The sequence below is a fragment of the Sardina pilchardus genome, chromosome 9, assembly GCF_963854185.1.
Source record: "Sardina pilchardus chromosome 9, fSarPil1.1, whole genome shotgun sequence".
NCBI lineage: Eukaryota > Metazoa > Chordata > Actinopteri > Clupeiformes > Clupeidae > Sardina > Sardina pilchardus.
Window position 1 is genome coordinate 7,298,835 of NC_085002.1, and position 144,179 is coordinate 7,443,013.

General features: G+C 40.9%; 10 protein-coding genes, 1 long non-coding RNA gene and 2 other non-coding genes across 14 annotated transcripts in view; 4 read left to right on the forward strand and 9 right to left on the reverse strand.

Moving 5' to 3' along the window:
* Nucleotides 1-2,570, forward strand: part of smug1 (single-strand-selective monofunctional uracil-DNA glycosylase 1) — a 4,242-nt gene extending 1,672 nt beyond the window's left edge. The window contains exon 3 of the mRNA XM_062545544.1: nt 1-2,570. This exon is cut by the window's left edge and continues 780 nt beyond it. The gene's annotated coding sequence lies outside the window, so the exon portion shown is untranslated.
* Nucleotides 2,571-8,344: 5,774 nt separating this feature from the next.
* Nucleotides 8,345-68,838, forward strand: LOC134092575 (uncharacterized). Its single transcript, XR_009940253.1, has 3 exons — nt 8,345-8,735; nt 18,420-18,575; nt 68,273-68,838. It is a non-coding gene; the product is annotated as an uncharacterized LOC134092575 (long non-coding RNA).
* trnar-ucu (transfer RNA arginine (anticodon UCU)) lies at nt 9,421-9,512 on the forward strand. Its single transcript is given in 2 exon segments — nt 9,421-9,457; nt 9,477-9,512. It is a non-coding gene; the product is annotated as a tRNA-Arg (tRNA).
* Nucleotides 14,020-14,108, forward strand: trnar-ucu (transfer RNA arginine (anticodon UCU)). The gene is given in 2 exon segments: nt 14,020-14,056; nt 14,073-14,108. It is a non-coding gene; the product is annotated as a tRNA-Arg (tRNA).
* LOC134092574 (homeobox protein Hox-C4a-like) lies at nt 45,913-47,981 on the reverse strand. Its single transcript, XM_062545546.1, has 2 exons — nt 47,517-47,981; nt 45,913-46,945 (listed from the first exon to the last, which is right to left on the reverse strand). The coding sequence occupies exons 1-2, from the start codon at nt 47,956-47,958 to the stop codon at nt 46,551-46,553; spliced, it is 837 nt and encodes a 278-aa protein (XP_062401530.1). The 5' UTR covers nt 47,959-47,981; the 3' UTR covers nt 45,913-46,550.
* On the reverse strand, nt 56,589-59,899 carry LOC134092573 (homeobox protein Hox-A5-like). The gene is made up of 2 exons (XM_062545545.1): nt 59,262-59,899; nt 56,589-57,921 (listed from the first exon to the last, which is right to left on the reverse strand). The coding sequence occupies exons 1-2, from the start codon at nt 59,767-59,769 to the stop codon at nt 57,707-57,709; spliced, it is 723 nt and encodes a 240-aa protein (XP_062401529.1). The 5' UTR covers nt 59,770-59,899; the 3' UTR covers nt 56,589-57,706.
* Nucleotides 61,942-64,026, reverse strand: LOC134092063 (homeobox protein Hox-C6-like). Its single transcript, XM_062544865.1, has 2 exons — nt 63,441-64,026; nt 61,942-62,966 (listed from the first exon to the last, which is right to left on the reverse strand). The coding sequence occupies exons 1-2, from the start codon at nt 63,838-63,840 to the stop codon at nt 62,674-62,676; spliced, it is 693 nt and encodes a 230-aa protein (XP_062400849.1). The 5' UTR covers nt 63,841-64,026; the 3' UTR covers nt 61,942-62,673.
* Nucleotides 68,839-74,447: 5,609 nt separating the features above from the next.
* Nucleotides 74,448-77,968, reverse strand: LOC134092577 (homeobox protein Hox-C8a-like). Its single transcript, XM_062545549.1, has 2 exons — nt 77,208-77,968; nt 74,448-76,519 (listed from the first exon to the last, which is right to left on the reverse strand). The coding sequence occupies exons 1-2, from the start codon at nt 77,641-77,643 to the stop codon at nt 76,149-76,151; spliced, it is 807 nt and encodes a 268-aa protein (XP_062401533.1). The 5' UTR covers nt 77,644-77,968; the 3' UTR covers nt 74,448-76,148.
* Nucleotides 77,969-81,472: 3,504 nt separating this feature from the next.
* LOC134092576 (homeobox protein Hox-C9a-like) lies at nt 81,473-84,811 on the reverse strand. The gene is made up of 2 exons (XM_062545548.1): nt 84,259-84,811; nt 81,473-82,902 (listed from the first exon to the last, which is right to left on the reverse strand). Exons 1-2 carry the CDS (start codon nt 84,797-84,799, stop codon nt 82,658-82,660), a joined length of 786 nt encoding a protein of 261 aa, XP_062401532.1. The 5' UTR covers nt 84,800-84,811; the 3' UTR covers nt 81,473-82,657.
* Nucleotides 84,812-94,980: 10,169 nt separating this feature from the next.
* LOC134092581 (homeobox protein Hox-C10-like) lies at nt 94,981-99,148 on the reverse strand. Its single transcript, XM_062545557.1, has 2 exons — nt 98,507-99,148; nt 94,981-95,774 (listed from the first exon to the last, which is right to left on the reverse strand). The coding sequence occupies exons 1-2, from the start codon at nt 99,111-99,113 to the stop codon at nt 95,497-95,499; spliced, it is 885 nt and encodes a 294-aa protein (XP_062401541.1). The 5' UTR covers nt 99,114-99,148; the 3' UTR covers nt 94,981-95,496.
* A 7,779-nt stretch (nt 99,149-106,927) lies between these two features.
* LOC134092579 (homeobox protein Hox-C11a-like) lies at nt 106,928-110,219 on the reverse strand. Of its 2 annotated transcripts, none has more exons than XM_062545552.1 (2): nt 109,517-110,219; nt 106,928-108,021 (listed from the first exon to the last, which is right to left on the reverse strand). In XM_062545552.1, the coding sequence occupies exons 1-2, from the start codon at nt 110,217-110,219 to the stop codon at nt 107,789-107,791; spliced, it is 936 nt and encodes a 311-aa protein (XP_062401536.1). In that variant the 3' UTR covers nt 106,928-107,788. The 2 variants fall into 2 exon arrangements, with proteins under 2 accessions (XP_062401536.1, XP_062401537.1); XM_062545553.1 differs by having other exon boundaries at nt 107,824-108,021; nt 109,513-110,219.
* A 12,110-nt stretch (nt 110,220-122,329) lies between these two features.
* On the reverse strand, nt 122,330-126,394 carry LOC134092582 (homeobox protein Hox-C12a-like). The gene is made up of 2 exons (XM_062545558.1): nt 125,761-126,394; nt 122,330-124,771 (listed from the first exon to the last, which is right to left on the reverse strand). Exons 1-2 carry the CDS (start codon nt 126,392-126,394, stop codon nt 124,533-124,535), a joined length of 873 nt encoding a protein of 290 aa, XP_062401542.1. The 3' UTR covers nt 122,330-124,532.
* Nucleotides 126,395-135,638: 9,244 nt separating this feature from the next.
* LOC134092580 (homeobox protein Hox-C13a-like) lies at nt 135,639-140,220 on the reverse strand. Its single transcript, XM_062545554.1, has 2 exons — nt 139,556-140,220; nt 135,639-136,768 (listed from the first exon to the last, which is right to left on the reverse strand). The coding sequence occupies exons 1-2, from the start codon at nt 140,217-140,219 to the stop codon at nt 136,509-136,511; spliced, it is 924 nt and encodes a 307-aa protein (XP_062401538.1). The 5' UTR covers nt 140,220; the 3' UTR covers nt 135,639-136,508.
* Nucleotides 140,221-144,179: the final 3,959 nt, after the last annotated feature.

The window sequence follows — 144,179 nt, forward strand, 5'->3', positions numbered from 1 at the left end:
CCGAAAACTAAGGGCAGCCTGTTTCCCTAAAACAAAATACTTTGTTGAGTTTCTCTGGGAATACTGAATGGAAGGGTGGGTTACGTCTGTGGTGTGTTTAGTTTGGTCCTTGGTTAAAATATAATGTACACTATATTGCCAACAGTATTTGCTCACCTGCCTTGACTCACATATGAACTTCAGTCACATCCCATTCTTAATCCATAGGGTTTAAGATCACGTCGGTCCACCCTTTGCAGCTATAACCGCTTCAACTCTTCTGGGAAGGCTTTCCACTAAGTTTTGACTATTCTTTCAGAAGCACATTTGTGAGGTCAGGTCACACACTGATGTTGGACGAGGCGACTGGCTCTCAGTCTCCGCTCTAAGTAATTCCAAAGGTGTTCTGTTGGGTTGAGGTCAGGACTCTGTGCAGGTCAGTCAAGTTCTTTTACAACAAACTCTGATCAATGTCTTTATGGACCTTGCTTTGTGTACTGGTGCACAATCATGTTGGAACAGGAAGGGGTCATATTAAAACCTATGGATAAAGAATGGGATGTGACTGAAGTTCATATGTGACCCTTCAAAGCGAAATCAGTCACTTTGCACAAACGTTATTTTGAGAAAATCCACAATAAACAAACTTCCGGGTAAAAATGTTGAATTTCACGTTTTCGCATAATTTGACAGTATACAGTCTACAGTTTCATATCGTGATCTCATTTCACGGAAAAACATATGTTTTGACTGTTAAACCCGGCGAAGATTCAACACATTTGCAGTCATTCCCGTTGTCAACGCCACTTAAAAAGGTGATTTCTCCTCTTTTGGCATATCGTGACAGGAGAACCATGTCAACTTTGAATGCGGTTATCTTAGCGATAGTTTGTGTAATACCCTCGATATACAGTACATATCGTTGGAAAGCTTAGTTTACGGCCGTTCATGTGAGCACAATAACTTAATTTTGTAAATTTTACCGAAGCGACCGGTTTCGCTTTGCAGGGTCACATGTGAGTCAAAGCAGGTGAGCAAATACTTTTGGCAATATAGTGTATGTTGTTTTAGACAAAAGCATCTGATGAGAAATTGAAATAATTATGTACATGAACATAAATGTGATGTCATACGCAATAATAGACTGCACCTTCTTTTAATGTTCAATTGTTTGTCTACTTATCCTTTATAATACTTATGTGTGCGACTGTGCGCAAAACTGTTTTTTATTTTTACCATGTACTTTTTTATTTTACCCAAAACCTTTCTATCACGATGACAATGCAATAATTGCCATCCTTTTTTTTTTCTTGTGTTGATTACTAGTTGTTTCAGTAATGCACCTGAAAGTCTGCACTGCCCTCCCAGCTTTCGACTGGCTTTACCTGTTCGCACCCACAGACTCAGGCATGTCTCAGGCCTGACAGGCAGTGATACAGTGACACGCGGCTCCAGACAGGCTCCATGCCTGACACCGTAATGAATCAGACACAATAGGGAGAGGGTCTGCTCAATGCTTCCCCCCGAAAATGGGTGCTCACTCATGGAATAATGACAATGTTTCCATTGACCTGGATAGGTTTGGCCCGTCGTCATTGTGCACTGATGAAATAAAACCTTTTTGGGGCAGCAGGAGTATGGATATTTTGTCATGTGTGATATAAGGGAAGGCTGACCGGGGTCTATAGGGCTTGGTTGTTCATCAATACCCATAAGTACTGTATAGAAATGGACCATAAGCATATTGCAAAGTTCCCTCGCTTTTACATTAATTTCTGAAAAACAATCAAGACTGTATTAGAGAGACAAGAAGTGGGGATGTTGATTGATAGTTATAATAAGATATCACTTGATTTGAAGCTATGGCTCTCATTTGTTTGGGTTATGTTGCAGATTTTCTCAGTGACTTTGGTGCGCTTCTCAAATCGGGGGTAATCCACTGAGGACCATCCTGGTCAAAGTGGGGACATAATTATTATACAGAACAAAAAGTGCCCAACCTGATTGTATTGGAAAGTCTAGTGCATTTAAAGTTTGAATAGCTCTTGGTTGAGTCTGGTGCCTGGAGTAAGTTCCATGTGCTTTCATGATTGCTTTTTACTGGAATAAACATGGAAGCTGCATCAACAGCGAAGAAACATAATTTTTCGTATGAACACCCTTATGTTTTCTCAAACTGCAAAAGCCTGTAGCATGCTGAAAATGCTTTGTTTATGTCTCAAAAGTAAATATGTGTTGCAATCAAAATGTCAGTGTCATCAGAATGACAAGGTCCTGTGTCATTGTTATAAGACAGTCAAAATGCTGTACAAGAATGAAATTGTGCTTATGAAAATGCACAACAATGCAGTTGTTTTCCTGTTTGGATGACATAAATCAATCAGCCTACAACATTAACAAGGTACACAGAGTACTGTATTGGGGAAATTATGAAAGATACCACTACAGTAGACTACTGTTTATACTGCAGTTATGCTGCTTTTATGATGTGCACAAGTGACTAGATACAAAGGTTGAATTGGTAGTTTTGAGGATTTCAACTCTGATCTGAGAAATGCATCAAAGTGACAAAAACAGGACGAACAATATTCAAAATGCTTCACCATGTTGTTGTCCATACCATTGTCTTGTCTTGACAATGTTTCGCTTTGGTGCATTTATTAGATCAGAATTGAAGCTACAAAATTACCAATTCAACCAGTTCAACTGGTGGAAAATGCACAAGACAGCAGATTTTCTGTTTAGCATGTAAAGTTACACAATATTGTATATGAAAGACTCAGACAGGAGTCATATTCACTGTATTCCTTTACAGCACTGTTTGTACTGCAGTTTGTTGCCAGACCATGTAATTCAGTCACACAGAGAAAAAGACCAGACTTTTACAGTGAAGCAGTCCTTTCCAACAGAGTGTAACCTAATAGAAATGGTAAAATTATACTGGAGAGATTAAATATGACAATTGGTTCGACACTTTTGCATGTAATGAATGAACTTTATTACAAAATTACAAATAGAGGAATTAGAAAAAAAACACTATTGCCTCATTTACTGTAGTTTTTATTGACAACTTATTGAACAGTTTTCATTTGAAGACAAACACTTACCTGACCAATTAAATCGTATTGTAATCTTCGTCTGGGCTAACTGGAGTAATAACCTTGATTGAATGATTACTTTTCATTGTTTGCATTTAGGTTCTGATGTAAGGGAATAATCGCGTGGTATGGCAAGAATTATGTAGCGGCCTAACACTTCTGCTCTGGATCCGGTGCTGTTTGAAACCAACATAGGTATGTGACTGCAGCGGTGTCTGCTCCTCTCAGTGCCATTCTTTTGTCTGTGTGTGGAGAGAGGGAGGACGGAGGTGTACTCTGTGGTGCGTGCTTGTTGTTTGCTCTCTTCCTCTGATGATGGATGGATCCCACGCATCCTACCGTGCCCAGCCACTACAGGGTGCAGGTGTGCCGAGTCGGGCCGCCATTTTACCTTGCACCGCACCGCACCACACCGCACCGCACTGCTCCGGCTCCTATGCTTCTGCAGCAGAGAAAGAGGGTGATGAGGCAAGACTGTGCCTCGGTGTCTGCAAACTCCCTTTCCCCCCCCCCCCCCTCTCTCTCTCTCTCTCTCTCTCTCTCTCTCGCTTGCATGCACCCACATCCCACATGCATGTTTTCCAATACATTTACATACGCACATACACACGAGCGCACACACACACACGCACACAAATTCTATCTCTCTTTCACACCTGCTTGAGCACCCCCTCCCAAACACACAATCCCCCAGTCCACACAGTACACACGTCACAATATTGCTGCCTGTTTTTCACCCTCATTTTCTCGACTCACACACACACACACACACACGCACACACCGGGGGCTGAGTGCTCATCCGCAGCTCCCTAATGACTTCCATCTCTCTCTGTTCTGCACCGCGTTATTAATTAGCCCAATGAGCCTTGCCAATGGGACTCGCTCTGCAGCTTACAGCACCCTAACTCCTCTGCTCTAAACACACAAGCAAGAAAACACACACACACACACACACACACACATACACTCATACACTCATACACTCATACACACGCAGAACAGCACTGCCACGCCTCTGTGAACTGATGGGGTTGATGCAGAGTTCAGCATGGTGGCCTGTGGGCTCGCCTGTTTGTTGGCGTCGGCACTGCCCACCATCAGCCGTGTAAAACAGAGTGGGCAGAGGCTCAGCACCGAGCGCCAGCCTCCCTGGTCCCTGCTCATTTAAACTGGGCACAGGGCTGTCGGCGAGAAAACCTGGCAGCGGTCCAGGCTATCACGACCAGCCAGGCAAGATGGCACGTCAAACAACATTGGCAAGCCTCACGCCCCCTCAAACCCTCAAGCCACCCGTAAAAATGCCCCCCCCCCCTTTTCCTAAAGATAAATGTGCACATACAGCCACAAACCAATTTTGGATTCAAAATCGAAAAAAAAAAATCCACACATGCATATACTGTATGTGGTAGTCGTAGGTATGCATACGTGTGTTTTATGCTTTTCTTATGTGTGTTTGTACGCATCTTTACACCCCCCCAAAATTGCAGATGCGGAAGGGAGTGGTGTGGCGGGTTATTGACAGTGTGACCTCCCGATGACCCTGTGGTAGCGCACGGAGAAAGGGCAGGGACTTGGAGTTAGCCGCCACTCGGCTGCTGCTGTTTGTCAGAGACATCAATACAGTGATGAATGGACGCGTCGGTTATTAAAGTAGAATTAGAGAGGGGACGGGAGGGGGTGGGGGTGGGGGGCGCTGATAAATGAAAGGGTGAGAGGTGCTGCAGGAGAGGAGAGGGAGAGATATAGAGGGAGGGGAGGAGAGGAGAGGAGAGGAAAAGAGAGGGAGAGCGAGGGAAGAGAGAGAGATAGCAGAAAGGAAGGAGGGAGGGAAGGAGGGTGCACGCGCGAGTGTGGAGGAGAGATAGAGGGAGGAAGGTGGTGGAAATGAAGGAGATGGACAGACAGAAGGGGAGGGAGAAACAGAGAGAGGGAGGGAGGGAGAGAGAGACAGAGAGAAGGAGAAGAGGAGAGGAGGATGGCACAGCATCAGCATCATCACTCTTTATTATTCTCCCGGGCTGTTTGGGGGTGGGGGTGGGCTTGTGTGGAGGGCAAGAGAGGGGCACGGAGAAACTGATGGAAAAAGAGAGAAGGAGGAAAAAAGAAAGAGAAAGAGTGAAAGAAAGCATTGCTGAAGGCGCACACCTATCTAATTTGCAGGGAGTAGACAGGGAGAGAAACAGAGAGACAGGGGGGTTTGAGAGCTCGCAAACGCATACGTGCTTACAGGCTCTCTCTCTCTCTCACACACACACACACACACACACACACACACACACACACACACACACACGCACGCACACACATACACATACAAACGACTCTTTTCTCATCTGTTTCTCCACTGCCTGTGTATTCAGGCAGACCACATATATATTTCATTCCATTTCACCATGGGTGCATAGGAATTTTGGGTTGTTCAGGAGAGGGAGTGTGTACAGCTGTGTATTAGTCAAAGGGAATTAAACATACATGAATCCTTTCACCCTCTCCCTTTACATATTCATATGATATGTGTGTATGGTTACTACAATATACAGTACAAACTATAATGTGTTAGAAAATACCCATATTTTCCCCCAAGTTAGAAAATCATTAGTAGCGTTTTCTTTCCACAAAAATAATCAACAAGAAGATTATAGCAAAATAATGAATTCAATATGAGGAGTGAGTAATGTTCTCATTAAGGCATGATTTAATTTAAATTACAATGTAAAAGCTTTAATTTTCTTAAGTGTTTTTTTTTTTTTTTTATCAAAAGAATCGCTGCTATAATGACTCTTGTTGGACTCATTTTTCCTCTCACATTTTTTTTTTATCCTTTTTTCCTGTGCACATGAAAGCATCCATCATGAAGTGTTCAAAAGGCATCGGACGTTTAGCTGGGTACCCACCAGTGATAGCCAGACAGATGAGGCATGCTGCTTCAGCCAACAGGGGACCAGCAGCCTGGCCATTAGATCTGGGTCATACATGTGCACATTAATGTCTGCACCCCCACATGTACAGTACTGGCATGCATGGATGTGTGTGTGTGTGTGTGTGTGTGTGTGTGTGTGTGAGTGAGTGTGTGTGCATTCATGTGTGCGCTTGTGTGAGTGTGTCTGTGTGTATCTGCATGCATGTGAATGTGTGTGTGTGTGTGTGTGTGTGTGTGTGTGTGTGTGTGTGCTGTGCATGCATGTGTGCATTCGTGTGTGCGCTTGTGTGAGTGTGAACATGTGTGTGTGTGTGTGTGTGTGTGTGTGTGTGTGTGTGTGTGTGTGTCTGTTTCAGAGCTGATGTTGGTGCATGTGGGATAACTATGGAGAGAGAGAGCATGCCCCTTACAAACACACACACACACACACACACACACACATACACACACACACAGTATGTCACTTTTTGAATAGATATATTTCGGGAGGGTAAAATCCGTTTATACTAACTAGCCCATTTGTGTTTTCACCATGCCGTGACAATGGCAAATTGTGATAGATGAATTATCACTGGAGAGAGACTGTATGCATGAGCATGTGTGCGTGTGTGTGCATGTGTGTGTGAGTGTGTGTACAGACAGCAAATCGCTTTGACATTGTTTATCTCATCTCTCCTCTGTGCCTTACACACACACACACACACACACACACACACACACACACATGCACTCTCCACTGTTTTTATTAGTGGTTTATTTATCGATGTTTTAGTTAATGTCTCTGCTAATTCCAGCAGGCCTCTGTCTTCATTAGCCTGGGTGAATCATTAGCGTTTGCATCTGACTGTACTGCGAGCTGGGCTGTGAGTGCCGAGATCCCATGTAGCTCTCCACAGTGGTGTGCCGCACCGCACCGCACCGTGCCGCCACATCATCCAACATGGCTCCCAGGCTCTCCCCACTTCTCCATCATATGCGGGCACAGAGTACACGCCGCCAGCTGAAGCAAACACACACACACACACACACACGCACACACACACACACAAACACAAAACACGCACACAGATGTAGATTTAATTTCTCCCTCTTACACAGACACACAGGCTTTAGACCGACATTTATTTTTCCAGTTTGGCTGCCAACAATGGAGTGTTTGGAACAATCAGGTTCACCATCCTCACACTATCTGCCATAACTCTATCTTTGCATCCATCATCAATCTCCTTAGCAGTCTCCTTCCCTTGTGTTTTTATGTCAGGCCAATTTAACTCTCAACCGCTTGGAACATTCATCAAATGACTTGTTTTAAATTCTTTCTTCACATGTTTTGCCATGTTAGATTAAAAAAATAAGTTTATGTTACTCATGTAGAATAGGGACAATATACAGTTCCCTCTCCATCTATGTTCCCATGTTTTCCTGTATATGACATCACACACTGAATTTTCTCTTTTTACTTTGTTGGTTCAGAGTGTAGGTATACAGTACGCATGAAGCTCGGATTTTCCATGGCTTGTCAAACCAAGAATTTACTTGCAAAGTTGTTGCCAACAGTTCTATGGACGCTTGGCTGGAACCCTGCAGTATGTCAGACTGCTCCATAATGTATGCTGCACTCTATGGCAATTGTCAGTCTAATTCAGGTAAGATTTGGAAACTCGCATTCCTTAATGTCCCTTCTCATGGTGCTGTACCGATTTGATTTGTTGTTTGGCATTCAATCAGGTCGTGACTGAGACCTGGAAGATTTAATGAGTTTCCTCTCCTACTGATCAATTGCTTTGATTAATCCATCAAGCACTAAGGAGCAGCTAAAATCAGCAGACACTGCAAGCCTTAAGGACTGTAAATAAATGACTTTCAGTTTGTGGGTGTATTTCTCTCAGAGGGAACAAGTTGTTTTCTGTATGTACAGTATGTGATATGAGGTGTGTGTGTGTGTGTGTGTGTGTGTGTGTGTGTGTGTGTGTGTGTGTGTGTGTGTGTGTGTGTGTGTGTGTGTGTGTGTGTGTGTGTGTGTGTGTGTGTGTGTGTGTGTGTGTGTGTGTGTGTGCGTGCGTGCGTGCATGCGTGTGTGTGAGAGAGAGAGAGTATTTGCTGACAAACTTTTATTAAAGCAGTGTATGCTCACGTCAATGCATGCTTGTGTGTGAATACAGTGTAGCCTACAATGGACACTCTGTGCATTGACAGAGTACCTGCTGTCAGTGTGGCCCTTTAAAACAACACGCAGAATTATAAACCACGCCAGTAGTAGGGCTTTATTGGGTAAACATTAAAGTGACACTATCAGGAGATGGGCGTTTATTTATGAGGCTTAGGTAAGGGCTCTGCCGGCCTGAGTTATGTGTGAACCTAGCAAAGGATGATAGCGTGGTAGGCTACGTTAATGTTAACCTTTAGGCTACTTGCACTGTCTTGCGCAGACAAGCAAAAAAACGGAGTTCAATTGTTAAACTAATTTGCCTCAATGAATATTCATGAAGGCCCACTGGTGGTTCAACATTTTAGTCTCGTCAACGTAAACACATTTTTGAAAAACATTAATTTGACTCGAACTCAACCATTCTAACCATGTAGAACCTTCATCGTAGTCCACTGGCGTAGGCCTATACAAAATGTGTAATGCGTAATATAGCCTAACCACCCAGAATAGGTCAACATCAATTATGTCCAAGCATCACTTGACTTCCGCAGTAAGAGAAAACTTTCGACAGACGAGCGACGGGATAAGGTAGGCTACCCAATATATTCAACATCAGCAAATTATCTTTCCCTATACATAAAATTGGCTTTAACAACTTTGGAAACGACTGGTAGCATAATAGATCAAATTCCTTCCGAAATTCATGAGTAGGCCTAGGGCCTTGCCTTGCCTGGCCTAAACTGACTAGGCTAATGTTAACACGGTGTGAATGAAACATGGTGGGACATTCTTGTGTGCAATTCTTCTCTGATTGTCATCCAAATAAATCTAACGTAAGATACAAAGCATGAGATGGGCTGGATACCGTAGCAGATAAAAATTCAATTTAGTGACGCTCAGTCAGAAGTTGTTAGGCTACGTTGAATGTTAAAAACCTAGACTTTTCTAAAAGGCAACTGTCAGCTTTGAGAATATCTTAAGACTGTCGTAGCATAGTCTACTACGAGCATTTGTGAGCAAATTTGTGATTTCGTGTTTTAGTTCAGTGGGTCTGACTGATACGTATCTATAAGCCACTTTATTGTTGCGTTGCACTTTAGTTGAAGGATGGGTTATGAGTGGACTGTTGTGCAAGTAGTTGTAATCGATGTAGAGTCAGATTGAACAAGATTTGCCAGCTGATGTAAATGCAATGCATAACTTTGTAATGTATACGAACTATTTTGGGACAGCGGTCTTTTTAACGGTGACGTCATGTAGGCCGTGTTCAGGCGGCTCTGTGGCGCAATGGATAGCGCATTGGACTTCTATGAAATTACCGAAGGAGTGATTCAAAGGTTGTGGGTTCGAGTCCCACCAGAGTCGTGGTTTTGGCTTGACAGTTAGCAGGATAAGCTGACCAAAGCCACCCAAATCAAAGTGCAGTGGATAGATGTAGCAGTAACTGCCTTCATACAACAGGGGCTTGGTCACTTTCTCCCAATATATGGATGCTAAGGTTTCCTGTTTGTAATACGTGAAGCTTGCTCACAAGGGTGTTCTTAGTTCTATACCTCTAATTGTAACTAGGTTGTGTTTAGTTTTGTAAGTAGGTTGTGTCAGATTTGCTCAGTTACCATACAGCCATTTCAATTTTACTGTCTCTTGCCAACAAAAAATACAGAAATGTCCCTTTGTGATGATCTGAATTTCAATTTAAAATGAAAATGATAGAGCACCCACAGCAATTTCAATCACGTTGGAATGTAGACGAAGACTAACACTACCATTGATAATACAACCTTCATCATTATCCTAAAGAAAAGACACACTCAGTGGTCACACGATCATCAAATGACCCATTATATTTGTAGTAGATGGCACCTGCTGTGTTTGTAGCAAACCGGCTTTTCATTAAGACAAAATGGTCTGGGGGGCTATATCGTGGTAAGATAAAGAGCTGTGGTTACAGTGTAATTTGAGTGGCTGGATGTATTTGCTTAAACTTTTAAGCTTAAACACAATTTGCTATAGTGTTCCATGAACTGCAGTCAGTTCAGAAGTGGAAGGAAAGTGTTCCTGAAGAGAAACAAGAGAAAATGGTAGTGCCCATGCCCACAGACATGCCCATTACTACTTTATCCTTTGACAATAGCCATAGCCGATCATTTCTCTGTGAGCAATTTCTCCGCTGTAAAGTACAGGCAGCGCTTGGGAAGCCACAGGTGACCTCTTAAGACCATCCGTATCAGTCAAAATGGCTGACAGTTGATTTGACTTGTAGCTAAGAGTTAATTGAAAAAGTAGTAGTAACTACAGTGTAGTTTAGTGTGTAATTCTGTTTATGTATATCCACTAACACCTGTTGTGTAGGCCTATAGTGCATATTCCGTAGGCTATTATGTTTGTGAAATGGCGGCAGCAAACAGATGTGGACGCTGCTATACATGACCAGACATCTGTACATGCGAAGACATAAACACAAGCTCACTGACTCCTTGCACTGTACAAGCCTTAGGAACATGCTCAGAAAACATCACACCTTTGCTTCTCCTGCCTAACATGGAGGCAAGTCGATGTTTCTGAGATCTCAACTGGGTCAACAAACAAAAACCAATTAAGTGGGGCAGCCTCCTTCAGGGAGTATGTAATTAGAGAACAGTGTGGACAGCTCTGTTCTAAATAGGCGCTAAAAGCCTCATCCATCATCCCTACGGCTCTCGGATCACGTGACCAGCACATGATGCTCCAGATGAGGCGACCTGGAGGAAGAGGCGGTATAGGCCGGCCTCTCTGGTAAATGGCGGCATACGATTGGTTGCAGGAAGGCATTGTTTCGCGAGTCGGAGCAGAGGTCAGACAGTCGGCGAGAATGACCTCTCTGCGACCTTGTGTTCCCTTTGTATGTTTGAGACAGTTATGCATGCATTTGGTTATTCTGTAGACTGCTTCTGCTGCGGTCATTTGTACTTTTCAGAAATATTATCATTAACATTGCAGACAATGTTAGTGGTCCGTTACAGAAAATGCTGGAAATTAGGAGGAGACGATGATGTTTAAAGTTGATCTCATATAAATGTTAGTTAGGAACGTGTAAGAGTTCTAGGTGAAGGGGTGTTGAATTGTTTTTGAAATGCAAGAGCAAGGGCCTCCTGAAAAAATCTGTTCAGAGTTCACGCATTGGGTGTCCTTTGACGGCCAGGGGTCATTTAGAGGTGACAGGACAAAGCACAAAGATGCACAGCAGCATCCTTGAACTGTGTCACCACATAACCCCCACCACCCCCACCCCCACCCAACCTTCTCCCCAAAATCCCCCATTCCCATTCGACTACCCCCCCTCGCCTTTCAGATAGGCCCCTCACCACCTCGTCCATATGGTTGGGAAACTGTTACTATGGCAATCATGTCAAGGGCAGTGCCAGGCAGGGAATTTGGGGTGACTTTCACTCTGATGGTGTTGGGGGGGGTGCACTGCTACAAGGTTGGGGTTGTGGTGTGGTCGCACCATCACCGACATCCCAACGTGGGGCGTCCCCACTCAAGCAGATATGCGTAGTCGGCAATCACCAGATGTATTTTAATAATGAATAAAAAAAAAAACTTTCTATACTATAGAAACTCATAGCTCATGTTTTTATTTGCTTCAATCACCAAATCCAACCGTTTTCTTTTTTGGACAGGCGTCTATGGGCCAGGGCTTAAATTTGTTTTCGCACAAAACAGTTGCTCAGCAAAGATGGGAAACACTGTAAAATGTATTACAGTATAAATAATCGAAGAATGGTCACATATTCAGGCTTAACCACTGTGGGGAGTCACCATTTCTTTGCCTTTCTACCAAACTGGTAAATCTGAATCAATTTGACCATGGCCTACTTTGATGCTCATGGTTTCTATAGAATGAGCGGAATGATTTAATTGTGGAGAATCTAGCCAATCTATAATGTATTTAGTCCATCACTCAAACGTAAACATTTAGGAACTCTGGCCAACTCTGCCTGCCTCTCATCTGTGTATTCTAAGCTGTGCCATCTACTCTGACTCGTGTCACCTAAAGCCGTACAGACTATAATAGCTCAAGCAGATAGTTCGGTTTCATATAACAAAAAAATGAGTCCTGCTTTTATATGTCCAAACCTGTAGCCACAGCAGGCCATTAAAGGGGATATGTTGAATTGGGACTAGGCTTTTAATTGAGTTTTTACAGTAAAAACTCATCTCATCTTGTGATTATTTAACCCAATTATATGCTCTGAAAGTGTTTGGTGTATTTTTCCATCCAGAGTTTATCAGTATGTGTGCTTTAATCAATTAGTAATCAGATTTGTTTTACAAGTCTTTAAAAATTACAATATGAAACTTTGCAAATTGATTTGCTGATATGAACTCAAGAAAGCATCCGACCCAGTATTACCGGATTCTGTTTGGAAACCGGTGTATATTTTCAAGAGTATAAGCACTGACAAAGACAGCTTGCCACTTGCTGAACATTTTATGTTTGCACTTAGGTTTTATACATACACATTTGCTACATTCAGGAAAGAAATATGTTAGTCTTTTCCTCTGAACTGATGCTGTGAGCATAGCAATGCCGCAGCTGAGCCATCAGCATATCTTGAGGGACATTGCAACTGGATATAATAGCTTGCAATCTTCCACTAATGGCTTCAAAGGTCAAATGTCTCCCCTCTGACACTCTTTTCATATAAAAGACAGGTGTTTTTTCCCCACTATTTGCCAAGAAGAGATAAATCAGATTTACAATGACGGCATACAGTTCAATCACACTCGTAAACAATGTATACATAAGGGGCTCAGTAGTCAGTGTGCTGTTTATTGGTCAGGTGGCAATACATAATTTGTTGTTGGAATTTGCAGGTTAGGATTAGATGAAATGCAGGATAGTTCAAGCAGATGACTATGAAAAATATAGTAAAGCAAGTTTTGACAAGCAGAGGTTCTGCACCCATTTTGCAAAAAAAAAAAAAAAAAAAAAATATATATATATATATAGCAACCTAATTGGTCGTCAGATGCTGGTTTGAATGTCAGTTATTTTGACAAATGTTAATTATTCACCAATGTGAATTATGGAAATTAACCAAATGAACCATTAACCAAATGAACCAGTTCACCAAATAACTTTTTTAAACTGAAATTAGAACATCTCATTGTTATGTAGGCTTTACAATTATTTATCTAATATTATGGGAAATTGTTTCAAAGAAAAATGGAGCTGATAGATTTTTGTGATCCCTGAATGCCTTGAGTATTAGCCGACATTCAAAGTTATGTTACTTTGACTTTGGCTTCAGTAATCATGTTTTTTCATCTGGTGATCACATGCTAGTTAGACATGGCTTGGACTTTTGCAACTAAATATTAGCCTAATCTTCAGCTTGTGTGAAAAGAGGAATTAAATGAGTATCTATGCATTCCCTTCAAGAAGAAATAGATCATGTGTGTTTATATGAAGGGCCACCTCATTATGTAGGCTGATAAGTAAATTTGCATTTCTTTTGTAACATTTTGTAGATTTTCAGTAGACCTACAGTATATAATATCCTCTCCACATCTTTCCCTCCGTCTTTTTGGAATGCTCAGACAGTTATTCTTTCTGTCTGATGTGTAGCTTACCCGTCATAGCCTGAAGTAGCCTACCCGTTATAAAAGTGAGAGATTGCTGCCTGAATCACTAATTTGCTCTGTGTGCAATTTGTTGCCTGACTGACATTGAGAATGCTGTTTAACCTCTTAATAAGTTCAGTGTGTTGTTATATGTATTCTCTTTGGGGGCTGTGGAGAATTATGTTGCACCGAGAACTTCAGCGTAAACTTTCTTCAGTTTAGGAAGACCAATGCTCTCGGGGGCAAGTGCAGTGTTATGGCCGGCTCCGTGGCGCAATGGATAGCGCATTGGACTTCTATGAAATTACAGTAGTGATTCAAAGGTTGTGGGTTCGAGTCCCACCGGAGTCGCTTTTGAGCTTCATCTGAAAAGCAGTTCTTGAAGCGTATGTAATCAAGAAAATGGAAAAGAAAAGTTTCGAGACATGATGACGTGTCCGGTGCATTCCATACATGTTGATCTGTCACTGTAAGTTGCTACTGAACCGTGATAGCGAGTTATAGCCTACAAAGAATAGGCTACTTAACACAGTTACAATTCACGTTGTGAGTCGTTAGTCAGACTCAGAGCACAACAAACAAAACAGTTACACACACTCGTGATTTGCTTCAGATGTTTGCTTGGATAATAGAAAAGCCCATCTTGAACTAGTCTATACTAACGGAAAGTTTCTACCTTCACGGCATTAAACTGATGTGGATTATTGCTTTTCCCAGTTTATTTACAGCTGGTGAACTGGAACGCTTGGTTTATTACAGGATTACGCTATAAGTACACGCCAGTCGACTCCACAAAAGATTAGTGCGCTGTTGCCTCTACTCCTTGCTACTTGCCTGTAGGCTACGTGCTCGCTCCAGTCTCTTTACCTCACTGCGTGACGTGACCGCGCACGGGCTTTTATTTTGGTCAGTGAGAAGGACCTCTGCAAACTGCTGTCGACCGCTCTTAGCCATGATGATGATTTAATGACCAAATATGTCAAATACATCCCCGTTTATGTGAATTAAAATGAGTCTGAGACGATGCACAAAACATAACATTTACAGAACACCTGTCAGTCAATAAATACGTGTTTTTCTGCACCCATACCTAGTTGTCATATTAGGCTATTTATTGTTATTGACCAAGCAGCTGCCAAAGTAAGCCTGAAATATCACAACTTTCCTCGAGAACATTATCCAAAGTTATTTACTGGAATAGAACACAGACAGATACATTGGCACATACAGGTCGCAGAGAGAGAGAGAGAGAGAGAGAGAGAAAGAGGGGGAAAAGTGAAGATGTCTCCAAATAACGTTGTAGGCTACATCGCGAATTGTTGTACAGAATCCAAATTGTCTTGTAAAAAATATCAAATTAGGCCTACTTGTTATTTTATTTTAAATGAGGCTAGCTGAGATGCATATTAACAATAAACAATAGAAACAACAGCAAATGTCTGTAAAGGCCTATTTTTTATCTAAAGTAAAATAAAATGGATTAGATCAAGGTATTCACTTTTTAAATAGCCATTATCATATGGATAGGGAGCATGGGCAATTACAAGCTCTTTTATACACCACGTTAGGTAATCAGCACAAACTCATATTATAGACGTGGTATTTTGTTAAATTAAATTATAGACCCATTACCTGATTATATATTTGAACGATGTTTGTTATCCCATGAAGGTGGCAGCTATTACAGTCACTATGCCTCCATAATAGTGCAATGAGCAGAAACGGCTGCTTGAACCTTATGGCTGAATGAGGAGAGTGGTGGTTGTGCGCGTGTGTGAGGAGGGGAAGGGGGGCAATAATTTTGTCAAGGGCCTTTGTGTACAAACCTATTGAGCTACATTTTGTTTGGTATGGTTCCACCCGATATCTACGGGGACATGAACGGAAAATAATGGAACCACGGGCCTATAGCCTACACGAAATGCTGCTAAAAATTAATCAAAATTCTTCGTTTACCCCTTCTAATTCATTTTAAACTAACATAGGAATAGTATGTATGTCTCTTTATTAGGCTATATTAACGTTTTCTTTGTTGGGAGCAAGCGACCCATCCACAAATGTGCGGTGTACCACACTGACCCTTTGTGCGTCGCATGGTGGTCTAAACTCAAGGGACGTACTGGCGTGGGGTATTTGTCATGTTAGCATGCAATATTTCAACTCGCAGCGGGGTGAAGACTTACAGCATCAGCTTGTGTTCGATTCAGCTGACAAAGGCAGCATGGACGGCATTGTAGTTCATCGGGCAGCAGCTAACCTCTTAAAGATCTCTGTAGTTGGTGGTTACACACAAAACTTACATTCCTGCTAGTTTCTGAATTAGTGTGGAGAGCAGTCTAGATGGCATGACTTTATGATATTAAAATGTGCCTATTTACGTGAAAGCCTAAGACACAAGGGAGTCGTTCGCTCGAAGATGATTGAATTAAAATGACTGATATTCACAAGTTTATTGAGTGTCCTCCTTAAGCGATAAATAAAAAGTGCATAGATGCGATCAATGGTTCTAATGTCGTAGGGTTGTCACAATTCTTCTTCCTCTGGCTTACATCGATTGTGCTTAAGCCAAACCAAGGATGCCTCTGTAAATAGCGAACCGGACTGTTATACAAAAATATTTGTCCATGGCCAGGAGCAGTTGATGGTTACGAACATTATACATGGTTAAGAACATAACACACTAAATGCACACATTATAATAATAATAATAATAATAATAATAATAATAACAATAATAATAATAATAATATTAACAACAACAATGATAATAGCCTATTAATAATAATGTTTTCAGAATGTTTTCATGGTGATTGAAAGATGTAACAATGTTTGCCCAGATAGGCCTACAGCATTTATCTTATAAGCAAAGATAAAAAATAATGTTGACAAGCCGTGTAGCTTATCAAAACTGTAAATCAAAACCCATGGTTCATTATGAAGTTTAGGTTACTCACTTTGTCATAACGTCAGCGATTCTATAGGCTAACATAGGTTATTCTGGCATAGGCCTATTGATGAAGGTAACAGAAACAGAAACATTGCCTATTCCCTTGCTCGCCTGGTCGGTGAAAGTAACCATGAGCAGTGGAACTCCAAAATTGTACGCAAATGAATGACGACCCAGTGCTCAAGCCCTGTGTATGACCCGGTCAGTATTGTCTCGAGGCGAGTCAGGGGTCAAAAGGTTAAAGTTGAACTCGAGAGCACGCAGATACCCACGGCACTGCACTGGATGTCCTCACACTTTCAACAAGAAAACTTCCACTTGCGTGAATTACTCCAAGGACATCACATAATTCTTACGACTAACTATTTCTAAATTAGTTTTTTAATCAAGGTAGAACAATGTTATAGCATAGACTACTTAAACAGAAAATTCTGACATTCTACCGAACTTCGTGAGATTGTAGGAGACTGTACTTATGATCAGATCAAAACTGATAATCTCTAAACGAGCTCAATAATTCTGTTCGGCGTTTTGGCCATCTAAAAATAAATCTGACTTGTCTCAACATGAGTTGTACACAGAGGGACAACGTTTGGCCCCTTTCGTCAGGACGATCTACTTCCAACAGTCTGGTGGAACACTGCACAATAACATTTAATGACACACCGTGGCATCTAGTGTCTCCTAAATACAACGATAGCTTATGTAACTGGTTTGACTAACGTGTGTAGCCTACTGGAGCTAGACAATTTTCGGCAAAATGCTGAGACACCTTGAGCATAAAATAAAATGCTTTGGCACATGCAGAATGTAGCAATCAAAGTAAATGTCAAATGTGGTTGTTGGAACGATAAATGCCTCTAAATTTCAATGTATTGACCCCCCACCCCTCCCCTGTTTTAAACGTTTAAAACAAGTATGCTATCAAGTCCCAAGAATCCAGGGAAGAAAGAAACCTCTCTGCTCACATCAGCATAAACAGCATAATGATATTACTATCGCTGGTAAAGAACTATTACAGCACTGCATTAACATCTGTTTTTCACCAGAGCCCAGTGGTTTGAAGGCAGACGCTGCACTCTTATCACCTGAACCCTTCAAGGGGTGTAAATTATTGGGTTGTGGTGATTTACCGTGTAGTGCCTTAAAAGAGTGCCACCGACCTCGAACATATTTTTGCACATGACAGGCAACACATAGGGCCCTGTTACTACACCAATATGCATTTTTGGAGAGGATAACATATCCCGTCAAAGGCCTGACGGAAAATATCTTAAAGCCAAGATATCAGTTTAGTCATTAACATTATGCTGACGAATCTGAGGGACTGGGTCCATTTCATCCCTCCTAACTGATCTGTTTCAGTGCCACATGTATATTTCTTCACTTTTTAGAGTTCCACTATTGCTCCAAGAATATCAGTGACTCGCTCTTTGAAATCAGATGTTTGCAAGTGGTTATTTCATAATTGACACATATTTAGCCTGCAAATCATCTGATATTTTGTCTTGTATTGGTTGCCACAGAAGTAGTCGGTTTAAAATCATTAAAGAGTAACGAAATAGTTATTTTTAGGTGAGTTAATGGATTCCTTTAGCCTCGATTAGGTTACATTGTTGTGTTCGATGTCATAGAATATTGTCTGATCATGTCATAGTCCATTGTTATCAACTGCGTTTTCTTTATGATGATGACTATGTATTGTTACGTTTTAGAATTCTACCTCCAGCGTTCGGAAATCAGGACTTGTCTTCACATGAGGAATACCGGACAGCATTTGTGATCCACCTGTCCTCCAAATCAGTTTTGAGAGCGCAAAGGGACCCAGAGGGGCAGTAGAAGCCAAACTTTGATGAAGAGGTGAAGGTGAGGTAAGGAGCAGGGGAAGAAATAATCGCCCCTCACATCTCTCAGAAGGCTGAAGGTAGGCCTACATGATCCTGAGCTCTGATTAATGATGGGCGCTGATGTCGTCCTGAGAGTTTGTCTCTCTCGTCCCCTCTTTCCTTCCTTTCACACCCTTTTATGTTTCTTTTACTATTTCACGATTTCTAAACGCTGCTATCTGTTGTGTCTGTTGCTCTTGTTGAAATAGTTCGACACAAAGTCTAAAAAAACGTTGTAGAAGATGGATAATGTGTCAGCGCAGTCGGCCTGACGCTCTGTTTTAAAAGCATATTGCGTCCCAAATAGGCCGAGCGTTTTATTAGTTTATTCCTCCCCTCAAACCCATCCCAAAATGCTGGACATTTATCACGCACTGGTCTATTTTTAAGCTGTTGCAGCTCTGATGCAACAGTAAAGCCAATCCTTAATAGCGCTCTTGAATGATTCCTTTTTCGGAAATAACCGTGAGGGACATGAATTCAGTGGCCTTGTTTCCCAGCATTTGCCTAGTGAGTCGTTCTCGTAAACCTCTCGCCCCACTTCAATGTCAAATAAATAATCTACCTGTACATGACAACGGCTAGAATCATCTACAGTAGCCTACCTGCAACAATCTGTTTGTTGTTTAATTAATGGCCATGACATAAACGACACACTTGTCCACGAACAAAGGGTAGCCTACTGTAGCCACATACAAGTTAGACCTGTAAATTAAGCAGTTAAACATCAAACACATATTTTGGATCAGCCTTGAAGTATATTAAATGTACTGGAGTGTCCCGTTGAAGTGATGCCTGTCCGTAGCCTACAATATGTTCACATTTCGTAAAGGGTGAAACTGTCCCAGGGATTGTAATTGATATCTCGGAATCCTTAACATCCGGAACTTCTCACCTCAACTCTACCATAGATGAACTCATCAAACAAGTTTTCTCATCAGCCACTTCTCCGCAAAGACGCTTGTAATATTAAGATTATATAATAATACGATTTAGAGTGACCACTTCAAGGAAACTGGTCGTTTTTTAAAAAGTTAGGACAACATTCAGAAACCTGATGCTTGATATTGCAATGAGTGAATGATCCTGTCCTGCGAACAGTAGGTGCGCTGTACCGCATCCTTCATTACCACGAACTGAGACTGTCTTTCAACTAGGCTATGTGTATGGCTATGGAGCACATGCAGACTATGCAGACAGTACAGGCGTACTATAAAACCTTTTGGTTGGCTACATCGCATTTAACATTTGAACAAAGTTGTTCTTTCAGAAATAATGGACTATTCCGGTCCTAACGAAGTGTAATTAATGAATCTAAATTCAACCGCATTTAAACCGATGAAATGTTGCTAACCTCTTTCTTCCGTTATACATTTAGGGTGATTCACATATCGTGACGACAAACTACTTATTTCTCGCTCGTGTTGTTTGAACTCCAAACAACTTATGAATAATAACATCGCTTTTCAAATTTGTCAAATTAATCGGCGGTGACAAACTTCTTCAGTGAAATGTAATTGTTTTTTAAAAAAGTATTTGCATAGGCTATTTAATCATTTGTGGTGTAATAAAAGGAAAAGGATCAGATTTAATCCATTTAAAATATCTTCTCTGCTTTTCATAACATGTGTTCAGCCTACTGTATAAATACTGAATAAACTCAAATACAATGTAGATTCAATAAACACAATGTATTTCACTAACATAATATAAAAGCAAGCCTAAGCAAACAGTGCACTCCATTGTAAATATCAGTTTCTCTGGCACTCTCAAGAAAGTTTTCTGAAAACTTTGGAAGCACCCTATTGCAACTACAAATCCAAAAAAAGCTCTATAGATAACATTGTTTAATATTAAATCAATAGAATACGTTTTACATGTATTTGCTTAGATAAGTACATTTCAATCAAAATACTTACCGTATTGCACTTGTGTCTGGACTGTGTTCTCCTCTGATGCCAGAAGATTCTGTGTTAGTAATGATGTGGAAGTGTTGGCTGGAAGAAGTGGGAACAGGGTGCCATTTTAGCATAGTCGTTTGGGGCCCTCTGTCCACCCCCGACTCTCTCTTTCTCTCTCACACACACACACACACACACACACACGCGTATGTACACAATCACACAAAACAGACACCAGTGTCAGTGTTGATTGACCCCTGCATGACACCCAGAAAGTGAGATCACAACAATCATTGAGTTCAAAGGTCATGACCGTCGTCACTGATAGCAGTGTGGGGACAAATGTATCAATAGTTATTTAGATTATTTCTTGTTTTATTAGCTGCTTCCAGTCAGAGTTAGGTGGTGAAATTTCCAGGGAAAGTAATTACACTTAAGCAAAAATAGCAAAAAGTAGGCTAAACAAACAAAAAAATATAATCTGTTATGTCTTTCTTCATTTGGAAACACATAGGCCTAATACATGTTCCTAAATACACGTGAACAATACAGAGAGGCTAGGACAGGTAATTTATGAATATACATCTAAATATTCTGAGAATTAACTTTTCCATAACCAGTTATGAGAGCTGCTTGCAAGCTCGATATGTGACTGATTGTTTTGTCTTTTGTCAGAGTTGCAGTACACGGCTGCATAGAAAGTAACTGACACGGGTCCAATATCCAATTGTACATTGATACCTGTGATTGATGATCATATTTTGTGCAATTCTGAGATATGTTTCCCCAAGGATTGCGAGCCAGAGCAACTACAGAGTTCAGCTCAATTTTTCAAAAGAAGGTGGGTAAAATTGATCTGGTAACCACTATGGTATTGCTTCGCCTCGGCCTCCTCTGACCAAAACCATCAGTTTACTAGCGCATTGTTGGTGGTCATTTGTTCTGTCGTCGTAACGGTACATTCATCGTTATATTCTTACAATTTGCTCTTAACGAGGTGGAAGCCTTACTTCTCAAAATTCAGGCCAGGCAAGTTCAGCAGTTGTTTGCAATTAAAAGAGCAGCATTTAGGACTTCCTTCCTTCACTTAAAGCCTGAAATAATGACTATGAAAACTTAGTACTTGTAATCATGCTCAAATTTGTAAATAGTATTTGTGAATCTACAGTCCTATTATTGTCAGTGTCGTTATGGTTGCATTTATTGGCCTCATCACCGCAACTGTCATCATCATCTTCATCTCCTATCATCATTGGCACCATCATCTGATGTGGTCTGTTTGTATTTCTAGTCTTGAGGCTATTTAGAAGAAAGATTTGATGTACATTTCTAAATGATCTGCGATACTTACCATACCATCGGTCTAAAGATCAGGCAGACACTGAACACGCACACAAACACCCGCGATACACACACCAACCCACCTACACACACACAGATACACTTTCAGGACACACACACACACACACACACACGTCCACGGTCCCAGCTGGGAGTGGTAATGGGACTCTACAGGCTGCGATCAATGGCTCACTCTTCACATTTGCATAATAAGCATATCCGTCTGCGTGACAGCTTCTCGGGGTCGTTCAGGGTTCAGCTGCCTCCCCGCATCTCCCCGCGCCCACTGCTGCACAGATAAATCTCCTCGCGACGCGCCTCTGTTTACGTGCCGAATATTAATTCACTCGCTGCCACCGCCGCCGCCGCCGCCATCGATGCCTGGGTCCGATGGTTTGCCTGAGCACACGAGCGTGCACGCACTCACACACACATACACAAACGTGCATGTATACACAGATACAGACACACACACACACACACTCACACACATACACACCCAATCACAGACATGCATGTATACGTAGATACAGATACAGACACACACACACACACACATACACACACACACTGATAGACAGACAGCAGACAGACACACAGACAATCAATGCTCAGAGACAGTAGTGCACACACATTTGCATTCACACAAACCGATATGTATCCACGCACACAAACTCGAGCACAAGCCCATGCACATGTGCACATGCCCAGGTACAGAGAGTCATGATATTGAATTTGCAATCACTTACATCAGGACTGCAAGGGGAATTGGAGGGGGAGGGGGGGGGGGGTATTGCAGTCTGGCGAAAATGTGTCCTCTCTTGTCCTTCCCTATTCAGTGTGATTACCCTACTGCTGCATCACCCTCCGCAGTGTGTCCTGTCTGTGTTTGTGTTTGTGTGTGTCAGGGAAAGGGACTGCTTGTATCTTTGTGTGTGTGTGTGCATGTGAGTGTATTTCTGTCTGTGAGAGATACAGAAAAATACTGTGTGTGTTTGTGTGTGTGCGCGCGCGCGTGCATGTTTGTGTGCAATGTGTGTGTTTTTCACTGCAGTAATTGATTTATCATGAAATATGCATTTGAATCCAACCGTACACTGAAATGAAGATGACTTTTAATGAGTATTATTGATGTGATGGGTGCCTTCGTTTCCGATTGGCTAGTCTTATCCCATACCAGCATTTCCACGCTGAAGGCTGTTGCCTTTCCTTCTTTGTGGAAATGTCTGATACAAGTCAGGTGTTTCCTCCATCTGATTTAATGATTAATGCACCATTCAGTTGGAGTAACATTTAGAAAAATGTGTGTTCCATTTGTACCCTTTTCACAGTTGATATGCTTGCTCATCCCCTTGTCAGCATGAGCTGAAACTCTTAGATCTCCGAAGGACTTGATATTAGTCACAGTAATGCATCAGTGATATTTATATCCCCTTAAATAAGGACCATATTGCAGCTTACTTCTGGGGAGGCTTTTTTTTTCGCGATGCCAACAGACTGAAGGACTGTTTTCTTTGACAGACAGCTCCTAAAAAATTAGACCTCTCACCTGTGTGTTTTGTCAACATGTTGTCTGTCTAAAAGTAGCCTTGAGTTCAGGTTTCACTTTCAAGGACCTTTCGGAGGGTCAACAAGGGTCAGCCGTCACCAGGGGGGAACCATAACCTGCCCCATGGCAGCCCTCGCTCTCGTTTGCATAATGCTCTACTCATCTGACTGCCTGTTTTAGTATGTCTGTGTGCGTATATATGTATATGTAAATGTGAATGTTTGTGTGCGTGTGTGTGTGTGTGCAGGAAGAGTCTTTTTAATGCACCATGAAGCTCTGACACTAGATTGAGCACTCCGAGCCCCCCACCCTGCTCATGATGTGGAGGGGGTTCAGGGTCGGGTCTTGGTAAGTGCCGCCCGGCGAAGGTGGCCTCTTCTTCGGGTGCGTCGACATCCTCACCTCCCCCTCGGCGCAACCCTGGGGAGACTGTCGGTCGGCCCACGCTGCTGGAGGCACGGCTCGGGCGTGACCCCGGGATGTTGTCAGGCGTCATTATTTCCCCATCCCTTGGCCCGGGGAGCACTGGATGGGGGAGCGGGGCAGGGCTGGGTATGGGGGGGGTGGAGGACGCGTTGGTGGTGATGGATGACAGGCAGCGCTGTGGAAGAAAAGGGTGTTGTACGGGGCGACACGGAGGCAGCAGATGCTGCTGCAGCCGCTGCCGTGCGGGAAAAGGTGGCAGGTCGGAGATGCTGTCGGAGCGCGTGCATCCCGACCCCTCAGCTCTGTAGGATGCACTTGAGGAGGAGGCGTTTGGTGCTCCATGAAGGATGGAGAGGAGAAAGGCTTGTGTTGTGCAAGCACTGGAGGCTACAGATGCTGCTTTGTCTTTTGGTAGTGAGAGCGAGTGGTGGTTGGTGAAATGTGTGTGTGTGTGTGTGTGTGTGTGTGTGTGTGTGTGTGTGTGTGTGTGTGTGTGTGTGTGTGTGTGTGTGTGTGTGTGTGTGTGTGTGGGTGTGTGTGTGTGTGTGGGTGTGTGTGTGTGTGTGTGTGGTGGGGGGGGGGGGGTGTCTAGGGCTAGAAGGATGAAGATGGAAGGAGGAAAACAAATATGTGCTCTTGTAGTAGTTATAAGTAATGGCAGTAGTGATGTGAGTTGTGGAAGTCTTTTTCGTCGCCTGATTTTTCTGTTGTCACCCTGAGCACTGTAAGTCCACAGTCTTTCAACGAGTGACTGTGAAAACACAGTATTTTTGACTGAACATGAATCAACTAATCATCTGATATTCCAATTGATTTTGTAATTCAAATGGGATGCAAGGATTAATTAATAATGTCACTCAAAGTATATTAATTTTAACCACTCAACGGGCCCTAATTTTGTCTAAAATGTATCTAAAGAAAATTAAATAACATAGCAATGCTTATTTTGCTCAATATCAAGGTACATTTTATACCATGAGCAAGATCCTAAGCATCAACATTGGTGAGTTACCTCAATACTCCCCACATGCTACAATACACTTCCATGCTTAAGCCACTGTGCTCATTGAGTGACTTTGAGTGCACTTTTGCCCATCATTTAAATGGGGGGTTACGGTCTTTTAATGCTCTGCTGCTGTACGCCACATTGTCATGGTGGCAGGGCTACTTTGTAGTAATAGCTTAGTGTCTTAATCATTCCAAAACAAACATCAGCCATTGCCTTCAGTTAGCAATGGCATGGCTGCGACCAGCCTTGCGCTACGTGGCTCTTCCTCCACCTGTTCTACCTCTACACTGGCCATCCCATGCCTCTTCCCGTTAACTGGCTCCAGTCACTGCCCTAACTGGCGTGCCGTTAAATTGCCATTGATTTTGATAATGCAGTGCTTTAATATGACAGTAACAGTTGTGAGCTATACAGGAAGTCAAATTTGGCCGGATGGATGGCCAGGCTGAGGTGAGTTACGACCCATCTACCTGAACGATGCGTCGTTCCGCAAGCCATTACAATAAAGCAGACAAATAAATAAGAGTCATGAAGGTGACAACACAGGGGATATTTAGCATTCCCTGGCGGAAAGACATCAGTCACTGGAGACTGAGAGGAACGCATGGGAAGGAAGCATTTCGAGGATTGTGGCATTTTTTGGAGTTTTGTTTTGCGGGTTAAAAGTTGATCAATTGAGGCGTAGTATTTGATTGCAGTTCAGTAAGTTGGAAAGATTTGTGTCGGTGAAAGTTTTGCTATCTTGGTATTGGCTGTTGTGCAGTACGTTTTCAATACAATCTGTGTGTCTCAAAATGATACATTTGTGATGTGCTGTATAGTTCGGCATTTGACAGTTTGTGCGTGAACACCGTTATTTTCGTGCTGCCTATTTGAGGAGCTCAGTGTGCCACTTTGATTCACCAGTCTATGAGGGAGAACACCCTGCAGTGGTAATTTCGGATGCTTTACTGCAGCAATAAAGGAAGCAAGAAGCTGTGCTTTGTAATCATGAACTATCAAAAGCAAGAAATGACGAGAGAAACTCTACCGTAGGTATGCAACACCCCCAGTACTGTATTGGAGTTCATCCACGCAATTAACGCCAGTCTAAAGAATAAATCCAGTAGAAGTGGAAGTAGAAATCCAGTATTAAGTATACAAATGATTGGAGTTTAGAGTGTATTGACAGTCATTGCCTCAATTATTTGGCTAGACAAGCACTGTGGAGTGATTAGCTGAGACGGGGAAAAAACCACGAAGAGAAAACTATGATTAGAAAGACAAAACAGCAGGGTTAGTGAGACCTCCCGGGGTAATAACAAATAAACCCAAATACACATAACTAGCAGCTCAGAGGAGACTCTTGTTTTGGCGTGGGCCATGGCGGCATTTGTTTGTACCATCTGAAAGTCTTTTAAAGCCCGGTCCCTGATGGATGGCCGTGGGACTTTGAGCCATGTGTCCCTAAAGTGGCGCGCGCCCGCTCATCTGCATGCGTTCCCACATTTACATAATTCCAATCTGGGGGTGATTACGCCGCGGAGTCATTATTTTAGCGCCAGCCACTGGCCGACAGCGTGACCCCTCCAGGTAATGTTGCATCTCGCCGCCTCTCTCCGTGTCTTCGGCCTGTTGACTGTGTGAAGTCAAGTGTCTCGTCATCTGTCTCGAGGTTCTGACTGTCTTCTTGTCATATTTGTTAAAAAAAAAAAAAAAAAAAAATGTAAAAAGAGGGAAAAAAGAAACCTGGAGTTTCTACATTTCTGATTGTTTACGCTCAATGCGATATTTTTTTTTTTTTTGGCCTCGCAGACATTTCAGGAAACCTGAGTGCCATTTATTCATATTTGTACCAGCGTGACCTAAAGCATGTTCAGTCACGTTCATGCCTCTTTCCCGTGTCTTGATGGAGGCTGCGTCGGTTGGTGTGTTGCGCTGAGTCTAATTAAGAAAGCTCTCTCTTCTTTGTGTGTGTGTGTGTGTGTGTGTGTGTGTGTGTGTGTGTGTGTCGGCCTTGTTCTCCACTGTGCTTCGTGATTAATCGTGGCGTGACAGTAATAACAGAATTAGAATGGTGCGGCGTGAAGCACGGAGAGCGGACTTGGCATTTGCCTCAGTCACAAACAGGGGCCATCGGCAGGCCAACCTCTCCATTATACCCCCTCCTTCAGCGTGCGCCGTGATGGATGTGGCCTCGGTTGAATTCGTGCAGTAACAGCATTGCTGGCTGCTGCCTATACCCCAGAGAGAGAGGGGGAGAGAGAGAGGGAGAGAGAGACTGAGGAAGAGAGGGGCAGAGAGTGAGAGACGGGGAGAAACTGTGAGAGGAAGAGAGGGGGAGAGGCAGGGAAGGAGGGGAAAAAAGAGAGGGAGAAACTTGTCCTCTCCTGAGCATGTGCGCTAATCTCAAATTCAACATTCTTGCTAGGTTGGCCATAATGGTTTATATATAATTTAGATTATGCCATTTTGTGTTAAATTGCTTCCAGTAAACCAGCCTCTGAAGTGTTTGTCTGTGGCTGGGCCCCTGTCGAAGAGAGAGGGCATAGCTGACTAACCTGAAAAGCAAAGAGGGGGACAATAGATGACCAGAGAGCAATTTGAACTCCAGGGGGATAATGTGGCAAAGTGCGCACTGAGGCAGCAGAAATAGCTGTGCATTTCTGTGGCGTGTCCAATTGGAAGCCATGGTGGCTTCACAAGTAGGACAGGGGAGCGTGAGTATTTTACCTTATAGGAATGCTATGAAGATGTATTGGCCCTCTGGTGACCCGGCCACCAAAACCAGTCAAAAAGCAATTTGGTATGTTAGTGTGTGTGTTAGTGTTTGTGTGTAACTGTTTGTTTCAGTGTGTGTGTGTGTGTGTGTGTAATTGTGTGTGTGTGTGTGTGTGTGTGTGTGTGTGTGTGTGTATGTGTGTGTGTGTGTGTGTGTGTATGTGTGTGTGTGTGTGTGTGTGTGTATGTGTGTGTGTGTGTGGGGGGGGGGGGGGGGTGTATGCCTGATTGTATTTGGATGCATATTTGTGTGAGTCACCAATAACACATTATAGATTAGCACTCAATTATAGTGATTCAATCACGATTGGCCCATACTAAACAGATTACATAACATGAAAGCCATGCCCTTTGTTTTGTGCTAATTTGAATGCACGGAATTGGAGTCTTGTTAACACTGATGAACAGATTGCTGATGCTCTTGATGATGACTTTGTGGCCGGCCTCACCACTGAAAAGGTCACCAGCACGACTCGTAGAGTGATCGTCACTTATGGGGTCTTGCACGTCTGTGTATCTCTTCGTTAGAGGAAGTGCACTACAATAGCACGACGTGCATACTCATGGGAGCTCCCTGTCCTGCCCCCAGGACCCCAGAGTGTAGTGCTGTAGCTGACTGGCTGCATTAGCTGCTGAATGTAGCAACTCGAGCTAGGTAAAAACGATTGCTTTTTTTTTTTTGTACCAACAGTACCTGTAGTCGGGGACCTTGAGAAATGGACATCTATGAGAAAAAATCGGCAGATTTCTCCTTTAACTTCAATTATAACTGGCATGCATTACGTTTTTATTTGATCAGTGGAGGTGTGTCGTGTAGTAGTGTACATGATGCATTTTCTTAGCTGTATTTCTCCTAGCAGGTGCTTTGTTTATTGCCAGGTGAAACACCGTGGTTTAAGCATGGGCAGTAAAAAATGTCATTACATACTGTAGCATGCAGCCGGGGGAAGCTTTAAGAGTGGTGATGCCGGTTTTAAGAGACCATTAGACCGGGTCAATGGCACTTTCCTGCATTTCCCTTGTGTTTTACTGTTGCTGTGCACAGACATCATTGGCGTCACAGGGCACAGATTATGGAGCATCATCACTGGCTAAGTAAACTTGTAATTGCTGTTATTGACCCTATAATGCCCATTAGCTGGGTCTCATTTTAACCTAATTTTTGTTGGTTCTGAGTTGGGTCTCTTTTTCAACCCCTTCATGAAGACTTTAAACTCCGATTTCAAAGCCAGCTTTCCACTCCATTACTCCTTGCCATAACACAATGTCTGCATCACTATGGGAAAGTAATAACGAGCACATACCTCATAATGACAAGTTTTGCCACCACTACTTTTAAACGGCTCACATCTTGCGCTGTCAGCAGACTTCTACACATCGGAGCACATGCTTAATTTGAACAACATTACAAGAAACTTCATAGGCGCCCCATTGATCAAAGACTCACTGAAGCAGAGGTTAGCGCAACCACCACTGCATCCACTTTCAAACACCCTGCATCGGATGTCATGACTTTGGAAGCAGCCTGCTTTAAAACAAAATTGGTTCTTTTTGCAAATTAGAGTATGGATACTTGATATAATAGAGCTTTTTTGCTATTCCTGAAAGCACAGTTTTTTTCTGACAATTTTGGTGTGATAAATCCATGAATTATCACACATTTATTTTAAGTCACTTTTCCTAAGTCTGGGATAAGAAAGTGGACGTTGAAATATTTTTGCACATGCACAACATTGTTCACAGTGTAAAAGATCTCTTAGTGGTTAGTGTGTGTTGCTTTGCATAAACGTATCAGCACCTGCTAATTATTTCCTGACTGCTTTTTCAGATCATCCTTTCAGTCCTCCACCACTCTGTGTTGCATCACATAATGTGTGATTTGACAAGTAGCCGCCCCCTCAGCCATGAAAAACAAAATGCTGTTTTTATATCATTCTTTAATTCCCCTCTCAGGATAAGCTCGCTCTGATGAGGCTGAGGAAGTTGTGTTGCATCACAGGGCGAGATAGTGTCAGTCATCATTCATAATCTGACAGAAGTTTCTGAGATGGTCAGCAGTCAAGATCACTGGTCGACATTTGCAGCTCCAAAAGATAGTGGTAATGGCTGTGCTGGAACATTATCCCCAGACATAAATCTGAATAGGTATGAAGGGAGCTAGCAAAGAACAAAAGGTCATTGCTGAGTATTTGTCTTGTCAATTACCCGTGCTAGTGTCGAAGACTTAGTAGACATGTTCAGGTGTAATGGTGAGAGTATCTCGTTTCCCAGTATTCTTCATGGTATCCATCCTGACTTCTGGATAGAACTCGCCCATTCACAGAGCGAGATGATCTCATTACTTTGTTCTGTGAGGTGCTCTGAGTGTACGGTATTGCATGTTTGACGTGCTCAATTGTGTTAAGATGTGTGGTACCTTTGCTGTTGCATATTTATGCATTATTCAGGCCTTTTTATGGTTTCTGGAGGATAAACACCATGACTCAAATGAAAATATTTGTGTATTTGTTTTTCCACTTTCAAATATAATGTTTTGTGTTTTTTTTTGTGAATGTGTGTGTGTGTGTGTGTGTGTGTGTGTGTGTGTGTGTGTGTGTGTGTGTGTGTAGATTTAGATTTGTGTGATTTGTTTATTTAAACTGACTATAGTCAGGGTGGCATTTTTACCCTCCATATATTCTATTTTCTGCTCTTGTATTCTGTTACAGAGGAACGCCTCTTCAGATATTTTTGATTGTACAGTCATAAGGACGTGTAGGCTTCTTTGACTTGTGCACTTAACCGCAACATGTAGGACTAACATAATTTTGCTATTTATTTTCCTTTATCAGTAACAACTGACACGATCAATAAACTTCCCAATTATTTACAATTAAAATGGTAGGTCTACTTTGCTTTCGGTATAGCTTTAAATACACATATGTTCTTCACTTGAATTAGACTAATTAATGTCAGTGTGCACAATGCTTCAATTTATCCTTAGCAGCATCATATTTTTTTACTGTTATGGAATGTATAAGCAGCCCTTAATACTTATTATCTTTCTTCTAAGAGGATTGCTGTCTTTCTTGCCTGAAAAGAAACTTGTTTTTCAGAGGGATTCCCTCGCAGACACTTGTCTCGCTTAGAAAGAAATAATATTACTTCCTGTTTTTATTCTGTCTGACCTGAGAATTTACTGGCTTAAAGTCTATTTAGGCTACTGCTTCACGCTCATAAAGAACAAAAAAAAGGATGCAAGTGTAACTGAGTGTTTAAGCGTTTTCTACTGAGACACTTCAGGGATCTTCATTCACCACAACTGTGATGTGATGCAGAAATGCATCACTCTCGATCTCGAATATGACCTTGAATGAAATATTAGTGCAATGTACGGCATCTCATAGAAATCATGCTATTTGGTAACTGTAGTAGTTGAATGGCCTCTCAGTGCCTGCAAGTGGCATACAGTCCTTGTAGCAGTCTAGAGTGTAGTGCTTGAGTTAGTCTGGCCTGCTGAGGGCATCGTTGTCCGGTCCTTTATTAACATTTGAATAACACTCATTGTTTCCTGACCTTGAACTATTATGCGCTCCCACTTCAGCAGCATGAGGTCCTGGGTGACCTCCTTTCCTAACTAAAGAGGTCACTACTGAGAATCACTGAGTAGTAACCTACCTTTCAGACATGGATACGAGCCACAACATTCCCACCAGGTGTAAGAATTTAACAGTGACCAGTTATTAACTTTATGTACATAATTGCTCAAATGGCTGGAGGCTTGCCCGTATTAAGTAGTATCCCTCGGCTGGTTTGACGGTCATTGTGTCTCAGCCTGACTCCCCTGCTGAATTAGATCGTCTTCCAGCTCGCCTCTCTTCTGAGGAGGTTATCAGACATTTTCCAAGGTAGTTGCTTGAGTTAGATCTAATGCCCAAGACATTGACTGTCTGTTTAAAACCAGATCGCAGATATTACTTGCTGTGTGCATGCAGGCAGCATTCACCGAGTAGTCATGTTTGCGATGGCTCTGGATGAAATATCATTGTTATCTTAAAAGGCACACCTTTATTAGATTTGACCGGTAAGAGAGAATAGGCTATATGTTATGTGGAGCTCTTTCACTGCATTATAGAAGAAAACATATTAGCAGGGCATCTGTGGGTCTCTACATTTACTAAATATCATTACGTTTGTGAAACCATTGTATTAGCAAATGCAGCCCTACAATACGTTCCCAATTCTAATCATGTGATCATAAAGTGCTTCTCTCTGATGCTGACTATTAAGGAGAACAGAAATAACATGCTATTTGACCGTATATAAGCATTAAGTAGTAAACTCTTATTTCTGTGACATCAGCAGTGATATTGCTAATTATGAGAGTGAGGGGGAGTTGCAAGACAGAGCAGTTAAATGAAATAAAATGTAAACAGATTTCTTGAGGTTAATCATGTAAACTTTATTTCATTAAAAGGAAACCATAGTAACCTTCCAGACATTCTCTCCGTCAGCTGCACTCCGAGCTGCACACTGGTTTCCGAGCTACCAAAATGTTTGTAACCATAGTAACAGGTGCATCCCTCCTCAGCCAATATAGAGACGAGGTGGCAAGAGTAGTGATCACATTGCCACATAAGAGTGCAATTGAGAGGTGTGATATGCAGCAGCAGTTGTGTAGTTTTACTGTCTGCACATTTTTCCCTGTTTAAATAAGTGTCATTTAGATGCCATTGTGCCTGTGCATGTCCACCCTGTGGAAAGTTGAGAGTTAGTCCTGTAATTTGTCACCCCCCTGAGATTCTCACTCACTCAATGTGACGGCAGTGGTCACTGATGAGGGCTAAGACTTCACAGGTTGTGGTTGTTAAAATTTCACTTGCCCTCTTACATAAACTTTTAGCAGGTTCTTCTGAGGTGGAAAATCTAATGTAGGAAAAAGACTGAGATTAATCAGTCAAACCGTAGGTCTGTCCAGTGCTTTTTCAGCCAGGGACTGGGTAAGCCTAATCACGGTCCCAGTGTTATCTGCTGCATAGCATGGCAGCAGATACTCAGTTGAAGAACTTAGTTCCCCGACATGTTGCTAAATTGGTTCTATCAGTTTCCATATTTAGCCTGCAAAGTGCTCTGCTGTTTTTAAATGTCAAAATACTTGCAAGGAGTTCTTAACTCTAAAGAAAACATTTCTGTCGTATTCACGCCCTTCAGACAGAAATGGTTGATTAATAGGCCAGGTTGATTAATAGGTCTGACGTGAAATATCAGTGTCTACCGATATTAAACGCCCAAAGGCTAAGCTGTTAAATGTGTTACTTCATGTGAATTTCAGCCTCTAATACTCCCATAACGTGATGCAACACTCTTGTCGTTCACTTTAAAGGGGCCCTCATAACAAGTTGGAACGAGATGTTGACTAATAGCCTACAAGCTAATAAAGTTTTAAAGGGTGGCCCTTATAGACTACAGGAAGCTATATAACTGTTCAGTATATTGCTCGAGGAAGTTTACAGCTTGTAGCAAGCCAGCGTCCGTGTGTTGAGGGAGCATTCCTGCCTTCTGCCCTGTGAGACGGAGTTCGCATGAGGTTACCGTGAAGCGTGCTGTGGCCAAGTGTGTCCAAATCATGTTGGGATGATGTCATTACTCATATTTGCTTACTATTTGCTTAATTTACCCATATGCATTTACAACTCAAATATATTCAGAGTTGTGTTGCGTGCTCAGAGCAACCGTCGACTAGTTGTGGCGTCTCAACTGTTGAGCTGCATACAAGTTTGACCTCTGAAGCTAGTGTCAATAATATCAATAGTATTGCAATATCAATAATGTCTGAATTGCCCATGTGAGATTTGATTGAATTATTGGCTCTCCAGTATTCTTTTGATGAGGAAACCTCTCACAACATGCTTAGACCATGCTTCTGGGAATATGTTGAATTTCATGTCATATGTTGAATTTCAAAGTCCCATTAAATGCATCTATTTTGAGTCTTTTCCCGTGGTGCCCTTACATGATCTGTGTAGTAAAGCCTACAGATACATACAAACCCTGCACAATCGATCATCGCTACAACTTTAAGACCTCAGTTGTGTTGTTTCATGAAGCGGTTTGGCACAGTATTCATCTAGAGGGAAGACACTGGCACATGGTGGCACATGGTGCCCTCTCTCTTTCTCTCTCCCTGCTTCTTTTGTTGTCCGCGCCCTGCCCGCTCAAGGACGGTGTCATCCGGGGGCGGTGCTCTGAATGGTAACTGGGTCTTCCCATGTCCGTGTTGGCAAGTGTGAGTGCTCCCGATGAAGACCATTCACCTAGAAAGGCAGAGAAAGCCACGGAGAAAGGGAGGAAAGGGGGCAGAAGGAAACAAGACATAAGACACAGGACATGAAGGACCAGAAGGCACACCAAGTCGGAATTTTGCACACCTAAGCTATTTTCAAGGGATATTTTTCATCCGTCATGATAAAGCATCAGCAGATTCAATTTTGCTTTAACAGCATTTAATTGCACATAGCGCTAGAAAAAAAGAAAAAGAAAAACACGCAGTGGCACTCTGGTGTCACGGGAAAAAGTGTAGCACAAGATGTATACCTTCATATACGTATCATTATTGCACCTGATTTTTTTTTGTCTAAATATAGACATCAACTGCAGAGAATAATTCTGTATCAGTTACCATGGTGGGGGCAACAGCAGGCAGTGTTCAGGCTTCTATAGAGAGCAATGTAAATGAAACGCTACTAGAAGAACTAGAATGTAAACAGGATGAGCCGGAGGAGAAACAGGCATCCAAAGCCTCGCGGCATTTTCACCCTCAATAGCAGTGTGTGTGTACATGCATAATGTGGCATGTTACACAAGACATTGTGTAAATCTTTAAACCCACATTTCTGCATATTTGTCCACAATTCACATCACAAAAAGCAAACGTGCCTCCAAAACGCACGAGCACGTTTATTATATTTTACTTTTACTCTCCCGTCATTATTCAATCTTCTGTGGGGACTCCTGTCTAAAGGTTTTCTCATTCCATTTGTGGGAGTTCTGCCTCAAATTTGTAGGGTTCAAGGAGTGTCCTAAGGCAGAGTGTGGCGTAAGTAATCTTAACGGATGACAGCTACCTGTTGTCTGAGCTAAAACAGACTCTCCAGGCACTCGCAGATCACCTAAGTGCTCATGTCAAATTTCATTTTTTGGGGCGCCAAATTGAATTTCTGTGGAGAGATTTGTGTTCTCTTGGGTTAAATATGAACCTCTGAAATTCAATTTACATACACTTCCCATTTAGTGACTTGTGTTTTGACCTTTCTCAAAGGTAAGGCATAAATGAGATGGAAGCAATGCATTTATGGTAAGAGGAACTATTACAAAACCATTTCCTGTCAATAACCTGGGCAGATCTCAAGTTATGGTACATTATCTGATATGGAAATTCACTGTAATCAGTATTGAGCTTTGAATCACAGAGCGCTTAAGCACTAAACTTTAAGTAGACAGAGATATGCAAACATTTCTAAGGGCACATCATTTGCCAGTGTAATGACAGATAACAGTCACACAGAATTTGAATCCATGCATGGTTCATTTGCAATATTAATCTTAGTTTTACATTTACTTTTATACAGTTCAGCACCTACCTAAATGCAATATCAAAGATTTCATGAGGTTTTCAATGCAACATACTGTAGACCATCCGGAAAGGACATATGAGCTAAGATGCGGTAGCTTCATCAAACTTAATGGGTGCACAAAATCACTAATGTGAGTATTTTACAAACCATAGACTATAATGCCATGCATTCTACCACAACATTTGTAACATTTCAAAACAAGCAATTATACAAACAAACGTGACCACTTCATTGTTAAAGAAACTACACACAGATTCGTTGAACACTATAAATATGAGCCATAAACTGACCCTTGAGACAACTTGTGCAGATGGCGTCAATCTCCAATACTGTGCATGAAAAAAGTCATTTCAAGATGTTTGGGATACAAGACATGTGCTTTTTCATCTATCTTATTTCATCTATCTTATTCTTAATCTTATTTATTCCATAAAATCACTCATTATTATTTAGCATAATGTAATTGTATGTTGTCTTTATGAGGTAAATAATTTATTTGAATTTTATTTGAATGTAAAAACAGCAGCTACATTTTTGGATGTAGGATATAGGAGTAGTGATACCTTGTGCATGGATGGAGACCTTTAGTTAAAAAGGTTTCCAACCACAAATGACTATCCACAGGTGTGAATTTGAATAAAAATTTGGTTAAACCAAGGTTAGCCTATAACTTTGAGCACAACAACACATTAATAAAAAATCAATTTCATAAGCACGAGGAAATGTGGGGAAATCATTTGCAAATGTGGTTCAGTGCAAGTTTTTTGTTTTTTGTGATTGATGCCTGGATGAAAAGTTTTGACTAAATTAATTTGTAGGTTGTAGCTACATGTCAGAAGTGTGAGGAAAAAGTATAATGAAATAATCATTTCCTCAGTTATCAATCACTATTTACAAGCACATTAGAAATGTTGACAAGGCATAGGGTGCTTCTGCTTCACTAACCATTCTGAAATATATCTCTTCACCAGTTTCTTTGCCTTCCTACAGATCAATCAAATAATCAAAACTGGATAATTACATGTTGTGCTCACCAGGAAATTGTGTGGCACAGCTATCTTATTATATCCTGAGCAAGTACACAGATCTCCTGGAGTCATGGCTGTAACTGATATGGCTCACAGCCTGTTGCACACAAGGCTTGTAAAAACACTTATTAAGAAGATGCCATAATTGCAGAGGCGTTCCAATTGAAATAAATCTCTTTAGCACTTTTGAAGTGATGCACGTTGTAGTTACTAGTTAGTAGTGTTGTTGGTGGAAGAATTGTATTTGGCATTATTTTTACATTGCAGCGTATGCTCTGAGCATTGATGAGCATGTATGCAACAATCTATATAAAGCATAAATGCATAACACAGTATGCATATAATAATCAAACAGGTTTGAACAAAGATGGAGTTAATTAAGCTGTATGTGGATGCTTGATGCACATAATGGGTTTCAAAGCAACGCCGCTCCTTCGATTCTCTCTACCTGTCTTTCTCTCCTGTTGTTTTTTTCTCTCCTTTTTCTCAGTTTCTGCCTGCCTCTCTCTCTCTTTTCTCTCTCTCTCTCTCTCTCTCCTTCTCTCTCCCTCACACACACACACACACACTCTCAACAGACACACACTCTTTCTCCTACCCTCCCTCCCTTCTCTTTCTCTCTGTCTTTCTTTGTGCTTGCTGGTGTGTCTGTTCCCTGTGATGGATGTTGTGCAGGAGAATGTCAACCCCACGTTGACCCTGCCTTCCACTGCAGATATGATCTCCATTTAATTTACCCTTCAAGCCTTTTCGCCTTCTCCAACACAAAAAAAAAAGGGGGGGGGGGGGGGGGTGTTGAGGGAGAGAGATGCTAACCCCACAGACTGAGCACATGCCACATATGCCCAAGTCTTATAATGAGGTTTAAAGAATCTCATTTAGCTTCACATTATTAAAGAGAAGCTACAGTTTCAATCCATATTAGGTTCACATAAGCTGCAACGGGGTCGGCGGTGACATCCCGTTAACCATCTATCTTGCCCATTTTGGTGTGCTTCCATTTCTGTAACCTAATGATATTTACTCGATATGAATATGAAGCCCATGCAGCGATCTGGCAGCTTCAGTCCCCCATAGCTCCACACAGATCCTAAGTAGAGCCAGAGACTAGATTGGATCGTGCTTGTTGGTGTTGTTTGTTTGTTAAGCATTTTTGTGTGTGTTTGTATCTGTGTTCTTTGCCTGATGTGTTTCTCTCACCTACCTCATTGAGTGTGTTTTTGTATGTCTTTGTGATTGGTGTGAATTGTAATAGCAACAGATTATTTTCCCTTCGGGGATCAATGAAGTACTGTACTGTGTCTCTCTATCTGTCCGTTTGTCCAACTCTCCAATGCTGTGTGTTTCATTTTAGATGGTCAAATGATGAGTTATAGTCCTGTATGTATATGTATATGTATATATATATATTCTTTTATTTTTATTAATTAAAAAAAAAATGTAAATTAATAAGATGAATGGCTCTGATAGTGACTTGTAAATGAGCGCAGCATGTTATTTAATATGATTGGGTAGCAATGGGATAATCAGACCTGATGAACGAGATGAGTATCTCAACATTTCCATTCTTTATTCTACAAGTGTTTGAAATTCAAATAGTAACTACAAGGGGCATCTATACTAAAACCAAAACAAAGTTGGTGAACTGTAGTAGTGAACTGCTGTAGACAGTGGGAGTGGTTGAACTACTCAGTTGGTATGCAACAGGTTTTACTTCTTAATAGATAATGACAGAGCACACTCCCTGGTAAATCAAGCTTATCTGCTGCCCTGGCACACTGCATGGGTCAAGTACTCTAGAACGAACTACCGACGATCATACGCACAACAGTGCATAATGTCTATGATAGGTATTAAGGAACACCAACACAGGTGAATCCCCATATTTTCTAAGGAGTCTGAAAGTCGTACAGTCACTATTTTGTCACATAAGGGCACCTTTTGCAATGAAGCTTGATTTTCAGTCCATTTGTAAGTGACTTTGGATAAGGGTGTCAGTAAAATGAGTGAATTTAAATCTTGTCAAGGTGTTTGCATATGTGCTGTTGTGATTTACAGTTATTGATCAAATTGACTTGTGTTGATTTGGAGAATGATTTTATCCATGTACATATTTTAATCAGTAGCCTATGCCTTCTTCCTGGGTACTAGACCCATGACACTGAAGTTCTACTTAAGCAAAGAACATATTAGCAAGAACACGTTATACTTTATGGTTTAAAAATATGCGCTTGCAAGTTTTGTGAAATATGACAAATGTGTCTTCCATATCAAATGACAACATACATTATGTATAATGTGTGTGTCATTGATGATGAGCATTAGCATACAAATTGGGTGGGCTTGTTATTTTCTATTAACGATATACTTAAAAATGTAGTGGCTGGAAAGGCCAGGGAGTGAGAATGTAGAGCTGAGTTTTCACTTTTCACATTCTTTCATTATCTTTACATCTTTAGCTAATAAACCTCTCCGCATTCAAGTGGAATCTATGGGCCCGTCCCTCTCCGGGATACCCGTCCAAAGCAAAACTTTTATGCATTTTTTTTACCCCTTGATATGTGTTCTCACTAGCATCTCCGATGGTTTGACACGGTAAAATACCTGTCTGAACCCTAGGGTTGTGACAGTCTAATAAAAAGGGTCCAAATAATACAGCCACAAATCAATGAATGCTGTTGGACAAGGTTTCAACAACTACTACTACAGTTGTACTTGTACTACCCCTAGTATTACTAGATAACAGGCTAGACATTAATTAGTGGTGTTGCTGAAATGGATGTGTTAGGGAGATCGCTAAGAGACAAATGTTCACTTCTAGGCTACATAATAATAATAATAATAATTATAATTATAATTATAATTATAATAATAATAATGGTAATATTAATTATACTAGTATTGTGTATTTATTTATTAGTTTATTTATGTGAGTCACTGTTAAATCACAACAAAGTATGCAGAATATTGCATACAGCGTCGTTGATTTCTCTGCCTCCTCTCCTGCACCAAGACTACAGCTCCCGGCTGCTGCACTTCTAGCGAGCAGGCAGCTCCGTGAACTCTGGATGAACCGCAGCGACGGCAATAAATCAATTTTTACTCTCCTCGCTCGCAACGCTCGCACCGTTAGCTCTCCCTGTCAAACCATTACAATGTCTCTCTGTGAGGAGGAGGCCGTCTCGGCAGAGCCAAGCAGAAGCATCAATACACGAAAAAAAATGAAGGGAAGAGAAGAGGCTGCACACGATTAAGGAGGTGTTTTTTTAAAATCACACACACGCGGCTAGCAACGCCATGTTCCAAGCACTGCACAATTTAAGAAAAAGTAAAAACATAAAGCAAATTGCTGTTGCAATTCTGACCAGTGTTGCAGATGCATGTAGCCTATACCCATACGATCCTTTTTTCAGCCGTGCTAATCGTCTCCGATCCGTAATTAGCTCTATACTCCCCCTAATCCGAGCCATATCTGATGACTTTCAGAGGGCAGATCAGACGAAAGGGAGACTGGGAGAGGCAGGGAGCTGGAGAGATGTGAATGGGCAAGGTACAGGCTGGGGTAGGATCCATGCATACAAATGGCCTCGTCTCGGCGGAGTCAGCCCAAGATTTATGACTCCATTGCCTTCTGTTGCTGTAAACAACGCCGAGTTTCAAAAAAAAGAGAAAGAAAAGAAAAGATGGAGTCGACAGAGCATAGACGATTCCTACATCAGCGTAGAGGAAAATTTTCGCTGGTTGAGCACGATGCTGTTACAAATTTTACATGCGATCACATTTGTAAGATAAATAAATAAATACATAAAAAACTTGACATTTGATGGTATCGAGTCGACATTGCTGCATCTTATAATCATGCTTAATTTGATCATTTTTATGCCTATTTTATACCAATATAATTATTTGAGTTTAATTACCAAACACAATTGTACAGCATGATGATTTTATTTAACTTTTCCGTCAAATTTCCCACTCTAATCACACAATTATTCAGTATTTTATATTAATGAATTGTGTTGTATGTCTTGGTTTTATATTGTAGGTATAGGCCTATGTTATTAATCTGTTCAACGCCTACTTCCCCACAGTAGGCTATTTAGTGTTATATAGCATTCATTGTTATACAAAGCCTTCCTGTGGCACTGTAGCCTACCTTCAATGTTGTCTCCCCTTGTTAATAACTTTGGACCATAGCGTCAATTCGCCTTCATGATTAAATGCAAATATGGACAATTTCTTAGGGATTAGCCTACCTGTGGGGCCGTGGATTGGAGGTTAAAGTTAATTCTCCTCCCGAACACACTAAGAAACTAGCGTTAGGCTACTCTGTGGTATGAAGAGGACTGTAACAAAGTCGCTAAACAAAATCAGCAGTGCAGCCACCTAAAGATTGTGGCTTTTTACTAAATGTAGCAAGAAAAATGTGTTGTACTTGAAAGGTGAAGGAACTATGTGCTTGGCATAACCTGTATGCACCCACACCTCCTTGGTTGGACCCAGACGGCCACCCGCAATGCATGCGCTGTAGAAGACACCACGAAAATGGCTAAGCCTAGACCTCTGTCTACTTGAGGCCTCTTGATGTAAATACCAACATGCCTGTCATATGTTCATATAAAAGCACAATTTCAAATTCTGCTGCAAGTCACAGGGCATTCGATAACTGTAAGCCTTTTGCGTTGCATGTGTTTTTAATATGCATCCTCTGAAACCAACGAATTCACTTAATGACTTAATAATACATTTTCGAACAATATCATGAATAGCTATAAATAGTCATAGAAAACATTTTTGTTCACTGTGAATGCATAACAAGTGGGAGCCACCTTAGAGGTACAGGCACGTAGTTCTCTGTGCAGGTTCTGTCATGTCAAAACCGATGCATTTAGAAGCAAGTGCCCAAAGGTGGCACGAATCTCTCTCACTCACTCACACACACACACACACACACACACTCTCTCTCTCTCTCTCTCTCTCTCTCTCTCTCTCTCTCTCTCTCTCTCTCTCTCTCTCACTCACTCACACACACACACACACACACACACACACACACACACACACACACACAAACACGTTGATTTCCCCCCTTAAAAACTGCCAGACGCGCGCATGTATATCCACACACAGAGACTCAAGCACGCATACACGCGCGCACCCATTGGCGAGAGGGGAACATCTGCTGTTCTCCAGAGTTTGAATAAGAGAGCGACTAGATTTATAGCACGTCGCCATTGAGAATGCCCTCCCTCCTCTGTTCAATAGTCAGGCGACCTCTGTTTCAACTCTGCGAGGCTGCTACCATGGGCGTTGATACATATGCACTACATACGCTTAGGCCTTCCTGTATGAGCTCTAGCCCTCACGCTTTTCTTCTTTTGTTAAAACGAAAAGAAAAGACCAAATGAGCGCATTCTTACCATGCTTATTTCTGTTTAAAGGTGTTGTGGCAATACAAAACTTAAACATAGACACAGAAAAAAGGCGTATTAAAAACTGTCGATAGTTTAACGTTTTTTCCCCTTGGAGACTCTCCCCAGCGCTGTGCAAGATGGGGAAGGGCGGAAGAACTTAAAACGTGCTTTAAAATGATGTCATAAATCAAAGTGTTGCAAAGGAATGTTGTACTTGAAACTATTCCAGATATGGCCTGATTTACAAATGAGCATTTTCGCATGCATTTTTGTCGTGTTGACGCACGTTTTATTCAACAGCATGTTCAGAACTTTTTTTTAATTAAAGAAACAAAACAAAAGAAAAAGCGAATAAATGACTACTCCAGTGGTGAAATAGTACAGTGGGCTCTCCCAACGTTGCATCTAAACATCAGACACTAGTCACTACACCAAGTGCAGTGGTCGATGTCACCATTAAAGGGGTCTCTAGCGCTTCTTCTGTTTCCTCTCGCTTTAAGTGTCCCTCCTATCTCAAGTAGGGTCGTGACCTTCCCGGTCGCCAGACACCAGCTCACAAGTAAACACTTCATTGGTACTACAAATATTTATCGTTGTCTTGCAAACGGAGAAAATCGCAAGACTTGCACTTAACCTAATACGGCAAGTCAAACACACACACACACACACACACACACACACACACACACACACACACACACACACACACACACACGATACAACATTTGGGAAGCTAAGAAGTAAATAAATCTGCATATGGAAACCGATGTCAACAACTAGAGCCTATTCAAGTTATCAATCTAGTTTAACTTTGAGAGCTCATAACCCTTCAAACTAAAAACACGTGAAGATAAAATAATATTTATTTCAAATGTATTATTTTATCATTAGGCCTACTGTAACTACATCTGTTTACGTAAGTCTCAGAAATGAAAAGAAAAATGTCTTCTAACTTGCCCTTGCCCCTGTTGCTCAAATGATATTTTACTATGTGCATGATCCAAATGTAACCACAGTCGCATTTGTAGTCTATCTATTAAAAGACCACAGTTAGATGACAAATAGTCATTTCAGCCTTTTAGCTGCGTCCTGGTTGAAGGGTATTTACTGATGCGCCTCTGCAAACTTAAATTGATGAACATAGATGCCGTATTGGACGGTTATAAAGATGTATTCCAATCCATTGACAACTGTTTGTGTATTGTGATATGCACACTTTATGTATCGAAGGCATCATCAATTATCTTGCTAACTTGGTAACTCTCGTTTTTCATTAGTAAATGCAGGTATGGTGGTTATAGTTATTGATTATTTTTCCCTATATGAACACAGTTGACTTATATTAGCATCGATCACAAGCTCAGTTAATGATGTAAACTCTGACTCCCAACTCTCTCTCTCTCTCTCTCTCTCTCTCTCTCCCTTTCTCTCTCTCTGTCTGAAAGAAAGACAGAAGAGAGAGATGCATGCAGAGAGAAGTAGCCTATTGCACGGTGTGGCCTGGCAAAAAAAAAAAAATATCTCAACATGTATAGCATGCGTCCGCTGCTTACTTTGCCGTACACAGTTCTGATAGCTACTCAGCTGCTGTACCTGTGACAGAGCGAGGACAATTCGTGGAGTGTGATGGTGTGATGTCAGGTCTCAATCAGGCTCCTATGTGAAATGACCACAATTAAACGTACCAGCAGGACATTAACTGGGCATTAGTTAGGGACGTCAGAGCGGCGCTAGGGTGCTACGATGACAACACAGGATGGCGATTCCCAAAGAAAACAAACAATGTATGTGTTTACAAACTAACCGACTAATGTTGTAGATATCAATAGGGCTCCTTGCATCTAGGCCATTCAGTAAGTTATAGTGCATATCTGATGGCTCACACGCATGGAACGGCTCTCTTGTGGGCAATAGCATTCTGGCATTACATTCTATTAAGCTGTACTTACTACTCCTTCTCATACACTGATGAATATCATGAAGATAAAAGTCTGATGAGAGATGCAAGAGACCATCCAAGTTAACCACCTCAACAGTCAATGGAATGATGCTGGTAAAATCATGTCTGCCTCAGTCTGCGTGGCTTAATATATTACTTTAAATAAATATAGGCTGTTTTGTCTTGCATATTACAATTTAAGGTATTTATGCCATTACTGAATGGCTTAGTGTAGTTACACACTGATATATTTGAGTCTACTGAGAAACCATATGACAAATGTATCCATTATTAACATAAGATGGGATATCCTCAAAACAACCCAAAGGCCATCCTAACATTACAACATAAACACAAACACACAGTCATGCAAGCTTGCATTCATAAATACACCCTCCCACATGCACGCACCCTGACAGTCGAAGTCGAGAGAGCTTTAGTGAGTGTGTCACGACGTTGTAAAGGTCGAGCAAAGGATGACACCAAATAGTACAAAGGACCTGCCCTCCACGTGAACTCCTTGCCCTCTTTATCGCCTGTTCAAAAAATTCCAAAGCATCCCTTCTTTTTAAATTCTGGGCGTGAAAGCAGTGTTTGGGAACTACGACTGCGTTTTCAGCATGGTACTCAGACTTTTTAGTAACGTGGTCGCTTGCCCGCCCCCTCCCTCAGAGAAAGTAGCTAGGCAGATTGTTTCTATTTTAACAAAGCTAAGTATATTTGCTTTCTGCAAAGGGATGTGAGACAGTCATATCGTCTGAAACCTCGAGTGGAAGGCTAAGCGTTGGTAAGGAGAAGTTTAAATTGAAGGGTCAGATTATGCGGTCACGAAAATGTCTTCTGTGTCAGGTTGGGGTCTGTGGTAGCCCACTTAAACCTGAAAGTCAGTGTCATTCAAGCTTTAGGTAGGCTAGTACACGCCTTAGAATAGTTCCGCCAATCCCTGATGCAGTTTGTTGTGTTGTTTTAGGTTTTTATTTATTTATTTATTTTTTAGGTAAAGAAAAACGATTGCATTTGTTTCCCATCTATTTCCCAAACAACAGACACAGACCAAAGTGTCAGTGGGACGAATTTAATTTTGAAACTTGTAAGTTAGCTGAATGTAACATTCAGAAGTCAGGCATTTAGGCTCGCGGGCAGTCAAGTATAGGTGTACAAGCAGGGGATCAACACACTCTTAATAGTCCTAAGGTAGGCCTATTACAGTTCAGTTAACCAGCTTCATTTTTTGTCACTCAATCCTGTCAAATCACATTGAAAGTCCCTTTGATGTTTTTACGTTTCGATCTTAGGCCTAAAACATCACAACAATCACGAATACTTGAGTCATTAATCATATTAGCTATTCTTAATACTTTTAAAACTACATTTTAGCAACCTATAAATATTTCCTACATGGCGCAATGCAGTTGTAAGTTTGTGTGCAATCCTTTTAGAAGATGGAGTTGTCATAATCTATAATAACGTGGTTTACTAATTCCGGAAAAACACAGTGACGCTGTCAGAGAATGACTATGTGAAATTCGACTCTCACCCGGCCTCCAAGACCGTCACACATTTGATTTGTGGAAATTAGTCCAATGCATAACAGTACACACAACAATACAAACACCTGGTCTATAAAGATAGTCTTCACTAGTTCATTGCAAATTGTCAGAGAGAGAGAGAGAGAGAGAGAGAGAGAGAGAGAGAGAGAGAGAGAGAAAGAGATACACAGCCTATAGACAAAGTAGGTGTTAAACAGGGAACAAACACACTGGGTGGGCTTGTTTGTATTTGGTAATGGTTTACAATGTCAAATGTAGCCAAGCCACAACCTACTTCAATTTGAATTAGGCAATATCAACTTACATTTACATGCCCACACATTTCATAATATACATCTAGCTTATTTTTATTTCAACCCCCCTTGACCAAATCATATTTTCTCTCTCTATTTTTTTTTTCTAATCCGGTATGAAGTCGCAAGTCACATGTATACTTGCAAAACTGTCAAAAGAGGGGTGCAGAGGTTATCAGCTATTCCGATGGGGGACTTACTAACCTTTACTTGAACCCCAAAACTTCTATTCATGTGAGATGACTTGGAAAACCCTTAGCCCTTGTGAGGAGCCCCCTCACTTGTAAAAGAATAGAATTATTGTTAGAAAAGCAATCAATCAATTTTCCGATGTCATTGAGCACTTCAGGTTTCGAAAGTATTTTGTTCTGCTGTTTTGATGCCCGTGTAGACGTTACATGGTCCAAGGTCTGTGTACACATATAGGTCAAATACCAAAAAAAAAAAATATATATATATATGTAAAAAATAGACGACCAGGCGTACTCTAAACTAATTGACACTCACAGTTTTATTTACCACTACGATTATCACAAATACATTTAAACTTATTTTATTGCATTTGTTTAACAATAACAACTTGTATTCAGTCTAAATCACAGTACTAGTATCACAAAACGCACTACCCTTTTTATTCAGTATTAGAGGCCTTATTTTGGAGGTTGCGCAGAAACAAAACAAACTCACAACATTTTACTTTTTTTACATGAATACTAACTACGTACGTTCAGCCCTGCAAGACGTGTAATCATCTTTTACATGGGGAACAATAGAAATATCTACAATTTTGTTTGCAAAATAAATAAAAGGATTGTGCATGTAGGCCATTGAGCAGACGGATAGTATCCCTCACACTCTTTTGTTCAAAATGTCCATGTAAGTATCAGTCAACACAATTTATTAAAATGGCATAATTACTATGTTTAATAAATAAACCCTGATAGCCGAAAAAATCACTAGGTATTCGCAGTAATCCATGCTATATAACATGCATATTTATATAACTATGGACTCAGAGGACACCCAGTTTTACGCACAAGAACACTACGAAGAACATATCTTAATATACATATAAAAAGAATATATTTCCATAAATATTCCATTGTTCTCTTTCCGCAAGTTGAAATATTCTCGTGTCTATAACCTTGTAATATCCTGATCTCGATCGACCCCGGGAACCCGAGAGAGTTGCTCGGGGACTGCTACGGTGCTGGAGCCCGCGCTGTTAGATACATTGCCGGCTGTGGTAGCTGTGTTGGCCCCGGCGGTTGCGCCTGAAGTAGACGACGAAGAGGAAGAAGATCTGACTTTGGTGTTGGGTAGCCTATGGTCTTTTTTCCACTTCATCCTGCGATTCTGAAACCAAATTTTGATCTGCCGCTCCGAGAGCACCAAGGTGTGGGCGATTTCGATGCGTCGTCGCCGAGTTAGATAGCGATTATAGTGGAACTCCTTCTCCAATTCTAAGACCTGCTGGCGTGTGTAAGCAGTCCTGGACCGCTTGGGCTCTCCTCCAGTGTAATTGGGATTCACTAGAAAGGGGTAAGGTGGGGAAAGGAAAGAAACAGAGGAAAAAGAGGGAAAACAGAAGAAAAAGAGGATAGTAAATTCTGAGTGAAGTGAAATGTGAAAAGTATCTAAAGTGAATTGGGTATCAACTTTATTTTCATTTAACCACTTCCTGAAAGACTCGGCCTGGTCTATATAATGAGCGGTCGTTTCACACTTAGAGTGCAGCTAAATTATTAATTCAACATTACAAATCTAAGATATTTTTTGCCTCCTCTTTTACTCCCTCTCTCTCTCATCCGCCCTCTCTCTCTTTCCTCCGACACATACATAACAGAAAAAGCCACATGGCAATACGGCTGTCCAGACTAGTGCCTCCGCTATAAAATTTATGGCGGGTGTAATTGCCAATGCTGAGTCGTAAATCCGCCTCATATGCGTCGTTTCAAAGGGCTTCTCTCACAACGTACGTTGCACGGGGCTGGTTCAAGCAGACTCCCGAGGTAAAATAAGAGAAGGGGAAGGGGGAAACGCACGTGAAGGAGGGAGTGAGAGAGCAAGGGGAAACAACAACACAGGGATTTTGATGCCTACCGGTACTGACGTGGATTTTCTTCATCCAGGGGTAGACCACGGGCAGCTTAGTCGCGGCTGTGCTGGTGGGGAGCTCCGGGGCGGCTTGGATGCAGGCGGGAGGTGCTGTCGGTGGGGTTGTGGGGGATGTGGGTAAAGGTGGCGGGGGCTCACGTGGAGCAGTCTGCGCCTTCCCCGCCGCCAGCAGGCTCCCTGAGTGCGTGAGCCCATGCCCTCGCTGGGGCTCCGGCTCGGGTATGCTTGCACAGTTATACGGGCGCTCCGGATAGGTCACGCGCGGAGGATACAAGTCCTGATGGTGATGCTGGTAGCCGGTGTCCCTCGTGCGGCTGTAATACTCAGGGCTGTGTTCGGGGATGTAGCTATTTTGTGAATATTCCTCGCAAGGAGGAAATTTCGGATCGATGTAGTTAGAGTCCATCAAATACGAGCTCATGATCATTAATTTCTGGAGTGGAAAATAATTTTTCTACCTTTGTCGTTTTTCTGGTCCATAAAGCCCTCCTACTAGCGAGCTACCCTGTAAAGTTACTTTTACCACGTGACGCTGCAGTCCAATGGCAGCCAACGAGGTAGTCCCCGGATAAGGAACCAAATGTTTATTCGAATCTTTATGTACCCCTTTGTGTAGGTGTGCAAGAGTGTTTGATGAAATGGAGGCCCGGCATATCGATGACCCTGCTTCTGCATATCGCCGAAAGCACACATAAGGGTTAAGTAGCCATCGCTGGTTGCGCCCATGTGCTGGAGTGGTCCTAGCTGTTGGACACAGGTAGCCAGAGAAGGTCGAAAAATGTGCTGGAAAGAAATAGTAGAAAGTAGCACAATCGACATACCATAGCGTGGGAAAATATCAAAGCGACCGAGAGACGGATCACTCGACCTGAACTTAGAGATGATACAGTTCAGGACATCTATGCTGATGCAGCAGGTAGAAGTACAAAAATAACGCTAATGCATAATCCCTATACAAGAATGCGGGACAAAACAACATAATATTTCCAAGAGCTCAAGAAATTGACCCAGTTAAAGGAACCAAAATGCCAACCAAAATGTGGCGAAATTGACAATATAAATGCAGTTATTAATAACAGCAGCAAGACTTTGTATTCTACCAGTATCAGTTTAAATTGGGATACCAATTGTATTCTGCTATTAATTAGAAAAACAATGGTGGGCCAGTTAAAGGCAATACCGCTTAGCGGTTGTTCAAGAGGCCGTAAATAAGGAAAGTAACTGAAAGCTTTTGGGGCAACAACAGTCAGTGAGTCTATTGCCACAGTAGAGCTACCCTTACAAGAGCAGAGGCAGTTGTGTTAGGAGGACGTGATCAATAGCTGCGCGATGGACTGCAGACTGTATCCCTCCAGCATCTGTAATTGACGAGTCTCAGAAGCAGACCTGCGGGTTACGGCATCACAAGACTACTTCTTAAATAATGGATATCATTGCTTTGTCAGTTTTTATGGGATAAGAATAAAAACGACACATAACGTTAGCATGTCTTATTTATAGGAATCGCGCACGGCCAGCAACGTCGAAGGCCTCTGGTTGAATGTTGTCTAAGTTTTATTGGGCTGTAAAACGCCGTAAATCAATCGCCTCCAATGATCCCCACACGCTCCCATGCTTTACGGTTTCCTCGACCAGTCTTCCCCTTCCCTCGCTCTCTCCTCCTCTTTCCCCTTCGCCAGTTTCGTCTTCCGCACAGGTTGAATTTGACTGCTAAAACATATCTCATATCAGAAGTTATATGATGGAGCACAGCTTGACAAAGCGGTGGTATTGGAATCGCCCATGTATTCCCGTAGATGCGAATTTGCGGTTGTTGATTGCTCACACAAATTCGGTTCTACAGGGTGCATATAGACGACTTGGAACACAGCGTCCATAGCTGTAAATGCCAAATGAGACTCAAACACCTCCCTCTACCTCTCTTTCTTTCTGCCTCTCTCTCTCCCTCTCTCTCAAAACACACACACACACACACACACACACACACACACACACACACACACACACACACACACACACACACTTACAACTTACAAGCTCAATGTGTTTCATTTATTATTTGAGTAATCAGTTTTAGAAGTAAAATTGAAACGATTCAGCTATACTTGAGCAAAACGAGTCCATAGCCTTCTTGTATGCAATGCCAACGTGTTTGAACTTTGTTGAACGATCTGGAAATAGATTACTACTGACACATTTTCCACAAATTTGATTTCATCTTAAAATGTTGCTTTCTGCTATTTCCGTAGACTAGGCCACAGGCTGAGAGAAAACATAGGCCAAATATTTGAGAAATTCCGCAAACATTTTGAGACGTCGTTAGGGTCAACTAAAGAGCTCGTAAATTACAAAATGGTTCAAGAAGCCACTCTCTTCATTAGGGGTTTTCAGACCAGACCAGACCACCAGACACAGTCTCAAGCACCATTTTTATTCTCAAACCTTCGGAAGTATGTCCAACCACAGCTAAAAATGGAAAATTACTGAGCACCTTTATAACTAACTGAACTAGTATGATGAAATAACAAAACGTCATATCTCTCACATTTGCCCTAAACTTAACCCTGGGTGCCTCTACATATTATAAATATTCAATAAAAACGGAAGATACAAAAGCAGCCATGTGACAGGAGATGAAAAATAACTTTCTTTTGTCCCCCAGGGTTTTTATTCTGTTCGTCATTACCATACCACTGACCGCTGGATAACCTGTGCATCGCGCAGGGAAGAGCCCAGCGTGGCCTTTGGAATGGAAGAGAAGAGCAGGGGGAACCCTTGCACCAACCCACAATACCATGTTATTGGTGAACTGTCGTTTATCGAGACAAAACACAAACAAACATTGTACAAGGTCCAGATAAGGGAAGGCCGGCGTTCTGTATTCGCTTTCATGAGGAGAAAATAATGTTGTGGCACATTTCTCTGGCTCTTCTTTATCCTTATTGTTGTAATTTTTATTTCACATTTTATCTCTTTTATGTTCTAAGTTCATTCGTTTGTTTGGAAGAGCATCACAATCCCATCCCCCACCATACCATTCCTCTCTTTCTCTCTCATTTCCCCCCTCACACTCTCTCCCTCGCTCTCTGAGAGCACATTTTAATATTAGTTAGACAGCTTGACCGGCGTTTCACCTTTTGCGTTTGACTACTTCCAATAGTTCACTGCCAAGGAATTATTGATGAAGAATCGTCAATGAAATTTGTCTTTACTCAAATGCCATTTAGATATTTCCCCTCGTTCAATAACTAGTTATAACGCAAACCGGAAAAATGAAGCCATCCAGGAAACAAATTCTGCATTTATTTTCACATTTTCTCAGGACAGAATGAGAAAAAAACATCATGCATCTGCCCCGAGTTAGGTCTAAGTATTCTGTTTACATTGAGTTATGTAAACCTTTCATACTATTTTGGATGTTCCCCCCCTTTAACACGGACCCTTGCATGAATAAAAAAAACACACATATACATCAGGCCAACTCAAAAACGCGTGGTTCGTGTATACCTGGTTTCAATAAACCCTACATCCATCGATGACGAAACTTTTGACCAATTTGGAACGGCTACTTTCGATGGATTTCCGCTGAGCATTGTAATAAGAAGAATTCCCTAACTATTGAAAGGCCTGTTATTTCTTCAGTTAACACGTCATTTTCTAAACCCAATTATTAAATCAGTCTTATAGTAGGCTATAGGCTAATTGAAATTCTGTGAATCCATGATCAACACTAATAAATGAGTGTTGCTATGGCTTTTACCTATGTGTAGATGAATGTATGTAAATTCATTTTCTTTGATTGCATTTCCTCATGTAAAGACAGAGGGTATTCGTTGAGATACATTTGTCGACAACAGAATGTTGCTAATATGGTCACACAGCATTTTGTTTTAAAGTTAACCAAGTTTAACATCTGTCCCACTTGATATTGGCCGTCTCAAGCATCCAACAACCGCACTTGACCACTGTAGGTTAAAAGGAGCATTTTTGTAAATATTTCATGAATTTGCCTTCCCTGATCAATACACCTCACCAGTAGCCTACATCTCCCACTCTGCAATGCATGTGTACGACCACAAGATTCCAAACATAATCAAATAGCCCATAGGGCCTGCAATAGGCTACAAGCTGTGCGGGAGTTACCCATGCAGTTTGTTGATAGAAGTACATCCAATCAATTGTAATAACGTTAGAAACTGCATAATCTGTGTGTATGTACGTGATTGTGTATTTGGACGTGGTTGAAGGGCTCTTTCTTTACATATGTTATGACATTAACACAATCAATTTCGTATAGGCTTTCCTGATATTAAGCCTTCAGTTTGGGCCATAGTAGACTTGGGGGTAGGATATGACAAATGTGGATTCTTGGGTGTATGACGTTTGTAGATACTCTTCATAAATTAATATAGATAGGCTAAGTGGTCTGTGGTATTTGAAAGTTCGTTAGTGAGTGGAAGCTTGACTGCACAATTAAGTCGTCTGAAAGATGAGCCCCAGTAAACACACAATGCCGACAGCAGAAGTTGGAGCTTTTTTTGTTTGTTTGTTTTAATAATCTGTAATACATAAGTGATCATATTTGATTCTGTGGGGTAACTTTTTCAGTCTCGTGCAGGTGGTCAAAGATGTGTCACACAGTCGTCGACATCACTGACCGTCTTAGACTGTCTTCTCAATGCACTGTACGCTTCACATTAGTAATAACTCACTACAACATTACCACGGCTTTGTCTGTGTGTCCGACAGGTCGACAGGTATACCACCATTTAAGAAACTTCATGGGCAGTTAACATGCAAGATATTATTTTAATGCCGCTTCTGCGCCTCTTTATCCCCACGTCTTTTAGTATGATTAAAGGCAGGAGGTGTGGACCTAATCCTAGGCCATGTCCTTTTGAGGCTAATTATTGCCACTGTCACGTGGTAATGTAATGGCGAGGAAAGGGCACGTTTGAGCTGAGTCTGTATTAATAACGATTATCATAATATATTCTGCCATAGTACGGTATTGTAGATAATAATATAGCAATTTCGAATGCGCATATCCCGTCAGGGAAATTAATGGAACTCTAGCCTACTGAAAGCACGTAGAGTGTGCAGTTGGACTGGGAGATCACTTGACCTTAATTCCGAACATTTTCCCATTGAAATAGCGAAATAGAGTTATCTGGTTCAGATTGAATGTGTTATGATTTCATGTCATTCGATACAGTCAGCCATTTATGTGTTTTGTAAAGTTTATCATATTAGCTGTAGTTTTTTTTCAATTTCATTCAAAGACAAGCATTACGCAGACAATCACAGTGATGATGGCCTCTCGTGTGTATGTGTTGTGTATCGAATTTTCCACTCCATAAAAGGGATGAAAGGCAAATGCTTATTTTTAAGTTAAGTGAAAATTGTCATAATGTTGGAGTTGGTCATTGACTGATTAAGTCAGAAAGACAAGAAACATAGCCTACTGCTACGGCCCTGCTAGCAGCTGAGCTATACAGATAGCACTGGTCCAAGGATCGTAGTCAGGGAGTTTGCCATGCTTCCTATCCCCACGCCCCTATAACCACAAATACACACTGTTCATCCTCTCTCCCTCTCTCTCTCTCTCTCACACACACACACACACTCACAGTCACATACACTCTCTCTCTCTTGTCACACACACACACACACACACACACACACACACACACACACACACACACACACACACACACACACACACACACACACATGCAGTAGTAGTGCTAAGCACCTGCCCATACAACTCAGAGCAGGGCAGACTCTTGCCATCAAAAACGTCCCATTATTTTCTCTTAGGCTACACATAGGCTAAGGAAAGGCGCCACTTTAAGGACTTAATTTGGAGCGTTATAGCGCTATGTAGTCGGCTAATTTTATGAACAGCGTGTTTCCCATCTCACTAAAAACAGATAATGTACTATCCAGCTGAGACTGCATAAGTTAAAATCAGTGGCCGGAAAATAGCAGAGCTGCGCAATCTGTTCCACAGCGTTCAGTAAAGACTTGGGGTAATTAATTAACAAGGTTCATTTTTCCCATTCACACCACAGTTTATGGTTCAGCCTGCTGCACTAAGGCTGATGGACAACGACAGACGATGCTATTTCAATGAGTATACATGTATGATGTTATTTTCTAATATTTGACTGTACAGTCCTATGGGCTACAAACACAGTAAATACGTCCATTTCATTTGTGTCTGTCAAATGCTCAATACATTTTTTTATCATGTGAAAATGAATCGACGCTTTACTCAACACACAATTCAGCATAGAAGTTGTGGTACCATGTTAAGGTTTTGTATGTTGGATTACGTAGCAATGTACATATGCATGAGATGCATCCACTAGCCCATCTACGATGCGTTCTAACAACCTGTATGCTACAGCAAGGACCAGGCCACGAAAAATGCTTGAAATTGGCTTCATGAAATGGCTCAAATACCTATCTTTACATTGCTTAAAACAAGTACTATTTAAAATGAGAATGATCATCTGGCACACTAGAGCAGCATCCAAGATGTATGTGAAGGTAAACCAAATCGCCTTGTCCTACATGCACACATGCACGCACACGCGTGCACGTATGTACGTACACACACACACACACACACACACACACGCGCGCGCACATGCACACGCACACACACACACACACACACACACACACACACGCACACACACACACAGCCGAAGAGCGAGAGAGGGGGGGACAGAAAGAAGAGCTAAGGGGTCCTCAAACTACTTATTCTACAGATATCCAATATACATATTAACGAGACTCTCCAAAGTGAGGGGGAAAGTAATGTCAACATGTTAAGAAACTAATTGACCACCATTAGCGCAGAGAACACCCAAGCATTTCTCAAAGAAACATTAAATTACGATATTAATTAATGCCCCTTGGGTGGCAGAAGGGCAGGTGTCTATTTCATTACAAGCTCTAGAAACAAGATTATTAACTTACTGCACCGTCTGGGAGCCATTTGCCGGTGTCGAACGAGGAGACTGCGGGAGCTTAGGGAACGAGCTAATCCTCACTAAACGCCCTGCGCCCTTCCGTCCAGCCAGATAAGAGCGGCCAACAGCTGCGATTCACGACAGTTAACATTATGTATGATGTAAATATATTGAGGGGTTTGTCAGCCCTGCAGAACCATAAAACTTACTTTAATGGTGTCACGTGTTCCCCACGAGCCACTCAGGGTCAGTGCCTAAGGCCCTTTGGCATACATAACCTCCAAAAGTTTCTAAGTAAAAAAAAACACACGTTGACCGAAACATAAAGGGGGTTTCTGCCAAAAAGAGACCCTCTTACTCTACATGCTAGCTGTTCTTTAAAGTTGTTATAGGCTTTCCAGTTACCTTGTATATAAAACATTCTTACTATGTTGAGGAACTTCTTCAGGAAGACTATCCACACTAACGAGGGGTGAGTAATGATGTTCATTCTCTTTCTTTAGGACGCGGAAGTGGTCAAATACCTTGCCAGCAGCAGAAAAGTTCACATTATCATTTATAAAACGCCGTTTTGTTGTTGAGTGAAGCTAGGCAAAGCAGGAGGGGCCAACCGATGTAGACACACGTCTCTTTGGGGAGCTTAGCTGCTCCGACGCAGTGATCTGACATATTTCGGATGGCTGCGCCGGGGGGTTCCCCAAGCATCTTTCATTTGGCATACTGCTCAGTTCTGAAAACTTTCTGTGATGGCTATCATAAGGGGATGCGAGACAGGCACGTGTTTTGTTCGGGTAGCAACTTTGTGGCCTGCTGCGCAATTGAAAGTCGTAGTTGGCCCTCTTTCCCAGCATGTGAAAGTTGTACTTATTAAAATCATATCTTAAATATCGGGCCACCCAGACCTTATCAGCAAAGTGTTGTATTTATGTAAGTCTTAAGTTTTGTTGGTATGTTATTTGTTTTCATGTGGTAGTCACGCCCATCTCAAGTGTTTCATATTACACTAATATGCTGCATAAATGAATAGTTATTATAATACACGAATAGGCTATGCATACGTGTACACGTCATTGTGAAGAGTATGAAGGGGGGCTCGCCCTTAGACTTAGCTCTAAAACAGGAAGCATTTCTCTTTCCAAAATAGCCCTGTAAAATATTTTTGGAATGCTTGCATCAAAACGTTATGATTAATAGGGCCTTGTCCTCAATCCAATGAGTTAGACACTTCAAAGGTGGGGGTGGGGGTCTGTTGTATTCAGAGTTTCTCTCGCTCGCATATGTTTCGTTAGACAGGAAACAATTGTCGTTTGGGAGGTGCTAGGCAAAGCTGTAAAGTTTTATGACGCGATAGGGTCATAAAGTTTCACAGGCCTCCGTCTGTACTGTAAATAACAGGAGAGGAAACGGCGGCTGACAGAAAGTCGGCATCAAAGCGCAGTCGGCGGAGAACTGTTAACAGGGAGAAGTCAGCAAACACTTACTGATTCGTTAAACAATCAAGGGGCTGCTGCACTGGACAAACTTAGACACACCCTGCAATAAGTGTGGGTTACGAAAAAGACCGATATTTCTGCTTTCATCTGTACTTTATTTCGTGTTCACAAGCATAGATAGTCCACAAAATGGTAAACCCAACCTATCAGCCACCAGGAATTGACATGGGCAGTCTTGAGTTAGCGTTTGCACCCCAGCACATTCTGGAATGTATAAAATCAAAGACATCTTGTTTGAGAAACCTTGAGATTTTTGAGTGAAGTTGAGGTGGTCAGCCAGTTAAGATTCAGGTATTTTGTCAAAGAGGACTGGTATCAGACTAGACTGCATATGGTGACTTAACACAAATGTCTAAACTTCTGGCTAAGTAATCGTATCCATGTGGAGAGACAAACTTGGTTAAGGGCGGATATGACACTACCCATTTGGACAGGTGACAGGTGCCGGAAACGAAAACGAGTGCTACTGAGTTTAATTGCTTTACGTTGAGCTTTGCTATACAGCAACTGTCATATGAACTCACGGTCTGACATAGATTGAACATATTAGGAAATGTTTATTTTTCTCAATGAGAGTTGTCTTCTTTGCGCTCAAGAGAAAAAGCAGCTCGTTTGGTTTTGTAAGGCCCAAAGGCGCAACTATGTGCTTATTGTTTGGTCCCATTTAGGGAATTTGTGTAGGCCTATGTTCATTGGGCACTCAAGATATCTTTTTTTCTAACATTAGGTTTGAGCACCTGAGAAATTCAAGACGTCTTGGTCCTTCACTCAAAGATCACATGCATCATATTTGTCTGGGTGACAGACAACATGCATTGATTATTTGTATTTATTTATTTTGTAATCGATTGAAATTGAACAATAACCATTCATCCAAATACATCTCAGCGATTAAAATAACGCCACAGCGCATATGGACATAAGTGAGGCGAGTGTAAAAATGATTTAAATATTGTAATAATTCTTCTGGTTTTAGCATGAAAAAAATAAAGTGAAATAGCTGTCTGTAAATCAAGACGGTGCAACATTCCTCAGTCTACCATCACATATATATACAACACGAAGATGTAAACAAATCAATACACTTGTATTTCACTCACTTCCGCTACCTCACCTGTTTCTGGTGAAAAGCTAACTCACTTGGTGAATTGCAAGTGGCAAAATGCAAGAAGTAAACCATTCAGGCCTGTGGGCCAACATGATGAATACCATGGTACAAATAACCTTAATGTAAAACTTAAACTAAACAAGACAATCATCTTAATATTATAGAAATCTATGAAATTCAAATGGTTACAATTGTCATTTTAATAATACAACTGTAGCATTACCAGTTGGCCAAGTATCATTATGAAAACAGAGGTTTTGAATAATTCACTGTTTACACTGATGCAACTTAGAAATATTTTGCAGTTTGAACATGGCATTTGGCGTTCTGATTGCGTCTAATAACACGATTAGGGTATTCTATGACCAATGCAGGCACAGGCCTTTCTACAAGAACAAATGCGCACAATATTAAATAAACATGACAATTGAATTACACTCATATCCATATCGTAAGTTGAATAATACTTTCACATATCACACTATAACATCGCATTTACATGTAGGTCACAGTTTGGAAACACCGGTGGGGTTAAAAGTTTTTGAACGCCATCCTCTGAATAGACTCTTGGCTCCGAGTGAAATGGGGGCTCTAGAATGGATCTTTAAGTTTGAGCTTGGAATCCTTCTTCCACTTCATTCGCCGATTCTGGAACCAGATTTTGATCTGTCGCTCGTTCAGACATAGGGTATGGGCGATCTCGATGCGCCTTCGACGCGTCAGATAGCGGTTGAAATGGAACTCTTTTTCCAACTCCAGAGTTTGATAGCGGGTGTAACTCGTCCTTGAGCGTTTTCCATCTGGTTCTGGAGTGGCATCAAAAAATAATAATAAAAAATAATAATGTATAAATAAAATAAATAAAAAAATCACTACAATTGACAGTCCTCTTGAAACAGTTGGCAGGCAGAGCAATTGTATGCTACACAAACAGTCCCAAGTAGGCCTGGCTAAAACTAAAAATTGTTTGGTGGAATCATTTTTGGGACTGGTTACTCTCCTAGAACTATTTTTATGTAATGAGCCTTTGCATGCACTGCTTCATTTAGGAAATGATTATGCCAATTACATAAACCTTACAAAGAATCCCTTTCACTCAAACTGGATATGACTGTCGGAAGAAATCGATTTCGGGTCAATTGAGGGTTAGTACGCCCTTGTCATAGATACTTCCTTGGGCGGCCTCATGTCTTGGCTTAGAATTAGGTCACAGGGTTAATTTGAATTCGATAACAGGTTTGCAACAACCACGTTACCACAAAGATCATAGTAAACTGAATCAGGTATGCCCAGGCACATTTCATTTCAGATAGGCCATCAATAATCAATAATTTAGCTTCATAACAATCATAAGCGAAAAGCTCATACATTGACACTTATTGGTGAGAATACTGTAGGCTTCAACTTGGTATAACATAAAAAGTTGGGATGAAATGAAGTAAAAGAGAAATGCAGGGGTAAACAGAAGCTTTCGAAGATCGATACATATTTAATAGGCAAGTGTTGTGATCTTGCAAAAGCCATTTGACTTTAACATTGGCTTGGACTTTTATAATTATTATGCTCTCAGAATTACGTTTATTTTTCTCTTTTTTCAGTGCTGTCGATGCCATGATAGTTATGATTAGGTATAGCACATATACAAACATCCAAATGAAATTACACAAACTAACTTACCAAAACACGTTCTAATAAGTTAATTCATTTTAAGGCCACGCTCCTTAACTATGGTGGGATATTATGCGTAGAAATATGATACAAACAATTTCAAATGGCTAAAATAGTCAGAAGTTCCTAAAAATTATATTTCTTCCAAATTATTGCATTTTCCTCAATTAATTGTTTGAGGAGCAGACATATTGTTTTGAGCCGAGTTTTGTTTCCTGTATCCAGTTTCATCGTCGTAAATTTGGACGTAGATCGCCTCTTCGGCGTAACGGGACAGTTTTACGAGCAATTCATGCCTTTGTCATAAAATTTACGACTGTGAGTTTTATTATTTCCGAATACGGCCTATAAAACTCTGGGAAAACTGTGAATGAACTCAAGAGGGGTAGGAAAAACGGAGAGCACATGGAGGAGTAAAAGTGACAAAGTAACACTTCTCGAGAACTATCAGACAAGAGGGAAGGCTCTTAAACTTTACCGTGGCTCATATGTAGTTTAGTCATCCAGGGATAGATTTGCGGAGGCTGCTCACTGCCTTGGGTTTGACTTGGGTGGCCGGCTTGTCCCACCGGCTGAACGGCTTGCAAAGTTCCAACTTTGGTCTCGTCGGCGCCTTTCGTTTTGCCTGTGGGCATTTCGCAGGGTTCCGTTGCCCCCTCACTTTTGCGACCGTAAAGTCCAAGATTTAGGGAGCCGTGACCGGTTGTGTTAAGGCGGCCTCTGGGCGAGCCAGTGGATGACTCTGCTCGTGGTGTGTGGTTATCCGGACTGCCACGCGGACCGGAGCTCATCTCCCCCGAAAGGAGCGAGTTAGAGGAGGATGGGCACGCGAAGGAACCTCGATGTTGATGGTCGAGCCCTCCGTAACAGTAGCCCGACGGTACGTGGAGCTCGGGCACGGAACCGTAACCATGGTTGTGCAAAGTGAAGGCGGACGCTTCATGACTTGTTTGCTTGAACAACGAGTTGGCTACGTAAGAGCTCATTTCAAGAGAAAACGTAGCAAACACCGACTAGAAGCATTTATACCGAGTAAATTATTACATTAAAGTTCTAACATAACACGATAATTCTATTCTACGAGCGTCGAGAACGGTTATAACGTTTTGTTATTGTTATTGCGTTTGATTTGTGGCTCTTTTTGAAGTTCATGAGGGTTTTTATCCTAAAAATGACCACGATTTATAGGTGGGGGGATTCTTTTATTTTTTTGTTCTCTATTGCCCAAATATGGGTTGTTTAAGACGTATCACGTGCTCCTATCGGCCAGTCATAAATTTGGCTAGATCACACCAGGAGGTTATTGATGGAAGTAGGAGAAACGTCTGATAAGTTGTTAGCAGGGACACGGGGAAGGGGGTGGAGGGCACCAGAGGGGGAGAGCCGGACAGAAGGCCGAGAGCGTCACCTGGTGCTGAAGACGGAAAAGAGCACAGCTTGTGCATAGGCCACCTCTGCTTACGACCTCAACAGTTCTTGGGATCTACCTGGCAACACACATTTAAAAAAAGAGAAACGTATAAAGTCATGCGCACATAGGCTACACAAGCTCAGAATATGGCTGCCATATCCAAGGTGGAGTAGAATCGTTTTGATAAAGGAATGTAGGTAGCCTATATGGCTGAATATTTAGTTTCCTTAACTTTGAAACTGATGGATATTAAAATGACGCACCTTTGAAAATGAATCTGTAAAGACACATTTAGTTGTCAATAAATTGATCTTCATGGTGAAATTAAAAGTATCTTGAATCAGGGCAATTAGACTGCGCCTGATTTTCAGAAGTTCTGCAATGTCAGACGTCTCCGAGTGACACAGACCACCCTCACCTAATCAGTGTTTTGAATTTCATGAATGTCTTTGGTCTAAAACGGCAAATATAGAAATCCAACGTAAGTAACATTAGTGGAAGTACATTTACTCGTACTACTTATTTTTGCTATATTCTGGGCGTAGTTAAATGGGTGTATAGGCCTCTGAAGTCCTTCAAAGTAGGCCTATTTGTTCGTCTATGTTAGCCGCAGGCCTACAGGTATGTTTATACGTGGATCCAAATGAGATCATTTTAATTATTACCAGCCTACTATACTACTCATGTCCTACAGACTAAACCACGGAGACAATTCAAATAACTGAAGCATTAGGCTACTTTTAAAAAGACCATCGCGAACTTCCGTTTATTCAGCATTGGGTTATAGCGGTTACAGGCTTAGCCTAATTATCGTAAGAAAGGCACCAACATAATAACAACCACAACAGCAACTAATAATAATAATAATAATAATAATAATAAAAATAATAATAATAATGTGTTAGCCAATGCAACACTGGTCGACAAGTGCATTTTGTCTAGGCTACGCGTTGCATTTCATAAAAGTTTATGATCTTTGTTGAACATTTGCTTATTCATTAATGTGGAAATAGTTTATGTCTTGTAGATCTAATGCATTGCAGTTGTGGTGTAGGCCTTTCTACACACCCATGTGCTGTTAATAGTAGGCCAAAGTGTAACTTCGTATATGAAATGAGGGATTTTGAATATCACTTAAGTATCCCTATAGAATTTGTTTTCGGTCATATCTTCTGGTCACAATATCAAACAGAAAGTTCAACAACTGCGCGTAAAGCGCGCTGAACAGACTGAACAAATACACACACACACACACACACACACACACACACACACACACACACACCATCTAACTGTTACGATTTTATTCCATTACAGATGTCTAGTTTTATTATGTACATCATTTGGAATTATTGCTTATAGCCAAGTAGACTGACGAATTTTGCGCCAGTGTTTCTTTTGCAGGCTTCGTTTGTTTGTGGGACATTGTTTCGTTTTTAACCACTGAGTAGGCCATCAGTGCTCGGAGGCAAAATCTGGTTTTGGAAGGGAAGGTTGCGATTGTGCAGCAGCTTGGATTGGCTATGTTGGAATCCAATGCCTAATTACGTGTTTACCTATCATTTTCGTATCTGCACTGTAATAGTTAAGCAGATGTTGCCTCAATTAAGTTAAGCACTTTCTGAAAAAAAAAGTTATATCAATGGAAATCTGCTGATCATCAGAATTGCAATGGCATTTTATTGACGGAGGATATAACATTAAAGTGAGAAAATCATACCAGTCGAAGTTTTCATAACAAGTTTTTATTACATATGATGTGACGTACTTTTCATACAACACTTACTGAATTAAGTCATCTAACGCTACTTGAAAGACACATTTCGATATGACCATATATGTGATGGTATCTTTCTAAACATAAATATAGTACCTAGTAACATTACAGTAATAACTTCGGGATGCGTTCCTTGATTCTCACACAGGAGCAAGGCTTGACATATGTCATATGTACAAACATATTCACAACTCAGGTAGTATGGATCGCTCAGTGAATATTCAGTTCAGCATACAAGTTTGGTTTACAACAAAATAAGAAATATATGATATCAAAGCATACAAAAGTTAAAGCGAATGTAGTTCTTTCCTTCACAATTGTCTCCATTACCCGCTCACCTGTGACTATTTCTCCACATGGCCAGATATCCTGGTATAAGGTGTTCGTTATTTCAAGACAAAATACAGTAAAATCAAATTTGGCTTTACAGCGACGAACTCACAAAAGTATGCAAGGGAATGGCAAGTCTGGAATAAATCAGTTTTCTTTACGCACAGTCTGTTGCTCATCTTGAACTGAGGAGGAATGGTAGAGCATGTAGGCTACGGCTGTGTGATGAGTACGCATTGAATTTTAAAGCACTCCATGTCTTCTTTCATGTCGATGAGTTGTGCCAAACGAAAGGTAGTCAATAGGTAGTTTACGTTATCCGTACATCACGATGGTTGACTGTACTGCTCTAATACTTGTCGGAGGCGACGCTTACTCCTTCTTCTCGTCTGTCGCCTCGTCAGCGTCCTCCTTGCCCGTCTCCTGGCCGGTCCCCGATGTGTCTGTGACGGTTGTGGTCAGGTTGCTTTCCTTTTTCCATTTCATACGGCGATTTTGAAACCAGATTTTGATCTGGCGCTCCGTGAGACAGAGCATGTTTGCAATTTCGATGCGCCTACGTCTCGTCAGGTAGCGATTGAAATGGAATTCCTTTTCGAGTTCGAGAGTTTGATATCGGGAGTAGATCTGACGTCCTCTTCGTCTGTCCGACCCGTATCCAACTCCTGCGAGAAAGTACACACATGGTGAGTCGTGGAGGTAATGTTGGAGATAATCATTAACAACGCACACCAATACACCGGCACTCCCACATTACTGTACTGTTTACACACATAACTTAACTTTTGAAAATTATCAAGTTTTTTAAAAGTATCTTAAGCTACAGACACGAAAGTGGCCATCACTTAGACACAAGAATGCTGGGTTCAGTGCGTACTTTCTTTCCTTGCGATCTTTAAGCTAGGAACAAATGTGCTCCAATAAAAGTTGGAGTATCTTTTGTTTTTGTCTAAATGGAGGAGGTTCGTAGCTGACCGTATAGTACGGCCAAAAGGGATATCCTCCAAAGATAAAAGGCCTTTATTGCTGGGCGACAGGGCGCTGCAGTGATGGTTTATGGGGTGATAAAAAGTAGCTTCCCCGGTCGTAAAACCAGACCGACCCTTGCTTAATTTATCTCTCGGAGTTGTAATACTCACCACTGTGAGAGTTCATGCGCTGCATCCACGGGTAAATCTGAATGCTGCCCTTCGGGTCCTGAGACACACTTCTGCCTTGCTCCGTGGAATAGTCTTGTCCTAGCGAACTCTGTGCACCCTGGCCCAGACTACTCTGCCGGCAGCTGGGAAGGACGTCCTTGTCCTGGTAGAATACGTTTGATCCATAATCGTATGGTCCCCGACCAGAGCCGAAAACTACGTTGTCTTGAGGAGAGTAGAAAGGCGAGGAGTATATCCGGTTCTGTGCCACAGCCGCGCCGTACGACGAGAAGTGCCGAACCGGGTCATAGGTGGTTGAATTTAGGGCCACGTTGGGTAAAACCTCCTGGCCACCAGCTAAATGGCATGAGAGCGACGGGTTTGCGAAATAGGAATTCATACCTTTCCTCTAACCCTCTATCCCTTGCTCCCACTCTTTCTCTCTCCCTCCCTCCCTTACTCTCTCTGCTCTCTCTCTGGTCTCTCTCTTGCAGTCACTCACTCACTCACTTTCGTTGTGTCAGTCTATCTTTTAATGGAAGTGCTCGAGCTATATGATTTCTTTATAATTTATTTCCGGGCGCCAATAAAGACACTGTGCACACAACCGAATGTTGTTTCTGAAGCTTCGCTCCAAGATGGACAAGATGACAATGTCAGCTGACCACATTTCCTCCAATAAAAAGCCAGGGGTAGAGGGAAAGCAGGAAAAAACGCCAAAGTAGATTTTTTATTCTTGCCCTGACACACGCTCTCATACACACATGCGCACACAGACATACACACACCTACACACGCAGGCGCACGAATTACATGTATGAACATACATACACACGTTGGAACGCGCGCGCACGCACACACACACACACACACACACACACACACACACACACACACACACACGCATCCGAATTCAGTTGTGTAATGTAGGCTAAGTGCACCCTAGGCTGACTTAGGCTACAAGAAAACTGCACGAAAAGTAGTTTTGATGCAATCCCATTAAACATAATATTTACTCGTTATACAACACGCATTCAAAAAGAGTATAAAATAAAGCAATAGTATAGTATCAAAATAATAGTAGCCTGTGATATGCATCAGTTATGAGTTTAATTTCTTATGTTCGTAAAGATTTCCTTTCCCCAGTGGTCTGCAAAACATGCTGCTCCTCAAAACAAAAATATGCCTTCATTATGCGGAGATAAAAGCAGCTTTGACCACAAATAGAGCGTACAGTAATCGAATTATTCAGTCATAAAATAAACTTGCCAATACAGTGTCTGTTAAATCGATAAACATATTTGTTTCTGAGAGCCGGGTGACATCACTGGGTATAATTTATATTTGTGATGCATAGCATAGACTCCGAGTTAATATAATTAAACAAACTGTGAACAGAGGAACAAATATGCACAGAGGCAGTCGATACATTCTCCTCTGGTGAGATTGTATTGCTTAGCATCATTCTTTATTTAAAGAAAATATAAGTTAAATGGTTCTGTTTTGATAAAAGACATTCTCCCCATTATGGGTTTCCTCTCGTTCTCGAATGAGGCTTACAGTTGCTTTATCATCGCATGATGGGCCTACTTGTCTCTATGTTTCTTGTAGGAAGAGAAAAGTTAGTTCTCTCTGTCTCTGTGTCTCTCTCTCTCGCTCTTGCTCTCTCCCTCTCTCTCCCTCTCTCACACACACTCACGCGCGCACACACACACACACACACACACACACACACACACACACACACACACACACACACACACACACACACACACACACACACACACACACACACACACACACAACTAATTCCTTTTCAGTCCATGAGGGTATCAATATGTGGCGGAGGGAAGGTATGAATGTTATTCTTTCATGTTACCGAGTGACCATCTTAAATGGGCTAGTGCAAAAAAAAAAAATGGGCTAGTGCAAAAGGATGCTGCCAATTTAGCTTTGAAACACACCTTTCCCCGTACACATAGATGGTTACTTCAGCCGAGCGACGCGGGACAGATTAATAGTCGATAAAGTGAGTGTGATGTTGGGTAAGCTCTTTCTGCAGCTCTTTCTCCTCTTTGTTCAGAGGGAATTCCTTGAGCAAAAGGAGGGGGGTTTATGGCCGTTTTTACTGCGAAAGAATGTCTTAACGCCTGTGCAGCCGCAGAAGTCATAAAACCAGACAAATGACAGGTTTCAGCCGACCGCTCGTGACACCCCTGTGCATGCGCCACAGATCGACATACCGGAATTCCGTCCGGTTGCTCAAAGATATGGGAGTAGTCATTTGTTTGCGCGTGTGCATTTGTTTACCACCCAAACGGCAGGGCATGAGTTGGCGCGAGCAATTGAGGTTTTGTGTATCTGTGTACGTCTATGCACACCTACACCATGGTCGTCTGTTCTCCAAACTGTTCAAAACCACAAAATCAGATTGGAAGGATGTGAACCACACCATGAAAGCTAATTTCATATCGTAAAATTCACACCATATAGTGACAAAGCATTCAAACCATACTTTATCATTTATTCATGAATTATGGTTTACCAAACCACATATGGCACTGTCTTCCAAACAAATAAAGTAGGCTATGATTTAAAACTAATGGGGAAAATATGTCATTAGATAATTCATGTACTAGTGACAAGTATGAGAACGTCATGAATAATATCTGTGAACAACCAGTCTAAATTATTGGCTAGTAGGCTATTGATAGTTATAATAATAGCAATTAAAACATTGGAAGTTAAATAATGAAAATATTTAATACGTGTCTGTTAACCTATGCGATAACCAAATATCATATGGCTAGTAAAACAAAAACAAAAATATATATATAAAAATCACAGTACCGCAATTCAGCCTTAAATTTCAGCAAAAACAATTATTTCCCTCTGTAGCCCCGCAGTTCATTCTGAAGGTCTGGGAAAGCTCGGGCCCTCAAGCCTTTATGTCGGATACAAACGTGGTGTTTCTCAAAGCGACTTTGATCTGAAAAAGCAAATGCTTTTAAAGAGCTATTACTTTAATGTAGGCCATATGAGTCTTGCTGTCAGGCTCGTATGCAGCAGGATGTTATCGCTGAGCACCCACAGCCTCGTGTCTTAAGGCAACACACTTCTTTATTGTCTTCCCAGATAATGACCGCCAAATCTTGCACAAGGACCTCTTTTTATAAAACGGGGTGGTTTGTAGGGTTGCATGCTTGATAAGGAAATCAAGCGCTAAGGGGGATCATACATAATTAGATTAATCAAAACTGGCTGGAAGCGACAACTCGATATAGTTGTTGAAATCTCGGAAGAAGCAAAGCACCCGACAAGACATCTGCTGTCATGGTGGTGGCTGTGAAGTCAATGTGAATTGGTGTGGGGGAGAGCGCGAGAACTGTTTTATTGGTAGCTGAAAGTGGAAGTGCATGAGGAAGTGTTTTATTGCATCCTTTTGTGGACGACTGGTTGGGCTAAGACAATCTGCTGTGTAATGCCTCCCCACAAGCTGTAGTGGAATGATCGGAGTAGTCTCATCAGGAAAATAAAAACATTCGCTGCAAACAAGGCCCTGTAGTAACCTAGTTGCGTTTCGGCATTTTTAGCCTATTTTGCCATTATATTCCCAAGGACGCTTGGTCATCATGGTAAATACGCGATGATTGTTAGTCAAAGTAGTCTGCACAAATGGAAATTCACACACTTCTCTGTCATTAATTTGATCATGCAGGTAATGTACATTTTTATTAGCATTACTATTGGCTATGTGTATCAATTAGTGTAAACCGTCTTGACTGGCTCTGTGATGGATACATGTGATGTGAAGTCTAGTGCCACCTAGATTTTTTTCGGTTGTAAAAAGCAAACTAGACATTAATTACCAAGACACATATTATTTTGACCCTCGATATTATGTGCTATTTACACACTTTTTTATATTGTTTTCCACTCGTGGATAGGCTAATCATCGTGATCTAATGATAACAACTGCCAGCCAGCCAGCCAAACGGTTCATTTTGTAAGTTCCCTTTTCCTCAAGTACTGTTTACACTCTACAAGCTCATAATCCCGGACACATATCGTATATAGGCCTGTCCAACCAAAAGCCCCTTGAAGCTCAAAGTCCGCTACGCAGGCAGACCCTCAAAGCTGGGGCGCCGTCTGTCAAAGTTTGGGGCTCATTTTTAGTGTAAAGTTTTGATTCGGGACGTCATTATGAGGTGTTGCTGATGGCGCCGAGACGGGTGCCAAAACGACTTAATTTCTCACCCCAAGTCATCATAATATAACTTGCACCCACTTGTATTGACGTAGAAACACAAAACATTAGCCTACTAATAGTTTTTATATATGTAGCCTATACATCCGTGTTTTCATTTGATATCAATGACTAGGCCTAAATAAATATGTTTTAAATACACATTTTATTAAAAGTGAAATTAAAAATAAATAAAAACCCTTCTGGAAATAGGTTTCGCTGCACAGAATTATTACCTCGCATGAACAGAACATTTAATAGGGCCACTCATATTTTAGTAGCATACATTTGGGCGTGTAGAGGATCATTTTAATCTTTTATTTTAAGAAATAATTCATTTGATAATTTAATATATTTGATATAAAAGAGTTTAAATTGATATCTTTTGCGCTGTGGGTAGGCTTATGGTGATTTAAGACCCTCCCTTCTACTACCAAGGCAAAAAGGCATTTTCTGACTTTCTGTACAAAGACTAAGCGGTCATAAAGTTTAATAACCTCCCGTTACTCCCTTTCCACTCCCCCATTTTCTCTCTCTCTCTCTCTCTCTCTCTCTCTCTCTCGCCCTCTTTCTGTTTGCTCCTCAGACGCAGGCCCGGACGGAAGGATTATCTGATCGTACGTGTCCTTGAATAAACCCTAAGCGAACAGGCAGAATTCCAGAACGATAGCTCGATATCAGCCGAAGTCCCGCTGTCGAACACAGGTCTCCGTGAAAAAGACTATTTAAACACCGCTTGCCCTTCTACTGCTGGATACAACTTACGTTAACTGCACAAGAATGTCCGCTGACGCAACCGCCAAAGCACGCACCATGGACATAAATCAGATTTCTATCCCTTTTCATACTGTAAAGATGAAGTAACATGATACGCCCAAGTACGACACGTTACATTATAATTCCACCCACAAGACCGACCGATTGGGTGCATTAATGCTGAACTGTCCTTACATGATGTAACTGCTTAGTAGGCCCATTTTTGTACTTTTGGACAATTAAATATTATGTATATCTTCTTTCAAATGGAGAATGTCTGTTGTTGGTTTGGTTGCCTTCTCACCAAACAGAGCATAGGCTACATGGATATATGTTATAGCTAATCTTGGAATTGTAATTTGTTTGCATATAAATAGAAAGACAATAAAATAAAGCAATAATACAAGCCCAAAGCATCATTATTGTTATGATTATTATGATTATTATTATTATTATTATCATCCTCGTCATTATTGTTATTTCTGATTTTGTGAGAAAGCATCTTGCATTAATGACAAATAAGTAAATAACACATCGGTCTGAGACACATTATTATTACAAAGTGAATTGTTAAATGAGAGTTAACTTTGATCTCGTGTCAGGATAATAGGTACAGTATCAAGCCAATGTTACAAGTGGTTAGGCCTGTAAACAACGTTATCAAAGAAGGTAATCAACATACTGAAATATAATATCTAGGTCACCTTATTCCATTATACACTGCCTATACGTATAGGAGCCGCATTGTGTGTTTAGTCTATAATCATATCGTGATTCAGCTAGATTAATCAATTAACATTTCTCATAATAAGTAATCAGAAGTCTCTTCAAGAAGAATTGAGGTAGTCACGTGGTGCATGCCACGTGTCTGCCAGCTCGTAAAAGGTGAATGCACAGTCCCTTTCAATGTCATAAAATCTCCCCATTCCAGCTCGGCGCACAGAGGGGTGATCTGCTTATCCTCTAGTCACTCCTTTTCCTTCATTCACCACCACAGATACGAACTCAGATGATTGAACTATACATTTAGCAATAGTAGCCTAATCGATATAGGCCAAATACTGATGCAGTCAACATGCTCCTGAAGTAAACACTAGGTGGCGGTGTTGATTTTGACAAGATGCTCCCCAAGTCTGACATTCATTGCATACAGTCAACAAACTGATTTGAGCCGTTTGTAAATGGATTGACTTGAAAAAAAGTAGTCCATTTGTAATATTAATGCCAACATATTTTCATAACAGGTCTACTGCAACAACCATCATCTCATCGACATTCACTTATGATTACTGTATGATCATACTCCCATCTGAACTGGTACAGTTTTAGTTCCGTTAATGGATTAAACATATTACACAATCTAAGAAACAACTAGATAACAACTAGGTTCATCCTGACTAACATCTGCAAACATAACATTTCCCCATCGTCATTAAAGAGTTTCTCAAAAACGTAAACCGCATGCCCAAGTCTGGAGACTTTACCATTGCTGGAATAACAAGGAATTAAACCATAATGATTAAATAGCTTAAAGTAACACACTAACTTGAATAGCTTGAGCAGAGTACCGAACAGAGAGGGAACTCATGAAGTAGGCTACCTAATCACAAATCACATTATATGGTACTGCAGCTTAAAGAGAAAGTAACATTAAGTGTCATTCATTTGCCCACGTGGTTAGCATTAATAGATTGGAAAAAGGCTATGCTAGTAAGAAAACAAAAGCACTACATTTAACTTATATACCAAATATTGTTAGATGGTAGATACAGGAAGCTGCTAGGTAAACAATTTGCTACATTGCTTCTCACATGCAACTCATCATTCAACAGACATCAAGCGGTTGCTGTATCACGTTTTCCGTTTCCTGTAATGCACTGATGGATGAATGGCACAGGTAACACAGGCCCCAACTACACACCAATAACACCGACAAGAGGCCGCAGATGTGGAAAAATGCCTTTTACTGCTTGCAAATGACACGTTAGAGCAACAATTATGTGTCTTCACAGCCATCCTCCCCTACATTATACATAGTTGTACAACAGAAGCCTTGCGCACACCCAGACTCACTGATCACAACAACTGCATGCCCTTTTTATGAGTGGGAAACCAACGTACTTTGACAACCGAGGGTTAAATCAGGATGGATAAGTTGTTACATCATGAGATTACTTCCCAATGAGTACTATTAGATAAAAATGTAAACCAATAAGGAACGCAGATTCACAAACTTACCCACGTTCTCCGCGCCCTTTGCTGTGACGCACGCTGACTGGTCCAGCGGTTAGCGGCACAAGAGGGAGAGCCCGCGTCGTGCCTACTGCGGTACCAGAAAATATCCAAGAGCCTGTAGCAATTCCGTTCGGCTTTTCAGAGGTGAGACTGGACCTCTTCAGAATCTGATATTGTGCCTCCGCAACAAGGAACAAAGCAGGCTATCCTACCTATAGCCCTACCTCATTGTAGGAGTGACAGAGAAGGAGAGCGAGTGACGGCGAACAGGAGCAAAAGGAGGAGGAGGAGACGGAGGAAGGAGAATGGGAAGGGGTGGGTAAAGGTAGTCAAATGAAAGTGCCAGCATTCTGCCCGAGCGACTTAGTAAATCCTAAATTAAAGATGAAAAAACGGAATTGGAGCTCTTGGTCTGTCTTACGCGAATGAGTGAGCATATGATAGCAGGAAAGACAACAGTACAAAGTTCACGTTCACGGAGGGCGCATCATGTGACCTGCTGCAACCAATCCAAATAGTACTTCAGTCGTAAACTTTTATTACTTAGCTGTAAATTTCCCACCAAACAACCAGGAATGCGTTGAGCCCCTCCGCGCCCTCAGTTCTATTCTTTATCGTTTTCCCCACAAATAAGTCCCTCAAACTGCATTAGGAGAGACCATTTCTTTCTTATTGCTACTGTTTTCATTCTGCATTGAAGATTATTTCATTCATTCCTATATAGGTTTTCAGGGCTATTCAGGGAATACTGACGTACTCACCATAATAAAAACAATTTAAAAATCATCATAACAGTTAATAGTGTAGTATTGTGGTCTGTATGTTTCCAAACACTGTTGGCATCACTTATTGGTACTGTTTGAACATCCTGGATTGTTGGCCATGTTATTCATTCTAGCATGAGATTGTATGGGCTGGTGTTCAAAAGAGCAATCGTGAATTTGTCTTATCAAAAGATAATTTAGTGCAGCTAGTAGTGCAGTATTGTTGTTTATGAACACAGTTAGCACCGCTACCAGTTTCATCCTGTTCACTCCAACTGACTACTGTCACAACGATTTTGGGCCCAACTGTACCCAAGATAGTGGAGGTGATCCAGACACGTGAATTAACTAGATGATTGTCAAAAAATACATTTTCGGAATATGGAAACATCCGGAAGTCTATGTGTGAGTAAATGCTTTTGACGTTTTGCTTGGAAACGAGGAACCTGTGCATATCTTAGAGCGCCGCACTCGTGCGTCACAGGAACGGCAAATGATTTACGCACAACTTGCTCTATCTTGAAATGGCATTCTGTTTTCAAGAAGACTTGAAATGTAATTTGAAATGTAGAACAAGAAAAATATTTTTCTGAAATGTTGCCGAACAAATAGAACGAGAGTGTAAAAATTGTGTCTTAGTAGCCTTTACTCTTGTCTGTGAAGGCCAAATTTGTTGACGTATGTCCAATAGCGGTACATTAATGGAATATTAATAAATAAGAATACAATGTGTACAACAAACCTTACATTTTTTTTGTTTCCGCTTGCGTCCAAGGACTGCATGCCTTTTTTCCTTGAGTATAGCCTGTCCTTGTCAAGGCCTAGTTATGTTGGACTGTAGTGCTGTGCGAAAATAGGAAGTGATATTTTAAAGGGTTGCTTATGTAGTCATGTATTCACATTAGTGCCATAATGTGAAGAAATATTTTAAAGGGTAGATATTCATTGATTGTATATTATGCACCCTACAGTAAAACATGCAAGCTTAGCCTTCTTTACAATCAGTCGTAGGGCTTTCTGTCATAGGCTACTATGCGCGTACTAATGCTGATATTTCAGATCATATGAAGAAATGTTCTGTTTTCAGTCAATGACTCACTCAAAGGGGGTTTATTTGTATGCAGTTGTTAATCTCCTTCAGACAATGTTCATGTTCAATTTGTACAAAACATTGTTATTAATATGATATGTTGGAGGAATAGTCGTAATTCGGCATTAAGTTAATTCGTTAATAAACTAATAATATTTAAATGCTGGGTAACATCAGAAAAGCTAACGGTTCAGTGTTTCATTGAAAACATTCGCTTGGATTTAAAGACACTGGCGAGTTTATGAGCCACCAATAAACTTAACAGGTGATTACAGCCACACAGGAAGTAGCTACTACAAGGGCAATATAAAGTACAAAGGCCAGACGGTTAGACAATAGTCACAGACAATTGTCACACACAAGGAAAACTTCCGCAGAGCCAGAAACACTGTCTATAAACCCTGTAGGATGCAGAATACTTAGGTTTGAGCAAAAGACTGCTTTCTCCTTCTGTGAAGACTGCACAACTGCCCTGAGCTGTCCACCTCTCTTGTTGAGGCATACGGCTGGTAAGCGCAAACTTTAAATATTTAAAAAGTAAATGGTTAAATGTTTAATAAGCGTAAAACTACAGCGCCTTTAAATTATGAATTTATGTACAGCTTTACGAAATTTCTTGTTTTTTTCTACTGTAATTGATTGGTTCAGATTTGTTAGTGCAAATTTGGGTAGGCTAGTTAGTCAGTTTGGGGTGGTTCATGTCTTAGAGCAGGTTTCTCCGGTCTTATAATATCCACGGAATGTTGATATAGCCTAGTTAAGGCTTAATTTGTGAAAGAAAGTCCTAATACAGAGAATATGAAATAATAGTTGGAAAATCGTTAAAAAGGTCCTATTTCCAGCAGAACTGCCTTCAGTCTCAAAGGAATTAGCAACAGGGCCCTATCAAATGTTGTATAATGTTGCCTATTCGTCGAACTATTGCTGCATATTCTTTCGTTACTGTCTTTATAATATTTCTGAACTGAACTCTAACTGAATCAAATGCTGCACGTCAAGTTTTTTTTTTTATCATAGGAACGATTCGAGTAAATCTTATAGGCCTAATCTACTTTTGAAAGACCATTATACCTATTTTGCTTGTTTACTTTTCACATTTCAGGTGATTTCAGAACACGCGGTTAAACTTTGTTTATTAAGGTGAGAAATTGCACACAATCACCTGTTCAGTTAAATTCACGCTCACGCACACGTACACTCTTCTCATAAAGATCACATGAAATCTGTAAACAGGAGCAGGGGCTTCGACAGATCAGGATCATAAACACAAGTTCTGCTATTTGATGTCTATTGCACCTTGCATTAACACTGAATTTGGGACAACGCGTTTTTTTCTGCATCGTTTAAACCAGTTGTAATCATCGAGTTGTTATTAGGAGTCCCTAAAATGTCTATAACGCCACATAATATAAGACCTACGTGTTCTTCTGTCTTGAAGCCTAATAACTCAATTTACTTTTTGGCTGGTGACTAGGATGAGTCTTATTATATGGCATCACAGAATAGTACTTATGTTTGTCGTCATCTAAAGCACCAAATTAACCATCGCCAGATTGCATGAACATGAGCTTGTTCTATTGTAGTCTAGCCTATAGTCTCAGTTTATTCATATCATGCCGCTGAACGTGTGAAGCGGCGACTTTTTAAATGCAATTATAAGGATGTGGACTCTCACATTTACAGACATACTGGATGATTGACCTTAAACAGCTTATTGACTGAAAATCTAGGCTACCAATGAATTATCAGGTCGACAAATGTGTATTTGTATGTATTTGTATCCATGTTTGTGTTATATAGCTTACACCAATAGTGTGTGTGTGTGTGTGTGTGTGTGTGTGTGTGTATGTGTGTGTGTCTCAGAGAGAGAGTGCGCGCGCGTGCGCGCGCAGAAAATGCAGAACAAGTGATTTTTGTCTTTTCCATTTATTGTACAACATGGCAACACATGTGCATACAGAAAAAGTTACTTTTTTCCCTCTGAAATATAAGAACTCAAGCCTTTGTGGCACAATGTTTACGAAGACATACATGTTCAGTGCAATAAAAATTCTACTCTAGAACACCAGCACAGACATATGATAATAACTGATGCATGATCAGAAACATACAGTTTTTCAACTGGTAGAACAATTGTCACACAAAAGTGCGTCGGTTTAGGCAGTTTAAGTTGTTGGGGACTTTAATATTAACCTTTATTATTTTACTGCGTTGTATGTCATAACTTGTTTACATAGCCTATATTGGCATGGCCTCTCAAGACTTCTTGTTATAGACATCTGACAGAAACCCTCAGCTCAAGCCCAATCTTCAAGTTAATATGAAGCTGTACATTGTGGCACTGAACTTTCAATCAGGACCAGTTAATGTTAAGTAATGCCGTGGTTCGAGATGGAGTTGGGAAATTAATTTCTTCAATAGAGGTATACCAATTCGGGCGTAGCTATAGCGCCTGTGAAGTAGCTTATCGCCAGACATCAAACATTTCCGTGGATAGTGCTTTCTCCGTCTGAGGTTTTTTTTTCTTCTTTTTTTAAAAGTATTACGAGACAAAATCATTGCTTCCAAAGTTACAACTAATAGATGTCAATACCGCTAAGTCGTATCGAGGCCTAGGTAGTTAGATGCCCTTGGATACTCAATCGAGTGTAGGTCTAGTCTGGTAGGCAGCCTACATGTAAAAGCAGGCGTACTAGGCCAACTCGTATTGCAGCGTGTGTCAATAGACTACATTGATGTCATTAAGTCGAATGATTCAATTATTTCCTTCAGCATTTGATTGAGTAACCAAGGATCATGTTCAGTTTCAGCAAAAATGTCACAAATCGTACAAAATATGCATTACAAATTGTCAGTGATATCAATATAATTGCGATTAGCTATAATCAATTTTGAATTGAAGGGCGAGAGGAAACTGCCATTGAAATAAAATGAAATTAAGTTTCAGTTTCCTCACACTAGGTAGCATCGTATCGACTCCAAATTTTAAAATTTGTGTCATGATTAAATGGATTCTCTTCTTTTACCCCACCCAAATTACATAAATAATAGACTACTGAAAAAACACACTTTGATAATATAAAAGCATATGTTCGCAAAAAATGCTATACTTATTGAGCCCTATCAAGCACCCCAATAAAGTTGTCCTTCTCTAAGGTTGTCTACGGTGTTTTTACTAAAGACTATGTTCTCCTCATTTTCACCACACTGAAATGTTGGTCATATTGAAGAAAGAGCTGATGAAAAAGAACATTGTGAAGTAATTGTATATTTCGGTCTTGTGTTTTATGGGTTCTTTTGATCTCAAGGCCTATATAGTGTGAGACGCGGTTGAGGAACACAAGAAATGTCAGATCTGGAAATGAACACGGACCTTTTTCAGGGAGATCCAGCTTTATAACGCATGGGTTCTTATTGGATGCCTGTCCTCATTTGAGGATTACTGTGTGGAGAGGAAGCAGTGTCACAATTGCCTCTCTAAAGGATTTCCTCACTTGTTGACTCAATAAAACGGTGGTCGTAAAACGGGATCTCTTCTCTCTCTCTCTCTAGCCCTCTCTCTCCCTCCCTCTATCTTTCAACTTTAAGTCGTATAACCATAAAAAGGGGCAATAAAATCACTCTTTCGTCCCCTCTTCCTCTCTTGTCTCTTTTTTCTCTGCTTCCTCTGATTCTCCCTCTTCGTTGGTTTCTTCCTCGCCTTCTCCCTCTCCCTCTCTCTCTGCCTCTGCCTCTGCCTCTGCCTCGGCTTCGGCTTCGGCTTCGGCCTCCCCTCGCTGGCCCGGGAATTTGTCTTTGTTGTTCTCTTTTTTCCATTTCATTCGCCGGTTCTGAAACCAGATCTTCACCTGTCGCTCTGTTAGACTCAATGCATGGGAGACTTCGATGCGTCGCTTGCGTGTGAGGTAAGGGTTGAACAGGAACTCCTTCTCCAGCTCCAGTGTTTGGTAACGACTGTACGTCTGTCGACCGCTGCGCCTTCCGGGAGCTAAGAAAATCAGTGGGTAGATGTTTAAGCATACAGACACACACACAAACACACACACACACACGAAAAAAACATGTGATACTCGTTGCATTCGTGCATATAGCAGCTGGTTGTAACCTAGCATTGAACCTTTTTTAATGATACTTGCTTGTGTTATGACTAAGGTGATGACACACCACACATTCAGCTAGTATTTATTTGGTGGGACGACTTCCACAATATGCGCCTGTATACACCTTCACCCTTAAATCTCAGCAGATTGAAGGATGAGTGAAAATCCAGGCCAAGTTCTGTTAACTGTACTCTGAATTATATCTTGTTAGTGATGTGTTCCTCTCTTTTATTGTTCGCTGGCACGTCTTCACTCGCGGTCAAATAAATGCCTTTCCACAGTTAAAAGGTATTATTTACTTGACAGCATTTATAAATAAATGATCGATCCTGACTATGTGAAAGACACCACCGTAGATAATTGCTGAAGATCGACAATACGGTGAGTCAACAAGCAACTGTGCAATGCCATCACACACGGAGAATGTCTCGGCTCAATGCAAACAAAACAAACACGTACACTCAGATATACGTGCACACACATAGAATCATACACGCACCACACATACACAACAAACAGCTGATGTATTTTTTAACAATGAAAACTAAAGTATGAGACGTAAAAGCAGGAGCTGACCGTGGGGTCTCATCCAAGGAAACATAAGACCAGGCGACGGGGTTTGATTTAGATGGCCTTGTCCGTCTCCGAGGTTAGTGCCATTCGACGATTTACAGTCTGGGTATTGCGCCACACTCGCCTCTTGCTGGGCGCCATAAAGTGATTGTCTCGGAAGAGCGTCGTAGCCGTAAAATTTCGTGGCATCTCCGTGGCACGCTAACGCGCAGGGGTTCTGTTGGTATCCAGGAGTGGAGATCCCAGGCGTTCCATGGTGAAAGAAGTCTTGGACGTGATGGGGCGTGGGTTGGAAACCCGGTGCCGTTGCTCCAGCCCCGTAAACCAGCCCATGGGTCCGGGTGACGGTTTGGGGAAACCTGCAGTCGTAGTAAGTTGGCTCCAATGTTTCAGCGCCTTTGTACTTTGAAAATAACGGGTTCACAAAGTAGGAGCTCATGTTGCCTTTCCCCTTCCTGTTCAGTGTTGTTGTTGGGTGAGTAGAGTAGTGGACAATTCGGTATTACCTTAGTTCTTTTCCAGAGCCCATGCATATAACCGCCGGAACCATACAACCATAGAGACAGGCTGAAAATACTAACAGACTTTCAATGTCCAACTCCAGGTATCACTGTTTTCCTTCCTTTCCTCACTGCCTCCCTCCTTCTCCACTGAGGGCTGCTCTTTTTTACCCTTTTCTGTATTTGCAGCGGCTAATAGGACTTATGTCGTGAATGGTTGATGTGTGCTAGGCTGGCTAGCTCCTCCGACACAGTCACAAGCGTTTTTGCGCGCCCCCCTTCCCATGACATAGACCCCCTCCCTTCTCCACACACCAACCTACCAGCCTCAATCCCCCTCCCCTTCTTTGCGTTCCTAGACGTCTACCTTGAGCAGCACTACTCGCCTTTATCCAGACTGGTTGTACGATTGTACATGGAAAGGCAAATCGACGCACTTCATGACGCACATTTCGATTTTGCCCTTGCGTTTTGTGCTTGATTTCGCCTACCAAGGCCCCGAATTTCGTAGTTAGTACAGGCCTAGTCATTGTCTGGTTATTATAACAGTAACAGTAGTATAATAATATGTAGCCGACTTATGACAACACTGTCCAGTGGAATTTCTATATTCAGGTAAAACAATTGGTTGTATGCGTGTGTGCATTTTTAAAGCTGCTCATGGTCTGCACTATACCATACTGAAAGCAAGTATCCGAAAATGACGTTCATGAGCCGAGGCAATGCTTTGGTGAATATTGAATGTTGTTTTGCTACACGACAAAATCTCCCCACAATGCTACATCCGATTGGGTCTGCAGATGTTAAAAATATGTGTGCACTGAACATCAAATTAAATGGGAATATGACCAACAGGAAAATCACCTGAATGATCTATTAGCTGGATTTGCACTTCATTAACTTCTGTTTCTGGATACATGTTTGTCTTAACTGTGAATAAAATTGTGTCAATTAAACTGTAATTGTCGCATTCATTTATTTTAAGAAATAAAGCGATGATCCTCTCATCAAACTCTAGGCCCACTCGCATCACTGGTTTCGCGAAGGTATTCAAAATTCATGTAACACAAGTGGCCTTGCATTGTTAAGTTGGAGCAGTTCACATTTTGCATACAGATTTTAGTCTTTCTAATGAACTTCTCCCAATGAACAAAGACCACCACTCATTTACCGACATTGGTAAATGGATTATGCTAGGGAGCACTGCATATATTACTACATTTGTAGTATTTAAGTATAGCCTAATTAAAGATTTCACATCAACGATAACACGTCATTGTCGTCGTTAGAACTCTAGAACAGATGAATCTGCTCTGATAGCATATGAGAGATTGTAGAAGACTACGTCAAAGAACATTAAATTGCGAAGAGAGCTGGAAAGCGGTTTGTCTACCATGGAGATTATTGATATCAAGTTTTCAAAACATCACGTAATTGTTACTACAAATGTACACTGTAATAAATTCAAGAACAGGCGCATAATGCCGCAGATCATACCCTAAAAAGGCTGAAATAATATGCCGGAATGACTCATGGAGGCGTAGGCCTACTCTCACAACTTCTAAACAGGCACACTACATCGACAATAAGCAAGCGCTCTAACTTTGAATGAGGTACTGGGCACGTTTCTGTTTATTGCTAGGATAAACTCTCTCACGGTGTACAACGAGTGGAGATCAAAGATGCCACATGAGAAATCCACAAGGTTGGAGGTAAATGGTGCACCCTACCGGAGGCGACACAGAAATGCACTGCACGTCTCACAAGCCCTATTTTGTTGGCAACCCCTTTTTCTCGAGACTTTGTAGCTATAAAGTGAGTGTTTATGGTTTAACAACGCAGGGAGGTAAAATGAGGATTCAACTAGGCTATTTAATACAGCCGAATGAACTATTTCTCACTTCAAACACTGGTAAGCGCTTTGCAAATGAACCTCAGAGCTATTTTACTATGCATAGAAAGGGAAGTCGGCCTAGTGAACACAAAGTAGAAATGCATAATGTAATATTTAAAATACATATCTTTCATAATGATATTGCTGAAGGTTTTCTGCAACTTACCATGTATAGGTATAAGCCTTTAGCTTGAGTTAGATATACAGTACATTCCCAAATAGATTTGCTATAATGTATGCCTAAATATAGGCTGCGCTATATTCTTTTTTCCAGAAATAAACAGTGTGTTAGACTACAGTGTAAGTGTTTGAAGCCTATATGTAGCCTTTATAAAGGCTACCTGAGGTCCTCGATGGTTAAAGAACGGTCTACCCTGCCAAAAAGCACGGGGAATAGACCTGGATACGTCTTCAATGATCTTAAAGATAGATCAACAGCGTCATCTAGCGTTGATTTTGTGTTTTGTCAGGCAGTGCTTCTTCAAGCTTTCAGCTGGTAGTTCTTAGCGTGGCAGACACTTCTGGAGTCACCAATGGAAAAAGCCATATGTGGATGGGCCTGTCAAGGCCTCTGATGATCCCAGTGAAATGTCAAATCATAAGACTAAGAGCTGTTATGCCTGCGCCAAACTCAAAGGTCTATAGCAGACTAGTAGGCCTAATTACACCGCGTTGTAATTAAGTAGCAACAAATAAATTAAAACAAAGTTACTATTATTATTATTATTAGTAGTATTGTTATTGTAGTTGTTATTATTGTAATAATTATTATTATATTATCATCGTCGTCGTCGTCATCATCATCATCCACACGATTCCACTGCCAGTGGTTTCGACTTTATTTTGGTTAGACTACACATAGGCTACAACAGACACACTATCCATTGAATGAACAGATTTCCGGAAGCGAAATTGCATTTAAGAAAGGTATCTAAGCAACCATTCAGATATCAGTGGCTGGACACTGGTGTGGTTGTGTAGTTGTAAGTGGTATGCAATTTGGATCTTAAAAGAAGGCCTATACTCTGCAACCCCCCTTCTTCTTATAGCAATGAAGATAATAAAGAGGAAAGGCGAAAGGGCTCGACACGTTTGTAGTGGACAGTGCAGACAAAACAAGTGCAATAAGCTTGCTTTGAAATAAGGCCCAGCATTGCATCCAATAAGAGCAATAAAGTGATTTAGCCCAGACGTCTAGCCAGCTCCCCGGCTTGGCTTTGTTCAATTGCAATCGAAGCAAACAGTGCAGCCGCAAGCAGAGTTGTAAAACCTATTGCTCCGTCCTCTGCGGCGGAAATGTCCAGCTTGATTGGGCTTTAAAATCGCTGCATCCTGTCAATAATGTTTGTGGCACCTTCTAGAAAAGAGACAGTTTCAGACATGCTCGAGGGAGCCAAAACGCCAGACCTCTCACGCTTTCAACAAAGTGACGTCTATACACTAGCACTTGGGGAAAAAAACAGCTAGATTCGCTGTACTGCAGCAGCATAGGGTGGAAATGTAAAATTGTAGGCTACCACAAAAAGTTGACCTACAAATGGAACACGATGACTTTAAGTAATCACACACACACACACACACACACACACACACAGCTGCACCTCTTTTACTAAATCAAATGCTATCAAATAATCAAGAAGAAATTTACTCTGTACAAATGGTATTTCTCCTTAGCAGACATTGGTTAATTTCGTGTAAAAAATGTAGACTATTTATTTATAGATCAGTTGGTTTAAATTGGTTAGTTAAAGGATCAACTGAAAAAAACTAGCACGCATATTTGATCTGTTAACTTTATGTTTTCACATACTGTGTAGGCCTATGTCACACATTATAAATGAAATCGCCTTCATTATTATGAATAGTTCTTTATTTCAGATATGGTGTTTTTTTTGTCATATTCTGCACATTTAGCCGCTAAACGTTTTCTATGAATTCTCTCGATAACACATATTATTGTAAACAATCGGATAATATCGTGTCCATTTAATATTTTAGAAAAAAATAGTGTTATTGAAATAGCACTCACGACAGACATTTCGTGGGCCTACATTCTCACACAAGTATGGCTCCTGCATCATGTAGTAGGCTAGCCTAGTGCAGTAGTGGCGCCTTTGCAGTGGGCCTCAAAATGTCACCCTTTTGCAGTCTAATTCAGATCACTTGCATGTTTTGCTACCGTGTATGGAAGTGGCCAGGAAACGTTCATTACCGAGGAAGTGAATTAGAGGAGAACAACGACCTATACCTACAGCTGCTTTCAATAAAGATTAGCATGCTGGTTCTGGCGAGTATTGTCGTGAGAGAATTTGTTTAGCTTTTCCTCCATGACAAGTGCTCGCTCACGCACTGCTAGCGCGCGCCATTAGGCCCATAAGGAATGTCCTTCTCTCGGGTTGTTATATGGCGAGGGACAGAACTATGAATGCAAGCAGTCCATTACGATTAATCCCGAAACACAGTCGACTGAGATGTCAGATATATTTTAGTATAATCACAATCTACAATATAACATAAACTTTCAGAATCCAGAGGAAATAACGCATACGGCAGTTGCAACATATCCACAGTGACGAGAACACAAACAATCCCCTTGTAATTGTGGTAGTCTTTTCTTGTACAAAACTTTCTACTCATAGTGTACACATACGATGCAACACCTAGAAAAATACACAGGTATTAAATTACACGTGAACACACAAACACTACTGAGTATAATTCCTCGTCTTAACTCCCTCCCATGTTTTTGTTTTTAATGTACAATGTCTTAAGTCGCGTTTCATGGACGCATGGTATACAAAAATAAAAAAGTATGTGACCAAACAAGCTGTATGTCACATATAACAAAACAAACAAAAACAGCCAAAGTAAGCCGCTCAGAAGTCATCCACAGATCTTGAGAAGTGAGATAGCTTGAAGTGCAACAAATGTAGAAATCATGAGAAGAGTGACTGAATTGTTTTTGAAAATGAAGTCCAATGTTTCAGTCATTATTTGTCCATTTTAATTATTATTTCAATGTTGACGCAGGCTAATGTGATCTTCTGTGTCATTTTGCGCTACTGCTCGTTACTCTCAGTCTTCTCCTTATTCATTTTCTTCATCTTCATCCGTCGATTCTGGAACCAAATTTTGACCTGTCGCTCGGTGAGATTCAGGACCCGAGCGACCTCGTATCGACGGTCCCTTGTCAGGTACATATTGAACAAAAACTCTTTCTCGAGTTCAAGTGTTTGATATTTGGTATAAGGACACCGCTTCTTCCTGGTGGAGCGCGCATGGATCCAATTCGCTACTGGATTACCTGGAAAAAAACAACACACACAATCTCAGACGCAGTTCAGATAGGCATAGACAGTGGACAGTGATTTTAATTCCAACAAGGCCCATAACGTCTATTTGGTGTAAAGAACAACACTCGTGGTCTGATTTCTTCAACATTTAGAAACACAATAGATTGCACATAAACTGACAATATCAATTTGTACCACGGACATTATAGCTTTCAAAGTGAAGGGTGAAAATGAAAGGGTGAATTCGACGTAGTAGTGTTACCCCCTAAAAAATATTTCCTTTTCAAGACGGTCTATACTGCTAAAAAAGGATCCAGTCGTAAAGACGTGAGTGCGCCCATTTGCTTTATTGGCCCATAAAGATTTTTAAAAGCCTGTAGTTTCAAGTCTCGGCAGGATCTGCAGCTAAGGCTGCTCAGTGTGTTTGGGCCACTCGCATTCCTAATACTGGAGCTCCGAGGTTTGTCTGGTTCAGACTGCGTTAGTCACTTATTTCCCAACAGGAAACACTTCAAAACAGCAAGACTACGATATGTTTCCCTTTGCTTTTGAGCAATTATGTTGCATAACCTAAAGGAGATACTTTACTATTTGAACTATTCTCTTTGTAATGCCAATGGAACACCTGCTTTGAAAAGTGCTTTACAGATCCATTAAATACATTAATTATATGGTTATAATTGATATTGACATGAGAGTGCTGTAAATGCAGACCTCAAAAGTAAATTGAAATTCCCTGGAATATGGATTAAAAGGGCGCCATGTTGACAGGCCTCAGAACACCTACTAGGTCATGGACTCCGATGGAGAGGTTATTGTGGTATAAATGATACAACTCTGTAGCCTATAACAAATAGTTTATACAAGCTATGGTAATTATTGCAATGTAAAAGTAGCTGTCCACTAAGAGTTGTTTCCGCCATGAAATTCTCGACTAATCCAAACGAGGTATGTTGTGGTATTATTTATGCCCATAAGAAAAATGTAATTGTTGGTTAACCACGATTTAAAGGTTATGCTTCTATAACAGAGGTTTAAAGAGAAGGAAACGGCCTATATGAGCTTTGGTCTTGATTCTCATCGCGCCAATGAAAAGCTTGTTTGACGAGATTCCCCATTTTATAGCCGGTTTATGGCTGCTGCTTACTTTACAACCTTAAAGCCATTGGCGTTTGTCCTGTCTAGCGCTGTCTAACAACCCTCTAGAAGAACCCGCGTTCAAAGGGAACTGAAAAGGGACGATAATTTCGTTTTATAGTAGGGGCCAACGGACAACATTGAGCCAAAATCCCTCAATGGCAGAACATCCCCCTCACACCGCCATCACACGGACCGTAAACACGGATGGTGGCGTAGCGTATACTTACTTGGATCGAACTCCGGCTTGTCTTCCTTGAGCTTGCCGGAAACCAATGTCTCCGCTTCGGGCGAAGGGATGATCTGCTGTGCCTTATCCCGGAGATCAGGTGAAGAACCATAATAGTAATCCGGATAGCCGCGTCCGTTGGCGGCGATGCATTCCCCGGGTCTGCGTTCGGGGATACCGTCGGACTTCAGCCCGTAGTGTCTGCTGTTAGCCGGGTAGCCTGGGAAAGAGACTGTTCCAGAGATAGGCTCAAACCACGACCGCACATACCTCGAGTCTGTGCCTATGTGTGGCTGGTGGGTGTAGGGATGGTACACCACGGATGACTGTGAGTTCACTGGCCCCCAAGACGAGGTAAAGACTGGAGGTTTGGGCGCAAAGCTGCAAGAAGGAAAATCCGAGCACTCCGGGACAAGCGGAGATGGTCGTGAACCGGCAGGGAGCAGCTCCGGCGCGGAGAAACGCGACGCTAATACTTCTTCGCTCTCGTGGTTTATCAACGAATCCACATAATAATTGCTTATAGGACCCGTGGTCGACATGACGATGTGATGCCTCTCTCCTCTTTTACATGCATCAGATTATTATATGGAGTGTATGTGTACTTTTTTATCTGCCCATAGAACAATCAAGTCAGGTAATTATTTCTCCCGGGGCTTTTGAGCTCTCATTGGCTGGTGGAAGACACGTGATCATATTTACTCCAAAATTATACAGTCGATTAATGCGCACGCAATCCTTGGGACAGTGATGTACTTCAGATCTTAAAATGCTCTTTATGAAAAGGATTTCTATTCTATGACCAATCATTAGACTGGAATAACCACACATCATGCCTAAGTTTTATGCTGTTGTCATAAACAATGGAGAGCTGCGCCCCAGTTATTGGACCACGGAGGTACGTTGACCGCTCTAAAGAACGCACTATTTCCTCGTGTAATTTGTCTTTGTCGACAAAATGTCGTTTGAAACAAACAATATTTGCCATATTCACTAGAACTACTCTATTACAGTATTACCATTTATATCACACTCTTACGCATTATTCACAGCAATCGATGAAATAGTTTATTTTTCCTTTTCGATGTGCAAATATGATTACTTGGGGTGAGCCTGATGTGTATCACTTTTGCTGTACTATTAAGTTGCATAAGCTTATATCGTATAGGATATTGGGTTAAACGAACTTTATAACTTTTGACGGGGATTGAGAGGACCTGCCCACTACTGGGGCTAAATTCGGAAAGAGGCCATACATGTTTTTATGTCCCTCAATAAATTTTTACGAGGACCATTTGATTGTTCATAAACGTGTCGTTAATAATCATAAAAAAAACCCTCAGCTGAGTTCATCGTATGACAAACATAAAACCAACACTTTACACGGGGAACATTGCACAAACCACAACAGTTACAAAGATATAGGAGAAACATCTATTATGATCAACCGTGCAAATTAGAACCAACCAAGGTCTTCAATCTATGTCCAATCGATAATAAGCAAATGAGCGTCTGTAAATATGACATTTTTGAAGGCCAGTGTATCGTTTTTCTTCAAAAGTGTCCTTGGCCTACGTGCAATGATATTAGCCTAAAGGTGGATGCTTCTGCACAAAACATCTGCAACAATTCTAATTGTATTCAGGTCTTAGTATAGAGTAATATATAACTCTGTTTGGATGTAACCAGCGTGAAATAACTCTGTGGTGTTGTTAGTGTATATAGTGCAGGGGGTGATTGTCTCTCGTGTGTTGACATTGCAGCCGCTCGTTTTACAGTCCCTAATACAACTAAACGAGGTGTGCAGCCCCCCTCCCTTCATAGTCTAGATAATTTTGTCAGGACCAACGCTACTTAACAACATTAAGGACTACCACGTTTAAAGTTCATGCTGTGCTAACCTCTTAAGTTCATTATTATCTGTACAAATCATGACTATGATTTGGACCTTCCAGTGCCAATTGTATTCTAAATACTTTATAGCCCATCACATATTTCCAGACTGTTAAAAAATAGCACGTTTTGTTGCTAAGGAAGTTCTTCCGGTGTCTTCGTCTGCAGAGAGATAGAAGGCAGACACACCGCAGTGCGGTGTCGAGGTCTCTTGATGAACAGTCATTGTCACTCGGGTACACTGCTAGGCCCAATATCCTCCTGCCGCAGGATTGCAGCCAATCCCCCACCTCTCTGTAATAACAACTCACCAGAAGTTCGAGAGGACGACATGCAGTACGTCCTTTTAGGATCTAGTCTTTTCTGTAATATTTTTCCACCATTTCCGCACAAAGCGGAAAGTCGGTGCTGCCCAGTTGTACAGACTAGGCTACACAACACTGCAACAACGCAAATTACCAGGCCGCATGCAAGCCCCGTGTCCAAAATAACTGTCATGAGGTATAGACAATTGTCATTTCATGACAGGCGTCTAGTTCATCGTGGTTATGCAGATATTGACCGCACAATAGACACATTAAGTGCACCCATCTCTTATTAGCGTGAAAAACAAGAGCATGTTCACTCCCAAACCTTTATTAAATAGGACTGCGAGTTGGAACAATAAAATAAATCCAGATAGTTAACATAGTACAGCCCTTGGGAATGAATCTGGTCAGCACTGTGCTTATTTAAACATTACTGGGGAGCAGGGAATGCGCATTTGTGCGCTAGTAATGGCAAATTGGGAAAATAACTAAATTAGTATTAGTTTCAAATCGATAGATCGATAGTGATCAACAGCCATGTTAATTTTTGCCTTCCTGGTCAGGCAAATCCAGTCAAGATCTTGCTATTTACTGACGAGAAGACATCCCTGATTAAAATGATACACGTTTACCTTAAAAAGTGGAAACAATAAAACTCATCTTCAGTAATGTGGCAACCTTTATGGGAGTCAGTCCCGTGTCAATGTGCCAGGCGTTTCGGCTAGGTCTATTAACCCTTTAAATGAATCTGATACAAATAATACAGCCCACGACCAAGTGAAATGTTAATTTGTATTTCCACACGCTCTCTTGTCCCCCATCCTCTCTAAAATAAAATAGTTGTAATCAAAAGGCCTATATCCTATAAAGATTCGTTTGACTTCAGGTTTGTCGAACACTCATTCTTCTCCATGCATTGAGGATAAGTAGGCCTAATATTGAAGTTGTTCATTTAATCAAACCAGTTGCAACGGAACAACGAAATCCTTAAGAAGTAGCTCATAGGTCTTTTTTTTTCAACGCATTTAGACAAACAGATGAAACATTCCCCACTGGAAGTGCTGAAATCAAACCATCACTAAAATGATCAAACGATGATCAATGACGACCAAAAAAATAATCGTGGAGGATATTCTACTCGTTAACACAAAACTATAGGCCTATATAGATGTAATTAAAGGCGTAAGCTACAGCTCTTGAGTGCTACTATAGGAGGTAGTCTACTACGCTCCATTACATAGTCTAGCTTCAGCAGACATAGCTGTGCAGCCTAAATGTGTTCTAAATAATTAATGACAGACAGTTAATAACTTAATGTACGCTCGCTCACCTTTTTCAAAATGAGGGTGGTGTATGGGATGCATGAGTTCCTAGTATAAAAAAATATCCAATGATTCTGGGATCTCCTGTGTGATATTACTATGGTTTGAAAATGTAATTTCGGAGGTGTTTGGTTCATACAATATTGATTTCGTATCGCATGGCTGTCCTTCTGACTCAGAAAGCGACACTGGCTTTGGGAATGGCAATGCTGGTGTGTGTGTGTGTGTGTGTGTGTGTGTGTGTGTGTGTGTGTGTGTGTGTGTGTGTGTGTGTGTGTGTGTGTGTGTGTGTGTGTAACGCAGACGAGCCGAGGCCTTGCGATTAAAATTGCAAGAAGTAGCCTTAATAAACGCATGGGGTTTTCTGTTGATTATAAGGCCAGGGGAGTATAAAAAGTGCATGAATGAGTTGCCATATATACATAATTCGAGACATTCCGAAGTTGTTTCTTTTTTAAAATGTATATATTGGCTAATAGATGGCTTGTGTCGAAGCCCAAACTAATTGACGTTTATTTATACGTGTTGTCAACTGGAATTCAGTGTATTACAACATCGAAGGGGGAAAAAAAAGATATTCTCAACCAATACCGTCAATTTGACATGTCAATTCTATAGCCTACGCTACAGATCTCTATCCAACCCCGCTCAAATGTTACGCATGCACAGCCGTAAAATTCATAAACAATCTCAAATGAATGAACATCTCTCTGTATGAAAATGCCCAAATTCTAGTCGGTCAATGTTTAGCTTTATGCCTTTGTCCCCATGTGTCGCCCTGTTATTGTTTTCCAATAACATATTCCATTGCATTGCACCTTGACCATGTCGCGCGGGAATTACAAAACATCACACAATCTACAAAAATAATTTTGTGGTGTACTGGTGAACCCCATACGAATAGTGGATATACTTTGTGAGCCATTGCTTTCGTCGCTATTCTCTAATGGACCAACTCACCAACCGCAACTGCAACCATTTTATAGCATAGGCTACGTGGCCATTAAATCATTTTGGATTTCACAAGACACAACTCACAATTTATACGAGAGTAAATTGGCATATGCTGTTTAGCCCATGTATAACTTCCATGTAAGTTATATGTATGTATAACATGTATAACTTTCACTATTACAGTTCATATTTGTATGTTGATTTGAACGTACTATATTCTGATAACAAAAAACTCTAAAATGTATGATTAATTTGGTATTGTGAGAGTTTGTCTATTGTTTTTGTTATTATTATGTATTTATTAACAAAATGGCTTTGCAACCCTGCGAACGTAGCAAAGGCAAAAGACATCAGCAAAGACATCATTCAATCATCTCGCATATGTGGATACGAATTTATGTTATCGGTGATAATGAATACATTTCATTTTAATACACTTGTGATGCGTTTCAACTATTTTCTTGTTTGATGAATTAATAAAGAAAAATACAATGTAACGTGCAGTGTCCGTGTGTTTTCTGTTCAAATCACCTGCTGTAGGTTGAATAACATCATGATGATTTATGGAAATAAATGATTCATGAAAGTTTTTTTTATAATACTCATGGGTTTTCAGCATAGCAAAGCACGAGAACTGAGACTGCACCATGGCCTTTGCACTTGGGTGCTAGCATAGCATATGCTAACACATTTAACACGCTCTCAGAGTCTGTGCTGTGACAGTAGGCCGGTGACACAGAAAATGGCTTGTGTTCGTGGTAAATGGTCACCGCATAACATATAACACGGCCAGAATGAGTTTGTTTTTACATTACGTCACCCATTACAGCCACCCATCAGTTGTTTCCAAAGCCATATTTAACTGCCATTTAACCATGAACCCATCACATCCTGCTCTCTGGCGTAATTGGGAAGTAATGGACTATTAAGACAGAAATTGCTGTTAAGTTCACTGGTGATAAAAGTAAGATGAGTCACAGGAACTAAAGTTATTGTATTGTACGTTGGTGCTTTCTTGTTGAATAACAATTCCTAATGTTAATATTTTTTTCAATAACAGGTAAAATCCCATTCGAGTGTCAGCAAGGTAGTTTATTGAGCTGAAAACAAAACACAGTTGAATAGAGTGAACATTTCCTCAAACATTTTACACAAGAACGCACACAGTGGAATCAAATGTAACCGACATGTATAAACATGTGTGTGTTTTGTATTGTTGTTCTACTTGAAATGGACAGATCCGACAACCTAGAGGAAATGTCTCTGCATCTGATCACCTTAGCAAATAGCACCGCCAAATGAGTGTTATTTAGACGCTTTGCGCCATATAGCCTAAATTACGCATGAAAGGTGGGGGCGGCATTTAAACATTTTCTAGGTACATATAAAACATATAATGCAGCACGTACAAAGAAACACAGTGCAATCTGACACCCAGGTAAATGACCTACAGCCACTTGAAATCAGCCATATTGTACTGATAAACTATGGACGTGGTGTTGCCGGAAGAAGGATCACCGATGCACTTCAAGGTGAGTTTGACTGCTGTCTAGACATCGACTGAAGCATTCTGCCGCAGTTTCAAAGCGCACCAGTAGCACAAGGCTGGAGCCCATTTTGGATCAGCAACAAATCATTAGAGCCAGTAGAAGTCATATAAGCCATGCTCGGTGAAACTTCGTTAGGGGGAAATAAACTACTTTATATCACTTCCTTCACACATACAGAACATGCCCAAGGTAAGCACTGAAATTATCTATAAGTCTATAGACTATAAATGCTGCAATGACAGTGCTTCTCTATGGATAATCAGAATCACAAGAAATGGCGTGTTGTGTCCACAACTAGTAGCCAAAGGCGCAGAGAGAGAGAGAGAGAAAGGATAGTGTCTATATATGCCAAATCCTGAAAGCAGAACAGCCTAGTGTTGTCATCGTTGTGACAAGGGTAGAATACCCTATCAAGACATTTTTATATAAATGTACAACATTTCTAAATCTGTATTTCTATACATTAGATGAAATCACATACCTATTCGGCCCTGTCAATGAACGCAAGTACCCTGCCAAAACAAGTCTCATAATTATCAGTAGCCTAACCTATGAACAGGACTATTCACACTTATTTTTCACGATCACATATTAATGCGCCATGGCTTTAATATGTGACTGGATAAACGCACAGCTGCAGAGGTTTAAAGAATCTTGTTTATTACTTGAGCTGATTGCGTCGAGCTGGGGTAGTACTGCGAACTCATAAACACGTTGAATGCCGTCGCTTTAAAGTCTGGCTGACAGAAAAGGTAGGCCAAGGCGTATAGAGAAGAAAGCTTCTTGCTGTAAAGCAATTCATATTATGACAGCAATCGAGCCCTGCCGCCCAGAAATGTAGGGGAAAAACGGAAAAAAATTACATGATCTGCGTAAACAAACCACCCAAAAGGAAGATATGAAGTTCAGACAGGTTTTGTTCACTTTTACATTAGTCTTGTCGTAATGAGGACACCATAATAAACGCTTTGTCTTAAGTGGGTTAGGCCATTATCTCATTTGAAACCATGAGAGGTCCTCTCTGGCTCTCTGTGTTTGTAAGCCAATTTCCTTCAACTTTGTGGCAATCCATTTTTTTATCCCTTCCACGGAACGTCTACATTTCGTCACAAATGAGCCTAATTCACATTATGAACCAGATATTGGTTTAATAAAGCCACAACTGTTTGATTAAATAAAGCAATTTGCTATCTGACCAACATATTGATCAAATAAAACTCCCTCTGTACAGTTATTAGCATAGTAGCCTAATTAAATTAGTGTTGCCAATTTTACAGGTTGCATTTCGGTGAGAATTGTGGAGATACATTTCTGTGCGGCATCTTGCATCTGTAACTAAACACTTAAACACTACCAATGTGCTATACCGTAAAAGTTCAAGTAGGCATTGCTTTAAAAAGAGATGCTATTTACGACCACAAGTGAACCATCCTGGAAGCCTATAGTGTATGTGAGCGTGCTGTCTTAAATGCAGTCCCCAGTCAAAGTGAAGTGTACTGTTGGGTTAGAAATCCTATCGTATCCTCTTAATACAATTATGAGCTGTAGTAGTGTTCCAACAACAGCAAACATTTCTGAAATACATATTATAAGCCCAAATCACAAAATAAACATGAATAAACCTTTGCAGTCCAGAGACTGGCCCTTACTAGTGTAGCATTATGACGATTATTCTGATTTGGACTTATTTTGAATTTTCGTTATATTTCCAGTGTCTGCTTGAGTAAACATCATGTTGTTTTTGAATGTTTTAAAAATAATAATAATAATAATAATAGTGATAATAATGATAACGATAATAATAAAAACCCTTACACACATTTGGTAAATATAACATTTTGAAACTGAACACAATGTTAAATGATATCAGAGCTTAGGTAGGAAATTAGGCCCAAAATTCTGATATCCCACCGTTGACTAATACACTTGCACCCTCACTCAGGTCCATAACATTTCAGCCTTAGGTGTAGACAGTTATCCTCGACTACCAAAAGTCGTAGTTTCATGTCTAAATCAAGTCAAACCAAGCCGTTCTATTATCTTAAACAAGACGGCAAATGCGCAATGCTTCCATGGGCCTTCAAGTTCGACGTTAAGGAAGACATCAGAAAATACTTCGCTGAATGATGTCTGAACTGCTACATGAGAGAACGTGATTAGTTGCTATAATTAATACAAATAGCAAGCATTTTGAGAGTTACTTCTATGCGAAACTACCCATACTCTAGTCTCTACTATACTATAAACTACATTACGGAGATGACAAAGATTACAATCACAGTGCTAAAGCCTAACAGCATTAAACAACGAATACCACAACGACAAAATAGGACAGGAAATGTTTCATACTGTAGTTTAATTAAACATTCACTTGTTTGCAATAAGTGTGAGATGATTTGTTTAAGTGTGGCAATTCCTCACCAGCAACCGGCCGCTGGATATTATTTGAACACTAATATTTCAAACCTCCACACAGCAAGCAAAATAGTATGTTACTTTTAAATAGAGCGTGAGTGTCGAGTTATAAATAACTGGGCTAGCAAATAATGTTAAAACTCATAATATACCCGGCCTAATCGTTAGGCTGAACAATTTACCTTTGCATTGTCTACACCCTCACTGGCATCAATAATACTCAAATGACTTATTCGTATAAACATTTTAGTGTTTCAAAAGTAATTGATGTATGCACTATTCACAACGATATTCACAAGAAAGATAATTTGGAAACATTTCCTTTTTTTGCATGATGCCCCAAAACGTTTTACGCATGCAGTGGAATGAGGTGCGGCCATACAAAGGGGTGTTTCAGGATTTGTGCAAAGTGTATGCAGTGTATGCAGAGGCATAGCCCACACTTATCAGAAGCTGTAGGAAACAAAATGATCTGCACACTTCCTGACTACTTTATGGAAGAACTTGTATTGATACATTAGCCTAAACCTAACTTCAGTGGTAAATAATTTTGTCAGTTTTGTCTTTAAGGAGAAAATATGTGAATCCTAAGCCAACAGATGTGCTATATTCTGTGTGATGTGCTGGGTGTTCTATGGGGCTCGCACCTGTACAGACAGAAATGCCTCAAACATCTTAAGGGCACCTCCGGTAGACAATTCCGGACGTGAGTCTAGATCTCAAGGCCCGCGAGTCACAACTACAAAGGAAGGAGAAGCGGTCTCTCCCACAAACCCCATGTCGTTTACAGCCCCAATTCACTGGCTGGGGGCTATAGACCCTTTTAGTGACCGTCACATAAAACCAGGAAGAGGGAGTGGGGAAGAAAAGGGACAGTGCCGCACACGAAAGGCGGCGGTGGTTCATTTACAATGCCATTTGCGGAGACTGCGAGGGTAATCTGGCGGAAATGGACGCCCTTGATGAAGGCAAACTGACGTAATCAAGGCAGTTTCTTGTTGCCGAGCCAGGAAGTCAACCCCAACAACATGAAACTACCTAAACCACGCATCAGCTGTTTGTAACGGGTAGTCCACCGAAGAGAGCATTCGTTCCGATGCGAGAAATTGCTATCACACAGCCAAGCGATATCAACTGCACCGTACAATCGATACTCTACGCGACAGCCAAATAGAATAGGCTAATGTGTGAATACATCCTAAGCAAATCGTAGTTATTGAATGGGGAATTACACAATATGTTAACAGCCACATGACAATTTCATGGTCATTTACTATTGTATACTCTTAGCCTTTGCGCAAGCACACGGACAAATTCGTCTACAATGGCTACACTGAGCACCATAGAAATAGGCTACATTACTGCAAAACATAACATTAAAAACACACAATGCAGTTAACCCAGCTAACTGCATACACACTGCCCTCACAATGCTTAGCAATCCACGCAATGCTTCAGTTTCCCCCCGCAAGACATAACTGCCGTCAGTCACAGCACACATCATATTCCAAAGTCCACACCATTGCTAGTTTTTAATTTAACTAGGACAAGGACATATCGAACATGCTTAGACTGCCTTCTTCGTAAAAAAGGAGAGCATGTCAATCTATTCAGAAATTATACTGAACATTATGGAAATGTATTCACCGCCAGCAACGATGGTGCCAAACAAACACAGCCAAACGTGCTCGCATCCAAACCAAAGAAAAGTAGTGCCAGCATTTGGTCCTACCTTACTCGCCGTCCGTCTCCCTGGCGAGCGTTGATCGCGTTCCCGTGTTCCTCCTCCCGTCGCTTGTGTTCCATCGTATCCATTCCCTTAATGTCATATCCCCGTGGATTTTTGTTCCTCGTCTAAGGATGAACACCGTAGCCTACCCTCAGCAACCGGAGAGTCCATAGCTTTGTGTGCCGTAATACAGAGCGCCATCCCCAGCCTGTTCTCCGTGGCTAAGCCCGTCCTCCTCCTCACCTTTAAAACGCATCTTTACTGCGGCGGCTGCACATTATATTTGCAGATCATAAAATCCTGCTCGGGCGCTCTACTCCGACCATACTGACATTACTATTTTATGACCTTGACTTATTGTGGTCACCTGGCTAATATTTAAATCAACGTTATGGTCGCTCATCCACTTCCATTGAAACTACCAGGATCTCTCTCTCTCCCTCTCCCTCACTTTCATTCCTTTCTTACTGTCTTCAAGTCGACCATAAACGACACCGAGTGGAAGGACAGAAGGGAGAGATAATGCTCCAAAACGTGTTTTATTATTTTTTTTTTCTTGTCAAACAGGCCCCTCATCGTTTCAAATATTTGAATCATTTAGGAGATGTGCCAAAGAAGTGCATGCATGCATTTCATTCAAAGTACACAAGGGGATAGTCCAATTTCTATGCCAGATACGCAAGCAACAAAGACGAAACCATAATACTTAATCGTAAAACAGATACATATGAACATTAAGATTATAATCGTACAATGTATACTAGTCTCATTACATCTTAAACTACTGCCGACAAATATTTAAACATTCACGAGCCCAAGTTTATCCAGAGCAAATAGGCCCGTCTGGCGTTTCACTTTACACATCAGGCAAATACAAAACGCAAGGTATAATGTTCATATCTATTACAGGAAGCGCCACATTCTAGTATGAAAAGAGGGAAAACTCAGTTGTAGACAATGTGGTAACTTTATTTCTCTTGGGTTACTGTGACTGATTCTGTTTGCATAATTTCCTACAGGGAGCTAAGTGAACATTTATAAATGGAAAGGTGTGTTTGAGAGTGCTGCTCAGGTGTAGTCATAACTCGATGTTAGCTCTCGCACTCTGCTCTCCCGGTGGAATTTCTTCAACTTCATTCGTCGGTTCTGGAACCAAATCTTAACCTGCCGGTCGGAGAGTGAGATATTCTTGCTGATCTCCAGGCGGCGCTCACGAGTAAGATACATGTTGAAGAGAAACTCTTTCTCAAGCTCCAGTGTCTGATATTTGGTGTATGGACATCTCTTCTTTCGCCCACTTTTCGCGGTGAGCCAATTACTTGCTACCATCTCCGGTTTTGATTCATCTGTTAAAATGTGAAAAAAAAAAAAAAAAAAAACTGAAACATAACAGTGAATTTTCCTAGTTCCACAATACTATCATCTGGGGGAAAATAGGGTATTATTAAGATAAATCACCATTACCATGACTTGTAATTTTCTTCTGACTATATAACACCAGCAACGCCCCCCCCCTCCCCCAACACACACACACACACACACACATACACCTTGCTGTCAAGAAAGGCATAATCATTTCCTTCCATATTTATCATAGGCTATCCGCTGTCACAATATGCACACTTTCTGGAAACTTGTTTTAAATTCAAATATTTTTCTTTCTAAAAAGAATAGAACAACAGTGTTGTTAAAATAGCCTCGTAGTTTGAGAGGCTTTTAGCTTTTATGTTAATGAATTGACAGAGACTATATTCAATGAGAAGGGATATTGAATGTCTGTAAATATTAGCCTACAGTGCAGTGGTCTTATGTGCAACGATTGTGTATCCCGTTGTGTGAGCCATAAACGCAAGCGAAAGAGATTCTTATCCCAATGTTATTGACTTCCGCCTGCATTACATGGCTCAGCAGGACGAATAATAAAACGAGTCATTCCATTCACAGAGAAGAGAGAAAAAAAACAGGAAACACCATTATTTGGACGGAACAAAGATGTTCAGTGTCCCAAACCTAGATTCCGACTGTTTCACGGTGTGCTTACAGTGCATTCGACCATTAAAAAAGACAATTCACAATACATTGTCTATCCAAAACTACACCACCCAAAATGAGACATGGCTCATCAAATGAAAAGACAAAAAAAAATAAAAAAAACCGCATTATTATTTTCTGATACAACACACACACGTTCTCAAAAGGGATTTCTTTCTGCTTCATGTCTGTTGCCATTGGTCAAAGTCAATATCTCTCTAAGACGCTAATCTTCGATGTCATTAATAGTTCTAGAGCTGCAGATAGTAATGCAAAAACTGTGCATTACAAGGCTAGACCTATTATAGTAATAGTAGGCCTAGAAACTAAGAACAATAACAAAACCAATAGCAATAGCTACTGCTGTACTACTGCTACTACTACTATTACCATAATTACCACTAATAATAATAATAATAATAATAGGCTAATAATAACAATAATAATAATAATTAAATTACTTTTCCTATCAATTACATTCATTTTAAGGGGCTGATCCGTGTGATCTGAAGTAAAAGGAGACAGTTGAAGACTACAAGACCAACTTACAGTTTTTCACTACGTGCAAATAAAACGACATAGCCAAGGTCAAGCTCTAATATAGAAACATAAAATGTTAACGAATACATGTTCAAATGAGCCTAACCATGGCACATAACTTTTGACATTTGTAGCAACGTGATGCTTGTGTCTGATGCATTAGAACAACGGTTACTGTTTTCATTGGAGAAGAAAGCACAAAGAAATACCATGTTTTAATTCTTCTAAATGCCAAAAATCAATCGTTTTATTCAATCGTAGTTAAAGAGTAGGACTCGGGGGAAATTGACGTGGCTGATGTTACAATTTGAGGCAACCCAAAATAAAGGTAAGCTTGAAGCCTTACCTGAAGGCCACACATTTTTGCTAATATTCATAGTGGAAATGACCTTCTTACAAAACATTATACTGTGGCAGGTGTCATTTAACATGAACGAAAAATTATAGTATCATTCTTTTTATCATTATTTCGGATTCTAGCCGGCCACTAAAATGGCTACTAGCATACTTGGTAATATCAACATTTGTGTAACCGAATATGTCCGTGTAAATAAATGTCAGGTGTCATATCGCTACAAAATTGCATTTAACTACATTTCTAGGGCTGTAAACTGTTATGGAGTCGAATATACTTGTTAGCTACTATATGGCCTCGTTATCATGCGCTTGAACGCAAAACACGGCACTGGTATGGAGCCGTGGTAAGATGATACAAACATGGGAATCTTTATTCCTAGCCTGACTACCTCATTTGCTTGTCGTGGAACACATACGCGATTAGACTACTCGTAAAATGGACGAAGTGAAAGAAAAAGGTTTTCTTGTCTTTATCTGGCAGTTTATATGAAAGGCCAGTTTTGTTTTTTGTCTCGGCATGTTCTCGATCTCACCTTTAGAGTGACCAGGGTGCCACATACACACAACATTTTTAAGTAGTGACTGACAGTGAAATAAACCAAATAGTTAGATATATATATGATATGTAGGGTATAACTGTGTGTGTATGTGTGTGCATGCTTGAAATATAAAGTTAATTACTTGACCTGTGTGTGTGTGTGTGTGTGTGTGTGTGTGTGTGTGTGTGTGTGTGTGTGTGTGTGTGTGTTTCTCTCTCTCTCTCTCTTTCTCTCGCTCTCTCTCTCTCTCTCTATCTATCTCTGGGCGTGTGTGGTATTTGAATTTGTTAAGACCGAAAAGAAAATGCAAATACAGATTTGAGAAGGAAACATAGTTTGTGTGCATGCTGGCGTTTGCGTGTGTGTGTGTGTGTGTGTGTGTGTGTGTGTATGTGTGTGTGTGTGTGTGTGTGTGTGTGTGTGTGTGTGTGTACGCGCGTGCATGTTTTATGTGTAAGAAAGAGGGAGGGGTGCGAGTGTGTGTATTTACTAAAGAGTTGGGTAACTGTAAAGGGTAACAGGATCAGTGTGTAGTGTTTGTGTGTGTGAGTCTGAGTGTTTATGTGCGTCTAATTCGTCTCAGTATGTCTGAGTGTGAGTCATGTTATTACCTTTCACCTCGCTGTCTGAATTATCTGTGTTACAGTCCGTCTTGAGAACATTCTCCTTCTCTGATAGTCTTTTAGGCGAGTCACTGTCGCCGCTTTTAAATTCGTGTGAACTGGAGTTCAAGCTGACTTTGCAGGTGTTGGTGATAGATTGCGCAGCGAGCGTCTCAGGGTCAGGTACATGGACGGATGGAAACCCCGACTTTAACCCGCTGATTTGGAGTGTGTTTTCGCCCGCGTATTGAAGGCGCGAACTTGGCATGTCCTCCTCGGGATCTCGGAGTCGGTTGGAGCGACTGATGTCTGTCATCTGAGTGTACGTGCAGGAGTCCACAGTCTCTTTACACCCGATACTGTCTGGACGGTAGTGGGGATTCATAGAGACTTCACCGCCCGATGACAAAGGACTTAGAAACGAAGGTCGGGCAACAGGCTGCTCGGATACGCAACTTTTTTGATCTTCTCTTAAAGTGTCCATTGGCAATACATAGTGCTGATGGGAATATGCGCCCAGCAGTGCGCTCTGGGAATGGTGACTCCGTTTAGCGAGAGACGTGATTCCATAATTTCTCACCAAGGAGCAGTCATACTCGGCGCTTTGCACGAACATTCCGGAACTGCCGAAATAGCTATCACCTCTGCAGGCAGCGGGTCCTTCTACGGGGGTGTTCATGCTGAGGGAAGCGCTGGCAGCGGACATGCCGTTCGGGCATTCCATTTTATCACCCTACAGCTCTTATTTTGATACAACGCCGCAGATGCTTCCAAGAGGATTATGATAGTTAGAGGGTGACATATTTGAGTTGGATGAAGGGAGGGGAAGAATGAGAGAAGGGAGGAGGGAGGGGTAAGGAGCGGGACGTCAAAAAAACATCAGCGACATAATTATGAAGATATGGCCATGCCACGTGACTGTCAGACCAATAGGAGTTTGAAAGTGGCCTTGATGCGCCAGACGGAGGTGACGTCAAAGGGGTCAAGTTGTTGAGCGTTGTGATGTTGCGCGGAGCAAGGGTGCCATCTTCCAGGCCAAATGTAGGAACTGCATGCAGGCCAGAGAACAAAGAAATAGTCGATGGTGTTGAAGTCAAGCGCAAGGAAGAATGGTAAATCTCAACAAACAAAACTATATCAAATACTTAAAATATACATATCAAATATAAACATAAAACTGTCGTCGTCCCCCCCCCCCCCTAAATGTTGAAACTAGGATAGAATATTTCACTTTGTTCTTGCAAGGTGGTTTGACATCATCTCGTAATAGGAGAGCATAAGTTAATTATTTAATATTCAAATAAAATAAATAGGTCAATTAGATTTCATAGTGCAAATGTACTTTTACTCTTGCGAAGATGAAGAAAACGATCTAAACCTATTCATTCGAGATTATGTTTTCAGTTTTTGCAACATTCTGCAGTTTTGTAAGTTGCAACCAATGAGCATGTTATAATATAGTCTAGTTTAGACAACAGCTAGCAAATGAAATTTACGCATATTTGGATAGCGCAAAAATACAAAAAACGTACAATTTCATAACACCATTAATATTACGAAAATTTGAAAATAAGTCAAGATAATGTTAATATATGTATTGACTGTTTTGAAATGTAAAATACAACAGAATACGATACATTATGGTGCCTTTATATGTTCTGACTGGATCTACATAAAATAATGCATGGAGCGTGATTACCTTAATAATGATCTAAACACAAGAATTGAGTAGGCGCATAGAGCTACCTTAATCAAGGATATATATTTTTGTTTACAATACATGGATGAGAAATACTCTACCCTAACATCGCCTTGTAATGTTTTTTAATGCATTGTTATTACTATACTAATACTTGTGTGATTGGCAGTATACAATGACATTTGTTTTACTGTTTTCTTTCTATATGTGCTTTTCTGGTATGCATGTGTAGTTCAATGGTTTATTCTATCTAAGATTACTCTGTTATTTACTTAAAAGCCACTGAGGTGCTGAAGCGTTTTCGCCGAAGGAGCATCTTTCTCGGATCTCCTTTTAAATGTTATTTGCTCTGTATTGTATTATATTCTCTCGAGCTGTTCAGAGGATCAGCTCTTTAGGCTATTTTTCTAGTTACCCAAACTAATAAATGGAAAATATCAGCCAGAAAATGTGAATGAGCTATTTATTTTAATGATAATAAAAAACAGAATAATTTCTGCCCACATTCAATTCATACAGACAGTGGGGAAAAAAGTAGGCAAATAGGAAACGCAAATACAGGCTATAAAATCTTCAACTAATACTAGAACCACTGACACTTGTTTAACAAGTCTGTTACTCCTAATAAACGGCTGAAAGTACAAATGTAATAATATATAAAAATGGCGTCTTTATAGTTTAAACGCCCAGGATGGAGACCCACTCTACTCTACAGCAAATACATTGAGACGAAGAATGTACTTGCTTATGGTGTATGATTTCCCTACAAAAGTTCTAACACTGTAACTTTATTTGGTTCATGTCCTTGGGTTTCAGTAACTATAAAGGTGCAGGCTCGCTTTCAATGGCGCCGACACGGAGGTCAATAACACTGACCCCGCCATTCCAACACAAACTGCACAGACCCCCTCCCCACCTAGAGTTCTTTTGTTGGAATGGTGTATTCTGATTACATGTGTAGGATTTAGTAAGACTTTAGTTCGATTCAGATAGATTTTCTGTGATCTCAAAGAGTCGCGGTGGAACCATGTGTTTATCTGTGTGAGAGAGTTCATGTGCGTATCCGTCTTTCTGTGCGCGCACGCGTGTCTGTGTCTGTGTGTGTGTCTCTGTCTGTCTGTATGGCTCTCTCTCTCTCTCTCTCTCTCTCTCTGCGCGCGCGCGTGTGTGTGTTTGTTTGTTTGTTTGTTTGTTTGTTTCAATCAAGCGTTCGAATGTTCGAAGTAGGCTATTCATCTTTTGTTAACAGGAGATTGAAAGTATTTTGAGGTCAGGCTAGTACTGAGATGGGTAAAAATACGGTAACTTAGAAAAAATACAAGCACGTCAGTATTTTTAAGGCGACCTAAGGATTTGTTATACAGGTCAGTCACGTTTACTTTCCCTGACAGACTAGGAGCCTAAGTTACAGATAGCCTATAACACATTGGGGTTGAGATGGAATTTGTGTTTTTTTTTATAATTAATCACAACATACTCGTCAGATAGATTACTTAAATATCTAAATGTGCAAACAGGTGCAATTTGTTATTTTAGTCTCAAATATAATTTAGGCTATTCACATGTTCAGTATCGGTAGGCCTAGCCTAAGTCAGGTTTTAGCTCTCCTTTTAAAAAGAACAACCAAACACACTAAGCACAGATTATACTTCTCCGACAAATAATGAATGTTTTAAATGGCCTTGTAATATTGTTATTACCCTCCAATAACATTGTTATTGCTTTCTCTAAAGCAAACAGTCTGCAACCTGCGGTATAAAAAGAAATACATTCAAATCACTGCAATAATTTGATTAGGCTACTATTCAGTCATGACTTATGCAGAGACTAGTAGGCTAGGCTACAGTAGAATACATTAAAAAATAAAAGCTTAATGCAGGCACACATTGTTGCATCACAGGCTTTGTGTGATGGGTCCAGAAAAACTAGTAAAACCTGGTGTCTTATGGTAAACTGAACAATTGGGTGCGTTTAATTCGAAGTATTGGAAGATGAACTGATATGTGCGTTCCCTTTACCTTATTTTGACGGCTGAAACGTTAGTCTCGTTTTTGCAGACTTTATTGATTGTTCCGTATATTTTGTGCTAACTTACGAGGATTCTTCGGATAAGTGTTGAAGGTGTGTGCGTGAGTGTGTCTGTCTTAAGGTTCACACCCAGCAGTAGCCTACCTGTTCTGTTTACGAAGTTGGCCTTAATTCAAGAACATGCAACAATTTAACAATTAAATCGAGTTTCGTGTCTGTATCCACAGGAATCAAAACATCGCTGACTTTTTCTACCTCATCCTTGTGATCGGATTGGCTTTTCCCAACTGCCCGTTTATGAGAAAAAAAATGTATATACATATTGTTGGAGAACCGTCTTAGATCAGCGTGTATAACACGTCTGATCACTCTTTATAAAACCACCACAAATGGTGTGGGTTTTATGTACTGTATTTTGAAAGAAAAATAAATGAATAAATAAATAAATAAATAAATACTATTTCCATCACTATTGGACATTTTGTGTTTTATCTACCAACGCATCATTTTCATCTAGTAAGATATAGACTAACTCAGACTTAACGGTCAACTAGCATTTTTTTAAAAAAAAAAAAAAGGAAAATAGCATTTCTTGCAACCAGTGTGCATGTGCTGGTGGAGTTGCGATCTTCATTTTTAATTACTAATTCATTACAGTGACGACACATAGTGTTGAAATAAAGAACCCCTTCGTTGTCAAACATCTGTATCCATCATAGCCTAATATAATCGTATGCATTTTGTTCTTGGCAATACATTTTAAACACTACTGTCTTATTATTATGGTCATGTGAAGCCTTTTACTGCACCTAAGGAATTATGTAGTCTGAGGAATGTATCATGTGATTGCAGTATGTTTCATCAAGCTCGGCATTAACAGACATACTTTCTGCGAAGACTACAAGGCAGACCTGAGCACTCTGTGCCTTGATATTGCTCCTGGGTATAGGTAAGGGTTAAAATAGTCGTTGGCTGGAGAAAGTCGACATCTCGCCGACAAACATCAAATCATAAAACTGCTGAAATGACAGCTAAAAATGAATTGCTCTACATCAGAAATTTGCACTGTCAAATTTATGTTAACTTGCTCAGTTAAATATAATTAAAATCCCGCCTGCTGTGTGATTGGAAAGACACACGCGCGTTCCATTAAAATACTAGCTTATGTTCCCATATAAGCTACTGAAACTAAATATTGGTTATTTATCTATTTTTACGTCTGTATGTATTTATTTGTCATCCTTTTAGTCGTTCTGAATTACGGCACTTCAAAACAGACCAAAACATAGTTACCATAGGCCTAGTTCAAAACATTTTAAGTGGACATAGAACCTTGCACTTGCATTTTACCTATACGCTTTACACATATCGTTCAGTTGTTAAGGCCTTGATAAGACAAACAAGTTCGGAGCGCACCTTAACGCACTTGGAGATAAACTTCGGCAGTCTGTTGGCAATCGGACATTACGAGAGTATGCATCTTTAGAGTTAGTTTCAAAAACGTATTGACCAATTAGGACGCCCTCTATGCGATTAAGAATGTTGAGCTGTGAAGCATGTCATGCACACAGCATCCTCTGTGAAGTAAAAACGCGTTTTCTACAACAATAACAATGTTTTATCTACAGGGACATCTGAAGAAACTAATTCAGCTCAGACATTCGCTCTGCTGTTCTATCTACGGCATGTCAAGCTATTTGCTTCAGATGGTACTCGCATATCTGTTCCCGTTTCATTACTTTCTTCTACAGTCAGCATATGGTTTCTTGTATCCACTTGGCTTCAAAATGTTGTTTTCTCTGTGCGGAAACCTCGCCTTGTAGCAACAAACCAAAAGTGACACATCAAACATTTCAAAGCAAGGCAAACCGTCCTCTGAGGCCAAGTATAATCATTCATTTAATTGTATGTTGGGAATAGCTCCTCCCTGATCACAATTCGTATAACTCCATTTTATGACGTCACTGCAGAAGGATGGAGAGCATTCCTCGCCACTTTGAGTGGCGTAAGCGCCCTCCACACGTGGATGATTACCTCAACTGTTACTCCAAACACGCCAGCATCATAGGCAGACACAACATGAAGAAGTGCAAGGAGGCGGGACTTGGGGAGGCCGGGGCCCTGCAATACGATGCCAGGGAAAACGGTCCGTGGTCGTGAAAATCTGTGGGCCAGGTCTAAGAACTCCTGGCGAGATTTAAGCGCAGTGGCTCGAGATTCTTGATGGCCCCCAACCCCATAGTAGTTGTCGAGTCACACACACACACTCACACACACACACACACACACACACACACACACACACACACACACACACGCGCGCGCGCACACACACACACACACACACACACACACACACACAGAGAGAGAGAGAGAGACATAATAGTATATACCAATATGAGAATGCTTTAGCCTACTTTGCGCACCATTTAATCGGTCTTAAATGGCCTCATATATAGGTACATTTTGAACTTGGTAGGCCTGTTTAATCTCTACGTCAAAACAAACATTCCTTGAGTGATTTCACACTAAATACTCTAGAGATTTTCCATGACAACATTGGTACAATGCGCGAGTCTAAACGGTCCAAACAATAGGGGGCGGTTTGACTCGAGTTCATGCGCAGAGTTGCAGACACCAAAAAGTCAGTGTTGGCGTAAGACGCATTATTACGCAATTACAAGATATTATATTTACAACAAGAGAATACAAGTTATGGGACACTTGGCGACGCATTAACCGAGAGAAAATACACTTTGCCTTTGCTATTGCTGTTGCTGTGCGCGCAATCAAAAGTGCCCTTTTAATTGGCTTTGCAATGTAATTAAATGGATTTGCAATCCACCTTCATTTTAGAATAATAGAATAATACTTAGGACAGGCTTAATCAGTGGTCTGATTTTTTCAGTATGTATTAATAGATAGTCTGTTTCATGTTGACAAGTATATATTAATTCAAGTGCACCGCTGAATATGCAGTCCCAAGATTTCTGCTAAATTTGGAGACAAATTTCCAGCCAAGGCGAAGGCCCCATCATTGCAGCAGTTATCTTGGACCTAGGTTGGCCAGGAGGTCATTACCTGCAACCCTTTCACAATGTTACCAAGGCAATATTGGATTTTCTCAACAGCCCCCACCTCTCGGCTTTCTCCAAGTCCTGATTGGCCCACTTTACCCTCGGTCCCCACATTTCCGGGGGTAAAGCCACTCTCAGATGGAGCTTTATTGCGCAGGGTTAAAGGTGATGGCCTTGACTTCACGGAAGTTCAAAGACAATATCTCTCCTCTGCATGCAACCATATAAGCAGTAGGTGAACTCGAGAGGGGTTGAAATAGCAGTGTATGCATTTATAAATAGGCGTTGGTTACCTTTGTCGAGCGAACGCACTCATTTTAAAACCACGTCAAATCGGTTCAGTCGGTTGACACCAATTTGTGCTTAAAAAGTTAAATCCCCCGACTATCCATATGAAAATCATAAAGACAATTGTATTATTATTTAAAATAAAGATATAAATTGACATGAATATCTGCGCGCAAAATCGTTAACCATATTTGTGCATGGACTATGTGTTCGACTTATGCTTGTTTACGGCGGAAGGAATCTCTCTCCACTTGGCAGAGGGTGCAATTAAGAGAAAAATGGCTATTTAGTGCCTTGGTCTTTACGACAGTGTCTAGACTGGACGAGTTTTCAAATGACCGCTGGATATTTCCTTTAGTGCCCAGCTCCCACCTCAAACACACACACGCACGCATGCACGCAAGCGCGCGCGTACACACACACACACACACACACACACACACACACACACACACACACACACACACACACACACACACACACACGTGTACACACACACACACACACACACACACACACACAAATGTGGTTTCCTTTACACGTAGGTCATACCTGGACGAAAACCAATTCAGCATTACAAAGCTCTTCTAACTCTTTGCAGACATTTTGTGAAGAAAAAACATCCCCAAATGATTAAGAGAGAGCGATGGACCTCACTGCCGTGACAAATTATAAAAAATTGCCCTAATAGTCGTTAACTGTTTTCTAAAAGCTCGGAGAGGTATATTATGAACAACATGGCTTTTTCACTATCAGTGATTTGCGAGAGGAAACACTTTCTGATTTGCCAATTACAATGTAGCGATTTCAAAGGCCATATAGGACCTATGTTTCCCATCAATCTTGCCCTAAAACTTCTGCAAGACACAACAAGGACATTAAGGCTTTTGACGATGTAGGTGAATTGTTGTGATTAGACTGATTCCTGAGATTTACTGTTAAAATACTTTAATGGCAGCTCGTCAAGGAATTACTACACCACGATTTTCCGTGCTCTCGCCCCCCACCCCCTCCCCCACCCCCCTCCCAGGAACAAATTTAGTGTAAAGGTTATAAGCTAGTTGTTCACAGGTGACGATTTAATCCGTTCTTTTCACTGTTCACCTCTAGGCCTACGTGAGACTGGAGTGACTTAATCCAAGCAGTTTAAATAGTGACAGTCAGTAGGCCCGGGGGTGTTCACTAAAAGGCCAATATGTGATACATGCACATATTCCAACAGGATGCAACAAAGTATTAAATGCACACTAATACATTTTAGAATAAATTAAATAACCCCCTGCAAATAATGTATAAAACACTATGTCAAAATAATTCATACAGAATGCTGGAATCATCTTAATTTAAGAATCGCATATTTGTTTATTTTGTATTATACATTCTTATTTTGATGCATATATGCAACGACTTTATCCTCCCATCAACCGCATAACATGTAAACAGCAAGCATTACACAATTAGCTTACAATGGCGCCGAACGATAAGCCCTACATTCTTCCAAACAATGTTTCAGTTCTTGCAGAAATAGCAATTCGGCAACGAGATAAAAAGTAATTATGAAATTAAAATACATATTTACAATCAAAACTACACGATTGCATAGTCTCTTTACTATTACTGCGTAAAGTATGTCATCACAGTCCTGCGAGGAATTTGACAGAGCCACTGCTGAATATGTGGCTCTCTAACACACCTCATTTTTTTGTAGAAATGATCCACAAAAACACGAAAAGGGCTGTGTGCTCGCAGAAGACAGTGGTCTTATTTTACATTTTGAAGAGAAAATTGAGACATACAATACGGTAAATAACAAGAAACTGTTCACATAGTTGGACACGTCTTAAACGATCTTTTCACCCGTTATGCCAACTATAACAGAGGCCTAGGTTTATACACAAATTCTCCCACTGAAAAATGCCTGCGCGCAACCAACCAGTCTTCCTACTATCGTATGTCTAAAGATCTTTCAATACAAGAGGCAAGACCAATGGGATCTTGAAGTATGTAGCAAAAGACATGCCGACAAAAACAACTTAAATCGATTGGCTTGCTTAGCACCTCCAGTCCCCTCATTCAACCACACATGGCTTTTTAGCTGAAGTCGGCGCTGGCTTTATCCGAGGACGAATTCATCTGAACAATCAATGATGATGAATACATTCGGTCATGAATTCTCCATAGCTAATTCGACATAACGGTTCACAATAAGGGGTTGCCGGAAAAGTACTGCAAGCGATCTCGGCTCAATTTCTTCTCTTTCATCCTGCGGTTCTGGAACCAGATTTTGACTTGCCGGTCGGTCAGATTAAGCATTCTCGAAAGCTGCAGTCGTTTCTCCTTGTTGATATACACATTAAAGAAGAACTCTCGCTCAAGTTCGCGGATCTGAAACTTGCTGTATGGACATCTCTTCTTCCTCGTCCGAGGGGTACCTTAAAACAATAAACCAGAACAATTAGAAACGGAGACATGGGAGAGGGAGAAAACAGACAAGGCAAGGTCAACAACATCTCTGATGTGATGTGACACAAACACACCATAGGCATAGGCGACATGTTCAAGGCTAAACGATATCTAAATAACGACTACGCCAAGTACCAAATGACTAGGGGTGAATGGAAAATGAACACTGTTACACACATTCTAACCATACCAGATGACTCCTGTATTACTACACCACTGCTTCACAGAAGTATTCTACAGCCCATTTCACAGTCTATTCAATGACTGTAACAATCATGGAACATGAAATAGTAATAGTCAAGCCAAGGCCAAAGTCATGTTGCACTGTGGATTTAGTTCATTTGTACGACTTTTCATGTTATCAAATAACCCGTAGCTTCAGCTGCTAATTATAAAGGATATATCAAAACATTATTTTCTAATCTTGTAATCCGAATCCCGGCCATTGCAGTTCAGTGGCACAAACATGGAGCACACTGGTCATAACAGGTATTTCTTTGCATTTTCAGGACAACGCCACAAATGGGTAACGAAGGCATTTCATGGGTTGCTTGGGTCTCACACACACACACACACACACACACACACACACACACACACACACACACACACACACACACACACACACACACACACAGGCTAATGAATGGGAACCAGTAGCGTCCTTCTGCAGAGTGTGGCCTGTGTAATACATTTTCTCTACAAAAGAATGAAAAACTGCCTAATGTTTTGGGGAATACTGTCAAATATGAACAACAAATCAAGGCATAAATATTGAGCTATTTCAGGTGATCCGTTGTCCACGTTGTTCAGTTTTGACAGGACGGTTTTAATATTGGGTAGCAATATCCATTACAGTAGCAACATTTATCACTATAAATAATAGACTGCAGCAGTTGTAATGGCCTACTACAATTAGGTGGCCAGGGAGAGCATTATTTGCGCACAGTATTATTATTTTCTCAAAGGATCAAGATTGGTGTCAGTATACATGCTATTCATTAACCAACAGGGCAATCAGTTATTTTTACATGCAACCCTAAGTTCCATGAACTAAACCACTGTTATATTTGAGAGTTTGACAGTAGGCTACTTTGCATGCAGGCTGCTAAAATTCGCCATTCGCCAAAAGCAGTGTTCTGCCCAATTGCTTTTTACCCTCGACGGCCCCGCAAAACAACCCTTAAAATGCCCAGCGCAAGTTCATGATCAAAGTTAGCATTTGTCACAATAGCGTGCTCTTAAAATTTCACAGACTTGAAGATAGCAGTGCCTGTGTGTAACATATCGTTTTTCCAAAGCGCTTTCCCATCGTAAAAATTCTTCGTGTTGGAAGAAAGAGCTTTGTAGGTTATAATAAAATCCTTTGAATGCTTATAAAACTCCACATAAAATCTGACCGACAAAACACCGGGCTAGTCCCTTAACCTTTTTTCTCCCCCATTTACAGCTTCGGGTACCTACTGGAGTGGCTGCTTTTGCTAGCGCTGCTGTCGTCTTTCGTGCCCGAGGAAGAGGCGCATGAACCAGAGTTTGTGTTTTCTTCTTCATCCTCTGGATCTTTTTCCGGGTCCGCTGCGCCATGCGAGGTGTTGGGCGCTTGAGACGCCGAGTCCGGCTTGCCTATGTTCCCCTTCTGCGAGCAGTTCTCCATGGAGCTGTTTTCCGTTCCGCAGTGGGCGCTGTCGAAAAAGCGGTCAAAACCTTGGGGCAGTACATTGTTCTTCCCCACGCCGGAGTAGAAGCCTGTTGACGGGTGGTTGGAGGTCGGGTGGTGATGGTGGTGGTGGTGGTTGTATACGCTCTCGTTCTTCATCAACATTTCTGTCATGGTGGATGATGGCGGAAGGCAGTCTCTGTGCACCAGGTCCTCCCCTGAGTAGCAGGATGCATAGTTTCCTCTATGGTGCCATTTACCCGAGGGATCCAAACCGTACGATACGTCCCGAACCGGTTGCACTTGCGAGAGGTTCGTGGAATAAGGGTAGGTAATCTGCCGCGACGGGGCCTGTGGCAGAAACGAGGAGACGGCGGAAAATTCAGGCACGTAGTAGGTGCAGCTGGGGAGGTAGAGGTTGGAGGCGCAGCCCGCTCGCTCCCCGAACTCGGAAGTCCTGTCTTTTCGCGTCTGGGAGCAGAAGTTGCCCAGATTGACCGAGTTAAACATCGTTCTCCCCGTTCACTCGCTCTATAGATAGATGTTTTGGATTCGAACTGCAGAAGGGGAAAATTTGGGAAGGCGAGATGACGCGCTATCCGTCTAAGTCACCCTTAGACACGTGATCGAAAGTAGATATTGTCATATATCAATTTGGAACACTTACATGCGTAGGAGTGGTTCACTTAGGTAAGATATAGGAGGTTGAAACGATTGGTTTTCAAAGATCGCATGGACATTATGAAATTTGGTGACAGACATTGCATCGTTGTCTCTGCTATACACGCATAAACACTTCAATCAAATTATGAATATGTTATGGCACATGCGCACCACACCAAAGTATAGGCTAGTGTGTTACACCCTTACTTACGATGCTATTTATACCTCTTCATATTTTCTTTGTCGTTCTTAACTCGTAGTTTTACTCTTATTCGTACAAAATTACGAAAGTTGACAACAACAGCACAGTATGAGCGACTTTCAGTACAATTATGAAGACATATATAGCATACTTTATTTCCCCGAATGAACCGTATCGAGGTTTCAAAATGATCAATTAAACATATCTAACGACCCATTTAACAAAACATAATTACATACTTTATATAGGGCAATAAAGGGCAGGTCAATGATTTCTCTCCCATGAATTCATATCTTCTTTCAGTTTCCAGAGTCGGATGCCTCTGCGAGCATCTCCATCATCTGTATTAAAACACTTGATGAATTATCAGAATTTATTTACCTCACATAAGAGTAGTGTGATTACAATTGCTCAGATTTGGCAGTAAACACAACAATATGGCTAGTAATCTAGCCAAGAGTTTTAATGGTAATGTTAGGCAGCCGCATCGCTTAAACAGACACTTTTTATGTCTGGAAGTACGATGAAAACAACCAGACCCAAAGCCAGTTCTGGACCCTGCAAAATGTATATGGGCAACAGCAAGGAAAGTCTTATAATCTGTTTGTGTGTGTGTGTGTGTGTGTGTGTGTGTGTACGTGTGTGTGTGTGTGTGTGTGTGTGTGTGTGTGTGTGTGTGTGTGCTTGCGCGCGTGTGTGCATGTGTGTGTGTGTGTGTGTGTGTGTGTGTGTGTGTGTGTGTGTGTGTGTGTGTGAGTGAGAAGGGGGGTGGAGAGAGAGAGAGAGAGAGAGAGAGACGGATGAGGACAGAGGGACTATATGTATTTGAATGTGTAATCACAGTCGCTTGCCTTTGCAAAATTATTTTTAGACATTAACGCTGTTCCTCATAGCATTAGCCCAACACATGGAGATTTTTTAGACTAAACAGGATTAGGACAGGAGTAGGATTTATGTTTGATTGACAAATTGTGTAAGACTACCAGCACACTCCATAGCATTTGAATTTACAAATATAAATGTTGAGACCGTAATCGCTTCATTCTCATGAATTTATTGTCTGATTTACATTCGAGATAATAATAATAATAATAATAATAATAATAATAATAATAAAAATCCGCCAATAAAATGTCTTTGCCATAACATTTCCCATACACGTGTATGGGTATTTCCTTGGCATAGACCATGCATACATAAAATAGCGAATGCTGCAGCTCTTCCTCAATTTCTTCTTTGAGAGATCCGTTGGTTTAATTCGGCTAAATTACAAGATACGCCTTAATTCTCAGACTGACTGCTTTGTTAAGGGGTGTCCTTGCTCGCAATCGTCAGAATATTTCCCAGTGAACTAATTATTGATCTGAGTATTGTGCAACCCATAGGCTACATTAGCTACCAAATAAAACAAAAGGTGAAAAACCAACATCACCACCAAACGCCATGTTTTGGTGATAGACTAGGCATGAATGCGTTTAGTCACATAAGCCGTGATATGTTTTTGATTCTTTTAAATCTTGCTGATCAAGATTTGCGCACGTATTTTCCGCGTAAAACAGAAAGGCCTAACAGACTGAGGTCAGTATCCGTTTCATAGGAAGGTATGTGGTCGCGGTATTAACGTCGGACAGTTGGTTCAAAAGCCCCCTTTTCCACAGATAAAAGGTTGAAGTGTAAGACGCCTTCAATCAAGTACAAAGAAAGCAGACAGCTGTCCAGACAGCACTTGAATTTGACCACTAAAATCCTCCAAGCGACTCGCCTGCCATAAAACGTCGAATAGCAACAGCGCGACACAAGTAGTCACACGTTTGGAGAGAGCATGAGACAGAAAATATCCTACATTTGACTATTCTGGACAAATAACGTTTGCATCAGTCACGGCTTTCATCGATGTTGGATATTAAGCGCTTCTGTATTCATCACCTATCCAAGATACCCACTCAAATTGCGCAAAAAGTATCTTGAAGTATTCAATAAATGCATCTTAATGAGTGTAGAGAAGAGTAACACAACACTATAATTTCACAAAGTGTGTGGTACAAATACGGTTTATATCAGCAATATGAGTCTTCCTCTTGTCATATTGGCAAAAAGTATTAGATTGGATGAGAGTGCATAAACTGTATATGGGGAGCAGTAGAACTAATAAACAAATAGCCTGACATGAAAAATGATATCTTCTTCCTGGGACAGTCTACCGTATATGACCATTAAGCGACCCTCTTTCTATCACTCAAGCGTTTGCAATTGCAGCACTGCCTCCGGGTAGTCATTTTCATTTAATCATGCTAAATGTTTTGATTTTATCAGAAGATGACGCCTCTCCAAACCAGCCACCATGCGAGTTTTGTGCGTGTGTGCACTATGGACGCATATCATTGTGAAATGGCAAAATATTTCCAAAATATCATCTAAGACTACTAGCAATAGGACCCAGGGGATGAAGAGTGGATCTTAGACCTTCCACAAATAAAGTCATTTTTTTGTCAACCAAATTGCTGAGTGTTGCATTTTCTATAGTTGTCAATCATGGCATGCTCTGTTTCTCGATGCTGGTGAATAAGAAAAGAACAGCAGAGATAAATTCGAGGTTAGCACAGGTAAGATGTAGCTGTGCAGCTTCAGCATAGGCTCGGGTCCCGGGGGTTGTAAGAACGCAAGCGCTGTTGTAAATATTTCCCATTCTCTGTTTGAAAACAACACTGTTGGGGAGCAGACTTTACGACATGTGTCTGTCTGCGGAATCTAAGCAACGCCTCGACACTCTTTACTATACCAGTAAAAACGGTGAGAATTACAGACTGCTTCTTAAACCCCACAAAAATGAAATCCCTGCAAGAGATCAAAACGGGGTGAACGCAGCCGATTCTCTCTCAAGGCAATGGTCAAGTTTAGGCGTCCATTGCAGCCCTCTGCACATAAATCGGCCTAGAAACTAGCGCTAAACGTGGCAAGCGTGTGGAATAACATTATTGTCCCCTCATGGCTCAGATCATTTTAATTGGATGTAAGCCAGGCTATTAAACTCGCTTGTCTGAGCTGTGAACAGTTTCGAGCGTCAGAAAAAAAGGCCCTCGATAACACAGAGGTCCTGGGCAACCTACCGAGCCGCAATGCCTGTGAGCAGGACTTGGATTTTAACCACAAAGCCCCCATGCATGCAAACACCACTTGAAGCCCACTGTGTCCACTGCATGCGAACTATTAAATAGCCTATACCTAAATGCAATGGGCCAAACCGGGTAGTATTCGTGAAATAAGAGATGGGCCTACCAAAGCGCAGAGAAACAGCTAAAGAACATACATGCCACTTAAATTAGGCGATAAACGTAATATTATATCTGCCATTTGATGTGTCTAATTGTCAGCAACTCTGGCATATACACTGAATGCACTATTTAACAATTTACCTGCAAGGAATAAATTGTCAATACAAATGTCCCCACTAATAGCCTATAGGCATATATGCATGGATGTAAACGCATGCAGGGCAATTAGCAATAGCAAACTAGACGCCGGTTTAGTTTCAATTCGGCTGGTTACGGTATTGTACACCTAAATGAAAAGTTACCTACGCCTTAGACCATAGTGACAATTAATTAGGCTACATTAGTTGGCCATAATAGTAGAAGGCAAAAAGACGTCTGGTGCTGACAGAAACATTTAATAGCCTCAAGCTAAGGTGTGGTCTGACCACTGCAGTGAATTGGTGTTGACAATAATCCACCTTAATGATAAGCATTTGTTTAACATTTATATAGTGTAAAACACATCAAAAGAACTTACACACGGTTTCATAAATATAGGAGTCATCCTGCGTCTTGTAAAATGAGGGAACACTTAAAATGGCATTTTTTTCCCTCTTAATGCTGACACACATCCAATAATTCTAAGTGGTTTGAGTCTTTGTAGGTGGAGTGTACACATAGCGGTTTCTTGCCTATGAGTATTTCTGTGGGCGATCCTGCTGTGCAATCCGATCGTTTATACGTGTGCAGTCATAGACCACATGCACACAGAGTATCCACAAGTTCATGGAGGCCCATCAGTTAGAGCAAATGTCTTTCGTGTCTTGTACGAACACGGATAGGAGAGTGTAAACACGAGAGATAGATGGAGCAGGGAGGCTGTATGCAACTACAAGCATAAATAACTAAAATAACTAAAATAACTAATGTATTAATACACGGACTTATTAATAACATAATAACCAGTCAAGTTTTGTAAAGCGTTTAAAGGTGTTGCACTTTCTAAAGATGAATACGGTTTAATTGGATTTAATAATAAATGCTGTGCTCAATGACAGCCCAATGACAAGTGCTATTCGGTCACACACTACGGGCTAAAACAAAAACAATATAGGACATGGCACTCCGATTCTTTATCCATTGTGTATTAACTACAAACAGCCGCATTTAAAACAGATATTTTTTTTTACGAATAATAGGTAAACAATCACATAAAGAACACTAAATTAACAAGCATTAGGAAACAACCTCTCGTGCAGGTAGCCTACTGGTCTTATGATGCACATATTTTCAACTTCAACTTATTTCGGACGCGACTACCACTAGGCTACCAATGGCGCTACCATATCCAACTGGTTTCCCAATAGCACACTAAAAGAAACAACTCTGCACATCTCCTCATATTTGGTCTGCTTTTGCGTTTTTTGGATAGTCAACCTATCGTTTTTCCCGGTTGAGAAATATTTTTTCTGGATGACGCATTACCTCCGAAATCACTGGGACAAGGATTATGCACATTGTATTTTTGACCCTGACTTTTGGACACTAACTATTTTATGTATAATATTCATAGACTATTTTCCTATTTTTGATGACAAATTATGAGGGTATTGTGTATTGCAATGAATGCTAGGTTATCACGCTGATCAAATTAATATGGAATAAATTGAACTAATTCGGCTTACCAAACAATTACTAAGTGTTACAGAAAAAATAGAGTTTCAGACGCTGTATACAATTAAGTCCAAATCTACTGAATTGGGAGAGACATTATCAGTCCTGTTAATGAATGACGACAAGCTGCAAACTGACGCGCTAGGTTACTAAACATAGTAGTAGACGACCCTTCCCTTTAGCCTAGGACACAATGAACTCTTTGTGACTTGAGAACACATTTGGCATTGGGTTATCTGAGGCACATTTTAAAATAACGTAAAGGTGTTTTTTTCCTCCAGAAGTATCTCGAATGTAAAATAGATTTACGATAGAGGAAATAGTACCTGTGTTTTCTTACCGAAAATCCGTCTTTGTTTCCTACAGGATTCGGTAGCGCTAAACCTCAGGCCCTAATTGAGTCCCTCTCTTTATGACGTTTAATTTCCTCTCCGACTCTAGACACTGATACCCTAAGAGCTAGAGGAGACTGCTGTTTTTGAAGTCGGCATCCCGATCACTTGGATATATTACATCTTCTAGTCTTATTGTAAACCAATTTTCATCGCCCGAAAATGCGGCTTCGTTCCTTTTAACTTTCTTGTCCCTTTCCATCTACCCGAGTGCTAAGTCTTACTTTATACCTACCACAATTTAAGGATAAAATACGACTGACAGGGAGAATAAAAAAAACTTTTTTTTCATCCAACAAACTCCTCAGGCCCTGGTCGTCTTTGCCCTTTTCCAAAACATTGTTGGTGGACTCCTGAACCCCATATAAGGCGCTTACTAACTTGACCTTCAATTTGTATGGGTTCCCGCCCACATAGACAGCAGGAAACACGGGGTAGATTTCGCTCACACTCCGCTGGGGACAGATGAAGAAGGCATCCACGCAGGCCCTGGAACGCCACATCTAGATCAGTATCCCAGACAATAGGGCAAAAGTAGTCAATGTGCCGGTTACTTGCTCCATATTATTCTTAAGTTAGCCTAGTTTTTTCCGCTGCCAGCATGCGATCAGCCAAATAGCGCACAGAAGGACAGATGATGGGCTCTGGCGAAGCACTGTTTTAAGATGCAAGTGAACAATGGGCTACTAAGTGCGGATCACGTCAGGTCTGACCGGTGGACTGATTTAGCCTTTTCGCACGGACACCAAAACTAAACGACACATTCAATAGCTAAGATGTTCACAACACATCTAACTTTAGTAGGCTATGGAGGCCAAACCACTGATTTTATTACATTGTCTGCACTGTGTAATGTCCAAAAACGACGGCATCACCAGTGGATAGTACAAAACCCCCCATTCCTGCCCAGAATAAGCCTGCAAAGCATACGACAGGTCTACGTGCGTGCGACCACAAAAAAACATGTGTTTGTTTGTAATGTGTGTGTGTGTGTGTGTGTGTGTGTGTGTGTGTGTGTGTGTGTGTGTTTGCGTGAGTGTGTGTTTGCGTGAGTGTGTGTTTGCGTGAGTGTGTGTTTGCGCGCCCGCCCGCGTGTGCATGCGTGTGTGTGTGTGTTTGTTATATATTATAGAGCTAAACATACAGAAAAGTCAGATACAGCTTTGCCACTCAATTCATTAATTAATGTCATTCATTCATTCATGCATTTAATCACTCTTTATGAACAATACCGAAATCAAACTAGGCCTACTTAGTTTGAAGTCAAGGGCAAGGTTAAGACCAAGGGTTTGGCGCATGAACAAATTCCCCAGTGAGAGGGGCTTTTACACAAACCATTGGATCTATGGATAAGACATCAACATTCAAGATCTAAACACATTCCTATTGTTCTGTACACATTTAAATTTTAGTTGGCTTTACTACCAAACCTGTGACGTTATTGACTTTCTAAGAAAGCGAATGCAATGAAACCTTTTGTGTATATGTCGGAGACAATATAGACAACCCACGCGCTCTTGGGGGAAAATAAATCTCATAATGTACTATAAACAAAAACTAGAACCAGTGCACACGTCTTGATGATATTGATCCCAGTGTCTTCGTCTCATCCATTTCATGCAGCTGTTTCACAGAGTTGGATCTTTTTAAAAAGAAATTTCCACATTGGAAATTTCACGCATTGATCGACAGAGGCCAATGAACAGCAGTCTGTAAATACGCATTAAAACCAGCTCTGGGTTCCCGTGGAGACCTTCACGCCCAGTCCGCCAATGAAAATAATATAGACCTGTTTACGTTCAGTTAAACTGTTTAATACAGACACAACTGTGTGTTTGACAGTCCAATAATAATGGCAAACACAAACGGATCACTTCAATGAATTTGAGAGGACTTTGTTGCTCTGATTTTACGCACATACAAAAGGCCCGTTAGCGCGAGCTTCTATACCCGACCAGATGCACATAAAATGGTAACATGCAAATACTGAAAACAATCATCTATACATATTGCATTGCATGCATATGTATGTATGTAGAGGGCTTACAAGTGCACGCAGTCATAGATAACTATATACTCTGGATATATTCAGGATCTAGAAGTCGAACACAGTCTTGGATAGGTTAAGTAGACAGAGTTTTTTTTTATATATACAAAGGGTGTCCACAATTTCAAATATACAGAGGGGAGATATTACATTTCTCGTGCTTATACTGTATTTAGGGGACTTCATACAGCGTCTAATCTACTAAAACTAAGCGTATTTTCCGTCAAAACCCAAATCACTAACAAATCACAAATCACTACCAAAAACATCACCAAGCAGAAGCAGTCGCCTTCCTCCATAGGCGTTTTATTGAATTAGACCCAGGCACCTCCAACACAGTGCACGTTTGCGTGTGTGCAAATGTTTGTGTGTGCATGTGTGTGTGTGTGTGTGTGTGTGTGTGTGTGTGTGTGTGTGTGTGTGTGTGTGTGTGTGTGTGTGTGTGTGTGTGTGTGTGTGTGTGTGTGTGTGAGAGTGTGAGAGAGAGAGAGAGAGAAACAGACACAGACAAACAGTAATACATAGATAGATATATAGACAGATATATAAATAGATAGAATTATAATAATAAAACAATTCAAAATAAACATAGCCCATATAAATGACTACATTTGCTTATTGATAATCCCTTGTCACTAAATTTGATTTCGCAACCTACGCAATGATCCAAAATGAATCCGGTAATAAACAGTAACATATACAATAAGATATTTATAGGTGTCATTTAGAATTATTGCATATGTAAATATATTTTTCTAAGTTTAACATTCATTTTCCAACTGGGGCAAGTTTTGATGAACTGAATCCCAATTGCTTTACGTATTAATTAGTTTTTCATTTTTGCATGAACTTTGATTTAAGGGGTAAAATAGTGAATTTAACACAACAGGAAATAAGGCGTTATATCCAATAACAACAAAACAAATATATTTTTTTGTTGCTATTGGATATAAGCCTGATTTCCTGTTGTGTTAAATTCACTATCATATGTATACATATATATAAAAACATTGTCTGAGATAAACATTGTAATACAGAAAGATGGAGGTGCCTTTCCAGTTCTTCAAAATGTGCTAAACAATTTTCTATTTTAACTAGCCAAAGGAACATAGACCTTCTTTCCGTCTTTCCACTGCATAAGGAGATGCATTTTTCACATTTGTGTCAATGCAAACAACTATCCACAAACTGAAACAGCATCAATACGAAGTTTCTTATGAGTAGCATCATGGACTATGTGGATTGGAAAACGGCCTATACTTATACAAGAGCGCATTCATTTCGAAAAATTGCGCATGCGACACCGTTTACTTAAACTATAAATCGAGGCATGTTTCTATAAATAATGATAATAATTAAAAAGAAAAACATGTTCGGGATTAGTTAAGCAAACCTAATTCAATATTAAATCTTATCAATGCCTAAATGTCACAAACATGTAGCCTATGCAAATATCAGGTTAAACGGAAACGTGCGTAATGATGAACTGGTATAAACTGTCTGTTAGCAACATGTTGTTACAATTCCTTACGGAAATGAAGAATGAAGGACATCAGGCTGAGACTATACCTCTCTGTCTTTTTGTACTGTGTGTGTGTGTGTGTGTGTGTGTGTGTGTGTGTGTGTGTGTGTGTGTGTGTGTGTGTGTGTGTGTGTGTGTGTGTGTGTGTGTGTGTGTGTGTGTGTATGCATCTCAAAGCATATGCCTGTATGCTCTTGTGACTGAGCTTCTACCGTCTATGTGTTGACCCATCCACATAGAGCCCAAATACCAGGCGTCAATGCTTGCAAAAATAGATGCAATGACAGGACCTCTGCGAACCAAACGCTCTGCGAGGTACGAGATAAGAAATTACAAGAAAAGGCACAATGCCCACACGCTAGCTGACTTGATCCTTGTTCCCACTCGCATGCAATTCGAGTGTGATGCGAGTAGCCTGCTCTGACAAAAAAGCATACAGTAAAGATGCGCCTATAGGTTTGCATCTCATTAAAGAAAGGATGGTAGAAACACTAAAGGGGAAAACACGTCTATCTATCCATCCATCTATCTATCTATCTATCTATCTATCTAACAGCTATCGTGTAACTGCTACTTGAAATGCCACCGCACGACAGCCTATAGTTCAAGGCTACTTAGTCCACAGGAAAACAAAGTGATGGCCTTCTACTTGTCCCTCCCAATTCCGCCGCGTCGGGTCTCCCCCCGATGGCATGGGGAGACTGCAGCTTCACATTCAAGGTCTGCGTCAACGCCGCAGATCACTGACCTTTGCGCCTGGCAGACAGGCCGCCATAAAAAAAGACCCTGGTCCGTCTCAAAGTCAAAACCGAGTTAGTTGGTTAAACCGTGATAGCCAACAACGTCAAATTGTATTTTATTTACTATCCAGTCCCTGCAAATTGCAATTGAAATGAGACGTGGGGACACAACCGGACACAGATTCCGCTTTTTCAGAAATGATCAATGCCAAAACCTTTTTCTAGCCACGTCTCTACTACTTTTCGAATATATTCTCTTTGCTGGAATAATACAGAAATCGGATTTGTAGCTGAAAATGCAAACATTTTTCGGGGGATTTGGTAATCATTGCAAGTGGTTCAGTCAAACTGAGCGAAGAGGACGCAGACGCCACAACTAAAAACACAATGCTTTACAATCCATGGCGCACCCAAAGCCCCCAATATTCGTCATTATAAAAACCCTTTGTCACGTTGTAAGTCCTGCATTTGACCTTGAGGATGCAAACCCGCATTCTGTTGGGGCAACGGCCTTGACGAATGCCTACGTTTGTTGACAAAGGGAAGTAATGACGTGTCTGCAGAAAAAGAGCCAGCCAGGTCCTATCCGGCAAAGAACTCCGATCAGGGTACACAAAACCCTCAACATTTTGCTGCTCTCTTTGCGCACAGTTCTACACTTCAGTTTGTGCTTTAGTGGAACAAGGTCTGGTTCTGAAAATGAGGCAAATAGCCTAATGCAACTCGTAGTTGGATCATTGGTTCATATAACCTTACTTGCAAAACCACTCATGTGCATTCCTGTACAAAGGCCTATTATGCATCAGAGCTACGCCATGTTCTAAATATAACATATTTGGCCTGGCTGAAGTTAGCCTAGACGAAAGATCAAATTAGGTTGGTGGAACGATTGTAGCTAGATTTATAACAGCAGCGAAAATATTCCACGTAAACTCTTAATAGCTAAGGCAGATCTTTAGTCTTGTCTCTCCTATATTTCAACACCAGTCAAAGGGAACTGGGACTGGGAAATTATTGGAGTCTGCGCCGTAAAGCTACCACGAGACATGTTAAAACATTTCCCATACAATTGTGGCTTATCCTGCTTTGAACCCAGGCAAGAAATAACAAAAACTCTTGACTGAAGCTCTATGCGTCATTATTCTGATTGTGGTATTCAGGAGTTGCATCTCTGACTACCTGATCGTACCCCTGTAGGAGCTTTGGATACAACCAACGAGTACCAAGATTCCATGTTTTAATGATGGACAATGCCAGCGAGAATTTCATTGATACTGTAATCAAGGATAGAAAGGGAGGGGTTGAGCCTTAACTGGATTTGAGACTGACACGTCCTGCTGTGAAGCGGCACGGCCATGCTGTGATAGGCATTTTATTTCGAGACACATTGCAGCGAGGTATTGTTTTTGGCCCAAGAGCGAGCCTCAGTGCATAACACTGTGTAAATAACTGTGTAGAGTGACATCATCAAAGGTTTCCTTTAAGAAACCCCATTTATAAGAGATTGTGTATCCGAAATACTAGTTGAAGGTTTGTGTAAGACACGCTTTACATCCCTAAGCAGTGCGCTTCATCCTTTTCCACAGATGCCACGCGGCACGGGATTAAAATGTGGTGCGGGCAGCGGGTAAAGATTTTCATTGCAAATATATTGTTTTATTGCATCCTCTTAGCAGTCTTGTAAAGGAATGGCTTACTCTGGCCAGCTTGTGTAAAAAGGAAATATAACTGGATTTATTGTTATCATTTTTCTTACTAGTGCCTTATAAAATGATTGTTCGAAACAAGCCAGGAAGTCGAGGAGATTTGTATTAGGCAAGGGGAGCATCCAATCCAGAGTACCAGTTCATTATGATTTCAATATTTTCTTCTTTTTTTCATAGAAAGGGTACCGTGCTTAATTATGACAACCATCAAACAGTTGTATTCAGTGTTTTGATTTTGATTAATTTGATTGACTTCTGCCCCTATGAAATCATCACTAATATCCTCGTATCCACAAGAGCAACAACAATTACGAACACAGCCGTGCATATCATGATCATGATAGTAATATAAAAGTTTATAGATTTTAATAGATATCATAAACGTACACATACATCAATACATTCATATTATGCATACTGGTAGAACACAACGTTTTGTAAACGGAGATTATCATAGACAGAGGAAAAAAATAGGAGGTATTGAACAGAAAACACAGACAAAATGAAAACATTCATGTCACATTGATCGATTTAGGACGGCAATATCAGTATAATACACATTTGTCGCTTATTATACAAATATAGCAAAGACACAACTAAATTTGCTTGCTTTGAGACGACATACCACCCGAGAGAGGCGAAAATGATAGAGCAGCAAAACGTTTAAACATCAATACATTTCAGAGTTTAAAAACCTGGAGGAAGAATTCATTCAAGTTCTATACAAATACTGTTGGCTACTGGACGAGCTGTTACAGAGCTTCTCGTATGATAACGCTATCTCTATTAGCCTACTATTGGCCTAACGCACTAGCCTACTGAGCGACTGACATGGATGCAATGCGGCACCAACATAAAGTGAGAAAGCAAATACAGATTTAAATTTTGAAAATAAAAGCAGCAACACACAAATTACAATTACCCATGCATGAAATGCGTATCTGCGGGTTTATGGCGAAACTAAACAGATAACAAAAATAACAAAAACAAAAAGATATAATTAGACACACCAAATAGAAGGTTCTGTCCATTTTTATATATTTTTACTTATATATTTGTCCTAATCAGAATCGTCCTTTGAAAGAATAATTCCATTACACAGACTTTCCGCTAAGTTTTTCTTTTTTTTCTATCATCACGCCAATCAAAGGTGGTGAAGCTCGACGTTCATAACTCATGTCAATTAGATGGCAGAAGCTGTAGCACGCAGCCCTGCTCTCATTCCTGGCCATGTAAGGAGCGCAACAGCGCAGCCTACTTTTAACTAAAATCCGGCCTTGCAAAAACGCCATAAGAGAAGGTCTAATTTTAATATTTCAAACTAATAGCAAGCAATGGAACCCAATCAGAATAGACCAACTTAATATATTTTTGTTTGAGTGTACCTGAAAGCGCCCGCGTGCCTGGGTGCGTGTTTGTGTGTGTGTGTGTGTCTATGTAGCCTATGAGAAATAAACATTACATTGGGTGTCGCATATTATTGCAGTAAACGATCTCTGTCGCTAAAGTGTCACGACAGTCCACTAATACTTCACACCCAAGCGCCGAGACTCTGCGGATCGTAATCCCAAAATAGCAGCAGAAATCGATGCCCTCCCCACCCAAAAAGATATCGTCTCATTCTCTATACTGAAGAAGCTATCGATATCTAAACTGCATCTAAATGTTGAGATACTTGAGATACGGATTCCCTTCTATCAATGTCTGACCGTTGGTGCCCGTGCCGAGCATGACAGTGGGCGATGCTTGAGGTGTAGGCGACAATTTTGTCCTTGACCGTGAACATCCTCCGCAGCACGTGGCATTAATCAGAGAGTGACAGAAAGGTACGGACACGTTTCTCTCATTATGGAGAGAGGGTGAGCTAATGTTATGCACAAAGATTAAGAAATTGCCAAAGAGCCAATATACCCTCTGACATTAAAGTGTCTTTTCACTCAGTGCTACCCAAGTAACATCTGATTTCTGCAGAGCTGTTCTTTTATCCAGCATTATAATGTCATGCAGGCAGCACCAACAGACAAATTTCTCGAAGAAATTTGAAGCTCTGCATTGACATTGACCTCCATCCTTGGCTCACAGTATGTTCTAGTTTATACGAATGCGCAACCTTTCATCTATAACATTATGAGTAATTGGAAAGCTTAGCATTAACCTTTCCTTCTTTTATGAAAGATAACCCAAGTGTTTAAGCGGGTGGGCCAAAAGTGTTTCCCCTGGTTTTCTCAAACGTGGAACTACACATTTGTTTAAATTCGTATTTTGGGCAAATCGACTGAGAAGGGAAGAACCAAATAGTGAAAGCAAGACATAATCTAACATTTTCACAATTATCTGTAATTACAGGTGTACGGTTATCCATTCCAACCGGAAAAAATAAACACGTCAAAGCATCTAGGTCAACGTATTTGGTCGCTTGTCTGCTTAACATATTAGTATATCTCGAGTTGCTTTTTCATAGACCTAACCAGAAGAGACGAATCCCAGGCTCTTTTTAAAACATGCACTTTCACAATTGACGAGAACTAAAAAAAAAAAACATGTCCCACACTAAAGTCACATCTCTTACTGGTGGTGAATCAATCTCACCAAATTCTCTCACGCCTAGTCTCACAAAGTTTTATTTCTAGAAGAAGGACAACGCTTGCTCTCGCAACAACAGTCTTTTCTTCTTCATGCGGCGGTTTTGGAACCAAATCTTGACCTGTTGGTCGCTCAGGTTCAGCCGATCAGACAGCTCCCTCCGCCGCTGGCGGGTGATGAATTCGTTGAGCATGAACTCGCCCTCGAGCTCGGCCAGCTGGAGCTTGGAGTAGGGCTTCCGTTTCTTGCGGGTTCGTGTGTGCATGGGGTACCACGGAGCACCTGGGGAAAGGTGAACACAGTTCAGTCTGTTAGCTCGTCGCAGAGGTTGTCTTTAGAGCCTACATGACGAGTTATGAATATCTACTTTTGCACAAGATGATGTATGAAGTGAAGTACTTCAAATCTGTATAGGGAGCATATAGTAAGGGCCAGTGAATACAAGGCAGCAGTAATTATGAGGTGATCGAAAATGATATGCTGAATACAGGCCCTGCATATGCATCGCACTAGGTTCACCTTTCATACTGGTGACATCCCTAAAGCTAAGATACATTGCAATCGTCAAATCGAACTGCGGAGAGAGTAAAGGTGAGCTAGGATCATGGTGAAAGAGAATGGACACTTTTCCTCCGCTCTGACACTGCGACAATCCAGGCCATTTTATCATAGGTTACTAGTAGTCACAGGTGTATTCAGCACAGATTCTCACCCTGTCCACGCACAGTATGGCTTGTATTTCAATGGCATGCAAACGATTCATCTCCGTGTGAATGGTGATATTACTTTTTGTTTTACGAGTGCGTAAATCCTCGTTAAAACGCTCCGCATAACCTAAAACTCTGGCTTAGCGTTATGGGTTTTGATAAAAAATTACACTTTTAGCGAGTGTAGCCAAATACTACTAGAAGAATCCTATGCATTTGGAGCAAACAGAAAGCACTTCTGCAGTTGTGATTTAGACATATTTCCTTTTACCACAAACAATATCCTCTTTTTACTGCGCAGTAAGGGTTTACTGTTGTGTAAAGAACTGGGTGTAAACGAAAACGTGAACCCTGTTTTTCCAATGCTTCCCCTAGTGGTGCTCATCTCGACGTGCAACTTCTGAGTCAGTCAATACTTGCAATCATTATCTGCGTCGTTGCGATAAGCAAGAACAACAACAAATCAAGAAATAAGGCATCGATGACAAAACGAGGCTAACGCGCCAGTTATTGTTAACGTCCAATAAGCGCAATGCATTGTCACATAAACATACTCACACTCACCACTGCCTGGAGTTGCGCTGCCTGCATGTGTGTGAGTGCCAGGGGACGTCAATGTGTGCGCGATGCCTGATGGTGTTTTGCCCCCTTCGTTGAGCAGAGACGACCCAGAGTCGGACTCTAGCGACTGGCAGGACGGAGGATCTTGGGTCAGCTGCTCACCAGCCGTTCCATAGTCGTATTTGGAGAAGTTTCCGCCGTTGCCCATCGCATTTGCATTGTGGTTGTGCAGTCCTTGCTCTCCCACTATGGAGACGGAGGGATCTCCCCGTGCCCTGTCCTCACGCTTGAGGTTCACACTCTCAACACAGTTTTCTCGGTTCACCCCGCCGCCTCCTCCACCGCTGTTGCTGTAGAAACATTTGCCTTGGTCTTGTCGCGTTATTTCGCATGCACGGTTAAAACTGGGGTTAAGGGACACGGGGCTGCTGAAATAAGACTGAGGGTATCCGTTGCATGGCTCCGATGGGGTCCACGGCAAGGAGCACACATTGTCCCTCCTAGGGTAGGGAAGAGAGGGTAGACCCGCCAGTTGTCCCCCGGATGCTCGGAAATTGGGAAGGTAAAATGTGTCTCCGGTGTGGATGTTTACCAAAGGTCCCACAAAACCGGGATTAAGAAGATTATGCTCGCCCATTTCGGCGGGCCCGACCAAGAGCTTCTAGTTTATAGCAATCTGACATTTAACATAGTTAAACCGTACGCTGCGTCTGATTGGTTCCGCATACATCACGTGGTCACAGCCAACTTGCGTTACGAAGGTGCCACCCACCAGGTCCAAGTCTGACAAAACAAAACATTAACTTCTGTATTACGGGTTTTATAAGCTTTTTAAAAATACTATAAACATTTTATGAAAAAATAGAAAACCCTGTTACGTTTTTCTCCCTGTGCCTTACACAGTTTCAAGTGTTTAAGGACCCCCTACACTCCACTGACTTCCCTGCACCTCCTTTAATGACTTGGATTTGTAAACAAAAATATTCCTTTCTGAAAGAAAAAAGGCCATTCTGGATGCACGGGCGGACTTTACGCACGCAAAAATGTTGGATTATTTAGCTTCAGCAAGTATGTTTTCAATTGCAGCAGGGAAGGCGCACCGATGTCTTTGTTTTAGAGCAAATTACAAATGAATTGAATGTCATATAAAGCTGTGATACGCCCCTTTTACGGGCCCGTTTTAAGGAAAGAGTGATGCTCACCGCCATACTCCTCTCGTATTTACAGTAACGAGGTCAGCGGGTTGAAACCACTGGCTCTGTTAAAAAAGACGCTTCGCAATAAGATTCATTTTAAGAGCGTATATTTCAAATAATATCTCGCTCACCTCTCAGGAACAACTTAAACAGACACCCTATGAAACGTTGGTAACTGTATGGTGGACTCGTTAGAGAGGAAACTCCTCAGTTCCTATATGCGGGTTTTTACAAAGACCTAGAAGTAGTGTAAAACTATTTTATCAAGTTAATGCCACTGTAATAAGTTAATTGATTTTCACTGTCAGTTCCAGTACAACATCAGAAGGTGTATTCAGGACAGGAGGCAATTGTAACGGTATGTCACCAGGCAAAATACCTGCTAATATACACTTTATAAACGTCGCTGTATATACTTAAATCTACAATGCCGTTAGTGACTGACAATGGATCTTGTGAGATTAATAGTTTCCTTTCGTAATTAGGCCTTGTCGAAATTATCTTTCATATAGGGCAAAGCTATAGTTATGATACAATTCTGAGTCTGAAGCATTGCAACATTAGCCAAGTGAACAATTATCGCCATGCACATATTGCGCACACGCATGCAGGCCAAGGTTAAATTCAGACCAGGTTATATGCTGAACAGGGTGTTGCTATGTTAATTTGAAGAGGGACTAGCTGTTCCTTCGCACCACTTTCATCATCAACCCTCTCTGCTGCTATGCGGCAAAAGGGAATGATGGTAAAAAAGGATGGAGGTATTCATATTCGACTACAGAAGAGAGACAGGGAGATGAACGATGGAGGGTGCCCTTCCAGCCACGATGGGAGCGAGGGGGTGCCCTTCTGGGCAATATATAACACCAGTTTTATAGTGGACGTCAAAATACTAGGATGGCACGGCCATGCTGTAATGTATTTCGTCTTTCCATTTCATCTCTAATTCTTCCTGAGAAAGATGGAAAGAGAGGTGAAGAACCTGTCCCCTAAATTGGATTTTTGATCTACGACACCAATTCAACTGATATTACACACCTACATTAATATGAGGCTTTGTTGGTTACCAGAGACTGAAAAAAGGCGTAGCATGCCAAGCAATATGCACGATTAAACTTCACAATAATGAGGAGTTTGCGAAAAAGGGTTGAAAAGACATTTCCTTAAGAAAGTTTGCAATTGCAGAGGGCTGTCCAGTTTCAATGTACATGTTAGACCTATGTATGTATACTGCATGAATATATATGTAAGAAATTGTCCATACCTACTGCCCGTGTGTTTAAGAATGTGTTCTATGCAGTTTCGATATGAATATGGGCATTCAAATCTTTGCATAAATGTGCGTAATCACTTTTCCTTCTCTGACGCTATGCGCAAATGAAACTAAAAATCTAATTTTTGAATAAAAAATGAATGCTTTATTAGCAATAGCATTCAATTCTCCTCGAAAATGATGCAAAACATCATGCTGAATTGCGAATCCACTACTCAGAGTAGTGATATAAATACTGCATCACAACAAAAGCTCTGACACTTTCTTTAATATCTCTTCATAAGGATTAATATGTTTGCAGGTGCGCATAGAGAGACACTTTCTCAAATGCATATACATGTATTCAATTCATAATACTTCTTTATAATCCAGATTTGAAAGAGGAATTTATAACATAATTAGTCCTTGCTACGAACAAGTAGGTTTGAAGAATTTTAGCTTTAGGAGGACATAATGCTTTCTCGGCCTCAAGAAAAAGGTGGCAAAGTTAAAAGCTAATCTCTTAAATGGATTGCTACGCTCCTCCTATCAAGTCCTCCATTCCAACCTCCTCGATGTAGTAATGGAATTAACCCACACTTAGCTGCTGGAGCACGAGATCGCATTGCGGTACATTGTGACATACAAAAAAGTTTCCAAATGTGACTTGCGTGACATTACCACAAATATGCTAAAATAGACCGTTTGAAATAGGTTGTGGGGCAAAAATGACGTCGAGCGCCCAAACACAGCACTGACCATATGAGACAAACTTATATTGTTAAGTGTTAAAAGTCTTTTAGGATTTGGATCAAGAGAAGCAACGTGGACCTTACACTATTCGTAAACATAACATGTTCATTTCAAAAGGAATAAACCAATGGAAGTCTTTAATGTATTTAGGAGTCAAATAAATGACAGGCTACAACGCCACAAAATATAGACATGCACAATTCGAAATACTCATATGCTCCCGTGCCAACCTCTTGCCAAACAGTCAATAATCTGAGCAGTGATATATGGAGTATTTTCAGCCACACAGTTATTATCTTTGTGTCACAATGACTGGAAAAAGGGCCTCTTCATAACTCTCTTTAACAGCATATGAGACAGTATGAGTCCACATCACTGAAACAGAGCACTATGATATTTACTCCCAAACGGCATGAGAGTCATCAGAACGCATTGACAACAAAACAAAAATAAAACATATCTTACAGGCGGCGCAACAACATTGTCCGAGAGCAGGGGACGTAAGTGGGTTCCTGTTCCTCCATGACGCCGTAAACATGCATCATTACTCGTCCAAGTGACTCTTTTGAATGAAGACTGCAAATTGTGGGCTAGTCAAAGAAGTCAGAGAACCCAATTGTAACATGAAGTTGCAATTATGTTGAGAAACGTGGGCTCTTCCTACCCTCACCAAACTTCTTCCTGGCTATGTTTTTGGAGAAGGGCGCTACCAATTGGCGCTCTGCAGTTCAAGGTCACTGTCTAGTGCATTGATGTCTGCGGCGCATCGAAACGACCGTCTTGGAATTTTGCTCTCTGTCCAGACAGGGCAATAACGTAAACAAAGAGTCTTCCCTTCCGTTGGCTTTGTTACAACATGTTGTCAGACTCACTAACCAGTTGTGAAACTCTCGTGAAGAATTGGAGATGGATAATTGTAACCCCTATTATTTTATTCGCTGCAATAAAAACAGTAGGGTAGAAAACAATATTAGGCCTACTCACAATTTACAACAAAAACTGCATGCAAAACAACAGTAACAGTAGGCTAATGCCTTCACGTGTTTGTATAAAGTTATACGTGGCCTTGTAGACAGTACAAACACTTTAGTCTACGATATCGCCTAATCAATGAAGCACACTGCGAACGGCTAGTTATTCGTCTTGAAACAAATAAATGCCATCAGCATAGCAAAGAGTTTTCCAACTCATATTAAATAAAACACGAATAAAAAAGTACCGTTTTTTATTAACACCAAACATACAAATGTGTCATCCACATAAGGATGTGTGCTGCGTCTTACGCGCAGCAAGGATGTGAAATATACAATTTAGATATCTTTAGAAATTGTCCATTTAGAAAATTAAAAGGTTATAATCGAGTAGCCTACGAGTTATCATCATAAATGCCTAGCCGCTATGTCTGGGTAAAAAAACATATCAATTTGAAATGCAGTGGAATCCTCAAATACAAGTAATTATACTTTAAAACGAGTTGGAACAATAAATGCAGTCTCCAAACTCTAGTAAAATGAACAGAAGTGTTTAGGCACAAACACACTTAATGTAGGCTAATGACTGATCAATAACCGGTAAAAATGTCGGTTAGCTAAAGCTCATTTAGTCTGAGTCTAACAAAATTAATACAGCTCACAAGTGTGTGTGTGTGTGTGTGTGTGTGTGTGTGTGTGTGAGAGTGAGAGAGAGAGAGAGAGAAATAGAGATGTGTGTGTGAGAGAGAGAAAGAAAGAGAGAGAGAGAGAGAGAGAGAGAGAGAGAGAGAGAGAGAGAGAGAGATAACGTGGACGTGCGTTTTGTTATATTCCATTAAAAAATGACAAGTTTATTAATTGCCATATGATTTTCACTTTATAATTTGGGCTTCATCCAGTCTAACCAGTCAATTACCTGCAGACGACTTACGTGAAAGACCTTTTTTCCCTTTTTTTTTTGTTTTTACGGGATCGCATGTATGCAACATGCGCCTGGAGTCTGAACCATGTAAAGCATAATACAATATCCTCTGAATCTTACCCCGTCTGACATCACCAGGAAAGTATGGCAGCAATTATTTCTTTATGCCATGTCAACTCCACAGACCCATTCTCAGCTGTTACAGATCAGAAGCAAGCCATCGGATGTATCCTAAGCAAATGCAACAGCAAGTCTGCTTCATATTGTGCAGACTTTATCTGAACATTCCATCTCGGGGCTAATAATGCTTAATATGTTATGGGAAGTCATAATATTAAAGATAATTAAGATATCAATCTCAAATGAATAATTTCACATATATTTACGTTGCAGTGTGCTAAATTTGGAATTGTCCATCCCTTTTCACAATGTTGCCTGGTGTTACATCGATTCACCACCAGAGGCTGTCAGGCGCCTTCTTATCACTTTTACCACTCGCGCGCTCACACACAAACATAGACGCGCGCCCGTGCTTTCTCTCGCGCTCTCTCTCTCTCACACACACACACACACACACACACAGAGACCAGCAGTCCCTGACCGGTTGATTGTTTTGACATGCGTTCACATTCCGACTATGCTGCCAGGTTGCAAGTACATAGGTATAGGCCAACATATACTTCCCCGCATTACCATAAGGTACAAATAAGAATGAACGCCAATTAAGTAGCAAACTAATATTAGCCTAATTGCAATATGTACTTTCCCATATTCTAAAATTCAAAACCGTGGTGAGTAAAGACTACAAGCAGAATGAATTGTACTTCTATTACCCAATTGTCACCAGTTAGTACAATCTGAATTAAAGTACATTGTTAAAACAAGAATGAACTGATTACATCATTAATCTACTTTATAGGAAGCCATATATTGGTTTCTAGAGAAAATAAAATAAAACAAAATAAAATAAAATAAAATAAAAGTGGTATACTTCAAGTCATACTTTAGCATTTTAGGTTTAAATAGCCAGCAGAAAATGTGGAAATAGGCGTAAATGTTCCATTATTAAACCCATTCAATTATTTTAAAACCGTACGTACACACACACACACACACACACACACACACACACACACACATTTTAAATAAATTGTAAACAGGCATACATCAGGCCTTTCTTAAAAGTTTAGCGGTTCAGAACATTGGCATACATTCTCGAATGCCGTGAAATACTATGCTTCATTGTAAGACAAAAATACATTCAGTGTTTGTAGGAGGCCCAGTGTATGTAGACTAATGTTTATATATATATATATATATATATATATACGTATGAAAGTTTATCAAATATATTTATTTTAAACATAAACAATCTGAATTTTCAAATTTCTAGACGATTTTATATTTTGAAACAGCCGCTGATTTCATAATATGGTTCATAATATGTTTTTTCAAAAAACAAATTTAGATAGCAATAATTGATTCTAAAGAAAGTCCGGAGGTATTCATGTATGTAAGTCGCATTACTGTACACTGCGCCCTAGTTTATTCTGAAACATTGAATTTATTTCCATGTTACGGCGCAAACCGTTTAGAACTATCGGGGGCATACACAGAATAGGCTATTGCACACCATGTGAAGCTGCAGGACAGAAAACTGCGTACTGCATTAAAAATCTGTGACTTTAATGAATGAAATTCCGAACACTGATTCAAAAATACATACTAGCCTAACTCTCGGATCTGTAAGAACGCAAGACAAGGCTAGGCATCCATCTCAAGGTTAGTGGCTAACATCACATGACGTCGCAGCTTCAGATCATCCCTAATGTCCAGACTTGGGCATCATAATGAAGGCAAGTTGCCGTAACTCATCAATGAGGCACTCGGTCCAAGCTATTGATATATGGCATCGCCATACCCTCACGCCGCCGTCAACTCGCACACAACATAAAAAACAGCTTACATACCTTGAAAATGATTTTATTGCCGACGTCTGTTTTCCTTAAGGCAGCTTCACCGCTCATCTGCCAGGATGCACCTTAAATCTCGACATGAAAAAGAGCGCTACACGGCTCCAACTTGTCCGTGTCAACGTGACGGGCTCTGCAGAGACGTCAATGGTCTACCTGTTATCCACGGTCCAAATACCACACAACTCCACTGATGACTGTGTAAGTGTGCGAGATAATTTAAGGTTTCGCAAGCTGGAGAGAGAACACTCTGGATGTCAGTCAGAAGACAGGAAATTATGGAAAATACGAATGACCAAAGTTTAGGATAAAACAAATGTGTGTAAATATGGAGTTTGCTGACTACAACAAAATTGACGGTCTGGGGATGATCATATCGCTTGTTCATAATTAAATGCATTTACCTACTCACACTGCCTCTACACTTGAAAAAAACTAAACAAAAAAAAAAGAAAGAAAAAACAAGGCACTGCCTTGTCTGCAGATAGTGACCCCCCCTCAGTCCCTCGCGCCATCTCTGGGAGGAAGCCCACCCTTTCCTTGTTTGCTATGCACGAGCTGCCGTTGTGTCAAGGTCAAAGTGACTGCATAGTCATGGTCAAGGGTAGCCAAGAAGTGACGTAAGGACACAATAGATTTTCTGTGCAACTCAGACGGCTAGGCGAAACAGCAGACGAGGGAAACAATCGCAAGTGTACTCGTCAATATTTGTCAAATTACCCGCACAGCCCTCTCCATCAGGGTCACAATTGCAAAGGTAAAGGAAAGATTGAGTTCGTGCGTAATTATCCCAACCTTACCTTTCATCAGTTCACTTTTTCCAGAGACGATAGTGAAGGCCTACAGCCAGAGTTGTTTCGGAAGTAGCCAATGTGTATCACATTAGGAATACACAAGGAGACCAATCTTGCGTAATTATCTGTTCTGTAAATAATGCTGGATCAAATATGCATTTCAGCCTTCACATTTCTTTCGACTGCTCTCCGAAAGTGTCCGTATAGAGATTCTACTTTCTACCGTTCACCCGGGAAAGACAGTAGGCTACAGCGTTCAAGCTATGACTCATTAATGGTGTAATTATGACAGGTGTATAACCCAGCCGTATAAAATATGTCGAACTTCAAGCTACACAGGCGTACACTGCGTATATAGCCCACATACTATCTTATAGCCTCTTAGGCCTCTACAATACACTATATTGCATATGCATTAGGCCACTGCGCTATACTACATGTTGCTTATACTGGGCCTACGCACCATGCATCACAGACAAAAGTATACGTTTTGTATTTCTATAGAAATGTCCAACATATTTCTGGATGAGGTATGCTACACAGATTATTGCGGTATGCTACACAGATTATTGCAGACACCTGTGGTCTTGGCAAATGCCAGAATCCCTGAAAATGTCGAACCACGCCATCATTTTACTGCATTTTGGAAAATAAAATAAACAAAAATAAAGTAAAGAAAAGCACGACATACGTGTTGCTATATGCTGGCAATCATATTTTAGTTTGCTTTCGCACATCAACACAAAGTGAAAAAAGGAAAAAAATATATTTGAGTACAGTCCACGTAGCAGAGATTTGCATTTTGACTTCCTGCGACAACGTTGGTGCAATTTTATGTTCTTAACTCGTTTAGTGTTTACCTGGCAGTCGAAAGGACGAAAGGAGAAATGGAACAAATGCGCGGATTTCACATTTTTGAAACATATTTTTGACATTGCAGAGCACGGTCTTTGCTAAATCGCCAACATTGGCTAATAGCTTAATGTACATTTACAAAAAAAAGTAGCCTATACATAGAACTGCAGAATGGCAAATGTTGTCTTGGCAAAATTCTCGTCACAGAATGCTTTACCGTCATGAGATATAAACACCCTTTCTTGTGTACAAGAGTAGCTAATTCTCGTCCGCAAAGTCTATCAGCGGGCGAAAACGTTCATATAGCCTTTGAATGGTATTAGGCTACTCGTAGCGTATATCACAAAAATTATGAAGCCGTTGTCTTAACCGTTGCAAGTGACTGACTCAGCTAACAAAAACATAGATTGTGCAAATAGACAACAAACATAATCACTTGTATATGCATAGCTTATTCGTGACTAACCTCACACAATGGCGGTCAGATGAGCAATTGTTTCAAAACTGGATCAAAACAATAAGTTGTTTCCGGTGTTAAGACCGTTATATTGGCAGCATTCACGTAGCCTAAAGTGACACTTCAGCTTCCAGTTTCACTCATGAATAAAATCCTTTGTTTATTTCTCATATGTCTGGCTGCATGGATGGTCTTTTGAATGACTATGCTTATGCCTTTGCCTGGGGCCAAAATAATAATCGCATTCATATTCCATCTCTCTTGACGCATGACACGACACTAAGGCGCCATTTGAAAATGTGTCTACAAATGAATGTTCAGCCTAAATCAGGGTTCATTTCAACATACAGTTAATCTGAATTAATATGTTGGCTACTTAATTCCCAGATTGTTTACTCAAAGTTGTGTTGGTTTTTGCCTTTTTGCCCAGCACCAAATGACAGCCAGACATAATTCAGATGTATTTGTGAAAGAAGAAGCTGATATACAAATGGTTTGAGTTTCTAACTTTTTAATGCGACACATCTAAGACTCCAGGATATGGAGTTCACGGACTAATTGCGCAGAGGTTACGCTGTATACACGGTTTAAACGAGGCAGTAAGCTAACACTCAAACTCACACTTGGCACTCAATAGCATAAGCAAAATCAAGGCAAATGTATATTTGCAGTTCTGGTCTCACATATAGGCTACACACTGACAGAAAGAGACAGAGAGAGAGAGAGAGAGAGAGGGAGAGAGAGAGACCATATAAGAAGAAAAACAAAACCATTATTACTATGTAGTCATTGCTTTTTATTTATGAAACATTTCCATTAGGGTAACTTTTTAACACACACCACATCACTGTTCACATACTGCACTGAACCAATGAAAAACGCGTACAATGAAAGTCGTCGGCTCGAATGCAATGGGAGCGAACTCGCTATATATAAACCAACTAAGAGATTGTGCATTAATACGTAGTTCTCTTTTAATATTCATTAATTGATAATCATTCCAGTTGCATGACAGACATATCCTTCACTGACAAAGAACAAATTATGAGAACCATAAAATATAAGCAATGTACAACCCCTGCCATTCGAGAATCTTATTTAAATAATAAATGCACGTAACTGTACAATTCCACATTAGCAGCCTCCCTCCACCCTTGGTACCAAACAAGAGACGATCACTGAAGAGAAGGTCTTTTTAAAGTTGAAGTGTCCTGCAACCAGAAATGGTTTGCACAATATCGAGAACAGCACTAGAATTCTCCACACAAACACTGACAGTTCAAATCGTGGATCTGAGAAGGAATCCAGTAGGCTACATCATTCTCAAACTCTTCTTTCTGGGGGAAATAATAATTCGAAGCACCAGAGGGTTTGGGGGCATCCAACGCTGCGTCATTACAGTCAACCTTCTCTAGTTTTGTCCTTGTTATCAACACACTTCGATTATGAACGTGAAATCCAGATGATTAACTGACGTGAACGACTGATGCGCATCAGATTTCGGATAAAATATAAATATTTAGTTCGTGTGGGTAATAAACATGGGCGTGAATCGTCATGGCCGCTGGTAAAGAATGATCAGGTGGCATGCATGTGGGCATTTGTCTTGGATTTACAGATGAATTTCTTCTCTTTGACGCGACGGTTTTGGAACCAGATGGTCACCTGTCGCTCAGAGAGGTTGGTGGTTGCAGAGATCCGCCGTCGTTTGTCTTTGGTAATGAACTTGCTGGCCGCATACTCTTTCTCCAGCTCCTTTAGCTGGAGTTTGGTGTAAGGTACTCGCTTCTTGCGGCCTCGACGGTAGCTGCTGACTTCCGGCTGAAGTGGCACCACGTCTGCAGGAGGAAAGCGCAAGAGATGTCAATACAATTTTGGCCATTAAACAAGTGAACAAACAAACACGCAAGTGAAATAACTGACTACCTAACCACAACAAATAACGATTTGTGTGGTATAACGATAGCCTCATACATAGGCAGAAGACCTCACTATGAATACCATCTGAAAGGTTTGTAAATTGTGTGGTAATTTAATGATTATCTAATGGAAGGAAATCACTATTTGGCAAGACACAAAATTAGTATTTAAAAAATAAAGACTATATATGATTTTCTCTCATCAATGTTTAAACTAATACTATGCATCGAATAAGACGGGGAGTATGGAAGTGATTCACTGTGAACATCTATGATTGATAGCGTTGCCGAAAATGCTTTTGGGGTGATGTCGAAGCGAGGAGGGTGGAGGCAGGTGGTGGTAAACTAGTTGACGCCAATACTTAAGTTTGACGTAGACAGACTAATCATTTAATGACTTAAATCACAAGATCAACAAATTCTCCTTCGTGTGGTATCATTCAAATGATCTAAATTTGGTCTCAAGATATGGAGTCACAGGTTGCGAGGCAGCAGGCATACACACGGGTCATTACAGTTATTCAACATGCCGCCTACAGTTATTCAACATGCTGCCTTCAACATTCAAAAATATTTCACTAAGGGCTATTTTCTTAGCTTTTGACGCCAATCAATGGAAAGGCATGCATTCATTTGAATAAACAAAAAGGTCGCAATAGGACCTCCAGGCCTACTCACCAGGAACAGACACCTAACTAGCCTACAGTGGACCAAAATCGGTTCTGATCTAAACTCTGCTTATTCTAATAAATATGGGTGTACACGAGTTTCTATACACGGAATATACCTAGTTGCTATTACGCACCATCAAGCTATTTTGAATTAATTAAAGTCAAGAGGCTTTATTAACCTAAATAAGTTGTGGATTTGAGTTAGTCACGATTATCACCAGTGTTTATGTATAAACCAATGTGTACATATTATGTGCAAGAACTACTGATTCTTCTTTATTTGCTATCCTTACTGCAATCATTAAAAGTATATATTTCAGTCAGTTAAAGAGTGGATCAGCGGAGCAAGGGAAATTAACTGGCATTGTTTATGAGGGCATGTACAACGGTTAATAGGACAGTCTTACTGAAGACAATGGAGAAGAAAACTATAGCCTATTAAAATGACGACCGACCGCGGGGAATGCTCTAGTATTTGGAAAGGGTCCAATTTAAAAAACTGAGATTTGATACCTTCAAACATCTATCAAGAATGCTATGCAGGATATCATTTATGTAACGTGTGTTGATATGAAAAGTTATTAAACGGACTATGTTTGGTGTGTGCATTACTATTAATATGTGCATTATTATTCCTTGTGGAAGTGAAGACGACTAACAAGAGCAAAGCTGACGTGTCTTAAACGTTAACTAGATCATGAGTGATAAGCCAATCAACCCTGGAATCTGGGAGCTATTCTTAACAAGATGGAACGTGAAACCGATATTCTGAAATAGAATTTGTCATCCAATAGGACCAAATGGCCTTTGCATTCATTGCATGGGAAGCTCCTGCGTTAGCCGCATGGTGGAAACATTCAGCTGATGTGGGTGACTGACTGAAGACCTATGCAAAATACTTGCATTCTGTGACAATCTATGCACTTCTGCGCGGGCGCTCATACGCGCACACGCACACACACAGTCGTATAGGGACACGCACACACGCACGCGCTCGCGTACACGCGCACACACAATTCACATATGTATCTCCATAGAGGTGCAGTTTCAACAACAGGCTACCCCACAGCCATGGGTATGTGGACAAATCTTGCCATAGGCCCGGAGACTGGTGGTGACGTTGAACAAAAACAAATGATAACATTACGTAAAATGCATCAAAGGAGATCTGTGGCCTCCGCTGAACGATTACATCTGCATCTGAGAGAAGAAGGGACTGTGGATGGCTTTCTGCCACCACTCCCAGAGACATGACAGTCCGCACGCAGAGATTTACTGAGCCTGAGCAAACAGAGCTCGCAATATTACCTGCTAGGGCAACGCTATGCCATCGTATTCTCACGGGCTGTCCAAATACCAGAAGATTATTATCAATATAATGACGAGGCTGTGAATATGGTATTACATTTTAGTACTACAGTGACAGATTATTGACCAACTCATCCTCTTGTTTATAATAATGGGGTTGTGATTAAAACAATACGATAACTCAGCTTTCAACCTCTATACTAAGTCCCTTTTTTTTTGCTAAGTTAGTCTGACCACGAGGGTTCTCTATTCAAATACAGCTTTGTAACAGCTGTAACTGTTGTGGTCGATGCCCATTCCATGCGTATTAGGCCACGGAAAACACTGTTAACCTTCCCTGCTCTCGACATAAATAAGAAAAATGCGTGAACAAATGATAATGGCCAATACTGTATTTTGGCACACACGGTGCAACTGACAACAAGATCATACAGAAAAGAGACTGGATAATATTAACTTAACATAAATCTAGAATTACATAAAGGACTGACGTTAAAGATAAAGTGACGTTACCGAGGCCACGCGAGGATTTGTGATGCATGAATATACATGCACTCAAATACATGAAAAACGTGATAGCATGATGCATTTACGCACACAGAATTCAAGCCATATTATTTGTATATATTAAGTAGTTTATCGATTGCCATATTAAACAATTAAACAAGCTACCAATTACAGTGCATATTTACTACTGAACACGGAATACTTTGCTTGTGTTACCTACCTGGAAATGGAGACTTCCAAAGATGGGTCGACTGAGTTTGCTCCTTGGAACAATACACCTGGCCATCCCATCCGTTCGACAGAGCCCAATGTTGGTAACCGTCCATAGGAATCAAAGTTTCATGTCTCGGCTCTGGGTGCGTGCTGATTCCCGGCACAACTGACACGTCCAAATAACCCGGGACAGTTTGGTAAGAGCTGGCGAAGCTTGGGTAAAATGCGAATTCCTTGGCTCGGCTGGAGAGCTCCTCTGTGGGCAGTGCAGCGCTCGGCTCCGTATACTTTTCGGCAGGGTGATAAGAGCATGGCTTCTGCTGCAGGTTGACGTTGTGCGAGTGAGACAATCGGCACCCGTAGTAAGGGCTTCCAAATGGATAGCCATAGCCCAGCGAGGCGCTCGACGAAGTTTGTGGGGCAGGGCACTGTCGCCCGGCGTCTTGCGAGGGTAAATCGGGGTACACGGAGCCCTGGTGGGTAGCAATGCTCCCGGAGTGACGGCCAAGTGCCGGGTGCGAGATGAGATCCCTGCAGTGGGTCGCAGGGCAATTCCCGCTCAGTCCCTCCATGGATTGGTTTTTATGTGGATTATTTTCATTCGGACTTTTTTCATACACGTACATCAAGGTGTCCGCCCAGCATGGATGCAGGACCAGCGAAGTCGTCATATCACGGGCTGCCGATGCTTTTTAAAAGTCGACTACTCCAAGACGGACACCTCACTTCCAAGCTCATTTTTTCACGTTACGCGCATGCGCAGCTGAAGCTCTTGGAAGTGTCCAGTTCATTATTAAGACTAGGGACTCGGCCGACATGTGACGATAACAAGACCAACGTGAGCCTACGTTAGGGGGTGGGGGCCAGGGCAGCGAATCATCCCTTTAAATCACATTTAGAACCACATTAGCAACTGCACTTCCAAGTGTTGTGAGCCAATTCATTGGCTAAGGTATGAAGACGCGTCCGTCCTTAAAGGGAACGTGTAAAACCTGCAATAGTCTGCGGAAGGAGGCCAAGTACTCGTCACATTTGTCGAATCTCAGGGAAAGTTAAAAACAAAAACATACGAATGTTTGATATAGGTTTTCATTAAAATCGCATTGATGGGCCTGTGGACTTCATTCGTCTTAATTACCGAGTAATTATAAGATAATAATACATGCAATTTTAAACAAGTTCGAGCGTGATTTGGGCTAAATTAAATGCAAGTTGCTCCATTAAACACATAGTCTACAAGAGAATGGGGCGACTTCTCAAAATGCTCTCCACAAAATCAGGTGAAACGTGTTCAGTCCCGCAAGAATTCCTTGTAAAGGCACTATGTTCCTGTCTGACACAAGGTAGGCTGTTATGCCCTTTTCAGTGATGATACAAAAATATTTTTTTAAATGAATGGCAATTGTATCAATATTTCTAAACTCAAACAAGAGAGAAATGTATGCAGGCAAACACAATACAACTGTTATCGGCTAAACAAGCATAGACGCCCGTTGCTTTGATGTGGGGCAAGATAAACACATATAGGCTATATATAAACGTATGCACAAGAATGAGTAAAAATGCAGTTTATATCAAACTGGAAGTATATGAAATACAGTGATTTTCAAGGTGCCATTGTGTCGGTGGAAATCTGTGAAATATCACATTTAAAAACTGGATTTCAGAATCATTAGATACATGTCTGAAACTTGGAGATATACCTAAGGCTTCCTGACATACTGGCATACCTTGGTGCGTAAAAATACAGGCCTATTGGTTCGAGGAAACACATTACAATAATGGAACGATAATTCGAGGTCAAAAATATGCTACAAGAAGATTGGGACATATTCTTCATCAAAGTAAGTTAAAACTACAATATGTAACCTACAGATTATCATAATGGACACGCATTTTAATTTCGTAAACCTTAGTAGGCTAAGTTTTCTAATTATACTACCTCATGGGTAAAATTACTGAGCATTTTAGTCAAGATAAATGTAGGGCGTAGCTTGAGTCTCTGAGTCTCTGTAGCTCCGCAGCTTTTGAATATTTCTCTAATGTAAAAATACAATAATGCACTAGCTATCAACTGCAAATCGCACTTGTGCGACCAAAGGAGGAGCAGCCATTTTCGGCCAGTAGTGTAAACAGCTCACAAATATTGACCATTCGTCCAAATGGCAACTGCCAGGAAGTCCAAGGTCAAGGTAGAAACGCAGACAAACAGGGTCGTAATCAGTCTAGACAGACAAGAATGAACTTCACACTCGCATTGTCGAGTTTACGTGCAAACTCGGTGTAATTAGAGAGGGCTTTCAATTGTGCTTCTAAGAGCAAGAAAGAGAAAACTTGACTAAAAAAATGTGTTTGCCACCTAAACAAGTTAACAATCCAATTATATCCAAGTCTATCGTGTGTGTGTACCGCAATCTAGTTTTTAGGATATCTCATACTGCTAAACAAGACCATACATGAATGTGAGAAGTTACGTTTTTGTAGTATATTTTGATTGCGTCAAAGAGTCATTGTACATTGTAAAAATGCATTCTGTGGCGATAGTAAAAATTAAAGAAAGTGGTGACTCAGAGCACAGAAAAGTGCCTCATGGTGTGGGCGTGCAACGCCAAAAAGAGACGCCAGTCATAATTTATGTTAAGGCAGGTATGATTAAAAAGTATTCAGCATACAGATCTCTGTCAACCATGTAAACTAACGTTCACTTTAAAATCTCCACTGTAAGAATATTCGGGGAAATAATTTTTTTCACTGTGCCTCGCTCAGACCAACCAACAAACACACAAGATTTTTAATTTTTTTTTGTCAAAAATATTACAATGACACTTGAAAATAAATCATAAATCCAAAGGGTCCAGTACGTTTTGGCCTAAACTGTTCAACAGTAGCTCTCAGATTTAACACTTCCCATAGCATATTTGAAATAGGCCTACGTGTGCAATTTAGTAGTCTGTATAAATATATATAAAACAAATGCATATTCATGTCTCAAAAATATAGGCAAACAGAAGACAACTTACAATGACAAAACTATGTCCATAATCAGACTTAATACTGGTTGAAACATCACAATAATGACCATCCCCCTCCCGCATCAACAACACAAATCCTGATTATGGGTTAGAAGGACTCTGCACAAGGTTCAGAATGCACACCTAATAATGTATCATTTTGTGCTACTGGCTACATTAGACATCACAAGAATGCATATTTGCATGTCAATATGAATATTATTATGGACACACTCCATAGTCTCGCGTCTGTCCGATGCAAAGCAAATCGAATTCTGAATGTTTTATGCAAATTCTATGCACAGTAATCCTCTACTTGTATATCCCACTGTGCATTTTACACATTTGGATAAATGTAAATGTAGGCTACAGATGCACCACATGTCTAAAATCATCAACTGCACTTCAGATACCATTATTGAGATTGTAATGAAATGTACAACTGGGAAGGTAGATTCCAACATATGTACCACAACCTGGTATTTTCCCAATTCAGGATAGTTGTAAAATCAACATGTTGAGACCAATTGACTTAAGGGGAGAACGTTCAAAGCGGCTGTCAATTGCAGTATAAGCTCAGATTCAGACTGCATACCTGACACTTAATCGCGTGCTGCTATGCACTTGACACCATACGACTGCATACTGCAGTGCTGAGATTAACCTAATGAAGGACATTCTTAAATAAACTGCCTACTTTTGTCTGTCTACTAAAAGCAAACATTCGGAATGGTACAGCACTACATACAGCAGTGTTTATAACGCACGGTGATCTGTGGTAAGAACCCTCTGTATTTGTATCCCATTTTAGCCTATACACTTCAACCTACATTTACATTCCTCCAAAGATGCTTTAAATGACAACAAAATCCATTGGGCCTCAGATGACATTCAGTGTCTAGTGAAAACTACAACTGGGAAGAAGGATCAAGATTCCAATATATATGCCTATATACATATTACCAAAGGTATTGTGCTGCTCTAATTCAGGATATTTGTACGATCTGTCACGTTTGGCTCAAGTAACGCAGGGGGCATTGAACGTATTTCAATTATGTACAAGACAAACTGCCATTATTTCCTTCACAGAATCAGCTCAGGTGCAGCGATATCTGTGCGCTTTAGTAGGCTATGGAAGCGTAATAGAAGGTTGTCCTCTCTTTGTAAGCTAAATATATGGTTCAGCATGCGCATGTAGGCTATATCTACCTAAATATTATCCGATCGAAAGAAGAGGTGAAAGAAACAAGACAACATCAAAATGCACAAAGAACACTAAATGTCGACTTCAAAAAGTGTTGACATTTCTCTAAATACAGGTCCAACAGTACTCGAAAAACATCCATATAAAATGGGAAGACGCATCTAAGAGCACTGCATCCCCTGAGCAATGGCACGTCTTTAAGGTGCTACCCCGTCATACTGAAAATGCGATATAGATTACACGTAGTCTAGTCATTTGACCATGCACTTGTCATTTGCCTTTGGGATGAGATGATGATTAAGCTTTTGACACTAATACCGATTAAAGCAACAGCATATTCTGTTGTTGGCTGGCGTGTTGTTGTGGGATATGCCGTCTGGTCTCTTTTCAAGGTCAAGGTGCAAAAGGCTGTCTGG

What these genes read in the sequence shown, in the direction of transcription:
- LOC134092574 (XM_062545546.1), bottom strand. Translation starts at nt 47,958, where the DNA reads ATGATCATGAGCTCGTATTTGATGGACTCTAACTACATCGATCCGAAA. An exon ending in GAAAATCCACGTCAGTACCG is followed by an intron (nt 46,946 to 47,516) that starts GTAGGCATCAAA and finishes ACCCCTTTCTAG; the next exon opens with TGAATCCCAATTACACTGGA.
- LOC134092573 (XM_062545545.1), bottom strand. Translation starts at nt 59,769, where the DNA reads ATGAGCTCTTACGTAGCCAACTCGTTGTTCAAGCAAACAAGTCATGAA. An exon ending in TAAACTACATATGAGCCACG is followed by an intron (nt 57,922 to 59,261) that starts GTAAAGTTTAAG and finishes ATGCCACTCCAG; the next exon opens with AACCAGATGGAAAACGCTCA.
- LOC134092063 (XM_062544865.1), bottom strand. Translation starts at nt 63,840, where the DNA reads ATGAATTCCTATTTCGCAAACCCGTCGCTCTCATGCCATTTAGCTGGT. An exon ending in GCGCATGAACTCTCACAGTG is followed by an intron (nt 62,967 to 63,440) that starts GTGAGTATTACA and finishes ACTTTCTCGCAG; the next exon opens with GAGTTGGATACGGGTCGGAC.
- LOC134092577 (XM_062545549.1), bottom strand. Translation starts at nt 77,643, where the DNA reads ATGAGCTCCTACTTTGTGAACCCGTTATTTTCAAAGTACAAAGGCGCT. An exon ending in TCCTTGGATGAGACCCCACG is followed by an intron (nt 76,520 to 77,207) that starts GTCAGCTCCTGC and finishes TGATTTTCTTAG; the next exon opens with CTCCCGGAAGGCGCAGCGGT.
- LOC134092576 (XM_062545548.1), bottom strand. Translation starts at nt 84,799, where the DNA reads ATGTCGACCACGGGTCCTATAAGCAATTATTATGTGGATTCGTTGATA. An exon ending in CAAGCCGGAGTTCGATCCAA is followed by an intron (nt 82,903 to 84,258) that starts GTAAGTATACGC and finishes GTTTTTTTCCAG; the next exon opens with GTAATCCAGTAGCGAATTGG.
- LOC134092581 (XM_062545557.1), bottom strand. Translation starts at nt 99,113, where the DNA reads ATGTTCGTGCAAAGCGCCGAGTATGACTGCTCCTTGGTGAGAAATTAT. An exon ending in TTCAGACAGCGAGGTGAAAG is followed by an intron (nt 95,775 to 98,506) that starts GTAATAACATGA and finishes ACATTTTAACAG; the next exon opens with ATGAATCAAAACCGGAGATG.
- LOC134092579 (XM_062545552.1), bottom strand. Translation starts at nt 110,219, where the DNA reads ATGTTTAACTCGGTCAATCTGGGCAACTTCTGCTCCCAGACGCGAAAA. An exon ending in TAGCAAAAGCAGCCACTCCA is followed by an intron (nt 108,022 to 109,516) that starts GTAGGTACCCGA and finishes TATTGTTTTAAG; the next exon opens with GTACCCCTCGGACGAGGAAG.
- LOC134092582 (XM_062545558.1), bottom strand. Translation starts at nt 126,394, where the DNA reads ATGGGCGAGCATAATCTTCTTAATCCCGGTTTTGTGGGACCTTTGGTA. An exon ending in CAGCGCAACTCCAGGCAGTG is followed by an intron (nt 124,772 to 125,760) that starts GTGAGTGTGAGT and finishes ACCTTTCCCCAG; the next exon opens with GTGCTCCGTGGTACCCCATG.
- LOC134092580 (XM_062545554.1), bottom strand. Translation starts at nt 140,219, where the DNA reads ATGACGACTTCGCTGGTCCTGCATCCATGCTGGGCGGACACCTTGATG. An exon ending in TTGGAAGTCTCCATTTCCAG is followed by an intron (nt 136,769 to 139,555) that starts GTAGGTAACACA and finishes TTCCTCCTGCAG; the next exon opens with ACGTGGTGCCACTTCAGCCG.